This window comes from Tinamus guttatus, unplaced genomic scaffold (assembly GCF_059628265.1).
Source record: "Tinamus guttatus ecotype Peru unplaced genomic scaffold, ASM5962826v1 Tinamus_guttatus_pri_ptg000441l, whole genome shotgun sequence".
In the NCBI taxonomy this organism is placed as follows: Eukaryota; Metazoa; Chordata; class Aves; order Tinamiformes; family Tinamidae; genus Tinamus; species Tinamus guttatus.
In genome coordinates this window covers 788,396-925,537 of record NW_028288975.1, presented here as the reverse complement: position 1 = coordinate 925,537, position 137,142 = coordinate 788,396, and the positions used below count along the sequence as shown (strand labels likewise).

The window sequence follows — 137,142 nt, the reverse complement described above, 5'->3', positions numbered from 1 at the left end:
CCTGCTGCTTGTGCTCACTCTCCTCGGGCCTTTCCCCATTCTCAAGGACCCGCACGTAGGAGCAAAGAGCACAGGAGCGAAGTATTTATCTTCTCCCTACACACGAGGAGCAGCACAACTGCCAGGAGAGCCGGTCCCGCGTTCCTGCACCCCGAGGAGCAGTTTCTGGGGGCATCACAAACAATTATCTGCAACACTCCCCAACACACGTACACATATAGATAAATATTCACGTTAAAAATACAGTTGCTGAAGCAAAGTTTGCAGTGCCCAACACGTGCTCTTACTGCTGTTGAGCCACGCGCTCCTCAGCGGCTCTGCTGGCCGTGGCTGATACGAAGTATTTGGTGTGTTAGATTAAAAGGCCCCGGTCCTGCCGTGCTTACGAGCCGTGACCTCGGGCTCGGGTTGCAGCAGCCACGTGAGGAAACACGAGAGCGGCTGCCGGAGGCCGGGGCTGCCCTTGGAGCAACCCTCCATCCCGCAGCTCCCTGAACCTTGCCGGGCAGGTGGCGCGGAAGGGCCGAGTGTCCCTGTCACCGTGGTCACTCGCCTGTGTTCCCTCCGCAGCTTCGACGTGGAGAATGGCCCGTCGCCGGGGCGCAGCCCGCTGGACCCGCAGGCCGGCTCCTCGTCGGGCCTTGTGCTCCACACCACCTTTCCGGGCCACAGCCAGCGCCGCGAGTCCTTCCTCTACCGCTCCGACAGCGACTACGACCTGTCGCCCAAGACCATGTCCAGGAACTCCTCCCTGCCCAGCGAGCAGTAAGTGCCCATGTGGCTCCTGCTGCATCCCAGACATAGCCCGGAGCTTCCCGCGATCTCCTGGGAAGAGGCCCGGGGCCACTCGCATTCGTGGCCTACATGGGAATAGACCCCTTTGCTCCAACATTTAATACATTTAATAAGAATTTCCGAATCCATATTCTAAGTATTCTATAAATAAATATAAATATGCCATATTCTCAAAGTATCAGAACTAAGGGAGGAACCGAGGCAGATGGCGGAGCTTGAGCGGATCAGCACAGCACCGAGCGCCTCTAGTTCTGTCAGTGGCCACCAGTGAAAAGAGGCCAGCCCCATCCTCCTCACGGCCTCCCTTGAGGTACTTCTAGACACTGCTCAGGTCCCCTCTCAGCCTTCTCTTCTCCAGCTGAACAGGCCCAGCTCCCTCAGCCTCTCCTCATAGGGCAGATGTTCCAGGCCCCTGATCATCCTTGTAGCCCTGCGCTGGACTCTGTCCAGCAGCTCCACATCCCTCTTATACTGTAGAGCCCAGAACTGGACACAATACTCCAGATGCGAATGGGTTTGCCTGGCCTGTGCTAGACGTGGCCTCTGAGACCACTTTAATTTAAAGCTGGGGATCGGCAGCGTTGACGCCCAGGCTGAGGCAATGGGCCCAGTGCCTGCATCTCCGCCGTAGCCCCGGACACAGCCTCTCTGGACCATGACAGAGTGGTTTTCTTGGAGGTTCCATCAGAAACTAGCATCCATGCCACAGTAAACAGAGAAACGCCCCGTGGGTTAAGGCTTTTTTGAGGGCCCCAAAAGCCCCTGTCCCCGAGGCAGAGGAAGCTCCGTTCAGGATGAGCGTTTGCCTGCAGCTCGCAGAGAGCGGGATGGAGCTGTCCCTGCACAGAGGAGGGCGAGGAGGAGGGTGCACAGCTCCTTGCACAGCACCGTGGCCCCGTGTCACCAAGAAGGACCTGGCACTACACATGCCGAAGGGCACTGGCTCGGCAGAGGGGCTCAGTGCAGGTTCCCGAGCCGGGCTGCACGACGGAGCGCGGCCGGGGAACGCTGCACGCGTCCCTGGAATGCTCTGCGTTGCGCAGCAAGGTTCTCGTTTCTCCCTAGGCACGGGGACGACCTGATCGTCACACCTTTCGCACAGGTGAGTTTGCCGCCCGCAGCCTCACGTTAACACGGCGCTTGAGAGCCCTCGCTTCAGTCGCGTGAAATCTCCGTTCTCGTTCGCCCTAGGTCCTGGCAAGCTTGCGGAGCGTGAGGAATAACTTCACGTTGCTCACCAATTTGCACGGGACAGCGAACAAGTAAGAACCCCTCTTTTCCTTGTGTTAATTCCCCAGATATGCACGGAGCGGCGTTCCCGAGTGGGGTCGGGAGCGGAGCCGCGGAGCACCAGGAGGCGCCAGAGCGCTGCAACGGGGCGGGCGGCGCGTGCCACTGGGTCCCCGTGTCCCCCTGTGTCCCCTGTGTGTGTCCCCGTGTCCCCATGTGTGTCAGCGCCCAAGGGCCCAGGCTCTGCTCCCCGGCCCGGCAGAGCCGCCCCCAGGCGGCCAGGCCAGCCCTGCTGCTTCCCGCTCAGTCATCGCGTCTGGCTCCAGGCGCTGGAAAATGTAGTGACTCCGAGGAGGAGGAGCAGATTCCGCTTCTGGGAAGATTAGGTCTGTACGAGAAAGAATATCCTTTTCGTTTAGCCAGGAGAAAGAATATCCCTTCCATTCTGCCACCTGGGCTTCCCCCGACTGGCGTCACCGCGCGGTTTCAGAGCACGCACGTCACTCGCGCTGGGCTAAGCTCTGCGCCTGACCTACATTTTCACTCACGTTTTAAAGGAACAGAGTCGCGGATAAAGAGGAGATGCCCACAGGGATCAGGCAGCAGGGAAGGCTCCAGCGGGGCCCTGGGGACAGCGCGGCAGCCGCTCGACCCGCAGCGGTGCCTCCTCCGCGCTCTGCTTTCCCGAGGAGCCGGAGCGGGGCCGGGAGGCAGCCGGGCTGTGGCCCGGGTGACACAGGCTCCCTTTGAAGCCCTGCCCGGCACTGGCCAAGGGCTAGGTCCGAAGGCCCGAGGAGAAGCGCTCCATGGGATGTGCCGTGGCCTGCGGGTCCGCAGCAGCCCGCACTCACTCCCGGCTGCACCTGCCACTAGCCCAGGGTTTTACCGGGCATCTCATGATAGGGGGAATTTTTCCTAAAATTCCGCTCTGGGGATCATGAGAATTGGAGCTCTGCTTCTCCCCGCCCCGCAGTGTTCCTCCTCCCAAGAAGCAGAGGAGGACGCTCTCCCTCAGGAGCTGCTGGAAAATCTGAGTCTTACAGATGGAGGGAAAAAAGCACAACCGGAACGCAGATTTTTTTGCACTTTGGTGTGAGGATTTTAGGACAGTTTCCTGCCTGGAGAAGGGGCGAGCGTGATTAATGGCAGCTGAACGCGTGCGAGGAGGCGCCCGGCCCCCTGCCCGCGGCTCCTTCCCGGGGTCCCGCGAGGGGCCCCTGCCCTCCAGGGCTTGCAGGGCTCTGAGAGGCTCCGCACAGAGCGGCCAGGGCAGATGTGCGGAGCGGGCAGCAGCCGGAGCCCGCGGCCACTGCCTCCCCAGCCGGAAAAAATGAGAGCTTGAAAAAACACATCATGGTTCAACATGAAAAAAAATAGAGAGTTTTATTTGGCAAATCTCACCTGGAAATATTTGGCCGTTTGGAGAAACACCGGGTCGCTCTGCCAGGGAGTCCTGCTAGCCAGGCCCGAGCCAGGCTCTGGGGCTCCTGGTGTCCCGAGGGCCTTGGCGAGGTTGGGGCTGGGCCAGTGGCCGTCCGGCAGCCGGGGACACGTAACCTGCGGGGTTTCTGTTAACTTGCGATGGGCCATCGAGTACCAAACCATCCTGCAGCGTTTAAGGCTGCGGGTGAGCAGGAAAAGGGCCATTTGTGCTAAACGGCACCTATTCAGAGTGCCCTTTCTGTCTCCCCAGGCGATCTCCGGCCGCCAGCCAGCCGCCCGTGTCGCGCGTGAGCCTGCAAGGTAGGTGTGCGGTGCGGGGCGCGCGGAGCCCACGGGCCCTGCTCGCGCGGCCCTGCCCTCCACCCGGGCCGCCCCGCGCGCCCCGCGCCACGAGGGACTCGCAAAGCTCGGCCTTTTGCCGCTGCCCCGCGCGCTGTCGTTGCGGCTGGGGCGTGCGGAGAGCTCGTGTTAGACTCCTCGGAAATCCCAACTGCAGCCTTCCTAACTCCGGGCACCTGAGCGAGCCGCAGGACGCCCCATCCTCTCCAGCTCACCTACGCTCCCACCGCTCTGGGAAAATGGGGGAATTTCCGCTTCCCATTCAGTGGAGGGTCGGTCTGACCCTCGCAGCCGTGGAGCAGACGAGTGCCGCCCGCGCGGCGTCAGGGCGAGCGCGGCCGCCAGGGCCGCGCCGTGGCTTCCCCGCCAGGTCTGAGCATCCTCACGCAGGAGTTCAGCGTTTCGTTGACCATTTCATGAGTTTTAATGTTCCGAGTATATCCAGATGGATTCGCAGGTCTAAAATGACATCTATTCCCGCCTTACCTGCGGTGAGTGGAGCGAGCGTGCAGGTCTGCGCTGGGCCATGCCGGCCGCGTTTCCGCGTGCGGTGGGGACTAGGTAGGAAGGGGCCACAGAGGCAAACGATGGCCCCTTACTTTCTGAGGAAGTTGCCACTTAAATGCAGCAAGAACCAGGATTTTTAGGGGCTTTTTCAGTGTTTGCAGCGTTCTTTCCCCAGCTGGGCTTCCGATGGGGGCAGTAGGGAAGGCAGGAGAGCTTTCCCTTGGAGAGCACGTCCTGCCGTGCGCCAGCGGCTCCGAGGCCTCGGAGGACGCGGCGTGTTTTTCCTGCAGGTTTTGGAGAAGGAAGCCGTGATGTTTTGATTGGGGCTAAGCTGCCTTACATCCTTCTAGATAAAAGAATGTGTTTTGAAATCCAATGTGTTTATATTCCGCAGATTGGGTAGCCGGTCAGGATCAGCGTTTTCGTCTCGCTCTCCCGTGTCACTAGTTGATTCAGAGATTTACCAGCATCAATTGACATCAGTGCGAGCACCTCGTATCTGTCTCCTTTGATTTGTCATTAGTGCAGTGATTTATATCCTGTTATGGAAAGTACAGAACTCGGGGTTTAAAGCAAACTAGCATGCATTAATAAAATTACCCCGGAGGGAGATAAATTACATTCAGCGTTTGCATTGGAAGTAATACATGCCAGCTGTTTACTCAGAGGAGAATATTACAGGATTTGTCAGTTGTTGCAAAGTGAGAGGAGCCAGATCCGTTCGTGGTGCCGAGGACTTGCACCACAAGGACCCAGCCGAGCGGGATTGCTGCAAATTCTAATTTTGGCTTTCATTTTCCTGAAACCGTGAAAAATCCTGCTTGAGCTTCTCATGAGACTAACGCTCTCGATGCCGAGAGTGATGTCAGTGCAAGTTTCAGAGGTTTCTTAACGTTATGACCAGGCCATAAAAGGAAGAGGAATATGTATTGAACATCCTGTGTTTTGTCCTTGGTATCAGCTTAAGTAAATCTGGCAGATTTTTCCTGTTATTTTGTTAAAACTGCAGATCAGAGGAACAAACAGAATTGCTTTTATGCATTAACTAAGAAAGCGCAATATGGAAATAGGTAGAGAAGCAGAGTGCAGAAACCCTTAATGAGCTCGGGCAGTGCCCAGGTTGGGAGGTCCCTGAGCAGCTGCAGCGCCGGGACCCCATGGGCTCCCCAGCCACGGGCCTGGGGCACCGAAACGGGCCCGAGCACATTGCACACAAGCCAACGCCACGTGGCTTTCCCATATACTCGACCCTTTGTAACAAGAGTGGCCTCGTTGCCGCGGGTCCTTTCGGGACAGGGCGGAGTGGTGCCGGGAGGTCTCCAGGGGCATCTCCCAGCTGCGGGCACACCGTACCCCTTCCTTTTGGCCCGGCCTCGCTGCTAGCAGCACTCGTGCCGGTCCACGCGGGCCGAGGCTCCGGGTGGCACCTCGGGACACGTCGCTGCCGGCGTCTCAAGCGCCTCTCGAGTTGCTCTGGGCGGGCAGCGCCGGTGGGTGTCTCTGCCCACCGGTGCCGCGGCCCCGCTCCCCTGCACCCCTGCCCTTCTCACATGCCTTTACACGAGCTCCAGGCCTGGGCTCCTTCGCTTTTCGTGTAGGCGTGCGACGTGCACGGCCCCGTGCGTGAAGGGCTGCATGGAGCAGAAGCAAAAGACTGGATAACGCTGGCGCTCGTGCTGGCCAGAGCCCCGCTCGGCGGAGCAGGGAAAACTGCATCCCAGCCCACTCGGAGCCGCACGTCAGCCCCAGCCCCAAGGACGGTGCGTGGGGCCGGGCATCCCGTGGTGGCGCGGGGCACGTGCAGGACAGTGGCTTGAGCTGGAAACGGTGCCCCGAGCTCATGCCATGAGTGCAGGCCGCAAGGTCTGGCTAGTTAGCGTGGAGATGGGTCGCATGAGCCAAGCAGGTCGTGGTGCTTCGGGCTTCAAACGAGCGTGTGGAGCCCTGTTCCTCCAGACTGCCAAATAGCAAAGCAATGCTAAAAGGTAGCGATTGTGTGCAGGAAATTTGGAAATTCGATGATAAAGCGCTGGAGAATAACGCAGGTTTGATTTTTGAAGGCTGCAGTGCTATAGCAATGCAGGTAACCCGAGACCAGCAAAGCTGCAGCAGAAAGCAGAAGTCACCTTAATGCCCTGCGCGAGTCAAACCAGGGCTGCCCAACTACCAAGCAGCCCAGTGCGTTCCCCAGCGAGGTCACCTGCAGCGCCGACAGCGAGAGCGGAGCCGCGGCGCCGGGGGACGGGGCCATCGCCGCAGTTCGTTCCCGAGTCCGTTTCGCGTGTTCGTCCTGCCGGCAAACACACCCCCCCGAAAGTTGGACTCATGCTTCTTAGTAAGTATTTCAGTTATGCTATTGACGTCAATGCAGTCATTAAATAGATTGCCGGCCCTCCCATCAGCAAACCTGTGCCAACGACCTAGAGGCAGACACATTTTAAAAGAAGAACATCAGGTTTTCTTTTAGCAATTGAGAGAATAAGGGAAAAGTTTCTTCTGAAGTCACTGTGCTTTGCAATACGGCTATTTTTTTTTTTTGCTTAATTTTCTAAGGCTCCTTTACTGCTCAGATAATTGCTGCGTTTATTTAAGACGCTGTTGTTATGTTACCCTGCACATAAACAACTCTAAATGGGGCTAAAGAGTGCGGTTTTGTGATCAGCTCCGGCTGAAAAACGACACCCATTCTGCGTCTCCTGGCTGGATTTCTTCCCGTATCCAGTGACGGGAGCTGCTCCGGCAAACCTGCCCAGCCTTTGACTGCCGTGAGGATGGATTTCATGACCCCGGCCTAAGCACACGGCCCCGCTGTGTGCGGGGGTGGCGGGCGCTCAGGTGACCTGGTGGCAGCGCGGGCAGCACCGGCACGTGGCCGTCGTCACGCGCCCGCGGTGCCACCAGGGAGGAGCTGCCCCGCGCAGGTGACCGTGGAGGTGCAGCCCGCGATGGGAGCCCACGTGTCACTCAAGGCGGAGGGGACCAGCAGGACGTTCCCGTGACGGAGGGGACCCTCCTGCGCCAGCAAAGGCCCTCGCTGGGGACAAGGAGGGTGAAACTGCTGAGGAAGGCCGTGCTCATCGGTACTGACCTGTCAGATGTGCCCCCAAATGGCGGTTTCTCCTAAAAAGTGTGTAATTGGGACCGTTTTTATGACGAGAACGAAACAACTGTTAATTATTGATGGTTATTAACAAAACGTGCCAGGTTCTCGAGTTAGTTAATTCATTTCCTTGGAAAAATGCTTATGTCTGCAAAGGTTTTGATTTATCAAGCAGCACAGTTAAAAATGCATCGAAATGTGGCCCCATGGAGTAGCCTGTAACATCTAAACCCCCTGGTGCTGGGTGCACGGGCTGTGCCGTGCGGGCGCTCGTCACGGGCAGGATTCGCCATGTAAAACCCGGGCAGCCCCCGGGCAGCAGGTCGGTGCTGAGCGCGGCCAAGGCTGCAGGCTTGTTCTGTGGTTTCCCTGGTTCCTAGGAGCCGTGATCAGTAGCCGTTATTAAGTACTAACTACTTGGGTAGTTAGTTTTAATTAAAAAGCCTCTCTGCCTTTTTTTTTTTTTTGATGTAGATATTCTAATATAAATATTCCCCTGTCATTTCATATCCCTTTCCAAGAGGAAATGAAACATCTGTGCCCATGAAAATTGCCTTCCCCACCTCCGCACTCCTCCGCAGCGGCGTTATCCCGGCGTTCTGCCGAGCGCCCGGAGCCGCCGCCGCCGCACGTCCCCTGCAGCCCCGCGGCGCGAGGGGCTCTGCAAGCCCAGACCGTAGCGCGGGTTGAGAGGGGCTCCTCGGCCAGGGCGGTTTGCTTCCCCTCGCGATGCATTCGTGGTCAGCGCTCGCTCTGGCTGGCGTTTGAGCAGGGATTGGGCTCCTTCCTTCCCTCTCAGCGGTCCTCCCTGGAGAGGAGGGATCCGGGTTCCAGTTCCCCGTCAAAACAGGAGTGTTTTCCACTCCAGCAGGAATACTTTACACAACAGGGTCCACGTCAGATGATTGTGCTGGGCATCCACCTTGACGCAAGCTCTTCGGACAAGGTATTTCCCCACATTCCTCTTGCTAAAATGTCCCGGGCTGTTAGCAGCTTCCTGCCTTTGAACTGCACTGTATGAGACTTGGAAAGGTTTCCCTGTGTCCGGAGTGGGAGCTAACTACCCGGGAAAAGGCCAGGCTCCTCATCGCCCTTTTGAATGCGGAGCAGAGGAGAGGATCCGTGGGTCTCACCGAAGCCAACAGTCATTTTCATGCACTGAGGCTGTGCAGGGTCAGAGCTTCAGATAAGGTAAATCAGGGAGGTGGACGTTCCTGCCCTTTGAGTGCCTAAAATACCCGTTCTAGGAAAACAGATGAAAATTCCAAGCTAAATCAATGTTTTAAGCTCCCATCCTTAATTATAATGCTTTCAAGACATTGCATTTAGCTATGAAAAAATCCATTTAATTGTATTTTATAATTAATACGATGGAAGCGGTTTGCGTGATGGCCGCGAGCAGCACGGCGGTCGTGGCTGCCGCTCGCACGCGCTGCACGGGCCAATGTCCTAGCAGCCCCTCCGAGCTGTCACTGCGGGTCCTGCTGCGGCCACCTTCTGAACATGGTCCCAAAGACCCTAAGGAGGTTAAATTAAGATGGAACGGAGGACAATTTTATATTAGATTGCAACCCTTCTAGAAGCCGATCTGATTTTACAGGTCTAGCCTTTTAGCGGTTGCCGGTTCTGCCATGCTAAGGGTAGCGCTATTCAGATCCCCATTTAGCGTTTCTGGAGAATTTACCTCATAAAAAGAGTTAATTGACCTTGTCTTTATGTTCAAGGGCAGTAGCCAACTGAGACTTTTTGTGGGAGCTTCTCAGATTCCTCCTTACCCTTCCTGCTCCGACATTTGCTTCCCTGGGCTCAGGGGACTTCCCTTCCCGCACGGCGTTTGCGCCTAAGTCGCACTGCCCGCGCTCGCTTCTTGGCCCGGCGGTGGCTGCAGATGGGTCCGTGGGTGAGCAGAGCACCTACGTTTTGCGGCAGGCCCAAATCCAGCCACTGCTGCTTGTGGTTTGCAAAAGCCTTACGAAACCCCGAAACGCAGTCCCGTTAGTCCCTCGCGCCAGCCCTGCTTTCCTCCCCCTTGCGGAGCTGAAACGGTCACTGGGGCCTCTCTGCGGTGGCTCCCGCCTCCCCTGCGGCCTCCTGTGGAGGTACCCGGAGGCTCCGCCGAGGGCTGGGCCGAGGGCGCCTCGCCACGCCGCGGCCCCGGAAGTGGCGCAGCCGCCACACGGCCCCACCTCGTTACGCCCGCGCTGATCGGCGTAGGCGGCGCGGCCTCGCCGGCAGCCTTGGCTGCTCCCGGAGTGCGTCCCGGCGCGGGGAGGCTCGCGGGCCGGCCGGGCGCGGGGAGCGGGCGGCCCTGGGCAGCGGGGGGTTCAAGAGCGCGGCCGGGTGCCTTTCACATGGGGAGAGAGCGGAGCTACTGCACAGGCGAACGGGCGCTGGGCCGTGACCTGGCCTGCGCGCAACTGGGAGCTGCTTGGGCTCTCCCGGATTGGCAGGAAACGGCAGCTGGGATTTAGATCCCAGCACTCAATTCCCCATCGGGAGCAGAGGTTCCTCCCGAGGCCCGTGGAGACTCGCAGCAGTCCGCGTGCTCCGGGTGCTGCCCGGTGTGCGGCAGCGCAACGGCCCTCGCTTCCTGGGGTGCTTGGAAGAGAGGGACTCTGCTACGGGCGTGTTTCCCCCATGCTTGTGAACAGGGCAGGAATACTACAGGGTGACGAGGAACAGAGCCCGCCGCCTGAGACGGGAGCACGTCGAGTCGTGCGCTTGCTCCGCGGGCTCGAGCCGGAGCCGAGCGAGCTTTCCTTCCAGGATTAGCTCCTGCCCCTCTTGCCATTTCGCTCCCTCCCCGTGGCCAGAGTGAGGCATTCCCAGTATGCCGGCAAATCCCCCTCCCAGGCTGCCCGTGATATCACCGCTAAGTGACATTTGACAGAACGCTTCCTGCGCGCGGGGCTGCCATCTGGCACCACCGCAGCCCTGTCACTTACCCGCTGATTTGTGGCGGCGGGCGCCGCTGCCGCGGGCGGTGGGTGCCGCGGCGGGGGACGCGGCAGCGCGGGCCCTGCCCCGTGCTGGAGCGCCCGGCCCTCCCTCCGGGGGAGATGCTATCTCCCATCCCAGGCGGCTTCGGAGCTCCTCCAGCTTTCTGGTTAGCCAGCGTTCGGGATTAAGTGTCTGGGCTTATCTCCAGATCAGAAACGAGTTCCCTGAGAAGTTTCAGCCACCTGAAGGTTTTCGTAGTGTTTACACCTCACCACCATGCCCAAGGCGCAGCGCTAGCTTTGCTTTCGGAGCCCCGCTCTTTCATCTTTGCACCCAAAGATTTAAAGCTGAGGTTTACCCAGCTGATGTGGAGCGTTTGCGTGCGCTTTTGATGCGTGCGCACACACAGCGGGATGGGGGAGTGCTTTCTGAACTGCATCCAAGACCCTTAGCTTTTTGCTGGCTAAACTTTTCCAGTGCGTTTCCAGCACTCCATTTCAGCTTTAGAGAGATAGTAGTAGTATTTATTCTTCGAGAAGGAGGAATCACGACTGAACATGCTCTACAACGTGCTGCGGTGCCTACCAAGGCCTCAGACTCTCTCTCCAAGGCGATGTGAGGAATCCAGCTCTTTGCACAGCTCTGCTTCAGGAGGAGAGGTCTTCTCCCAGGTCCTTCGTTCTTTCTGACAGTTTGATTTTGGGCTCTCTAGTCTTTTCAGCAGTGATCATTCCACTTCTCTGGGGCTGTCGCAGCTCAGAGGTTTCTTGAGTGGTGTGCCGAGCATCTTGAAGGCAATTGGGCACTCCATCAGCTGCTGCTCTCCGTCAGCAGCTTCAGGCCCTGGGCATTTCCCCCTTTCTCCGTCCCTTCAGTTCTGCAGTGGGCAGTGCAGCAGATGCCACCGCAGTGCCACGACAGCCTCCTCCGTTCCAGGGCCTCAGTCTCTGTGCGCTCAGCCTGCCTCTCACCCGACACACTGCAGGGATTTACCAGACTGGCGTCTCGGGCTGGCCCTTGGTCGCCTCTTCCATGTCACCATCCTCTCCTAGAAAAGCAACGCTCTTGGTACCAAACTCTCGGTGCCCTGATGGCCGCTCCAGCTGACCCAGGGCGCCGCCACAGAGAGGTGCTGCGGACGGCAAGTGCTGCTTGTGGCGCCGGTGGTTATTGCCACAGAGGTTGGCCTAATTGTCCGGAGACCTGAGCTACTCCTCCAGCTCCGGACATAATAAGCAGCTAACGCCCAGCCCGAGATTAATTGCTAAGCAATTGCCCGGTTACTGCTAACAGTCAGTGGTCTGTTCTGAGAGCTGCCAATTACTGTGGATCCCTGGATGACCTGGTTCCCATGACCCAGCTCCATCCACCCAGCCGGCCCGGCACTGCTGGGCATCATCGTGACTCCCTGCAGGTTTGTCCGGTTCTGCCTTCGCCGCTCCATCAGCAGCGAGCCCTTGGCTCGGCTGGCAGCGCGCAGCCCGGCGCCGGGCTGCTCTCTGGGCATGAGTTTCCTATCAGCACGCTGCTCAGCGCCTGCCGTGACCCATTCCCTCCTCTTGCCGCCGAGACGTTCCTGTGAACCACAGCTGTCACGATCAAAGCCAGGTCTGAGGCTGGTCCCTGCCCAGTGCCACATCCTGGCTGTTCACAAGCTCTTTGGGTTGTCATTGAGGGCTTCCATCTACTGCTTGATGTCAAGATGCTTTAATTGACATAAGGTTCATTTCACCTCATTTCAGCCACCTAAAAATTAGAGAACATTCTCAACTAGTGGCTGCTCTTAAGGACACCTTGCTGAGAGCCCAGAGCTAATCATCCTGTTATGCAGGAAGATCAGGAATTTCAGCAGAAGGCAACTCGGTGAAGCAAGGAGCTCCCTAGCAAAGTAAAGTGCAGCAGGAGAGCAGGCCAAGAGCAAGAAGAGGCCTGGTAGCAGGAGCAGTGCAGGAGCCATGTCCTGGCCTGCGGGGGTGAATGGGGCTGCCCAGAGCCCAGCTGGAGCTATCGCTAGCTGGGGACACGGAGGGGAGCAAGAGGGATCCTAGCATGGCTCTGCTGGTGGTGCAACGTTCAGAGATAGATACAGGGTGATTGATGTTCATGGGAGGCAGCCTAGGGACACAAAAGCCTGGGGAACTTGATGCCTCTTTTGCCCTGGTTGTCACTACCGGGCCTCTGTGTCACCTGTGGGGCTTGGGAAGGAGAGGGACAGGCAGCCAGGAGAGAGCAGCAGCTGAGGGACAGCATCGAAGGGATGGATTTGCTCCAATCCAGAGGGCTGGGCAGGGTTCAAGGTGAAAACCCTTTGGCTGAGGTGTTTGCAAGGCCTCGTTTGTCAGTCTTGAGACGTGAGGGTGCTGAGGGAGCTCCCTGGTGACCGGGAAAAGGCCCCTCTTTGGAAAAGCAACGTGAGGCCTGGCCTCTGTGGCTGGTCAGACTCACGCGGTGCCTGGGGACGTCACCGAGCATGTTTGTGGGAATCCATTTCCCAGCGTGCGAAGGGCACGGAAGAAATCGGGATCAGTGAATGCGGCCTGAGCAAGGGCAGCTCCCGCGCGAGCAGCCCGGCCTGCTCCTGCAGGGGCACGGGGCAGTGCATGGCCATGGCTCACGGCACCTCAGGAGGCATCGCGGCGTGGCCCGTGACCCGCGGCTCTCTGTGCCCTTGGTGACGGGCGATGGGAAGAGCAAGGGGCGTCTGTGAGTGCCCGGCGCAGCCAGCAGCGGGGCTTTGGGGGTAGCCGGGCGCCCCTGGCAGCTATCGGAGTGAGCCCGGCACCTCGGGGGTGTGATTGAAGCCGTCCTAGGAGACACGCTCAGAATAGACCAGAGTCACCCTCGGGAGGTCCCCGTCACTTTCCACTGACTGTGCAGGCAGCTTAGGTGATTAACTTTTAGATGGCTAAAGATAGCCAGCTGAGCTCCCCGCGCAGTGACATTTCTGCGGGCTAATATTACCGCCCCCCGGCCTTGCTCGGGTTACGGCGCAGCTGGCCCCACGCGGAGCCGTCCTCGGCCTCGCGCCCGCCTCCGCAACGCCGCGCGGCCGCGGAGTGACGAGCAGCCGCGGCGCGCGCTGCCGCGGGCACGCCTGCCCTCGCCTCTCCGGTTACCACATGAGCTGTGGCTCGTTTCTTCTCGGGGACGCAGCAAGTGGTTTGGCCTCCCGCAGCTCCTGTGTCATTCCCTACAGGCAGGACATTTTTCTTGCTGCCTTTCACGCTGCTTCGCGCCATCCCGGGCCTTCGCCGCGTGAGTTGTCTCGCACTGCTCCCCATGCCATCCCGTGCTGGGTTAATCCCCGCCAGGACGCCTCGGCCCTCGCAGAGCCCCGGGTGAGGGCTGTGCTCTCCCCCGCACCTTTCCCAGTGCCCTGGACCAAGTGTCCCAGAAAGGACCTGTCTTTCCTTAGAGCCTCTCGAGCGGCGCCAGAGTGGCGCAAGTGCCCCGATTCCCAGCAGCGCCGCCGAGGAGGTCGTGCCTTCGTCCACTTGCTGCTTGGGAAAAAACAAAACGCAAAAGACCTCCCAAAATCCTGGCCGTGTTTTGCCGGAGGTTTCACCACATGCCCAGCGCTTTCACCAGCAGTTTCAGCGTTATTCCTGGCAGCAGCATCTCACGCGTTTCCTGTCGTTTTTTCGCAATGAGCAGCAGTGAGCTTTCGCTTCGGGTTTTTGTTTTCTCTCTCTCACTGTGCTGCCTCCGAGCGCAGCCTGTTGCTCCGAGAGGCCCGTTGCACTCTGAGCCTCGCTGTCCCCCGTCCCCGCGCCTGGGATGAGCCCGGCACCCCCGGCATCTCCGCGGCCGGGAGCCCCGAGTGCAGCTGCAGGTGTGAGAAACGCGAGCGGGGACAGCTGGCGCTTCCCGCAGAACTGGCGTCCCCCCGGGTGCCGAGCAGGGGCGGAAGGGCAGGATCAGCCATTTGTTCGGGGAGTTGCTCAAGATTCGAGTCTGGCTCCACCTGTCCCACCGGTGCTCGGGCTTTTGCCTTCCTTAGCACATCCGCACTTATCTCTGCAGGAGATATAATTAGTTTCATCGCATGCAATCAGATGTTGGGGGGAAGGAAGAGTGGATCTAAATCTCGTGCCGCTCCCAGGCCTGCTGCGAGCTGCGCGGGTGTGTGTGCGGTGCAGGGCAAGGCCCAGCTTGCTGCCCAGGCTCTGCTGGGGTTTTTTCCCTTTCTAGCTTTTGTGGATGAGAAAAAATTGCACATCTGACCTAGAGTGGAAACACAGACAGGGAATAGTTTGAAACCTGCCAGGCACCCATAGGAGACCCCGGAGCTGCAAGGTGCAGGGCTTCAGACCTTGTCAGGGTGGAGGAGCTGATGCCACGAGGCTTGGGCATTTTCATTCCAGCTTTTCCCCACATCGCTGTGGTTGTGCTCTGCTTTGGTTCCTGTGTTTCCTGTGAATTTTCAAGCCCATCTACGGGGGTATTTTCTCCAATATATTTTTGCTGGATCTGTTAGAACAATGGCTTAATTCAAGGAAGTGGCTCCCTGCTCATGGGCACTGGCGAGTGCGCTAACAGGATGCATTAAACAAATGAATTATTTAGCGCCGGCTGTTTGCTCGGCACCGCCGAGGGTGGCGGGTGAACGGGAGCGCGCGGCGGCCGCGGGCACGGGGGGCAGCTCAGCCACTGTCCCCAAGCCCTGGCCCTCCTGGGCCTTGCACGGCCACCGGGCACGGGACTCACCCGGCAGCTCCCTGCCCTGCGCCGTCGTCCTCGTCACCCCGGAGCGGCGGGGACCTGCTCCGTGCCAGCCCCGGGGTGACCCGTCCTGAAGGCCTCTCCTGCATCCCCTGGGGTTAACGCTCCTCAGCTCCGTAGTGCATGGCTTTTTTTTCAACCATCTCGGTCTGAATGCGTTTTAATTCTTAACATTTTTGTCACGTTTTGTAAATATTTGTAAATAGGGAACATTCCACTGTGCCCAAACCCCCCAGGAACACAGGTCGTGTCCTGTCGATTCCCGCTGCAGTGGGTTATATCCAAGCCTTTCCGCGGCTCCTCCCGGCACGCTCGGAGCAGCGTTTCGAGTATCTGTAAGCAGTTTGGGGCGGTGGATAAACATTTACATGTTTCTCTGCGAGGACAGCTCTGTGTTGGGAGCCCCAGCTGCGAGCTAGCAAGGGTTTTCCTGAGTGTGTCAGTGCTTCGCTCAGGCGTTCCCTGTACGTGGTCTGCTTTTGGGGGCTTTTCTTACAATTCCTACGTTTGCTAAGCAAACGCATTCAGGGAGCATCTCGGAGCCCACCTGTTGGCAAGCTGGATATGCCAAATTTGGGGTCGGATGCAGCACTGCGAGGCGCTCCCAGGCGAAGCAGACAGCTGCTCTGCTTTATTTTAAATGACCAGCTTTGGTCACGAGCCGGAGCCGCTCTCGACGTGAGGTTAATGCACAGCGCTGGCATCTTGCACCGCGCCGCTGGAATCGCTGGGAACCGGCTGCTTTTGGGCCCCCGGCGCCCTCGGGGCCGCGCGGAGCCGCCGGCCGCGGCAAAGGCAGAGCTGCGCTGCGCGTTGTGGGGAAACGTTAAAGAGTTCGTAATTACCAAGGGCTGCAATTTATTGCAGCCAAGGCGCAATTAAAAGTAAATAGTCCAGAAGACGTCTTCCTGGCACAGGAAACAAATTGCTTTGCAGGCAGAATAGCATGTGCTGTAGAACTGGTGAAGACCACTGCAAGCTGAACTTTTTTAACCTTCACAGTAAGAAGTTTCTCTTTGAATGTTTCTACGTAAAAAGCAGGCCTTTTTGGTGGAGCCTTGTAGCTTTTGTTTTTGAGTTTCTGCCTGCCCATGGTTGCGGCTGAAGTTACAACCCCTTAGGCGTTGCTGTTTCCCTTTTGTTTTTTCCAGAGTTGAGGATTAAGTCTTTTTCCAGTATAATCAGTGTGTGATTTGGAGCGAGCCGGTGTCTGCAGATGCTGAGTTCAGCGTTTCCCCCTGCCAGACGGGGCAGTGGCGGCGCAGGGCAGGTAGCGGGACCTGTCTCGCTGTGCTTAGCACATGCAAACATGGGAAACCCGGTTATTTGGCATCTCCTGGATTCTTCGGAGCTTCTCTCCTATGTTTCTACTTGCCTGTTTGCAGTCTGACATTTCGGCCACGCATTTTAGCTTTTCCACTTTCGGGGCAGAAGCAGGAAATCCTGCGTCTCTGTTTGTATAAGGGTGACTAGAGTGACTGAGGAGACTCAGGCGTGAATCAGCAGAGGGAATAACTCACTCGGGAGTTTTGGATCTCGTTGCAAAAAAAAGTGTTTCTTAACTTGGCTTGTGGCCCGGGTAAGTCCAGGGCGAAACTGCGGTGCCGGCGCGGGCGGCCGTGACGCGGTGCCGGTCACGGCAAGGAGCACCCGTCGCCTTGCAGATGTTGAAGAAGAGAAAAGCCTCGAGTCCATGTTTGCCAGGAATGCGCCCTGTGAGAAACTGTTGCCTGGGCAGGTCACTGAGTGGGAAGGAAGCTTCTAAAAAGGGACTTGTAAGTCACTTCTCTACTAAGAGATATTTAATCATCTCATCAAGATCAAAAAGATGGAAAATAATAATCTAATTCCTGCAAAATCCTTGCATAGGTTTGAATTGCGTTTAAGCACAGAGTGAAAAGTATCGGGCATGGTGCTTCTTCCAAAGCCTTGGCACGTGCATCCCTGGAAAGGGCTGCGGCAAAGTGTGGCCTGAGCGCCGGCCACGTTGCGGTGGGCATCCAAAGCCTGGCCCGAAGGCTAGAGCAGACCTGGAACAAGCTCCTTGCATTGGCCATTGGCCTTCATGCGTTCTTCCGTACACCCCAGAAGTGATTTTGCATATGGCACTGGAAAAAATGTCAGAAGTGCCGGCAACGCGTGGAAGCGGTCGTGCTGGTAAGAGCGCGGTTATGCAACGCCCAAATATAAACTGAAACGCGATCCAGTGGGGCCACGTCAGATGGTTTTCCAGCAGATCGCATGCAGGAACGGGACAACTGCCTCAGCAAGGGACCGCGCCGCTCCTGCTCACCCCGGGCGCCCAAGGGGGAGAAGGGAAGGTCCAGCCGTGCCGCTCGCGGGACCAGGCCCTGCTGAGGAGCACCGGGTGCCAGGGCAGCGGCGTGGAGGATGGACCTGGCGTGCTGCTGAACCGCACCGAGCACCCGCGGCTTCTGCTCCCGCTGTCAGTGCCGTATCCGACCGTCCGCAGCCTCCCGCTCGCGCGGAGCGCACGAGCCTGCAGCAGCCGCGGCGCTGGCGGGTGCCGTTCGGGCGGCCCCGCTGTGCCCAAGAGGCAGCGGTGGCCCAGCACAGCGCTGTCGTTGTGCACCGGCCTCGTAGCGCTGCGTCGCGGTCAGTTACTCCAACACGTGCTGAGCTCCCGCTCAGCTTGTCGGACTCGCTGTTTTATTCCTGTTCCTAAAGTAATGATCGTGGCTGTGTTAATCTTACCAGGAAATACAAACATTTTTGATTGGAAGGCACCCGAGCCCTTCCAGCTCAGCCCGTTCGCATGCGGAGCGAGGTGACAGCATGAGTGCAAGGAAAACGGGGGCTCTGCGAGCCTCGCTGCGGGCCTTCCCGGCTCTGCGGGCAGCGGGTCTGGCAGTGCATGGGCACGGGCAGAGGAGCCGGCGCGGGCGCACGTGTGTCCGCCGCGCGGAACGTGTCCGCGCGAGCCCAGCCCGGTGTCACGGCCACCCGTGAGGCCGGCGCCGGCCGAAACGCGAGGCCGCGCGCTGAGGTTTACGGGTTAGGCGCGTGTCACGCCGGCACTGCGCGAAGCGGTTGCGTTCATAGGGAGATTTTTATGATTCACTGTATCCGCTTATGTAAAGCTTTGCTTTTACGGCGAGCCCGCTCAAGAGCGCGTTGCCCTTCTGGGCGGGCGAGGTGGCGAGCTGGCGGGGCTGGGGACCAGCGCGGGCTGGGCCCGCGGGCGAGCGCACCGGGGCCTTGGGGGGCTGGCGAGGCCGGCACGGGGACAAGGTGGGCCGGGAGCGGGGACATGGTGGAGAGCAGGGCCGTGGAGGGGCCGGAGTGGCGGGGACAGGGCACAGGGTGGGCGCAGGAGGAGGAGCGGGGCCCAGCGGGGCTCTCGGGCTGGGGGAGCGGGCGGCGCCGGGCCGGGACCGGGACCGGGACCGGGACCGCCCCGCGGGGCGGGGGCCGGGCCGGGCGCGGCCGCCCCGCCGGGGCCGTCACGGGGCGGTTCGGGGCGGTGCGGGCGGTTCGGGGCGGTGCGGGCGGAGCGGGGCGGTCCGGGCCGCGGCGGGCGCGGGAGTCGCGCGGAGCAGCGCGGAGCGTCGCGGCGGGGATGGGGCAGCGGCGCGGCGGGCAGGGGCCGCAGCGGGGCCGCATGTCCGCGCGCCTCTTGGCAGAGGAGCCCTACCAGAAGCTGGCCATGGAGACGCTGGAGGAGCTCGACTGGTGCCTGGACCAGCTGGAGACCATCCAGACGTACCGCTCCGTCAGCGAGATGGCCTCCAACAAGGTGAGAGCGCGGCGGTGGGACCCCCGCGCCCCCTCCGAGGAGAGAGGAGTTTGGCTTTCCCTCGCCTTTGACTCTCCCCTCGCCTTTGACTCTCCCCTCATGTTTGACTCTCCCCTCATGTTTGACTCTCCCCTCGTGTTTGACTCTCCCCTCTCTTTTGACTCTCCCCTCTCTTTTGACTCTCCCCTCTCTTTTGACTCTCCCCTCTCTTTTGACTCTCCCCTCTCTTTTGACTCTCCCCTCGTGTTTGACTCTCCCCTCGTGTTTGACTCTCCCCTCGTGTTTGACTCTCCCCTCTCTTTTGACTCTCCCCTCTCTTTTGACTCTCCCCTCTCTTTTGACTCTCCCCTCGTGTCTGACTCTCCCCTCCGGCCCACGTCCTTGCCCCGACGCGCTGCCCTGTGCGCGGTGAGGGGCGCCCGGCCCCCTGCTTGCCCTGGTGCGCGGTGGGAGGGGGCCCAGGCGGGCGGCGATGGGCGAGAGGAGCCCCCGGAGCAGCAGGAGCCCCCAGGGCCAAGGAGCTGCCGCGGCCCCCGTCCCCACTGCCCGGCCCTGCGGTGCTGCGCAGCCGCCAGGCTCTGCAAGTTGCTGTGGGCAGAAATGATGCCTCATAAAGTGATTTTGTGGAATAAGTTAAGCAGACGAGTCCCGTGCCGGCCCCACTTCCCTCCCTGTCGGCGATGGCCACGGCGGCCTGGGGCAGAGGAAGCAATAAAAGTTTTATAGACAGAGCTTCCAAGAGGGGAATTCTGCTGTGTCTGAGGGCAGGAGGCTGCAGGAGGAGCAGCACCGTAACACGGGCGGTAACGTCCCTGCTTTGGGGACAGCTCTGTGTCACCGCGTGCCCTGGCTGGACCTGGGGGGCTCAGCGGCCTCCGCAGCGGTGAGGAGCCGTGTTGCTCCCGCACGGAACCCCTGCACCTCGCAGCCCCGGCGCGGTGCCGCCTTCAGCCCCCTCCCTGCAGTGCTGCCAGTTCTGGGTGGCTTCCAGGGACCTATTTCATCCCCGGGAGAGCAGCACGAGCTGCCGCCACGTCCCGCAGTGCTTTCCCGCGCCAAATGCCGCCACGGATGAGCCGGGGCTTGCCGTTCCAAGAGAGCCCCGCGGTGGCCGAGCGGTTCAGCGGGAAGCGCGCGCGCCGGGACGCGCTCCGGAGCACTCGCCCCTTTGTCACATTTTCCACCCTGACGTCCCCGAGGCAGCGGGCGGCCCCGGCGCGCGGCTCCGCCGCGGCGAGCAGCCGAGCGGCCGCCTGTTTTCAAAACAGGATGCTGGGGCTCCGCGCCGCGCGAGAGGAACGGAAGGAGAAACAGGATAGATAGGAAGAAAGCAAATAGGCTCAGCACGGCCCCGCGCGCAAGAGCCGAATAAACAGCGACCTATCTCCTGACCTCTGCTATTGCTGAGCCGCTGGCCCCGCGCCGCTGCGGCCAACCTACGTCACTGGAGGCTGATAGTAGGCATGGCACAGCTGTTGCAAGTGTGACTCGAATTTCCTGTCTCCTTCCTGACAGACGTAGTTTAGAAAATCCAGAGTTGCAACAACAGCAGGCGGAGAGGGCGGCCGGCGCGGCCGGGGGCGCTTCCCAGAACTCCCGCGCCCGCGGGGAAGCGCCGCGTGCCGCACGGCCCGGCCGCGCGCTGGCACCTTTCGGGAAAGGGCCGTTCGCGCACGTGCGTACGGGCGTCCTGCGAGGCGAGCTGCTCGCAGCGAGGCCAGGGGCCTCCCTGCTCCTGCGGGCAGGAGGGGGTGCCCGTGGGCTCCATCCCTGCGCGTGAAGAGGACCCCCCTGCGGGACGCCCCCACCCCGGCCGGTGGCACGAGGAGCCACCCGCAGCCTCCGTGCCCGGACCCGCTCAGCTCCGGGACCGGCGCAGCCCCCGGCTCTGCCAGCCACAACCACCCCCTGAGTAGTAAAGAGGGGCGAGCGTTTTCCCTGCGGGAACACCAGTCTTGGCAGCTCGGAGACTTTATGCGGCTTTAAGATCCTAGGATTGGAGTGGAGAGGAGGTTTTATTTCTCAGCCTCCGTCACGTGCAGCCCGCGGTGCAGACCCCACGTAGCGCGGCTGTGTCCGAGCCATGAGCGCTGCCTTGTCACGGCCTTGTCACCGGCGTGACCTGGGGCTTTGTGCAGCCTGTCTCGCCTGTGCTCCGCTCCGAGCCCAGCGTCCCCTGCAGCACCAGCCTGGTGGCCTCCGTGCCCTCGGGCGCTGCCGTCCGGCCGCGCTGCCCAGCACGGACCCTCCCTGCCCCGTGCGTCGCCGCTCGCACACGCAGCCGTGAGCGGCGTCGCGGCCATCGCAGCGGGCACGGGTGGCGCGTGGCCGCTCCTCGCCACGGGCCATGGCGCCGGATGAGCACGCGGACACTAGTGTAAACGGTGGCGGGGCCGCGTGCCAGCGCGCTGCGTGCCGGCGCCCCACGGCTCCGCGCTCCGGACGGGATGTTTAGCCGGAGCTTCCGCTCCGAAGCAGCCGGCGCGGAGCCGCACACGGCCCGGTGCCCGAGGGGCCCCGCAGCCGGCCGGGCCCCGCCGCCCACCCAGGGCCGGGGCTTCCCGAGCCGGGCGCAGCCGCGATGAATCACGGCATGTGGCCCCGCGCCCAGCGGGATTCCCCGCCACGGAGCGGGACAAACGCTCGGAGCGGAGTCTCTGGCAAGCTCGCCGCGCTCGGAGCCTGCTCCGCGGTGCCCGCGTCGAGGTTGCTGCAGGCGCCCTGCAGTGCTCTAGCCATGGTGCACACCGAGCTGGGAAGTGGCCATGGCTTGTGGACACCCTCGGAGCTCATGAGTGTCCTGGGACACAGTCACCATCGTGAGGAGCCGGGTCTGTTCCGGAGGCGCTGTGCTTGCTCCCGCTCCGAGCAAGCTCCCTGGCCCCGGGGCTCGCCGGGCACCGAGGCGCTGCGGAGCTTCCCGGCGGCCCCGGTGGCGGGCGGGCGGGCGGCCCCGCATGGGCACGCGCTGGCGCGGGGTCGAGTTGTCCCTCAGACGCGACGCCGGCACCTGCCGAGCGCTGCGTTCTCAGACCAGGACGTGGGAGCCCGCAGGGTGGGACCTCGGCAAACGCAGCTCGGGGGCAGCTTCCCCGTGAATCCTAGCGGGAGGCAGGCGGGAACGCGCGGCCGGGAGACTCGGCGGGACACGGGGAGCCCGGGGGCTGCGCTCGGCACCGCGGCGGGGGCTGCTGGCTCATCCTGGAAAAGGCAGGATGTGATTCCCGGGGCAGCCCCATGCCGACCCAGGCTTGCAGACTGGGACGTGCTGCTGAAAGGCTCCTCACTGTAAGGGCAGGAGGGTTTACGGGCAGGAAACGACCGTCCGCAGAGCTGCCTGCCTGTCTGCATGACGGGTTTCTCCTGGGAACGCATTTACATTAATCAGTGCATTCCTGGGGCTCGGTGCTGGGGTCGTGTTCACTCCAGCACAAACAGCCCCTGGATTTTGCACGGGGAGAGCGACTCCGTAGCCTGCGCTCCGGGAGGAAACCCACTGTGCCAAGCAGGAGCTGCCAGAGTTTCCCTCCTGACCGTCTCCGAGAAGTCATTTCAGGGCACGGAGTTGTTTGAATTTTCCAAAGCCTGTTTTCCGACTTGGGTAAAACCCCTGCTGGATTTGCCTAAGCGATGACTGCGGAGCCTGATGCAAATTTAAATTAAATTTAAATTGCCGCTTCGCACATTTAACGAGATGGCCTTGTTAATTGCGCTGCTCCTCCAGGACAGGCTGGACGCGCTTCCCGCTCGCCCGCCTTTCCGGGCGCCGGCCGGGCCGCGGAAGCTCGGGATGCGCCGCGGGCACCGGGCGCGCTCGCCTGGCGCAGCGCGGCCGCGTCTTACGTCCGAGGAGGGTATTTCTGAGGAAGCCTGGACCAAACCTTCCGAGGAAGCTGAAACTCGTCCAGCTGCCGGTTGTGTCATCGCCGCTGCCGCCCTTTCCCCCCGGGGCATAAACAACAAGGCGGAAATTTTAACCCCGATCAATGCGCGTTGCTTCCGCCGAGCGCAGGAGCGTCCGTGTGTCCCGGCGGTGCCCGACGGAGGCGCCGGCGCCGCGCGGGAGCTGCCTGGCGCATCCCGGCCTTCCCAGGGGTGCAGTGCTCCGTGCACTTATGTCTTTTTTCTGGCATTTTACTACAATTTGCATATTCCCGCTTTCCACGTTTCTCTTACGGAACCGGGAGCGTCGCGGTCGCCCTGCTCGCAGCTCGCCCTGCGTTTCACAACGCGCTTTGGGCTGCCCAAATACCTCCCACCAAGGGAGTTTCTGCCGCTCCCAGGTGAAATACTGAAACTTCCCTGGTAAAATATATATATAATATATATATCCTCCCACCCCATCAGATAGACAGCTCTGCTTTCATGTGCAGCCACACGCTGATTTATGGCAACGTGCTATTTATTTATCAACATTTACTTTGTGGATTTTTAAATTATTCTAATAGCATAAGGCCAACAAGTTGGTCATGATGCTCCTCCTTTAAAGTCTTCCTTTGAACCTATATATAAATCAAGTCTCCTTTGATGTGAAATTGGAGATTTCATAACCTTGTGTTTACTTTTTGGTTTAAAAAAGAAGCTGAAGGAAAAACAAGCAGAAACAGAAAACAAATAGTAGTTTGTATCTCATTAAAAATAGTTTTATATTGTTTTAGGAAACAAGAACTAGGAGGAACTGCAGAAACATTTGATTTTTGCAACGACTGATAGCTGGCTGCAGCCGTTCCACTTTTCTGCAGGCACGGAGGTGTATCTGGAAATCAATCTGAAGTTGATTTAACTGGCAATATATTTTTTTCTTTAAGCATCATGTTTAAGGGCACCCTCTCTTGCACACGCTGCTGCACGCGTGAGTAATTTCCCTCCGGCGCCTCGGCGGTTTCCGGAGGGGCTCCGCTGCCCGCGGCCGGCGCAGGTATGAGCAGCATTCCTGCCGCCTCCCCCGCCGCTTGTGACGCTAGGAAGGGCGCCGTGGAAATGAGCGAGACCAGAAATGACCCTCCGGATCCAGAGGGATTTCCCGGAGCGGTTCACTCAGCAGGGCTGGGCCCAGCTGCTTTCGCACACGGGTCGGAGCTCGGATCCTTGTGCGTGGCGGCTTCCTGCAGCCGCGGAGCAGCAGGGGTGTCGGAGCGGCGGGCGATGCCGGCTGCGTGGCCGGCAGCAGGGGCTGCAGATGCTGTGCCGGGCACGGCGGGGATTCCCTCCATCACAGCGCAGCGGGGCCGGCTGCACCTCGGCATCCCGGCAGGCTCGCGGCACCCCGTGCATCCCGCGCTCGCCCTCGGCTCCCGTGAGCGATGACAGCCACTGAGCAGCTTCTTTGACCAGGGGCTCGAGGCCGGGGGAGGCTCGGCTGGTTTAACAGATTGCCCGGGGCCTCTGCAGCAGCTTCTCCACCTGGGCACTGCCCCGCTCCTGAGGAACCCTGCGCTCCGGTGACAGGGACACGACGCCCGGGTGCTGCTGCACGCGGCGCCCCGTGGCCACCCTGCCTGCTGCTGGCACTGCCCCGGTCTGCACCGCCTTTAGGAGAGGTTGCCGATTAAAAGCCTGGAAAAGAGAGTACCATTAAAGCTCCTAGAGGAGATGGTGGGACTGATTGCAACTTAAAGATCAGACGTGCGAGTGCAAAGGTCCTTTATGTGCGGGCCCTGTGCGGGCTGTTTAATATTAGTCGCTGCACCCCTGCACAGGGCTCTGGGGACGTGGGGTGCGGAGGAGGCTGCACCGCAGCTCGCTGCCCTTCCTGGTGCCTGGGGACAGAGCTGGAGGGCTCTGCGGCCCCGGCCACACTCACTGCCAAAGGGAGCTGCCACACTTCCATTAAAAACCAGGAATCTGGAATGTAACCGTATGAGCAACGTTACCAGAAGTGCTCAAGATGTAAGGTGGCGATTGCTGGCGTGCAGGGGCAGTATTTACATTGCTCAGAGCGGAGGCTCTCGTTAGCTTAGCCCTTTTCCCTTGCAATGCACTTGCAAGCTGTCCCCGCGCCGTCGCGCTGAATGCGCCCGGGAAAACCCAGTTTAACCCCCCCCGCGGGAGCCCCGCAGCGCGGAGCATCCCCGGGAAGGGGCCGGGATGTGCCGGAGCCGGAGCCCGCGCCGCCTCCATCTTAACCCCCGGCGGGGCTGGCGGTGAGCGCGGAGCCGGCGCGCGCGGCGCCTCTCCCCCCGCGCGGCGCCGCAGGCTGCTCTCCAAGATGCCCGAAGCCAACGCACTGCTCTGCGTGTCCTGGGGGTACATCAAGGTGGGTGGCTGCACGCGCGGCTCCCCTGCATGCGGGTGGCTCTGCCTTGCGGCAGCGCGTCCGCGCAGGAGACCAGGATGCTGCAGTGGAGACGTGCGCGGAGGAAATGAGGAGCTTCGGTCCTGTAGGAATCCGGGTGGAAAAACGCTTAAATCCTGCGCTGTGCTGCAATGACCCGAGCGCGTCCTCAGGCTTACGGCATGTTTCTCCTCTGTTATGTCCTGCGTTATTTGTTACTTGCGTGCTTCAGAATGGAGCAAACTTGCGTTTTGAAATTGAGAACAAAAGAAGGTTGTAGGATGCAGAATTAAGCCAATCCCAGACTTTGATGGTTGAGCTAAATTACCTGAAACATGATCTTCTCATTTGCTGCAGTGAAAGCTAATATGCATCTTTGAGGGAAATTCATTTTGTAGCATAATGTACTGAGCAGAAATACCTAGTCGTGAGGGTGCTGGGTAGTGTCTGGATTAACCGCGTGTTGCTGACTCTGTTCCAAGACCCTCCTGGGTGCTGCAGCCCCCGCCAACCCGCGCTCTCTCTGCTTCCCCTGCAGTTCAAGCGGATGCTGAACCGGGAGCTGACCCACCTCTCCGAGATGAGCCGCTCCGGGAACCAGGTGTCCGAGTACATCTCCAACACCTTCCTGGGTAAGCGCTGCCTCCCCGCTGCCCTCGCGCCTTCGCCCCGCGCTCCCAGCGGCGCCGGCGAGGAGCGGGACGAGACGCTGGGACGAGGCCTCCCTCGGCCTGTCCGAGCGCACGGGGATGGCCCGTTTCCACGTGCGTGTCGTGGGCGGGCGGAGCGCTCCCCGTGTCGTCAGCTATCGCTCACCCGCACGAGCTGAGTTAAGAATCAGTGTTTTGAGGATGGGTTCTCTGCGCTCACAAAGTACATCTGCTACAAAAATATAAAATGCTGCGTTTTTAGGATTGGTGGCTGTTTTCTTGAGGAAAGCAGCGTTACGCAGAGCCTTCCCGCGTGTCCCGGTGGCAGCAGCAGGGAGTGCTGCACACACGGGATGCCAGCGCTCTGCCAAGGCCCCAGTCCTGCTTCCCTGGGGCATTTCAGTGGGATCGCAGGATCATTAGGCACATCCCAGTGTTAGCAACCTGCATAAACATTAGTGACAGCTTTGTAGGGATCCACTGGGCCTCTTCTCCATCCAGCTTACTCACAGCCTCACGAATATGAGTTAATAGAGACTGGAGCACGCCTGGAGAAAAATGAAGATACCCATATGTGCCCGCTTGTCGCTATGTGGCGAAAGCAGAGAGAGCCATCAGTTGCCTGCATTAAACATTACAAAAAGCCAGTTAAAAGTTGAGGTTATTTAATTGGCATATTTAGCTATATTAGCATTTTTATGTAGCCTTCTGTATTAGCAAGCAGCAGTGCTACGTTGTGCTGCACATTGAACAAAAACGCCGAGGCTGCTGCCGCCTCGTCGCCGCTTCCTCCAAGGGCTTCGGCCGCTTGGGGCTCTTCCCGTCCTCCCCGGAGACGAGGGAGGAGAGCGGTGGCGCAGGGACCGCGGCGGCAGCGGGCGCAGGCCGCGAGCTCTGCCCGCCGGGTACCTGCGTGACCCGCGCTGGTGTTCCTGCTATCCCAGACACTGTCTCAGACTTGGATGTGCCCTGGGAATCGTGTGTTTTTCTGTGCTTTTTTAGGAGCTGGATGTGCTATATAGGGCAAACCTTTGATAAATCGATGGCACCGATCTGTAGTTGGGTTGATGTTTTGAGAGCCTGAGCACAGAGCTGAGCTTGGCCCTGGTAGGTAGGGTGAATCTGCAAATATAGACTGAGTGCTTTTCTAGGGGCAGATGTGTTGCCCAAATGTACATTGGGTTTGCAGAGAAATGGTTAATAAATGCAACGGAGGTGTCTAATGTTGGGCAGACCTGGTGCTGTGGAGGCTCCTCGCTGTGCCGCGCTGCCGCTCCGCATGGAATTTTGTTCAGAGCAGCCCCCAAATTGGAGAAGGTCCCTATGGAAGCAGAGCTGTTGGATCAGCAACAGCGATGGGGGCTTTTGGGAGGTGTCTGATGGGTGCTGATGCCTTTGCCCTCTCCCCTCAGACAAGCAGAACGATGTGGAGATCCCTTCGCCCACGCAGAAGGACAGGGAGAAGAAGAAAAAGCAGCAGCTCATGACGCAGATCAGTGGAGTGAAGAAATTAATGCACAGTTCGAGCTTAAATAACACCAGCATTTCCCGCTTCGGTGTGAAAACGGAGAAGGAAGACCACCTGGCCAAGGTAGGACGGGCCCTTGGGGTCCCGGCGGCGGGAGCTGGGGAGAGGAGTCGGGGTTATCCTGGAGCAGGGAATGGGCTGCCTGGACCGACTGCCTCTTGTAAAGAATCCCCTCAGGGGTGTGACTAATTACATATTGTAGTTAATAGTACCAGGCCCTAATGGCATATTCTTAAATATATACAATTCAAGAAAATGTCACTAAAATGGCCAAAAACGAAGTGAAGGCTAAGGAGAGTAATTAGGAAACACACCTACAGCTAAAGGGCCCTGCTTGCAGGATGTCATTTCAGGAGTGCCTGGTGTCACTTATCCCTTGTGCACTTGGGTAATTACCAACAATTAAGGGCTCCCGCCTGTTTTTTCCCAACTTTTTTGAAAGTGATGAATGCAGAAGCGTCTGGCAAAATATGGACATGTGTTAAAATAGTGCAACTCTTCTGTTCTTGTTGTCTCAAAAGGAGCTGGAAGACCTGAACAAGTGGGGTCTCAACATATTTAACGTCGCGAGGTATTCCCACAACAGGCCCCTCACCTGCATCATGTATGCTATATTCCAGGTGAGTGTTTGTGATCCCACCTGCTTTTCTGCTACACTATACAGTTTCAGATTACTTTCTGTTTTGCTGCTTTCGGCAGTGTCACCTCCTTATTTGACCTATCTGTACTTCGAACATTTCTGTGCAGGAGAGGGACCTGCTGAAAACGTTCAAGATCTCCTCGGACACGTTCGTGACGTACATGATGACTTTGGAAGACCACTACCACTCGGACGTCGCGTACCACAACAGCCTGCACGCAGCCGACGTGGCCCAGTCCACCCACGTGCTGCTCTCCACCCCTGCCCTGGACGTGAGTTGCCCAGCTCGGAGCGTCTTCCCGCGGGATGCTTTGCACGGCTGCTTGAAAATATTGTGGGCACAGAAGAAGAGCCTTAAATTGAGTCGGTCCCTGGTAGCACTCAGATATATGAGAAATGCCGCAGGCTGCCTGCTCTGTGCGCGCTCAGCGCGGTGCTGGAAGTCCCTGTGAAGGAATTTCAGCAGCAGCTTGTCCCTGATCCCTGCCCCATCTGCACATGCTGCTCGCAGACTCTGCTTCTGAGTAACTGCTTGGTCCTCAGAAAACTAATTCAAAAGCACAAACCGTTTGTTTTTGCTAAACCAGCTTCCCAAGCTGTTGAGAGATAACATGCAAGGGCTTTTCTGACAAATGCCTGCTTTTTTTTCTAGGCTGTCTTCACTGATTTGGAAATCCTTGCTGCGATTTTTGCAGCTGCAATTCATGATGTGGATCACCCTGGTGTCTCCAATCAATTTCTAATTAATACAAGTGAGTTCAGCTTCAGATACAACAATAACTTCATCTACAAACCTGGCACACATTTTCCATTACAGTGAGGTCACTAAAAATGACTTTCAGCCTGTATTTCTTTCTCAAAATATTATGCAGTAAACTAGCTACACATTTTGAAATGATTACACATTTTGAAATGAAGAAGCAATTAAAATGAAATTCCTAACAAAACACAGGAAGGCATAGCAGTACAGTTTGCAAAGTCACCTTGAAGCCTGTGGATATTATTCCTTGCCTATGCATAATAAGCCTTCCAGTCCTGGAAGTTTTATCATTAATAATAGACAGATAATGCAGGATGTATTTTCTGTTTCTATTGCTATTGACAACGATACCTCTAAATATTGTGTGTTGCTCTGCAACGGGCTGAGCACATATCTTGATTCCAAAATATGGGTATTGTTCTGTGTTGGAAAGCATCTTTGTAGGCTTCATGCTTTCTGTTGTCAGTGATTTTGAAGCTTGTAACTAAGTAAACTGAGTAGTATTTTGTTCAATAGAACTGAGCAAAGGACTGTTTATATTGTATACATATGTGCTCAGATTAGAAAACCACATGCTCTTGACACGGCCCAAAGAAAAAACCTTGCCCTGGTTCACTGTGTTGGGACAAACGCATCGGTAGCCATCTGAGGCTCCTGCTCAAAGCCACATTTCCCATAGTCCAGTCTCATATTTATGTGTCTTTGCTAGATTCGGAGCTCGCCCTGATGTACAACGATGAGTCTGTCTTGGAGAACCACCATCTGGCCGTGGGCTTCAAACTGCTCCAGGAGGAGCACTGCGACATCTTCCAGAACCTCACCAAGAAGCAGCGGCAGACCCTGCGCAAGATGGTCATCGACATGGTGCGCGTTACGCCCCGTGCTCTCACCCGCATGATCCACTCCTCTTAACCAAAAACCTGGCTCCCTTCTGTGTCCGCCTCTACTTAAGGTCATGTTTTCCCTTCTGCAAAGGTACTGGCAACAGATATGTCCAAGCACATGAGCCTGCTGGCTGACCTGAAGACCATGGTGGAAACGAAGAAGGTGACGAGCTCGGGGGTGCTGCTGCTGGATAACTACACCGACAGGATACAGGTGCTCCATATAATCCAGTTCTTCACTCACAGAAACGGCAGCGTGGTACAGGAGAGAGCTGCTCGCTTAGTAGCGTGAGCCTTATCCTGATCCTTTCCCCATCTGATGGGCAGCTCCTAACAACAAGCTCATAGCAAAACCTCTTGGCGTCTTTATTTAAAACTGATGATGATGATAAAACAGGTCACTCCATGGCTGTCTGCATCCTTCCAGCCACAGTTAATCAGGCAGATGTTATTTGTGTGGAAGGGATATTACTCATTTAATAAAGTAGGAGTGTTTAACCATATGAGAACAGGAAAATAAATTTTGAATGGTGGGAAGCACCTGCATTCAAGCACAAAACCATGTGATGTAATTAGTCCAACGCCGCGCGTGTTAGGTATTGAGTAGTCTGAACAAAATACGGCACAGAATTTACTATTAAAGCAGACTTTAGGGGCTGGTCTCATATCTGGAAAGGGATATTATTTTATAATATTAATATTTTTATAGAAGTAAGCAAGTGCATGCAGCCTGAAATCGCCCTCTTTCGCCATTTAATTTTATGACTTTTCTGATCAACGCAATTGCAGGTTCTCCGAAATATGGTACATTGTGCAGACCTGAGTAATCCCACCAAGTCTCTGGAACTGTACCGGCAGTGGACAGACAGGATCATGGAGGAGTTCTTCCAGCAGGGAGACAAGGAGCGAGAAAGGGGAATGGAAATCAGCCCCATGTGTGACAAGCACACGGCATCCGTGGAAAAATCACAGGTAATTGGCCTTCAGCTGCATTTTTCTGTGCCCTAAGTTTGTGTTTTTAAAACAGAGACAAAATTCATCTGTTTTCCCTGATGCAATTAGGCAAGGAGCCAGCTCAGAGGGCTGGCTCTGATTGACCCTGACATCCAGCTGTGCCCAAAGCTCATCAGCTCTCACTGGGCTATTCAGACTCCTCTGTTTACCCCGTGGCTTCCCCTCCTTTCCAAGTGTGAGTTTGTCCTGCCTTGTTCGTGTCCCCGTTTCCAGGGCGAGTTGCTTTCCTCTCCTTCCTGGGCTCGAGAGGTGACATTCTGCATCCCCCGTGGCACTGAATTAGCAGCTCCCAAAGCTTGCTGGAACATCCAGCCACAGAGCAGAGCGGAGCTCCCTTTCCCTTTCCGTTTCCCTTCCCTTAGGCATTCCCTCCCTTCGCCATTCCTTGGTTTGGGAGCATTGGCTGGCCCGCCCCAGTTCTGTCTCATTCACAGCTGGGACGTTCAAGGCCAGGTTTGCTCTGGCCCATGTGGCCCAAGCCCTGGCATTTCCCCTGGGAAGGCCGTGGTGGAGCCAGGGACCCGTGTTTGCCCAGGCACATCCCAGCCTTTGGGTGATGGTGCCTTGGTCGTCGTTTTTTAATGACCTCAACAAGTCATCAGAGAGGTTTTTCATCTTGAATAAGTAACCAAATTGATGATGATTATTTCCAAATGTCCTCTTGGGCTAAGCCAAGTGGTTTCAAAATTATTCACTCCTGGTGACTTTGCTGGAAAAAAACGAATGTTTTATTTGGTAAGTGAACAAGAAGCGAATCCTTTGGCCAGGCTTAGGTGAATTCCCTAGTTCACCATCCTTCCTCCCAGAAAGCATTTTTTTGGAATAGCATTTTTTTTTGCCATGCCAAAAGAGTGGAAGTTTCCTGAGAGGGTCACGCTGACGCCGCGTGCCGCTGTGCTCCGCAGGTGGGTTTCATCGACTACATCGTGCACCCGCTGTGGGAGACGTGGGCCGACCTGGTGCAGCCCGACGCACAGGACATCCTGGACACGCTGGAGGACAACCGGAACTGGTACCAGAGCATGATCCCGCAGAGCCCCTCGCCGCCGCTTGAGGAGCGCGGCCGCGACTGCCAGGGCCTCATGGAGAAGTTCCAGTTCGAGCTCACGCTGGAGGAGGAGGATTCGGACGGGCCGGAGAAGGAGGCCGAGAGCGGCGGCTTCTTCAGCAGCGCCGCCGGCCTCCGCGTGGCCGGCGCGGGGCAGGAGGAGCCTCCGAGGGAGGCCGGCATCGAGATCGTGACGGAGGACACGTCCCCCGTGGACACATAAGGGGCCGCCCCCGCGCCCGTGGCTTTGCAACGCTCGGCGACGCGCCGGCCGCCTGCGAGAGCCTCCCCGCGTCTCGAGGCTGCAGTCGGGGCCGGGCCGGCGCCGCCAGCCCTCGCTCAGGAACGGGGCGGCCTCGGCTCCGAGCGGCGCCCGCAGAGAGGCTCCGCGCGCGGAGCCGCCCCTCGCACTGGGAGAAACTACTGAGGCCCCTCGTGGGCGTAGGAAAGGTGCCCCCGCAGCCCTGTGTGCCTTCTTTGTCCCCCCGCAAGAGCCATCACCCACACGGAGGTCAGCACGGACAGCGGCCCGGAGCGCGTTCCCGCCTTGGCGGATGCTTTCCCGATTCTTCCTGTCGAAAGAAGCAGTCTTCCTTTTCCTCGCGGGCAGCACCGGCCCGTTGCTGCGGTTAACGGCCTCCGCAGAGCAAGGAGGAGGCCGGGGCGCGCGGGCCCGCGGGCTCCGCGCCTCCCTGCAAGCTGCACGCTCCGATATCTGTGTTTCTCCCGCCTGCCGTTCACCTCCCCTAGGTCTAGGTCCACCGTCCTTCTCCTGCACTGCCTTGAGCTCTGACACCTCCAGTACTGTTTATAACAGTGTATTTATTACGTAATGTACATACTGTAATGTTTTGTAAGTTATTAATTTATATGAATTAACCTCGCCCGTCAGCGGTGATGTTAATTGGGTAGAAGACTCGGAATAAGAGTTGCCTTTTTTTCTCGTACCCTTTTGTATTGCCTAAAATAAACGAACCTGAACGTAGCGGAGGAGACATACGGACCCCGGGCCGGGCGCTCGGAAGCCTCCGTGGAAAAACGGAGGAGAGACCGGCCGGCTCCCAGCGTCGCGTCCCGATGGCCGAGCAACCCAATGTGAATCCTGCGGCAAAAATGTGAACCCATGTATTACCCGTGCTGTGAAACTGCTCCCGACGAGGCTTGTTGGCCGCCGGTGTCACCCGCAGTCTGTACAATGCGTTCCCAGCTTTTGGTCCAACTCGTGACTACCTAGCTGATGGCAGTAGCACAGTCGTGCATGATCGGTGGGTTTGTATGTCTGTCGAACACTGCGTTGTTCCAGGTGGTTATTTTATTGTTTCCAGAAGTTTCACACGACGTATGTTATAGTATTATATATTGTGCTCAGATGCATTCTTAAGAGATTTTTATATGAAGTGAATAAACAAAAGCATGACCCTGCGTGAGGCTCCGGGCTCTGCGTGTGGGGCAGCCTTGGGAGCAGCGGGAGAGCAGAGGGGACGGGGAAGGGAGCAGGGGCAGGGGGGCAGCTGAGCCTCTCCTGTAATTTGGAACGATGGTGCCCAGGGCGCTGGCCCGGAGTGAGGCCCGGAGCGAGCCCGGCGTCCCAGGGACCCGCCGGCTGCCAGCGAAGCCACTTGAAAGCGCAGTGCCCAGTGCCCCTCTGCCGCCCACGCGCACCGCGGCGCTGCCAGTGCAGGGCACACAGTGCTCATTGAGTGTGTGCATTGCGTTTGTGCATCGGGGGTGTGCATTGCGGGTGCGCATTGCGGGTGTGCATCGAGTGTGTGCATCGGGTACGTGCATCGGGTTTGTGCATCGTGTTTGTGCATCGGGTGCATGCATTGGGGTGTGCATCGAGTGTGTGCATCGGATACGTGCAATGGTTGCGTGCATCAGGTGCATACATCGGGTGCGTGCATCGCTGGTGAGCATTGCTCCCTCTCCCCCCATCCCTTCATGCATTTTAGTTTTTTTCCTCTCAACGACCCATTTCTGGCAGGCGGCAGCTCCCTCGGGGCTGCTGCAGCAGCAGCAGCGTCACAGCCCTGTCCCACTTCCCCCCGCAGCCGCCGCGGCTGCGTTGCAAACCCTGGTGCAGGGGTGGCACGGTGACAGCGTGCGCCGTGCTGCCGAGCACCGTGCAGCACCCCAGCGTGTGCGGTGCCGGTGTGTGGGCACGCAGGCTGCCCCGGGCACTGCTTCCCCTCCGCACGCTGGGGGAAAGTCGTGCCCTGCCACGGGCATTTATCTTTCCAAAGCAGCCGTGTCCGGGAGCTGCTCCGGCTTCGGGAGCTGCTCATCCCACAGCTCCCCAAGGGAAACAGGATCTGACACCGCACGTGGCGCTGCCCCGGCCTGCGCTGACCGCACTGCAGGGTCTGAGGGGGGCCGAGGCCGTGCGCGGCGCTGCCCGCGCGGGGTGACAGAAGCTGGAACGAGGCCCGGGACCGGCCCCGGCTCCCACGGGAGCTCGGGTGGCACCGCGGGCACCGCGCAGTGGCCGCGGGTGCCTCCGGCCGCTCCGGTTTGCCCAGCACTCGCCCTGTGCCGGCGGAGCAGCGCGGAGCACAGCTGTACAGCACCCTCTGCCGAGGCCAGGACCCACTGCACGGGCGGCACAGCGGGAGCCCCCATGCACATCTGGATGCACCGGGCACAGCTGGATGCACCGGGCACGGCCGGAGCCGCTGCAGCTCAGACCCCTCAGTGAAATCCTCGCGCTGTTGTGGTGAGCAGCGAGTCCGGCCGGGTGCACAAAGGCCAGGCCCTTGTCTTACCCAGGGGCTATTTCACCCGCACCTGCAGCTGCGCTTTGCCCATGTGCCGGGTGCCACCTGCACCTGATTCTCCTCCAGCTGCCCATTCACCTGACATGGGGGGGGGCTATATTTTCTTGAGCTATTGCACCCTTCTCCCTGCAGGGCATTGGGCACCCACAACCGCTCCCCTAAGCGCAGCGGCCCTGGGCCTTGTTCTTGGAAGTGGCTGATGATTCCCACCCGCTCCTGCTCTGCCGGGGCCGCCCGGGCGCTGCTGGGGACGGAGATTTGCTGCACGCAGCCACATTGGGGCAGCTCGGAGCTGTCTGACGTTGCTAAGCTCGGCATGCCGGGTGGGTGGAGGGAAAATCGCACTGGGAATATTGCAGGCCTTGGCCCAGCACGAGAGCTACCCGGCTGCTCGCACGCAGGCGCTGCCCCGTGCAGCGGGCGCGTACAAGCGCACACGGGGTGCGATGCATGTGTGCACATCATGTGCGTGGTGCATGCACCCTGCGCGGCAGCGCTCAGAGCCCCGGGCACCCAGGGCAGGGGCTGCCGCAGCTGGGGCTCATCCACCCGCCCTGCCCGGCCCGGGATAAAGGGGCTGCCGGGAGAGGGCACAGCTGGGTTTGCTGCTGCCTTGGGCCTGTGCTGCCCTGTCATGTGGGGCTGGTGAGTGGCTGGGGCCGGGGGGGGTTCTGCAGCCCCTGCCCTCCTGTGCCTGGCTCCCTTCTCCTCCTCTTCCTCATCCCCGGGCTCTCCCCGGGGCTCGTGGTCTCCTTGCTGCAGCTCTGCTCTCTACGTGGTACCGGGAGCCAACGCGCTCAGCCTGCCCCGTTGAGCGCTCGCTGGTTTGCCCAGCTGGCCCGTGAGCCGCCCTTGGGGTACCGGGGCTCCCTGCAGTGAGGCCCCCGCGCGCTGGGCCCTTGCCGAGGGCCGCGGGACGCGCCGGCCGCGCTGCCGCCGCTGCGGGTTTCTCAGCGCCGCCGCTGCCCGGACTGAGCCCGGTGGATTTGCGCTTTATTTAGCAAATCCCCATGGGCAGCCCCAAAGCGGCTTGTGGCGGCGCCGCGGGAGGCACCTTGGCGGTGCGGCCGGGCGCGCGGCCTCACGTGTACCGCGAGCATGACGCTCCGCGCGAGCAGCGCACTCTGACTCACTGCTCGCCTTCCTCTCGCTGCTTCTTTTTTTTTTTCCCCTCTCATTCCTTTAATTTATTTATTTTCCAGGCAGTTGCCTCTCTCTGCCACTGTTTGCATGCATCTGGTGCATCCCTTGCCCTCCGCATGTGCAGACGGGTGTTTCTTGCTGCGAAATGTGCAGGAATAGGTGTGAAGCGGCTCGGGCGCGTGTGAACTGCAGCGCTGCATTCCCACGAGCGCAGCCCAGTGCCCTCCTGGTCCCGCTGCGTTCCCGATCCTTCCCGTTGTGCGATGTGGGTCGCCCCGTGCCGGTTCTGCTGAGGCCGCGCGTGTCGTGCACGCTCTGGCCATGGCCTCACTGCCCCGCTCGTGGGTGCAGCAGGAGGGGAGAGGCCAGGGCACCGCGGGGGCCGCTCACCCAAAATGCCCCGGGTGGGATCACGCCTGGTGCATCTGGCTTCAGCGCTCAGATTTGCTGGACGCTGCTCCTAGCCCGAGGCACCTCGGTGGCGATGCCCCGGGCAGGTGGACCAGCCTCCAGGTGAGGTGCCTCCAGAGGGGACATGTGGAGCCCTTGGTGGGACGTTGCTCCACCTGCTGCACTGGGACCTGCTGCCTTCCTGGGAAGCAGCTGCTCTTCTTTCCCTTCCCAAGGCCAATTCCCTGCCCTGGAATTCAAGTGCTGCTGCAGGAGGCAGCCTAGAGCCCCTTTCCCTGCCTCATCCGCTGGGATAACTCGGCCGCACAGGCTCCCTATGCTGGGATGCTGGGGGGCTGTAGGGAGCCTGGAGGCCAGTGCAATGTGTGGGGACTGTGGGGTGCAGGTGCCTGGCTGCAAGTGGGGGGCCCGGGTGCAGCAGGGCCCAGGTGGGAGGCGGGATGCCTGGGTACTGTGGGGTGCAGGAGCCAGGGGAGCAGGGACGCGGGTGCAGGATGTGGGGTGCAGGGTGTGGGTGGGATGTGGGGCAGGGGGGGATGCAGCAGCCTTGGGCAGGATGCAAGGGTGGGATGTGGCAGCACATGTGGGGTCTGGGGTGGCTGCTGGGATGCAGCAGGATGTGGGGACACAGCTCTGGGATGTGGTGAGGGACTGTGGGGGTCTGGGGTGGGCGGCAGGATGGATGGCTGGGAGATGGGATGCAGCGGGTAGAATGTGGGATGTGCGGGGAAGGGTGCTGGGGATGGGAGGCAGGAGCACCTTGGGGTGGGATGCAGGGGGCAGGATACGGGGGGGCCAGATGTGGGGGATGGGATGCAGGATGCAGGAGCACCTAGGGGCAGGATGCAGGATGCAGGAGCACCTAGGGGCAGGATGCAATGGGTAGGGTGCTGGGGGTAGGATGTGGGATGCAAGAGCACCTGAGGGCAGGATGCAGTGGGTAGGATGGCAGGGGTGGGATGTGGGATGCAGGAGCACCTGGGGGTAGGATGCAGGGGGCAGCATGCCAGGGACAGGATGCAGGGGGTAGGATGCTGGGGGCAGGATGGCGGGGGTGGGATGCAGGATGCAGAGCACCTGGAGGCAGGATGCAGTGGGTAGGATGCTAGGGGTGGGGTGCGGGGGTAGGATGCTGGGGGTGGGATGCGGGATGGAGGAGCACCTGGGGGTGGGATGCGGGGGGTGGGATGCGGGGGGTGGGATGCGGGGCCAGGCCCCGGCAGCCCGCGCGCTCCGGCGGCAGCGGCGGCCGCGCTCGGCTATTCCGGCTGTGCCTTTTTTTTTTTTTCCCTTTCCCTTTTCCCCGCCCGTCTCCTCCCTCGCGCATCTCCCGCCGGAGCGCTCCCCTAATCTGACAGCGCCGCTAATTAATCTCGCCGGCCCAGCTGCTGCCATGGGATTATGAGGAGGGGGAAGTGCGTCACCAGGTGCGGGAAGGGGCTCGGCGGGGCCCGGGGGCGGCCGCGTCCCCGGGGGGCTGCGGCGCGTGACGAGCGGCCGCCTCCCGCAGCATCCGCAGCCGCGGCCCGGGGGGCCTCCGCGCCCGGCCTTCATTAGCGGCATCATCATCATCATTATTATTATTATTTTCACGGGCTTGCATTGAGGGCCCGGGAGCTGGATTTGTGTTGCCCGGCGTTTTTATTATTTTTATTTTTTATTTTTTTCCCAGGCTCCGTGGAAAGTGAGGAATGCAATTCTGCCACCATGATGGAAGGTAGGTGGATGTGAGAGCGCGGCCGGCAGGGTCGGGGGGGGCTCGGATCGTGACATCTTCAGGGGCATCCCTTGCTTCTCTTTAATAAAAAAAATACATATATATGTATATATAAAGATATAAAATAATGATGAACGCCCCTCTGCCATCCCCCCACCGCGGATCCGGCGCGGGAGGTGGCATCGGGGCCGCATCGCCGCGTCCATCGGGCGCTTTGCGGCGGCCCCGCGCGCAGTGAGGAGGGCGAGGGGCCGCGGGGAGCATCCGCACAGGCTGGGCCTCCTCCCCGCGGCCTCCTGCGCGTGGGGCGAGTGGAGCGCACGGGGGCTGCTGCAGCCTCGGGGCTGCAGGTGGGGTTCGGTTTGATTTATTTTATTTTTCTTTCAAGCGCCGCGTTCTGGCTGCGCATCCATCACGGGCAGCGGGTGCGTCTGAACCGGGGGCGATTCCAGCCCCGCTCCTGGGCAGGGGGAGGCCGAGCGGGATGAGGGGAGGAGGAGGAGGAGGAGGAGGAGGAGGGACGCGTGGGCCGAGCCCGGGGGCTCCGTTGGGCCGGGGGGGCGCGGGCGCTGCAAGGACGGCGCTGCGCAAGGACGGCGCCGCTCGCTCCGTCCCTCGCTGCCACCGCGACGTGCGGCACCGCGGCGGCCCACAGCTCCCACCTGGCAGGGTTCATCCTTCCTGCCTTTATTTAAAGGGGGGGGGGAAAAAAAGAGATTTTTTTTTTTTTTTGCCATTATCCAATGACTCCTGGAGCTGCCTGGTGTGTTTTTCCGCAGTCGCGTTGATGCTTATGGGAAGGCAGGGAGGAAGCGTGGAGGTGGGAGGACATGGAGGGACATGGAGTAATTAATGTGGCTGGTTAATTTTTAGCGGCTGGAAGGTGGTTGTGGGGTGTTGAGCCTTGGGCAGGAGCTGGCCGAGAGCCCTGTCACCCCCAGATCGGTTATGTGTCTGCATAAATATATATATATATATATATGGCATAAATATATATATATATATATGTAATATATGTGACATGGGTGTTCTGTGATGTTCTCAGCTCGGATTTGGTCCGCGGTGCTTGGCACGATGTTTTGGTGCTTTCCACTCCTGGAGGATGTGACAAAATGTCACAGAAACCACAGAAAATACCCCAAAAAGCAGCTTAGGAGGGCTCAGCCGGGAAGGGCTGTGGAAACTGCCCGCGCACAGCGAGGATGGAGCAGGACTCGGCGCCGCGAGGGGCCGCGTCCCGGGCTGAGCACCCCGGCGTTGCAGCCAAGGGTTGTTTATCTCCTCTCCTTTAATCAGATCAGTTGTTTCACATGTTCTGGAGCTATTTTGTAGGGCTTGATTAAATCGCGAAGCTGCTGCTGTATTGGACATCGGTAGCTCTGCGGGGTCAGAAGGACCAGGCCACGGAGCGGCTCCTGGGAACATCCGGAACATCTGCTCCGGCGGAGGAGGCCGCGTGGCCTCTCCGGACACATTCCCAAGCCCCGGGCCAGCCCTGGGGACGTCTTCCACGGGCAGCTGCCCTCCTGTGCCTCCTCCCCATGCATGGAGGGGTCCGGAGGGTCCTGGGGGTCTGCCCACAGTCCATGGTTGGATCACGTGCAGCTCCAAGCTTGTTGCGCCGCCTCATAGTGTGGTAGCGCGCTGATGTTGGGACCGGAGATAAGAGGAGATCCCCTCCTTGCTGAGGCCCTGTGGGTTCCTCGTGCTCCAGGGGGGTCTCCTCTCGGGAAGAGCAGCACTGAAACGTCACCGTGTGCTCCTGCTGCCATGTGGCTCCGCGAGGAGAAGGTCCCACGGAAGCGCTCTGGGTCTGGCCAAGCCTGGGATACCAGTGGGGAAACGGCTCCTTCAAACACTAACGCGCTCGGGGGAGAGCAGGGTTTGATCCCAGGAACCTGCAGACTGCAGCCGTGGAGGTGTGGGGAGCTGGGCACGGCTCTGTGGAGCTCGTGGCGCCTCCAGCTCCTGCCCGGCGGTGCCGCGTGGGTCGGGAACGCCGCTCCGCGCTGCTGCGGCGCTGGGTGGCCGTTATGGAGACGTGTCCTGGTCCCGCTCTGGTGCGAGCCCGAGGGCCCTGCTGAGACATGGGCAGCCTGGGGAGCATCTGGGGCGGTGACAGAACCGGCCCTAGGGCAGCTTGTTGGCTGTCCCGACTGAGCTCTCTGTCTCGAGGGGCTGGGGGAGCCGGGGGCACGCGGGATCCTCCGGAGGCATCCCGGGATTGGCCCCATCCATGCTCCTCCGTGAGCCGTGACTCGGAACGCCAACCTGGAAACACTTGGGGCTGGTGCTGGGAAACTGCAGGGACAGCCAGTGTCCCTCCTTTCCATCCAAATCCCAGACAGCTTCGTGACACAGGAGTGGAGCTGGGGGAAGGAGCCAGGTGCCCAGGGCTGGAGATCTTGGGGTAGGAAGGGGAGAAAACATGGAAAAATCATCAAGGGTGAGCGATGGGGGTCTCTAAAGCACGTCTGTGCTGTGTGCCCACGGCAGGGGCTGTGGCTGCTCGCAGTGCGCCCCTGAGCTGCCCCTTCTCTCTACTGGCCCAATATATCCATTTTTCGCCCCAGAGCTGGGTTTTACTTGGGGAAGTGCCGAGTTTCCCTCGGAAAGAGGCTTCCCGCGTGGGATGCACCGTGCGCGTGGCCGTGGCAAACGGCCCGACCCCGTTTGCCTCCGGCCGCTGAATAGAGGCGCTCTCTGTCCTCCTCCCCTCGCTCGTGAGTAATTGGAGCGCGGCGAGGGGCTGGCGCTTGCTGTCCCCTCCGCTTCCTTGGGCAGGGAAGCCAAAGCTTGCAGGACGGTCACGGCTGCTGCGTCTTTGCGTCTTCTTGTTCTCGTGCATCCTGCAAATAGCAGCTTTGCAGGGGAGGCTGCTAAAAATCAGGCTTAATAACTGGGCCTGGCTGGTCCAGGAGCGGGCAGTGAGTGCAACCTGTGGCCTGAGCTCCTCCAGGATGTAGGACACGTCCCTGCCGTGTGTCCGGTGGCACTTTGGATGCCATGACATGAGCGCATTCCTGGAGCTGGAGCGGTGGCAGCACCAGGATCGCTGCTCCGCACCTGGCAGCCCTGATCTGCTCCGTGCCCATCGCCAGCCTCAGGGGGCTCCCGAGCCTCGGTGCTCCATGTGCTTTGATCCTGGCTTTCCCCTCTTTCCAGAGGGAAAAATAATCTCCAAATCCTTCACCTCCGCGCTGCAGGGAGTTTAAGACATTGGCTTGAGATTAACACCAGTGAGCATGGGCTGTGCCCAGGCAGCCTTGCGGGGAGCTCGGGCAGAGGCCGAATTGAGGAAGGCCCCGCGGGGCTGGGGAAGGAATGGGAGGTCATGGAGGAGCTGGGAGGCTGCAGCCGCCCCTGCTCTGCTGCCCTTGGCAGCCACTCGCTCGGGTGCCCATAGTGCCCTGTGCAGCACTGCAGGGTAACGTCCCACCTGTGGAAACTGGGGAAGAAATCCTCACGGATGGGCACTGCTAGGTTAATAACAAATGGCATCGGGTGTTCGGACCCATGTTGCCCGATGCAGGGCTCTTGGGTACCTGGCAGTGTCCTCCGTTGTCCCCCCATGATGATACAAAGAAGGTGTTAAATACAAAAAGAAATCCAGCAAAACCTTCCTAAAATGCCCAACCCACCCTTACCATGAGCAGATGTGTGGGCACCTCTGAACATCTGCATTTCCCTTTGCTGTTTTAAATGCCAGAATGTGGCTGTCCCAGGGAGCGAGAGCAGCCACACTCAGGGGTGTTCACTCTGAAGCCTACTGTTGTTTTGGGCAGGAGCCGGGCTAGCTACAGAAGCATGATGGGGAAATGAGGCAGCAGCTGTGCCAGCAGGCAGTGGGCCTTAAATCACTTAACTAGCCTTCGGGCTTCTATTCCCCTCTTTGCAATTTTTGATCATTTAATGTGAATTAAGCGCCTTGCCCAAGTATTTTGCTGTCAGTGAAGGAGCCCTAATAAAGGCAGCTCACCGGCACGCAGCCGGGTCGGACCTGCTCTCTGCTGGAGACACAGGAGCAGCCGCATCATTTATTGATGCTCAGGTTGTTAATATTGATGTCTGAGTAGCTTCTTTTCCCTGGGGACCGGAGCTCTTTCAGGTGCTGCCGCCAGTTCTCCGGCACCGAAGGGATGCACGGAAGCGGCTCGGCGGGAGCCTCTCCTTTGGGTCAGCTCCCGGTTCCACCATCGCTGTGGTTAATCGCGGTGTTAAACGGAGGCATTTGGCTGGTGGGAAGCCAGGAGGAGCAGGAAGTCGGAGCTGCTGGCACAGAGCCCCCGGGCACGAGTCTCCAGGATCACCCAAATTCTGGTTTTGAGGGGAAAAGTGATTTATTCTGGTCATTCCGAGGCCCTTCACAGCTTCCAGCATCTGCATGAGTGTTTCCACTCATGTCTACATGCATACCTATATATAAACACACACACATGCATATATCTATCTTTAAACTCTGCAACATGCGCCTGCAGGATTTCTTTGCCTGCATCCTAGAAGCCCACGGAGGTGATTTTGGGGGCAGATATCTGGTTTTTGGAGGCTTTGGCATCTTTCCTCCAGCTCCAAGCCCCAAGCTGGGCATCGACTAGGACTGGGCAAGTGGCCGAGGTCCCCTCCGCTGCTGGAAGCCAACATTCCCGATCCCGGGAGCGACTGTGCCGGGCTCAGCTGGGCTTACGTGCTGGCTCTGACACTTGAGACTGGTTTTCTTCTCTCTGGATGTGGCTCGGAGAAGCTCAGTTACTTCGTGCCACCTTTACTTTCACTTTGCCGATTGCGCATCCTTTGCCAGCGCGAATGGAGCCCGCTTTGGCTTGGGAATGGTGGCAGGAAAGCAATGGAGCGGGAGCGTGCGCGGGGCTGCACAGGGAGGCAGCGTCTGCATCCAGCTGCTGGGAACGGGGCTGGCTGCTGGAAGCCAGAGGCTGCAAATCCTGCACATAATTATGTGTGATATTAATAAGGAGTTGCATACCGCTAATAAAAGCACTATAGACGTGTGCTACATGCTAGCATAGCATTAGTGCTTCTGAACTTCTGGTGCTGAGGAATGCTGCTATCGGCCTGGGCAGGGCATTTTAGCAGCAGGGCCTAGTCGAAGGCAGTGATTTGCTTTTGTTGGTGTTGCTTTTTATTTTCTGCTCTGCCTTTCTGAAACGCCTTCCTGCCCGCGGCCGCGTCCCTCGAGCAGATGGAGGGCCCGTTGCGTAAGGAGCAGGCGGCTCCGCTGCAGCGCCGCTGCCTTCGTCAGCAAGGACCGCGCGGCGCTTCGCTCGCGCTCGGAGGATAAAATTATCCTGGGGGTTGAGGCCAACGGAGATCTCATCTGGATATTAATAACTCAGATCTTAAATTATAGGGAAGTGGAAAGGCAAGATGGAGCGAAGCGTGGCCGTGTCCACGCGTTCCCTGCGGCGCTGGGGGCCTCGAGCCACCTCCTTCCCTTCAGCCGCGTGGCCGAGGAGCCAGACCAGGCGGCAGGAGAGCGGAGTGAGCTTGGTAGCGAAGGCCCATTAGGACTCGCTGAGCTCCCAAGGCACCGGCTAATGCAGTTCCCTCCAAAAGGAGGAAATAAATTATTGAGGCTTTGGATATCCGAGAGGGCTTCTGCTCGCGGAGGCCGCGCTCGCCCTTGGGAGCAGAGCGGAGCTGGCGGCGGCCCGTGTTGTGGGTCACGTTTCCCGCGAGGTGTTGGGCAGATGCTCTGCTCCAAGGGCACATGGAGAGCGGCTCCTCCATCCGTCCCTTGGGGAGAGACGGGACGAGGAGCTCGCAGTGAGCAGGGCCGGGGTGCACTTGCTCGCTTCCTTGTGCTCTCGCACCTTGTGGCTCTGCCTTGGCTTGCAGGCGCATCCATCGCGTTCAACGTGCAGGAGCCCTTAGTGGAAGCCAAAGAGTTTGGGTGTTTGGGGAGGCAACGGGAGGGATGGGGAGAAGCGCCGGCTGGCAGGAGCTCGCGCTGGAGGAAGTCAGGAACGGCGCTTGGAGCCGCGGCCGCGACAGGGCCAGGAGGAGCATCGGCTCCTCCACACGTGACTGAGCAGGCCTTAAACTCCATCAGTTTCGGGTGCTTTCCATCCATCCTGATACCCTGAACCAGAACTGTGGTTTGAAAAAACGCTAACCGCACAAGCCGTGCGCTCTGAAAGCAAGCAATGCTTGCAGGCAATGGAGCAAGCAGCCTTGCTCATGGCACGCGTCACTGCGGTGCTGCTAACGCTCCTTGTGCCCGCAGGACTGAAAAAACGCACCCGGAAGGCCTTTGGCATACGCAAGAAAGAGAAGGACACTGACTCCACGTAAGCGCCTGCGCCGGGAATTGTGTCACTGGATTGTGGTGTGAGGGACGTGGGGGCAGATGCTACTGCCAAGCTGGTGGCGACGTGACGCTTGTCCCCCACTGGGTTGTCCTGTGATAAATGCCATCAAACTCTCTCCCCTTGTGGGCCTGGGGGCCGCAAAAAGGGTCCGTGGGAGGGGAACGGAGCGGGGGCATGGAAGCAGGGTGGGAGCTGTTGGAAAACCTGGGAAAGGTGATGCAGGAGCAAAGCCCATGTGGGCACTTGGGACCCAGAAGGTAGAGGAGCAAATTCCGACATGGGAGGGTTTGGGACCTAACGCAGCTCCCATTTTCTGCCCTTTGCAGCGGGTCGCCAGACAGGGATGGAATCGTAAGTACTGGGGGGGCTCTGCCCGACCCGCTCCGCTCGTGCTGGTCCTGCCACACACTATCAGAAATCATCTTTTTTGCCTTTTAAAATCCCACTTTACTAAGAAGTTATTTTTAAATCAGTGACATACTCAGGGTTTTCTACCAAATTAACATAACTAAAATAGTGGCAATGCAGAAAACCTGTTTTTATGTATATATTTAATTATAGACATGTATTTAAATGTGCGTGTATCCACTCAACAAACCCCGCGTGAGCACAGGCTGGTGCGATGCTCAAGTAGCTGCTCCCCCATCCTTGTCTTCCCCTGCGATACCCAAGCTGGACTGGATCCTCTGTGCAAGGGCTTAACCCAAAACAGCTGAATAGCCCCTGTGCTTTCCATATGGCTTTTGATTTTCTTGTATTAAGAAAATAGGGGTAGCTGTGTTGTGAAGTTGTGCTGCTTTTATTCACGCCTTTTGGTGTAAGCTCACCGGTAGCAGCAGGACCGTGTCTCCCGCGGCCGCTCTGCTCTAACCAGGGCTCCGCTCAGCAGGCAAGGAGAGAAATAAAGGCAAAATGACCATGTTTTGGCACATGGAACCCAGGGCCCCGTCCTGCCGCTAAGCGCAGCCCCCTTGCCAACCCTGTAGAAATTAGCTGAGTTAAATTAGCCCCCTTGGCCCCCCTTAACACTGTTTCTGTGCAGCCCGGCCCCAGTCCGGGCCCCAGCAAGCCGGAGGGCACCGGAGGCGACGGGGTAAGGAGCCGCGCTCGCCTCCCCGGGGCCATGCGGTAGATAGCGAGCAGTCCCTGGGGGTCAGGCCCAATGTGAGGTTCTGCCCGGCGCTGGTCCGTGTGTTTAGTACAAACAGAGCTTAAAAGGAACAGACATAAAGGCCCCCAACCCACCCCAAATGCCCCAAACAGCTGTGAGCTGTTGCATGTCGCACGAGAGAGTCTGATGTGCACCAGCTCTGCGGGCTGGTTGACCCCGCTGCAACCAGCACCAGCGTCCCCTGTAGCCCAAATGGATATTTTATTTATTTATTTAAAGTTATCCTTTCTCGGTGGGATCATCAGATTGCTCTTCCCGGTGCTCTTCCTGGGATGGCTCTTCCCTGGGTTGGACTGATGTGCGTCCCCAGGCGCGCGGGGGGACAGCGGCTGCCCCTGTGGCCCTGGCTTTGACCCGGGACGTTTTCTCTTCCCGTGTGCCGCAGAAGAAAAGCAACGGCGCCCCGAACGGCTTCTACGCCGAGATCGACTGGGACCGATACGTAAGTGCACGGGAGCTCGCGCGGGCAGCGAGCGCTCTCTTGATTATTGTTATCCCTAATTCCCACCTTCCCTGCCGTGCAGAACTCGCCCGAGCTGGACGAGGAGGGCTACAGCATCCGGCCGGAGGAACCGGGCTATATCCTTTACTGCAAGCCAAAGCTTACAACAAGGTCTCTTAATAACAATAATGTTAGTTATGATTCTTATCCCCCCTCTCCTTTGCCATGGGCCATTATTGTGTGTCTGGGCTCCCAGAGGCGATGCAGTGGTGGCTCCCTGCCCCGGGTCGGGGGACGTGAGGGGCTAGCGTCCCCGTCCCTTCCGAGAGCTTCTTTAACGGCAGCCCACCCACCAAGGGAAAGCACTTCTACTCGTCCAGCGAGTCCGAGGAGGAGGAGGAGGCCCACAAGAAGTTCAACATCAAGATCAAGCCCTTGCAGGCCAAGGACGTCCTCAAGAGCGCAGCCACCGTGGATGAGCTGAAGGCGTCGATCGGCAACATCGCGCTCTCGCCGTCGCCCGTGGTGAGCGCCGGGGATGGCATCGCGCCGGGGAACGAACCTATTTCTGTGTTACCCTTATAGAAAAGAACTGATTTTTGTGCCTTTTTTTTCCGCTTTTTTCTGCATCCTCCTAGAGGAAGAGCCCGGTAAGAGACCAGTTTTTCTCCTGTCCCGTTGTTAGGCACAGATTTACCAGCGCCTGCGCGTCTGCAGCCGCGCGGTCCCAGCTGGCCGGTGCCCAGCAAGGGGAAGGCAATCGCAGTGACGGGCCCCGCCGTGCACGGCACAACGCGCACCGCGCGCTCCCGCCTCGAGCTCACGGCAGCCTGGCACGAGCCGCGTTCTCCCAGTGTCAAGTTTTGCACAGGGGAGATGGAGGGCACTTGGTGATGGAGCCCTAGTCGGGGTGGGGACGGGGGTTGGAGGATGCTCCTCGGCAGGGAGCGCGTGCGGATGCGTGGAGCGGCGGCGCGGGCTGCACCGGGGCTGCCGCGCGCTCTAACCCGCCGTCTCCGCTCTCTCCCCTCTCCCGGCCGCAGCGGCGCAGCCCGGTAAGACCCTTTTCCTCGTGGTTTTGTGAATCCGGTGCAGCGGGGCCGAGCTGGGTTCGGCGGTGCCAGTGGCCCCACTGCTCCCCTTGCGGGGAACGCTGCCTCCGCTCACCCCCCGTCTTCCCTTGCAGGGCACCATCAAAAGGAACCTCTCCAGTAAGTGCAGCGCACCCGGCACCCGCGGCCTGCGCGAGGGCGGTGGGGTTCCCTAGCGAGCATGTGGGGAGGGAAACGGGCTCTGCGTTACAAGCTGTAATGCTATGTTTATTAATACAGTTATAAATAACATTATATGATATTTTTAGTATATATATCATATATGATATTTTTATATATTGCACCTATGCATTGTTTGTATATGCATTTTATACATAGCCTAAATACATATATGTGTGTGCATATGTGTATACGTTGGGGTATGGCGGGGGGGACGTGCTGAGAGGCGCCGGGGCTGCCGCTCACGGCGCTCGTGTCCCGCAGGCGAGGAGATCGCGCGGCCCCGGCGCGCCACCCCGACGCCCACGCCGCCGCCGGCAGCGCCCGACCTCGCCGCGTGAGTCCCCTTGCCAACGCGGCCGCGCGGATTTGTAGCACTTTTACTTATCACTAAATAATTAAGGCAGTTTCTGGCGTACCAGTGCATTTCCTGCACCTTTTCCCCAGTATGGTCTTTATGTTATGAACAGGTACAAGCGCCACGTGCGGCTTTTAAATGTTTAAGTTGGCGGGGCACACTGGTACCACTGCACAGAGTATCAACATCTCCACATTTTAGAATAGAATCACAGAATGCTTAAGGTTGGAAGGGACCTCTCGAGGTCATCTAGTCCAACCCCCTGCACACGCAGGGTCACCTGGAGCACGTGGCACAGGACTGCGTCCAAGTGGGTTTGAAGATCCCCAGAGAAGGAGACTCCACAACCTCTCTGGGCAGCCTGTTCCAGGGCTCTGGCACCCTCACCGTTAAAAAAATTTTCCTTAAGTTCCTGTGGAACTTTTGGTGCTTCAGTTTGTGGCCACTTCCTCTAGTTCTGTCAGTGGCCACCACTGAAGAGAGGCCAGCACCATCCTCCTCACTGCCTCCCTTGAGGTACTTCTAGACACTGATTAGATCCCCTCTCAGCCTTCTCTTCTCCAGGCTGAATTTTGGCCCTTTTCTTGTGTGTGCCCGAATAAAGCAGTAAATGTGCCAAATATTTCCCCAAGCTCTAGGTGCCACTGCCCACACGGCGCTCGTGGGGCAGCGAGCAGCAGGAGCACCGGGCATAGAACTTTTGGGACTTGACAGTGTCACTTATTGTTTTAGTAACGGGCGGAGGTGCTGAGGCGGGTGGGAGGTGCGGGGGCTCCCTGGCCTCGGCCCCTCCGTGCTTCGTGCCCGCGAGGAGCCGGGGTGCGAACGGGCGCTCGCTGTCACCCGCAGCAGGAAGCTCGCGGAGGACCCGGCCGCCCTCGCGCCGCTCTTCGGGCCCCCGCTGGAGTCGGCCTTTGAGGAGCAGAAGCTGGAAGGTAGGGCCCAGCGCGGGCTCGGGATTTGCTTGTGCCTCTTAATACCTGCCTCAGGCGCCATCCCGGGAATCCAGGCTCTTTCATCCTCTCCAAAGGCAGTGATCCTACGTCTGCAATGGCTCTGCCAGCACATGAAATAGGGAGGAATAACAGCACAATAATTAATTATTATTTCAACAATAATAATAATTATTGTTTATATATAATAATTATATAATAATTATATATATTATTATTATTAAATATTATTATTAATTAAATCAAGGGGCAGTGGCCGGGCTGCAAGGAGAGCTGCTGGCTGTGGTAAGGCACACGCGGCTCTTCTCCGCTGCCGGCAGCCTCATCATCATCCTGCCCATCGGTCCATGTGTTTGACCCAATGCTCCTAACTTTTCCCAAGGGAAGGGGGAAGCTGAAGCAGAGCACGAAGGATGCCAGGCCTCCCTGCGCTCTGCCTGTAAAATCTGCCCTGCTCTTCCTTTGATACCTGCTTTCCCTGACCACGCAGTCATGCTGTTTTGTTTGTCAAGCACCAGGAGCGTTAAACTAACGGTGTGTCCTGCTGCACACGAGGCGAGCTTGTAATCACCACCCTTACAGGGGACGCTGCACTTAATGAACACGTGTTTTCTGCAAATGCTGCTCTCCTCTCGTTAGAAGGCGCCTTCACTTCTCTTCTCTTTGCAGCTCCGCTGGATCAGCCCGAGATCTGGGGCTCGGCGCCGCCTGGGAGCTCCGGCACCGAGTCGCCCAAGCTGCCACGACCGTTCCCTACTGGAAGTAAGTGGCGGCGCCGGCTGCCCGCCCCAAGCGAGCACCGTTCCTGGCACGTCCTGGCCGCGCGTCCCTGAGGCCTTGGGTTTGGGGGTGGAGAGGTGCCTCAGAGGCTATGGGTTTTAATTAATATGCAAATTCCCTTTTTAAAAAAGAAGAATATACTTTAACCTTAAAGGCAGCAGGTTGGCACATGGTGAAGTGCCCCCATTCCTTGCCCGCGTCATGCTCACTAGTTGTGCGCTAACCCAGTTTAGCACTAGCTGTGCTAAAGCAGCCCTTAAAGGCGCTGGTGCTGGGGATGCGGCTGGGTGGCCGCTCGCTCTGCAGTGCAGAGCAAGGGGATGGAGGCGAGGGCCGAGCGCGCGGGGCCACGGCGCGCTCCGGCGCGGGGCTCACGCGCTCCCGCTCCGCGTGTCTTGCAGCGCCGCCGCCGCTCCCGCCGAAGAACGTGCCGGCGACGCCGCCGCGGACGGGCTCCCCTGTGCCGGTGGCCATAGGTAACGGCGTGGGGCCGGCGGCGGCGCGCGGGGAGCGCGCGGCCTCCTTGCTCGCCCGTGAAGGCTGCAGCCGCGTGGGTGCCGCGCGGGGGGGCGATGCTGCAGCAGCTCTTGCTCTCAGACTTGCAAAAGCCCTGCACCGCCCCGACCTGCGTTTAAACCCCCGGCACCAAGGCGGCGGGATGCTGCCAGACACAGTGAGAGAGAATAAAGTGCACGCACGCGTACAATCCATGGTGCTGCTCTGTGCGATAGGTGAAGGCGCATTGCTTGCACAGGGTGTCCCCCTGGCCCTGCTCGTCCCAGCAAGCTTGGGTCACCATAGCCCCTGCTTCGTGTGCCATGAGTGATGCCCTGGGCTGCCGTTGCGTGGAAAAGGCCCCAGGAGCGAGCAGCAAAGTGAGCTCGGTCCCTGCAGCTTTGCAGGGCTGCTCCGGTTCCTGCTCCCTTGGCCGCTCCTGAGCCAAGCGTCGTCGGTGCCGCGGGGCGCTTGGATCGCCGCAGCGGGTTGCGAGCAAATACGGGTGCTGTGCAGTTCCCCACGCAGCATGGCACGGCGGTGCAGCGAGCGCGCCGTGCGTGCCCCTCGCTCCCGCGATTCACGCTACGGTACGCATGCGCTGCGCGCTTGCGGGACCGGCAATGCAGGTGTCGTGTTCTTTAGCTGCTGCCCTGCAGAGTTGGGCATGTGAGCAGCCGCTTCCCGGGCTGGCGCCGTGCTGGCGCGCGAGGCACCGTGTCCTGCCTTGCACGTGAATCACAGCGGCAGCACGTGGGAGAACCGCGCTGGAAGGTGCCCGCTCCTGTGGGCACTGTGTTAGGGCCTCGTGCCAGCGTGGGTGCCGGGGCAGCCTCGGCCTAAGCTGAAACTAACCCGCTTTGACCGCAGGCAGCGACGCGGGGGCCGCCGAAGGGCCCGCCGAGCAGGCGCCCTCCATCAATGACCTGGACCGCATTTTCGGCCCCGTGCTGTCGCCCAAGGCCGCGGCCGTGGACACCGAAGACAAGTGGGTCCATTTTTCGGATCAGTCCCCGGAAAGCGCCGCGCCGCCCGCGCGGGAGCCGCCGTCCCCGCTGCGCCTGGAGGAGCAACCCGGCAAGGCGCCCGCCGAGCCCCCCGCTGCCTCCCCCAAGGACGCGGGGCCCAGGGCGACGCCGCCGCCGCCCCCGCCGCCCACCTACCGCGCCGTGGTGTCCTCGCCGGGCCCCGGCGCCAGCAGCGGCGCGGGCAGCCCCAGCGGTACGTCCCCGCCGCCTTGCCCTGCCGCCGCTCCTGCTTGTCCCCACCGATGCTCCTGGAAAACCCCCTTTCCCGCCTCGTCCTTGTCCTCGTCGTGGCTCTGGCCGTGTTGGTCCTGGCAGCTCTCCCGCTGGTGCCACCCTGCTCAGGGTGGCCGGTGGCTGCCCTTGGCACAGAGACAGCCCAGCTCTCTCTCCCGGGATGGATGTTCCCAGCGTAGATGCTGCCAGTGAGGGAAACAGGGTGGCTCTACGTCGGCCTTGGTGGCCCCTGGGGCATCCTCGTCCCTGCACGGCTGTTAGGATGGAGGAGCCGGTGCGAGGTCCCTGCTGGGGCTGGACCACGCGGGGCTGGCAGGATCCTGCACACCCAACCCTGTGACTGACGGCATGGAGAGCTGGGGCTGTGTCCAAGAGCGGCCACCCCTGTCCTTCCGGAGGACGCCGTGTGGAAGGTCCTGCCCCTTCCCTCCGTGCTGTTCCTGCCTGCAGTGGTGCTGTGTGTGTGTGTGGGTGCCAAGCCCTTTTCCCCCGCGGTGCCCGCGCTGCCTCCGTGACGGCGCTCGCCCGCGCTCTGCTTCTGCTGTGGCTGTGCCGTGTCGTGGTGGTGGCTGCGATGGCTCCTCCTTGTCTGTGTCGTGACGTGTCTAGCGAGGCCCGCGCAGGGCTGGAGGTCCCTGCGGGTCCCCGCTCCTCCCTTGCGCTGGTTCCTCCGGGTGAGAAGTTCTTTGTGGGGTGGGCAGCATCCACCTGGTGCCCAGCACGAGCGAGGACGGAGGTGGCACCTGCCGTGCACAAGGCACCGCTGGCCTCCTTGGCCCAGGGACACCCCTATGATGAAGTCGCTTCCCGGTATCGCGTCTGCTGGGAGGCTGGATCGCAAGGGCCACGATCAGCAGCACCCGGATGAGCACCATGTCCTGGGATGAGCCCCACGCGCTGGGATGCCCTGAGGGAAGCAGCCAGGATGATGCTGGGCCCTTGGCCAGGTCCTCGGCAGCATCCGAAGATCCTCATCTCCTCCCCACAGCCTCGCTCCCAACGGGCTGGGCCAAGACGCCTTTTCCAAGAGCTTGGCCAATGCTGCCGCCTCCCACGCAACAGAGAAACACCCAGTGCTGCACAGGCCCATGTGGAGCCTGGGTGCAGCGCAAGCATGTCCGGGAAACCAAGGGCTCTTCAGGGCACACGGAAGGAGAGTGCTCAAATCCCGGGCCAGGCCTTGGCTGTTTCTGGCCCTGCTTCCAGCGGTGCCTGGGGCTGGCCGAGCGCCGCTCTCCTGCAGCAAGCCCGTGTGCTGCCTGCACTCACCGGGGCATCCGCCAAGGCCCCGTCCGCACCATGGCTGCGCGCGGCCCCTCTGCAGAGCCGCGGCCTCCAGCAGCCCTGCAGGCCACCACGACCCTTTGCTCTCTGGCAGGGCAAGGAAGCCTTTCGAAGGCCCTGGGAGCCTGGCTAAGGGCCGTCCTTGCGCCACCCGTGCAAGCTCACCCCGCGCAGTGCTCACTGGGGGCTTCGAGGGCCCGGGACTCGCTTGCGCCCGCGCCGGGAGCCTCTGTGCCGGGAAGTGCCGCGCTGGGGCTCACTCTCGCCTCTCCTCCTTGCAGGTGCCTCGTCGCCCGCGCGCCCCGCCACGCCGCTGGCCTGCGGGACCCCGCCACCGCCGCCGCCACGGCCCCCGTCGCGGCCCAAGCTGCCGCCCGGCAAGCCCGCCGTCACCGACGTGGTAGGTGCCCCGCCGGGGACAGCGGGAGGGAGCTGGGGAGGTCACTGAGGAAAGGAGCTGTATGGAGATGCTCCGTGCTCCGCCGTGCTGCTGGCTCGCGGAGCTGCAGTGGGGCTGTGGCCTCGAGCCACGGGTGCCGCTCGCGCCCATCTCGCTTAACCCGCTGCTGTCCCGTGTCTCTCCGCAGTCGAGGCCGTTCAGCCCCCCCATGCACTCCTCCAGCCCGCCGCCAATCGCGCCGCTCGCCCGGGCCGAGAGCACCTCGTCCATCTCCTCCACCAACTCCCTGAGCGCAGCCACCACTCCCACCGTTGGTAAAAGAGACCCCGGCGCCGCTGCTCCTTGCTCTTCGCCGACCCGAGCGGCCGTAGAAGCGGTTCTGGTTTGCCAGGGGTTCCCGGGGTCCCTCCGTGGCGCCGGGGCGGCGCGGCGGCCCCTCGCAAGCAGCTGGCGAGGGCCAGGGCGCAGCGCGGCAGGCGCTGCTGGTGCGCGAGCGCGCTCGGGGCCGGGGCTGCTCGCACCCAGCGTGAGCTGGTGCTGTCCGGACAGCAATAGCGCGTCTCCTCGCCTCGCGCTCCCCGTCCTGCGCAGGGAAGGAATGGGGAGGGTTGGCAGGTTAATTCCACCTGGTTTGCTGGGGTTTGTGCTGCACCTCGGAACGCTGCTCCGGCACCGCTCGGAGCAGCGCGTGGCTGAAGCTGGTGCCCTTGTGCTGGGGGCAGTGCCCGCGGTGCCTGCGAAGCCAGGCTGGCTCGCGGCCCTGCGCGCGTGCGCATAGAGGCGGCCGGAGCGGTGCCAGCCTCGACGGGAAGCGCGGTCGGAGCGTGGGACCCAGCTGCAGGCTCCCGAGGTGCCTGCCTGTCTCTTCTGAAGCTTTTCCTTAAAGTCTGCCTTTTTTTGTAAAAGGAAAATACCTTCTGGTTCAAAAACGTAGACGTTTGAAAACTTTTTAGCGTGCGGGGCTCAGTGCTGGTGTGCTTCAGTGCCTGTTGCATGCACGGCCGCGCTGCGGCGGCGAGAGGGCCGGGGCTGCGCTCCCGCCAGCCCCCGCGGGGGTCTCATCGAACCCTCCCCGCGCACGTCCATCTTCCCCCACGGGCACAGCGCCCGCTCCATCTCATTCGGCAGCCGGGGCTCCCTTTCCCCTCTCTTTTCGCTCTACATGGTGCTCGGAGCGGCGCTCCGTGGGCTCGGGGCCGCGCGCGCTCCGCGTTGGGACGTGCTGCAGCCCGGGGGCTGCGCGGGCCATCCATGGCGCACTCCGGGCGCTGCCAGGGAGCGACAGGTCTCGGCTAGGGGCGTCCCCCGCAGCGGCGCATCCCCCTGCACCCCCTGCCCTAACACGCAGCCCCTGCCCGCCCCGCCGCTTGGCTGCTGCTTCTCTGCTCCCGCATGCCCCGCGCCGCAGCGCCGGCCCGGGCCGCTGCTCCCGCCGCGGAGAAGGCGCTTTAGCCCGGGTGGATCCTGCCAACCCGCGCGCTGCGTGGCCCCAAACGGCACCAAAGCAAAGCAAAGCATTTCGCAGGCGGGCCAAAGCGCTCTTCCCCCCGCGCCGGCTCACGCGGCTCCGCATCCCGCTCGCTTCGGCGCCCGCCGCCTCCCCGCTCGCGAGGTGGGTGCCCTGCTCCGTGACTCACTCTGTGTCCTTCTCTCTCCCGCTCCTGATCCGCCCCCGTCCCGCTTCACCTCCCGGCCCCGCAGAGAATGAGCAGCCCTCCCTCGTTTGGTTTGACAGAGGAAAGTTTTATTTGACTTTCGAAGGTAAGTAGCGCGCCCGGCGGCTAGCGCCGTGCCCCGGCCCCGCGCCGCGGCTGCTTGGACGCCGTCGCGCCCCGGGCTTCCTCGGCACCACCTCTTCGCTTGCATTTCATAAACCAGAAAAAGAAAGAAAGACCAAAAGAGCAGCTTCTGGCACCAAAAGCTGTGCCCTACGGAGGCGCGGGAGCATCCGTGCGCTGCCGCGGGAGCCCTGGCCTTTGCAGCAGGGTGTTTCAGCCCCCTCTGCGTTTGCAGGTGCCTGGAGGCAGCACCCGGTAGCAGAGCCCGGAGGGGAACGGGCCTGCGCACCTGTGATCCAGGACTTGGTGGGCTCAACAGCAGGCCAAAAACGAGTTAAAAAGGGAAACCAGCCTTGCCCTTGCAGGGCTTTTGGCGCTTGCCGCTTGCCCGAGCAGCCTGGGCGCGCGGCAGCTCCCACGCTGGGTCGCTTGCTCCTTCCCTGGCTCTTGGCGCCGCTCGGGGTATTTCGTGCTGGCCTGAGAGTTTCCCCCAGCAAATCCCCGCAAAAAAATCACTCCAAAGGCAAGACGCGCCATCCCCAGCCAAGCAGTTTGCTTGAAAGCCGAACGTTTGCTCGCGAGCGGGTTTTGGCGTTCCTCCTCCGCGCGCGGCAGGGCCACGTGCTCGCCGCAGCCTGCGTCTCGCAGCGGCACCGAGCTGCGCGGTCGGGCACGCGCTGCTGTTCTGCAGCCCCGGTGCCAGGGAGCAAGGTCGCGTGGGATTTCCCCCGTGTTTCCGCGGGGCCGGAGCGTGCAGGGATGCAGCAGGCGGAGGCAAGGGCTGCTCGTGTTAGGTCACCGCCGCGGGGGACGCCGACGTGGTGCAGGAGCGCTGGGGTCCCATGGGTGCTGACGCCCGGATGCGGTGCCAGGGTGCAGGAGCCCTGGGCTCCTGCGGGTGCCCAGGATGCAGTGCCAGGCCGCGGGAGTGCTGCGTTCCCGCAGGTGCTGGCGCTGGGAGGCAGTGCCAGGACGCGGGAGCGCCCCGCACGCGCTGCCGGGCTACGGGAGTGCCGAGCGCTTCCACCCCTGCCCGTTGCCCGGCCCTGTTACTCCTCCGCGTGCGCTTTGCAATGCCAAGAAGCCGCCGCCGTCAGCCAGAGCCTCGTTTCATGCTGCAAAGCAGGAGCCCGTGCAGAATGCACGGAGGCGAGCGCGGGGCACGCAGGCCGGCGCGGCCGCGGGGCTGCCCGCGCGCCGGGCCGTGACGCCGCTCCCCGCCGCAGGCTCGTCGCGCGGCCCCAGCCCGCTCACCATGGGCGCGCAGGACACGCTGCCCGTCGCTGCCGCCTTCACCGAGACCGTCAACGCCTACTTCAAGGGAGCCGACCCCAGCAAGTAGGTGCTGCCGGGGGCGCCTCCTCCTGCCCTCCGCCGCGGAGCGTGCCAATGCGTGCTGGGCGGCGCGGCGCCCCGCAGCCACGCTCTGGGGTGTTTGGGGGCGTTTGGGGTGCCGGGGTCACCCTGAGCAGCAGCTGCCCGTCGCCGCAGGTGCATCGTGAAGATCACGGGTGAGATGGTGCTGTCCTTCCCGGCGGGCATCACCCGGCACTTTGCCACCAACCCGGCGCCCGCCGTGCTCACCTTCCGCGTGCTCAACTACGACCGGCTGGAGCACGTGCTGCCCAACCCGCAGCTCCTGTGCTGGTGAGTGCCCCCGCGGGGCCGGCAGCGCGGGCGCGACGCGCTCGCCGCGCGCTCAGCGCTCTTCTCCCGCGCAGCGACGCCGCGCCGGCCGCCGCCGGCACCAAGGAGTTCTGGGTGAACATGCCCAACCTCATGGCCCACCTCAAGAAGGTATCGGAGCAGAAGCCCCAGGCCACCTACTACAACGTGGACATGCTCAAGTACCAGGTAGGCACCGTGGGCGCTGGCGGAGGGTCCGGGCCCCGCGCGCGCTCTCCCTTCGGCCCGGCGGAAACTGAGTGTCTTCTCTGTCGTTTTGGAAGGTGTCTGCCCAGGGTATTCAGTCTACTCCATTAAACCTTGCAGTGAGCTGGCGCTGTGACCCCGCAAGCACCGACCTCCGCATTGACTACAAATACAATACAGAGGCAATGACTACGCCCGTAGCTCTCAACAACGTGCAGTTCCTCGTGCCCGTGGACGGAGGGGTCACCAAGCTCCAAGCTGTGCTCCCGCCCGCTGTTTGGTATGAAGCGCGAACCCGCCGTTGGGGCCCGCCGCTCGCTCCCGCTGCGACGCCAGCTCGCTCGCGCGAGCAAGCTGCTGCTAGTGCTGCGATGCTGCCCTGCTCATGCGACTGAGTTGGTGCTTCAATGCCAGCTTGCTCGCACCAGCTAGCTGGTGCCAGTGCTGCCGTGCTGCCTCGCTTGTGCAAGCGAGTGGCTGCTTGTGTTGCAATGCCCTCTTGCTCATGCAAGTGAGCAGCTGGCCTGCTCGTGCAAGCGATGCATTGCTGCAATGCCTTGTTCACGCAGTGCTCTGGTGCTGCTGCAACACCAGCTCACCTGTGCAAGGGAGCTGTGGGCGCCGAATCCACGCACAGGCGCACGTGGGGCTTCCAGCCTCGGCTCTAGTATGCAGTGGGGAGGGCCTTACCATGGCACGCGCTGCCGCGGCCCGCTCGGGCGCGAGGCCGGTCCCCCCCAGCGCTCTTGGTGCGTTTGCAGGAACGCCGAGCAGCAGCGGATCCTCTGGAAGATCCCCGACATCTCCCAGAAGTCGGAGAACGGCGGTAAGGGCGAGCGCGCGTGCGGGCGCGCGTGCGCGCGGGGTGCAGGCGCTGAGGCGGGCGCTGTGTCCCCGCGCAGGCGTGGGCTCGCTGCTGGCGCGCTTCCAGCTGGCGCAGGGCCCCAGCTCGCCGGCCGCGCTGGCGCTGCAGTTCACCAGCGAGGGCAGCACGCTGTCGGGCTGCGACATCGAGCTCCTGGGCCCCGGCTACCGCTTCTCCCTCGTCAAGAAGAGGTTCGCAGCGGGTGAGTGCTCACGCGCAGCCCTACGCGCGCCCGGCGCGCGGCTCATGGGGCTGATGGCGCCGGTGTTCTGCCCTAGGGAAATACCTGGCGGATAACTAACGACGCGACGCGGCACGGCGGCACCACCGAGTTTATCCGGCCCCGGGGAGCGCCGGCCTCTCGCAGCGTCTCTCTCTCGCTCTCTCTCTCTCTCTCCCCCCATCGGGAAAAGCAACCACCGTCTTGACCCGCCCCGCAGTATTTACTTCTAGGTGTAACATTGTTAATGGTTTTAACCTGTAATTATCGTATTTGTAAGCGGTTCTCCTCCCGGTACGGCTGTATCGCGGCAGTTAGGCACTCGAGTCGTAGCGTCCCCCCCGTTCATGCCGTGGCTGTGACTCCCGCTGTGGTACCCACACCCCATCGTAGTCCCGTGCGACGGCACCCGCTTGCAGAGCTACACGCGCTTGGTCTCTCGCTCTCCGCCCCGCGGCGCCTCGCCGCAGCAGGCGCCAGGTTTTCAGGTTTTCGGCCCCGTTTCGAGGTTCCTTGGCTTTGCTTTTTCTGCCTTTTTCCATTTTTTTCTTTCTTTTCTTCTCCCTGCTGCTTGGCAAGCCATGCTAGGCCCCATCCTCCTCGCGGGGCTCACGCTGCACCGGGATGTGGCCGGGAAGGGTGTCCCACCGCGACCCACTCTGCCTGGCCCAGTCCCAGTTCTGATTAACCTCAGGGCGCACCAGCCACGTGGCGCTGGCACCAGGAGCCCAGCGGCCCGGTGCCCCGGCACCGCTCCATGCAAGGATTTGGGAAGCAAACGCTGGCTCTCCCGAGCTGAATGCAGTGGTTTCTGGCGCGGGGAGGCTCAGCGTAGCGCCCGGCACCCATCCTGGGTTTCGGGGAGGCAGCAGCGCGCGATGCACAGGGCGCGCGCACGGACACGGGGCTGGCGCGGCGCACGCAGCGGCCGCGGGGCTTTGCTCAGGTTTCCTCACGCTATAAACTGGGTCCCCTCGCTTGCAGTCCTGGCAAGGTCCCCAGGCAGACGGTGCCTTGCTGGCCCCATGCCCGCGCGCCGAGCCCCGCTCCCGCCATCCCAGCCCTGCCAGCCCCATTTTTATAGTGTAAATAACTACCGGAACGCGGATAGCTTATGCCAGGGCTCGTGTTTGAGGGGGAAAAAGGAACGTTGTGGCTAATCGGCAGGTTGAGCACACATGTGGAGATGCGTGCATGGAGAGGGGACCCTGCGGCACTCACTCTGCAGGCAGTGGCCTCCCGACGTGCTCCCCTGACAGCAAACCGCGCTCTTGAAAAAGTGCATCTCATTGCCAGATTTTTTATTTTATTTTTTATTTATTTCCCCCCCTCACCCTCCGGCCAGCCGGCTCTCCCAGGCTATCGCTCTAGATAAGCTATATCCTCTTCCCCACGCCCCCATCCCCATGTATAAAATGTTTATAAATATTTGTGGATGAAGATACACAAGTCTATTTTTAAGATTTAAGTTGGGTAAGTTAATGGCTGGCCTTTTCTGCCTCAACGTGCAATGAAGTGTATTACCCGTTAGTCTCCGATGGCCCAGGTCGTGCTTCGCCCTGGGGGCCCCTTTGCTGCTCCCCATCCCGTCCGTCCGTCCCTCCCCGGAGAGGAGCCGGCGGCCCCGCGCCTGGGCGCGCGCAGCAGAGCTTGTCCCCGGTCCCCTGAGTGTGTTGTATTGGCTCCTTGAAGATAATCATGAAACAACATATTTTCAATGTTAACTTGCCTTATAGAATAGGAGACGGATCTGTGGATATCATTTTTTTTGTAAATAATGTTTTTTATAAATGTCTCGCCGCCATTCTCCCCCCGCCCTGTCCACCAAATCTGGAATATGCAATTACTGAACACGGCACCGGAGGAGCCCCCTTCCAGCAGGGTTCATGGAGCCCCTCCGTAAGAACCACACTCGATACCCGCCTACGTTGTAATTTAAATGTGTTTTTTTTTTCTCTCTCTCCTTGAAATTAAACAAAAACCTGAAAATACCATTCCCTTTGCGTCCATCTCTCTTCCCTGGATGGCAGGTGCTGTGCCGGAGGGACCAATGGGGATTGGGGGGACACATGGGGACTGAGGGGACACGTGGGGATTGAGGGGACACATGGGGATTGGGGAGCATTCATGGGGCGATCTATGGGAATGGGGGGGATCTATGGGGTTTGAGGGGGACCCACAGGGATGGCGGGGACCCACGGAGCTTGCAGGTTTGGGGCACTTCTCCTACAGGTGCTTTCCCTTCGGGAGGACATGGGGCTGGCATGCAGACACAGTCCCCCAGCGCTGCTTTTATAGGGACACCACAGAGAGCCCCAAACACACCCCTATATTTCCACAAGCCAGCAGGCACCAGTGCAGTGAATTGCCTGTTTTATTAATGCTGGTCCGCGAGGCCGCAGCGAGCGCGCGGCTCGCGGCCCCGCGGCGAGGGCGGCGCCGCCTCAGCACAGGGCGCTGATGTCCTTCTCGCTGCAGCCCACGCTGCAGCAGGCCGTGGTGAGCAGCTTGGCGGCCTCGCGGCGCTCCAGCGCCGCCGCTCTGCCCGCGCCGGCCTGCTCGGGGCCCTCGGCGCCGAAGCCGTTGCTCTCGTGGCCGAACGGCGACGCCTCGTTGCTCTCTGCTGCTCAAGAAGAGGAGGGAGAGGCCGGTTAGAGACTGTCGCGTCCGCATGAGGGGCTTAGTGCCCTGTGCGGCCCTGCTCAGCGAGACCCTCCGCTCCCGACACCTTTAGAATCATAAAATCATTATAGTTGGAAAAGACTTTCAAGATCACCGAGTCCAAGTGTAACCCCGTCCCTATCGTGCCTGTTAAACCATGGGTGCCTAAGCACCTCATCTACACACTTCTTGAACACTGCCAAGGACAGTAACTCCGCCACTTCCCTGGGCAGCCTGGTCCAGTGCTTCACCACTCTTTCCGTGAAGAAATTTTTCCTAATGTCTAACCTGAACCTCCCCTGGTTGCCCTGCCGGGCAGGGGCTGCTCCCCTGTCTCAAGTGGCAACTTGAGGCCATTTCCTCTTGTCCTATCAGTAGTTATTCAAGAGAAGAGGCCGACCCCTGCCTCACTACAACCTCCTTCCTGGTAGTTGTAGAGAGCCATAAGGTCTCCTCGAGCCTTCCCCTCTCCACACTAAATAACTCAGCTCCCTCAGCCTCTCCTCGTAAGGTCTGTGCTCCAGTCCCTTCCCCAGCTTCGCTGCCCTCCTTTGGATATGCTGCAGCACCTCCATGTCCTTCTTGTAGTGAGGGGCCCAAAACTGAACATGGTATTCGAGTGCAAATGATCACTTCCCTGGTCCTGCTGTTCCACACGGTTCTTGATACCAGCCAGGATGCCACTGGCTCCTTGGCCACCTGGGCGCACTGCTGGCTCCTGCTCAGCCACCTGTCAACCAACACCCTGCAGGTCCTTTTCTGCCACACAGCTCTCCAGCCGCTCTGCCCCAAGCCTGTAGTGCTGCATGGGGTGGTGGTAACCCAAGCGCAGGACCTGTCACCTCACCTTGTTGAACCTCATACAACTGACCTCAGCCCAGCGGTCCAGCCTGTCCAGATCCCTCTGTAAAACCCACGTTGTCCCAGGATTTGCGCCATTCAGGCATCCACTCACCCAGCGCATAGACATAGTCGTCGATGTTCCGCCTCCACCGGGAGCCTCCGCACGTGAAGACAATGGCGCGGACAAAGTCCCGGCCACAGAGCTTCACGGGTGCCCCTTCACCACTGGCCTGGTCCGTCACGGCCAGCAGCAAGGCGAGAAGAGCCAGTGCCAGCACCCCGGGCTTCATGGTGACTGTGCGATGCTGCGAGCGGCTGCCGAGGAGGAGGAGGAGGAGGAGGACGGTGCCAGGAGGACGCCGGAGCCCTCGCCTTTATAGGGAAGGTCCGCGTGCTCCGCTGCCTCACGCCCCGCTGCAGCGGTGACTTAATGTTTGCCTAAAATCAGATGATTATTTGCCCTAAGTGCTCCGGGACATGAGTCGGGGGTTTGGGTGGGTTATTAAAGATGCCTTAAGACCCTATAACTGCTTTACAGCGAGGAGGCGTAGAGTGGCAGAGCGCCTTTACGGCACTAATGTGTCTGCTCGGCAGGAGGGCGCGGGCGGTTATTACGTGTACAGCAGGTTATGGGTGAAAAAAAAAACAAAAAGGCAATAAAATGCCCTAACGGGAGACCCGGGCAATGCTAGGTGAGGAATTCCCCGCCGCAGGACGCAGCGGTGAGGAGCGTGGCACCCGCCAGCACCGCAACACCGTTCAGCCTAGTTTACACTGCACGCAGGCAAGCGAGCGCCCACGTTACGGCTTACAGCCCTCACCTCAGCTCGTTTTCTTCACCAGTGGCACCTGTAGGTAAATCGTCATGGCCACTGATGAAAAACACATGGTGTATTCTGTCCCAATTTGTAATAATGATTAACACATGATTCACCTTAATGGATATCGTTTTTCCTGAAATGCACCAGGATTGGATGCGTTTTATGCCCAGGGCAGACTTGTGTTTTCATCGTAAAGGGTGCAGAATGCAGCAGGCCGTGGGTGTTAATGCATTGCCAGGTGAGCTTTAACTTTGGTGATGGGTTTAAATGCCGGACATTTATTGTTAGGCTAATGAGGGAGTTCTGCACCTGTAAAATAGATGTCCCTATGCTAAAGCTGCCTAATGCTCCCCAGGGCACACAGCTACTGTGCTCATCAGTTAGTTGGCGGGCAGAGCATTTCCCTGCCAGGCTTTTGTGTCACTTTGGTGACCTCTGTGTGGTCAGATTAGGCTAAAACTGAGATGGGGTTATTACTTAAGTCACCCGTGGAGATGTTCCATATTCTCAGTGAGCAGCTGGTCTTTGAAAATCCTCGATCTCTGAAAATCCTCGAGCCAGACCTCGACATCGTGGTCTGGCTAGGGGCCCACTGGCTGCTTCTGATTCCTTCACTCTTTCCCTAGAACAAGAAGGAAGAGCTGCCCACACAGACAAACACTGCCTGCTACAGCCAGAAGGAGATGACAGCCCTTCCCAAAGGCTCCTGTTCTGCAGCAGCAGGAATGGCACTAGGAGCCTGATTCCCTGGATCAGACACTTGTTCTCCTGCTTCCTCGTCCTTCCCACCTGCAGCTCTGCTCTCCAGCCACTGGGTAGAGGGAAGGGGATGTGATGCAAAAAGTCAGCTCGGGCTTTCAGGGCTGCCAAATCAATCCTTGTCCCGCCAATTACCTCATGTAAGGAGTTCTGGGACAAGTGCCAGCAGGGAATAGAGAGAATTTAAGCTGCAGTCTGACATGAGTCAAGCCTGACAGGGGCTGGGAGTGCTGGGCCGCACTTCTGCCTGCCCTGCAGCTTCGGGAGCAGCCGCTGCTTCCAGCCTCGGATGTGTCTGAGACAAAACAGAACTAAGGAAAAGGCCATTCCCTTATACGATTTTGCATGGATGAAGACAAGCAAATAAATTACTTCTGATAACAGCATCAGGCTATATTCTACTTCCTGATGGAATAGCTTAAGCAGGGGGGGATTTCTGCCATTTTTGAGTAAGCCAAGGGTAACCCCAAAAGGCTTTAATGAACATTTTTCTACCACCTTCTAGGTATGGTAGGGAAAGCCCTTCGGACAGTAACAGCAGACTGCTCATCTCATGAGGGGGCTTCCACGGGAAAAGTTGGTGCATTTGAAAGGAACTTCTAACCACTATGGCTTCAAAGATTAATTTTAATGTCTACAAAACAATAAATGATTTATTATAATACAAGAAAGCTATTTTTTTCCCTAATACATAACTAAATGCTGGACTTGGGAATTTACAGACACAAGATGATATTTGTCTTTCTTGCTGTTTACCATCCAAGAAGTGGTATCATTCAGCTACTGTTAAGTAGCTAGAGCAGAACCAATTATATCCTGTAAGGCATCAACCTGTAAAAGAGAAAATGAGGCTATATTGCAGAGTAATTGCAGTATAAGAAATGAAGTCATCCAAAAATCCTATTTACAAACTGATAACAGATTTGTTGAAATAATGAGCATCAAGAAAGCAGGGTAAAAGTAGTTTGTAGGGTGTTAGCTGATTGTTGCTTTTTGAGTTCCACTAAAACTGTGGTTACTTCGTGTGTGTGAGAAAACAACACTTTTTGGCAGGCCTGTCTGGATTGCATTTGTAATATCATACTTAGGGCCCACACATGCATGTTATTCATAAAGGAAATTGGCTTTCAAGTCAATACATTTATGGTGGCTGTGCTTAGAAGTGCCTGCCCTGCGTGCTGATGTCCCTTTAGCATTAGCTGTAGCACAGACCTCATTGTGGGAGGTTTTATACCCACCTAAGGTGAGAAAGGCCTTTCTGTTACCAGAAGGGGCACAAGAGGAACGGATGGAGGATGCTGGAAAGCAGGGCTGGAACTCTGTGGCTCAGGGACTAATTATGCCACATGCCCAAAGCCTGTGATATCAAGCACTGGTATTTTTAGTCCTATTCAGGTGACTTAACCAGAAAATTACCCTCTACTCTCATCAACTCCAGAACTTTCTATGGCCAAAGGACTTGGGCTGTTTTGTGGTAATTTGTAGGAAAAAAAAATACAAGATTATAAATCTTATTTTGCAAGTTTAACAACACTTAGCAAATGGGGCTGTGAACCAGGACTTTCTAAACGCAGCACCAATAGCTGTGAATTGCTAATAAGTCTCTAAGGAAAATGCATAGATCGAAATTAGCATTTTCTTCCTCCCCAGACTGTTTAGTGTTTGACATTATCCTGTTCGCAGCCAGGAGGGGGCATGTCTGTCACTCGAGCCATGTCACCAGGTTGCCAGGTAGGCAGTTACCTGCGCTCTGTGCTGAGATGAGGTGCCACCTTCCTGCCCTTACCCCGTGTGTCCCATTCAAGGGCTCTCTGGTGACCTTTGCATTAGGAAGGAGCACTGAACCTTCTGGAATGCCCCTTTCTAGCAGCGGGTTTGAAATGAAGTGAAACCTGGGGGTGACGCTGCCCTCCCGTGTTCCTCCCGCCGTGAGCAGAACCAGCCCAGCTCTCCGGGCATTCCTGGAGCTGCATAATTCCCCCGGGGCACCGCTCATAGCCTAGCTCTGCAGCCAGGTTCCTACGGATCCCCTTCTGGAGGGGGAAGAACCAGAGGAGCAGGGAGCCCCCCAGAAGGAGCCAGCCCTTCCCCGTGGGCCTCGTACCTTGTTGCTGTGGGAAGCACCCAGGTTCTGCAGCTCAAACACACTGACTTGTCCTTTGCTGTCTCCCAGGAGAAGGCAGTCCGTGTTCTTCGCAAAAAGCACAGTTGTGAACTTCACTTTTGGGGCGGCGAACCTAATGACCAAGGGATCCAACCTGCAACCGGTGGAGCCAAGCATTAATGTCATTAATGACAACACGGAGCTAAAATTGTGTTTGCTGGGAACATACGAAATCCTAGCTGCAGTGCAGTGCTGAGGATTAGTGTAGGTTTTATTTTGTGTTCCAGGCTAGCTAGGAAGTGAGTGTTTTGTTTTCTCTCTAACTAAACAAAAATTCCATCCATTATTAACAAAGATATTTTAGTTACCTAAACTCTATGCTATTGCCTACTATCTGGGAGTCAAAGGGGTGTTAATATAATAGGAATATTTTTTCTACTACAAGAGTCAGTGGGCCTCCTGCTTCACAGCCTTCCTCATGCCAGCGCTGACACTAAGCAGCACAGACTAGCAGTACAAGGCCACAGATTAAATAACTGCACCTAAGACACCAGAAACTTGCACCTCCTTTACAACAGTGACAAAATGTAGGGAGTGCCTAAACTCTAATAATCACTCTCATTTTCTGAGTCCATAATAACTCAGTTCTGTTATTTTTCTTTTTCAACTACAGAAGTGGTAGAATCCATGATTACTGCAGCAGAATCTCTCTTTTACCCCTTATCAATTCTATTAGACATCTTGCTCCTTGTCTTATAATCTCAATACTCCAACAACTACCATCTGATGGTAAAAAAGTGTTTCAAAATGCAAGCCTTCTTTCAAGAGCAAAGCAAGCAGATGACACAGAACTGTGACTGCCTTTCAGCAATGCTTATTAAACAAGAGCATTTAACCTCTGTGCTGTTGTATCTACCAGCTCAAATTCTTCTTCCAGAAATTACTTACGTGCTGATGCTAAGATCCCAGATTTCTACTCTGCTTTCGTTCACTGCTACGAATATAAAGACTGACTTTGGAGACCACACAATATCATGAACAACAGCAGTGGTGGAGCTGAGCGTTAGGATGGGCTTCTGCGACTGCTGGTGCCACAAAATAATGCTCCAGTCTGCAGAGCAGCTTAAAAACATGTCGGTGCTGAACGGATTCCAAGCGATTTTGTACACAGGACCCTTGGCGGTGGGGGAAGCGAGAAAGAACGCTGTGTTATTCTAGAGCTACAGCCTCACAGTTCCTTCTTCAATAGCCCTCTATTCCCACAGACTTTTCATGGGAATCCTTGACCATTTCTGACCTTTAGTAGCAAAGCTAGTGTTGTTTTATATACACACATAGAAAACTAGGATGCAGCAAATGTGATAAGAGATCATAAGAATCAAAACATTGAGCTCGTTCCATTCCTTCCCACGTTGTTAGGAGGAGCTGATACCTATAGGGCAGCCACTTGGATGAAGCAAAGATTTGCAAGAAGGCTCTTTTTTAAAGTTCTGCCATTTCACTATTTAACTACAGCCTCTAGGATAAATACAATTGCTTATAGTTCTCTTTAAATAAGACCAGAACTAAACCTTTAAGTAGACTAAACGGTACTGTACTATACTCTTTAAGCAGAGTGCAGTACAAGCTTCAATAAATTCTTTTAAAACGTTTCTTATAGAAGCAATGCAGAAAGTAATTCTGGAAAGCAATGCCATAGGGTGTAATTCTTTATGTGATGGGAATGCTTTCCTAATGTTAGAGAAGAAGTTTGAGTCTCTTTTGCTGCAGGTGTTTGTTTAGCAAATATAAGCAAAGAAACAATAAACTGGTCAATTTACTTAAGTGCATGTTGCTTTGGCTGTTGCTATTTTTGTAACTATGCATCACTCACCTTATGTCCTCTGTACGTTTCTATAAACTGCTCATTGTAGGAACAAGAACATTTGTGAATAAGGCCCTCTTCTGTTCCAGCGAGATAAAAATTAGTATCCTGAAATAAAGGTAAAAGTAATGTAGATGATTGGATTATCCTACATAACATTTATCCAAAAATCTTTAAAGAACTAGGTGAACTTGGGCTATGACAGTTCTCTGAAGAAGCGAGGTGGAGGTGGTGGCACGTTGTGTGTTTGGCTGTCGGCGTGTGTGCTACAAAGATGTCTGTGCAGTGGATCCAGGGGTGCCAAAATGTTCCTGCGTGTTGTTCTCCAGCTGCGCAGAACTGTGGTTTTTGACTCAGAAATCCTTGTACTTTCTGTGAGCTGCTCCATGAACACAGAGCCCAGTGTTAGGGATTTATAGATGCCAGTGATGCCCATGGACAAATGCGTGAATCCTTCAAATGCTCCGTGGACAAAAACTGGATAAAGAGGAGAAGCTGAGACATCAGAGCCTTGGAGGCGGGAGATGCTGAGCACAGACTCTCACAGGTTTGACCATTATACCCAGCGTCATAAGCAAATGAGCCCCGAAGCAAATATAACACAGCTGAAATTATGATATAGTTTTACAAATACAGGGGCTATTTGTCTGGCTTGCTATGTTTTTTGTTTGTTTGTTTGTTTTGGTAATGCTGTTACTTCAGTCTTATCAGAAACAGCCTTCATGTCCTGATAGAGACCCCTGAACAAGAGGTGTTGAAACTGTCTTTGTGGAACAAAAAGCTTTTCCTTTGGCAATACTGCTTGTTCTGGCCACAACGTACATAACACACATTATAGATCCACAGGCAGGAATATTATGCTATGGGATAATATATCAGGTGAAAGGTTCCGTTTATTTCTTAGGCAATATAAACCAACCTGCAGTCACAACAGCTGAGCATGCAGGATTGCACCTTCTCCAGACCATGGTGTTTGCCTTCTCACACCCGGCTTCTCCACGGCACGAGGGCTTCCCATGTGTTCTCCCAGTCACAGCAGCTCTTAGTCTAGTTTGTGTCGCCAGAGCCCAGGCAGCATTAAAATATTTTTTCCCCTTTCAACCCTGTTTTTAAGCTTAGCTTTGCTGAAATGGAACTTGGTATCATACTCTGACATTTGCCTCTCAGTATAAACTGTAAACAGATCCTAACTGTACCTGTCAGAGACATCTGGGGTGTCTCTTTAGTTTGTTACTCACTTTATTTTTGCCTGACAGTCTTAACTGATATCTAACATTAATCTAGAAACTATTTGTTTTGGAACTGAAGACAGTTTAAATACCAGTGCTAAATCCCATGCTGATGCATGTTAAAGTAGCTCCCCTAAGGATCTGACAACTACTGCATAGATTTTGGGGGTAAAACTCTAGCCAGGAGGGGCTTTCTGAGCCTACCTTTGGATGGAAGTCAAAGCACATTCCAGGAGCCTGTCGAGATATCAGAGCTTCACTTTTCTTTTCTTTCTCACCTGTTGTTTTTTTCTTCTCACTTACTGTTCGCTTTATTTTCATCAGATCTGTGCAAATTGAAAGAGTTCTTGTCAAGCAGAAATGGCACATGCCAGCAGAGCACAGCTCCATGCTGCTTCAGATTGCTCAGCAGCTCCTAAACGTTTTGCTTAAGATAACCAGTATATAACTGAGTGTCACCTAAAGCAAAATGAGGCAATTGCAATTCCAGGCATTTTCTCTGTGCAGAAAAGCAGCAGGGAAAGTGCTTACCAGAGCAACCCAGTCCTTTCCGTATAAACCACTTGGTTATTCGGCCATCTGCTGAGATAGAGATTAATATCTCTCCTTTATCATCTCCTGTGGTGCTTCTGTCCTGTTCTACCCACTTCAGCTGCCACACGGGACCTATATGTTTATCTAAAGACTCACTGGGAACAAAAAAAGATGATCGTGATTAAAACATATATTAATGAAGATAAGACAACCTATTTAAATCATGAATAACCTTTTGCTTTGTAATGAAGCTCTATGACAGAAATGTTATTTAGCTTTACTTAAATACAAAATTTTCCTGGAACAAACAGCCAACATTTGTTCTGTTTGGTTGGTTGGTTATTTGTTGGGTTTTTTTGTTTTTTTGTTTGTTTGTTTTTTGCATAAAACCTATTTGATATTTAATTCCAGGGCTCTGTTTAATAATTGGAAATAAATAAATTTTGGGAATGCTCAGAGATATTACGTAGTGTATCACAAGTGCCAATACTCTCTCACCAAATGACAAATAAAAGATCCACAACAGAGAAATTTATATGTGGTAGAGGGCGATGGGGAATCATGGCCTTACCTGCTGTCTAAAAGAGCAGTGTTGTTCCGGCTCTGTACGTTGTAGATGGCAACGATACCGTTGTACATTCCAACTGCTAAAAGATTAGGACTGACCATAGAAAAATCTAGAGTAGTCACACCATGTTCGCAGTGAAAAACACGCTCTGGCCACTGACCAGAAGGAAAAAAAAAAGACATTTTAAGTTAGTTTCTTAATTTACCTCAGTCTTCTGAGCACTGATATAGCAAATTGACAGGCTATGATGAAAAATCTGAGTCCTGATGACCACAGTCTTTGCTTCCAGATAGAAATTAAGGACTGTATTCTAACTGATTCAGTTCATTATTGCTTGCTGCAACTATAAAAAAACAGGAATAACAGAGACCAGGAATAACAGAGAAATATGACACCCCATGGACCCCAGGCCCCAAAATTATAAAATCAAGCTCCTCAAGATTCACCTGTGTTAATACAATAGGACTTCTTATTTTAAAAAAATGCAACATTTTGGAAGATTTCTCTAATTGATTTTGATCTATTTGCAGGTTTCTATATTTCTCTATAATTTTAGGTAAGTGTCTTTCTAATCACAGAAACTTGGCTGAAGATAAAATGTAATCTAAGCTACCTTGGGTAATCTGTATATCGCTATCCTCAGGAAATTGCTCCCCATAACGAAAGACCTGATTCAGCTCTGTTAGAAGACTGAGCACATAAAAGGTTATTGCACAGAGCTCTTGAAAAGGGAAATGTTGAAGTATTAGTTAGAAAATAGCTGTATTTCAGTGCACATGCCAAGTCTTCTTTCTTAGTGCTAGGCACTGAGGACTGCAGTGACACCATGAAATCACAAGAGTCTCGGCTGGTACTGATGGGACTGAGATGTACAACTTTTGCATGAGAGCATCCACAGGGAGCAATTTGATGCTGCATTATTTAAGCTAGTCTAATGCACAACTTTATCTGCATGGAATTTGTGAGGTACTGCAGGCAAAATAAATTTTCCAGAAATGTATAGTTGGGTTTAGCAAATTAATAAGCTTGCTGGTTAGGTCTTGCTTTTGAAACAAGAATAGGGAATTAAAAAAGGCAGAAAAAGTACAGCAGAAATATCAACTAGAGAAAGAAAGCAAACTACTTTCTTGCAGCTTCTGTTACCATTGGGTTCTTCAGTGACCAACAGCAAACCAAGCCGTTCTTCTGCTCTTTAAAATCAAACTCTCCATAACCAACAGCCAAAAGATCCTAAAAGCACAGGTTAGCAGGTTAACCTTATGAAATGGTCTTTATTTTTATTTTTATTTTTATTTTTTTGCTTTGGGGCAATCTGACTGGTTTTATATGTCTCATTCTCTGTTGTCTTTACGTTCCTTCCATGCATTATTTTTGTGGTGACCGCAAGAGAGCTCTGTTGAAGAACTGAGGTTTACATTACTCTGAAAGTTGAGATGTCTGAGTCATCTCACCTCCACTAAAAGTGAATTAAGCAAACTTGGGCCAGCAGCTGGGAAAACTGCTCTGCAGCTATTATGCATCCTGTCCTTGGTGAATGCAGTTTGCTTGGAAGATTACTGTTAGAAAGAAAAGGGTGGTATCCAAATGATCTACTCTATCAATCGTAATGCAGTTTAATAGTAGGTGTTTAAATTTCAATTCGCAATCCCATAACGAAACAAGTTTATTATCTTAACGCTATTGATCAGGTCACCAGAATGGTAAACGGAGATATTCCAGACCAGCTAAAACTGCTGTGATAGAGCCATTGTATGAAAAGACTAGCACAGTTGCCCAACCTGTAGAATAATGTCGCAATATTATGATATGGAGGTACAAAATACAGATAGTGGGATGCACACACAACCTGCCCGACTATAGGGATGAATGTGTCTCTTGGAGATCCCTCCCACCAAAGGATATCAAAACACTGACAATTCTTATATCATTTTATAGACAGCTTAGAAGAAGAGATTTGTTAACTCACTGGGTTTAGTTTGTTCCAAGCCATACTGCTCACACTACGGCCATTAGTTAGATCACATGCGTATGACCACAGTAATTCCAAACTGGGAGGTACAAACTCTTCTGGGCCTTTATTCAGGTTTGACAGGACTGAGGGGGCAATGAAGACATCCTTCTGCTCTTCCTCCTCCTGCTCCTCCTGCTCATGTTCTTCCTTTTCTGGGTCAGCTTCTTCCATGGTTGTTGCTCTGTCACCAGTATTTGATGTAGCAACAGGTTCTAAAATGCACAAACGTGGCAGAGTGAATAATAACCACTTCACCTATCTGTAACAGTCACTCACAATGGCAGGAAATAGAATGCTCCTTTTCTACTTTGCAGTAAATACAACAGTAAGCTGAAGTGAAGATTCAAGAATTAAGACAGTTTAACTTTCAAATTTATGGTTAAAATGTTGATAGGAACATAGGAGATGACTTGCTAAGGTACAGTGTGTCAGTCCTGCTATGAAATATTTAACAAGTAGACTTAATTACCCAGCAACAGGCCATAATGAATCTGTGTCACCTCCTCAACCCAGGAATGTTTCTTTCTAATCTCTTGTATTTAAAAAAAGACTTAGTTTAAACAGGGATTTTTTCAAGTTTGATGAAAACTTTTAAAGATCCCCACGTAGATACCAATGTTGTAAAACCTTTGTTAAGTTACATGATTCTATAACATAAATAGTTCACTATTTAGTAAAATTAATTGTAGAACATATTTTAGACTGTTTACTGTGGGGTTTTTTGTTTTGTTTCCTCACCCCTTTATGAACACTGCTACCAAAATCAGAATGTAAGAACTGCCATACGCCAGCACACAGGTCCATCTAGCCAGTATCACACTCCAGCTGTAGCTAGAGTAGAAGATTGGTAGAATATGACAGACCAATTACCAGCAAAACGGGAACTCTCTGTGCCATGAGAAGGCATGATACAGTCAAGCAGGATAAAATTACTTCTTCACAGGTAGTTTTCATCCCTATATTAACTTGGAACTCCTATAAAAAGCTTAGCCCTTCAGTAGTATGTTCTATCTTCTGCAGTTAAGGTTCTTTCTGTTAAACACGGCTTATCTCTCAGGCTAAAACTTCTGTTTACCATCAGATAGTCTCATCTTAAAAGCTCTGTGCTCCAATGCAAAGGAGAAAAAAAAAGATTGGAGAGATAGCAGAAATTATCTGTATCTTAACTGTCAGGGAACAGGTCTGATTATCATTTTGAATAAGCCTCGTTTTGCAATGAAAAGGAGAAATGAGCCAGCACAGACATCATTTATTCAGTTCTCCCACCAAGCTCTGTAGGGATCTCACTTTAAGCAAGTATAAAACTGCAGAGTTTGTGTTGACATCTGGAAATTCTCCTTTCCTTTGTCTGGTTCTTAAAAGACTTGTTGTCTGTAAAGACATTCAGTGAAGGACGTATCTACATGATTTCCACTAGCACACAAAACCTTGTGCCAAAAATGCCAATGTGGCTAAGGAGAAACCAACCTATAAGGACAGGAAGTTGTCGATAAACTGCAAGTTTGGACTGAAAAACATTCTCCATTAGAATCCTCTCCATGAAAAATAAGTCCTGATGAAATTTTTCTGATTTCAATATAGCTTCTGAATGGTCTTCCTTCTCTTCATGGATCTTGGCAAGAAGAGCACTTTCCACTACAGAAGAACTTGTGCTATCTGACAACAGAAGATATCAGGAAAAAAAGCAGTTTTAATAGGGTAATACTTTGTATGCAGAAGTCAAGGGAGAAACAAAACAACCATCTCTCTCTGCAAAAAGCATAGGAGAACTTCCTATCATCAGCATACTAGCAGTACTAAACTTCTTGCCTTAATTTTGTTTTCTTTTATTGCTCACAATTATAAGTATGATTAAAGTCTTCTAGATTTTTTGCAACTGTTTTTTCTTCTCCTGTCCTAAGTAATTGAGCATGACAAACTTTGTCATGACTATGCACCCCTTTTAAGCTCATTTACAAAGGCATTGTATATAAAGGTCTCGGCACAGATCTGTCCAAGATTTTTTAGCAAACTGCCTCTTTCAAGTGACAGATAAGTGGACAAAACATTTTATTCATGCAGGGCTTTTTTCCATACAAAATAGTGATATGCGCGGTTTAGAAGGATGAAGACACTACAGAAACATAAACCTAGAAAAATGTTACCTCTGTCACAAACTGAAGATGCAGACTGATCATGCTGTCCACTTATAAGAGAGATGTTGCTGCTCACAATTGTGACTCTTCTACCTTCTGCTTTTGATGTAGGTTCTACTTCCAACTCGTTAAAGGAATCATACAAGTCCCAGGAAGTCACCATGATCCCTAGAAATGAATTACACCAGTTGTCTTTTATTTCTATACATTATTACAAAAAAAAATACAGGTGAACAAAGACTTGGGTTTTGTACACTAAATAGATTAGCAGAAGGGCTTAGAAATTAACTGAGGGTTGGACAAGGTGGTAGCACCAGCTGATGATGACGCCGGGTGGCATCGCGGTGCCCGGGGCGTGTGGCCTCCCCTCGGTGTGGCCTTGTCCCTGCAGAAGGGCCAGCCCCCAGCGTGCTCAACTCTTCAAGCATGGACTGGACCGAGCGCTGCTGGAGACTGAGGCACACAAAAAGGGGCAGGTCTGCTCTGAAATCACGTTGTTATCTACAGCAGTTATCTATGAACACTCTTTTGACCTTTACTCTTTTTTGATATACCTTTGTTTTTACCTTCATTTTACATATGCCAAAGAAAAATGAGGAAATAACGTCGGGAACAGCATTCCCCATAGCTTTTCTTTCGGTCACATACACAAAAAAAGTATGTGTGGAGTAATGCAGAGCTCTGAAGACGCTTCCAAAACCTGCATATTCCCCTATATTTTTTTTAGGGCATTGATGCTGAACATTTTATAAAGCTGCATTGTCTCGGGAGGCTACTGAGATTGCTTATTTTCCTAAGACTTCCAATGTCATAACAGAGCTTCCTTTCCTTGCACCTCAGCAAACAGAAATCAAAACCAGTGTCACTGAAAATGCTGAGGGAGGGAAGGGAATAGTGTTCTTACTTATTTCAGGAACAAAGCTGATTACTGGTGATGTTCTGCCTCCCAAGGAGCTCTCCTTGTCAGGCGAGCAGGCCACAGCAGAGGACAACCCCCAGCCAGGGCCATGACTCTTTCATTGCAATGGCTACAGCAATTGTCAAGTATGAGGAGAGGCAGAAAAGGCCATCACAAATCACACCAGCCTGCTGTAATTTGAAGTTCTAGAAAATGAAAGCAGAAGCTGAGGAAATACCTTCTTCTGCTTAGATATGCAAGAAAAGATTTCCTTAGTCTTCTGAGGTCTCACAATCTAGCTGTATTTTAGCCCGTTCCCAAATCAATATTTAATAAGCAAATGAAAGGTAATAATAAACCTAGCTACCACAGGTACACTGCAAGGGAACTATGTAACAAATGAGAGCCTGTTCTTACTAAATATCCCTCTCTGTGTAGTACTTGGAGAGTTTACCTTTATCTTCTGTGACGATTTTGTCACACTGCACTTCCTTGCTCTTTGGGGCTCCATTAAGGGTTTGCATCATCCTTTCCACAAAGCGCTCGTTACCAACTCTATTTTTACAAACGTCAACATAAATCTTATTCCGCTCCCTTGAGAAAAAAGAATGTGCATGTTGGCTTTCTGAAAAGCAGCTGCTTTCAACTTCTCAGTGCATTCAATCACAATTTGAACAGAAGAGGGTACTCTCTATCATCAGTTTACTGCTCTGTTTTAGTATGTGCTTGTTGCCAGGCTCTGTTTTAATCTATGTATCATTTTTGAGCAGCTACTTCTGACCTTGTAAGGCTGTAGAGATGGACCTCAGCAAAATCCCTAATTCAGCCACCCTTGAGTGTTGCTAGAATTAAATGAGTTCAGAATTAAGTCACTCTTGTCACTCAGGAATGATGTAGTGCGTACAAGGGACAAAAATGAAACCAGTACATTTAGTCCAGTCCTCAAATAAGTAGAAATGGTCATTAGGAATTGCAAAACTTTTCCCACAGTTTTGGTTTCACTATTCTAACAGGAGGCTGGGTTATACCCAGCCTTAACTGAGGAGCAGGTTGCTGACCTCAGAAAGGGGCCGCTGTCTCTCCCTATGCAGTTTGCAACACGGGCTGGGTACGCCAGTGAAGTGTGATTCATAGGATGCTCTTCCTCTTCCTTTTCCCCAAAATGACACCACAGCGTGACTCACAGGCGGGGGGCTGGAGTCCAAACACAAACTTTGCACGTACACCAAAAGGAAAAGCTCTTTTATCCACATTGCTTAACTACCCAAACACTGTGCCCTGGCTCCAGGCTCTGGGGCTTACATGGACACAAGGGATCAGTCTGGAGGGACCTTTCGTGCCCTCTGTCCCAGTCGGGTCCTGGGAGAAGGCCCGAAAAGCCACGTGTTCTAGGTTACCTCCCTGCCAAAGCTCCTGGCAGCCCAGGGAGGCGGCTCTAAAGCGGGAACAAACCAGATGCAGCTAAGGTGAGGCTGGACATTTTAAAAGCAGGGTCACCTGTGGTGCCGTGAGGCTTCCTCCAGCTAGAAGGACAGAGGAGAGCTTCAGGGGAAGCCAAGCCTCGTTCTGTTATATCTTTGTTTGAAATCATTGGCTATGAAACCACATCGGAGAATTAACATGGGGCTTTGCAATTACTGTTTTCATTAAAATTAAATCATATTAAATAATTTATGTATACCATACTTCTTTGTCTTTTCTTTTGCCCACTCTCTGGTTGTTCTCTTGTCACTGTCCCTCACTTCTGCTGCCTTAATCTACCAGTCAAAAATGGCAAGATGAACTTCTAAGGAAATCAGCTTGTCTACCAAAAAATAGAATTGAGCCTAACATGGCTTTAAGTGAAGGTGAAATGGCAAACTGTGGCAGTCAGACCTGAACCTGTGTGTGATCAGCCTTTTCAGGATTTTGTGATCAACAGAAACCAGCTGTGCTGAGCATATTGCATGCCTGGACACAGCTGTATGAATATACATACAGAACTTTTCCTGCATCTTCAGCCTCTGTAGACATCACAACAGATGGCATATCGAATATCCAAATAGTTTCAGTTTCCGTAAGGTAAATATCCACTCTCCTATCCAACTCTTCGTTTGTCAGTTGCTCTTTCACCTCCTCTCGCCTCACCTGGACATCTGACAAATTACAAGAGGTTAACAAGTGAGAACTTTTCTGTTGTAACTTTAAAAGAAGAAAAATCAATTCTGCAAGTATTGCAATGATCGGGAGCCAAAATTGGTGAGGCACTGAGTTTGTTTGAAATGCTGAGCATCTCACATGCACTGACTCAGTGTCTCACAACTCACAGTGCTCCCAAGAACGGTTTAAATCTGTAATCACACAAGGTATGTTCTTTACCAGTTATGTCAGCACTTGTGTCTCGCCGAGGGCTGGGCTCTGCTATGTCATCTGCTAGGGAGTCAGTTGACGCATATGATTTAGAAATACTGCTGCTTCCATACGACCTTCAATAACAAAGAAACAAGCAGGAATCAGCCGTGAGAGTCCAGATGTCACTTAGCAAAGCACTACAGAATCAGCAGTGTTGTTATTGGGATAAACCCCATAGTACTTTGCAGTAGCACATGCAGCTATGCTTATGTTGTAGAAGTCATAGAAAGCTTGGAAATAAAACAATAAAATGGTTGGAAGGAGATTTAAAAAGCAAGATTTCCTCTGACAGCATATCCTATGGCATTAAATAGCAGATAGTAAAGAAACTGCTGAGCTCTTAAGATTCATTCAACGTGGGGTGTTGACCTGTGATAACATACACCCTCACCAGAATTAAGATCCTAGGGTGTTTTGCATGTGCTGGGATGTCTTTGAAATGTACAGGAAACTCATTTGAAGGGGGTAGCTTGCTTAAGTATGTTCATGGAAGGAAGAGCTGTGATAATTAAAACGCACAAATTATATACAGTTAGGTTCTTTTAGCAGGTTTTGCGTTCCTCAAAAATGAAGTGAGATTGAGTATAAATATAGGAGAGGCATTTTTAAAAGATTTTTATTAAAAAAACTAAAGTAAAATCTCTTCATTCTATATATGAAGCGAAGAGCACTAAACTTCCAAGATTATGCGTTTATTTTTCAGGAGCTACCTTCTATCTTTTAAGTAGTTATTTGTGTATATCTGCTCTGGTTTAGTATCCCTACCTCTAAAATAAACCCTCAGGACAGTAAGCGTAACAAAAAAAATTGCTCTCAAACAACAACTTCCTTTCTTCAGAAATTACAATTACATTAACTTGGCCAAAGAAAATAGTAAATAATGCTTTTCTTTATATAACCCTCTTCCCCCGGTGCTGATTTTACTAGTCCTTAGTCTCTTTGGCTAAATAAATAGCACATTCTCCCTGAATGTAATCTGAATGTGTACGTACCATCTGATAAAGTGATGTGGTTCATTACATTTTAAACACAAATAGTTATTTACCTTCTTCTGTGCAGTTTAATTGAATTCGTCAGGCAGAAGATGAAATGTCTCAGGTCTAATGACTCTGTTTATTCCCTGTGTACTGAAGGTTTGGGGATGGTAAGCAGTACACTTGTAATTTAGCAGGTTTAATTCAAAATTTTTATATGCTCATTTTTCAGGCATGCAGATGCACACACATAGAGGTAGCTGGTACAAATCAGTTTAAAAGGAAGAACTGTCACTATATTAACAATATTTGCTATGTGAATAAAAACAGTCAAGTTTTTAAAAAGGGCTGCCTATACTTAGTAAATATAACTAAAATATTCAAATAGTTTAAAAATAAATTTGTAACAGTGAAAACAGACCTTTTGTCTTCACAGCATTTTTACACTGCCTATGTATATAAGCAGATATTACCATACGCCAGTTTTTGAAAAAAGACATGCTTGGGAGAAGCAGAAAATGTCCAAGGTGGCTAGGAGTCTATTAAAGAGCTGCAGTTGCCTCTCCTCCCTCTCTTTAACACAGCGTTTTCTCATATATGTGTTCACAGGTCTTTATCATGACTCTGCATGCAGGCTTAACCACTGCAAAACCTGCACTCTGGATGTCCATATTTCTGAATCGTGTTGTACTCATTATTGCCTCTAAACATGGCCCATTCTGGCACACTGTATAGAAACATTCTAGGAAGGAGGATCTGAGTAAAATTGGAAATGTCAGAGCAGCATGTGCAGCAGTCTGCTTTCACTTGTCCATACTGGAATCTCAGCAAGTAGCTCTGACAAAGAATCAGTCTTAGTCTCAAGCACTGACAAAATCCATTTATTCTATTTGTTACCATTCCTCAAATTTTTATTGACAGTTATAGCCTAATAAGTTTCTGTATTCTGGCATAGCAGCATGGTTTAATTATTAGCTCTGCACAGTGAGTCCGGTTCCCAAAGCCTCTGAGGAGCAGAGGTGCAGCCTTTCCAGGTTAGGGACCCTAGGAGGCAGGATTTAGGAGGCAGAGCACATCAGCTTACCTTGAGAACGGACCTGCTAAACTACTATTCACCCCTGATGTCTGTTGCATGGAAATAGAAGACAGAAAACCAGATCCTGTGACTGCCGAGTAATCGCTTGCTGCTAAGATTTTGCCTTGCTTGGATGCGACACTACTGGGATCTGGCTGGAAGAGCGGACGGGGCGTCACATCCTTTCCTTGATCATCAAAAACCTAAAAAAAATTTAAATAATCACAATTATTGTGAACAAAATAATTATCTGAAAGCAAATGACACTGATCACACATGTAACATTTTATCTCATTTGGAACAGACCCTCATTTGGGCAGGATGGGGAAGATATTCAACCTCCCTGGCAGAACAGACTAACGTACCCCACAGACACGGGCAAAGGTGTTTGCATCCCCAGCTCCCCTTGGGAATTCAGCCTTGAGGAGCAGCTGCCACCTTTGTTTGGGACTTCTTTGGATTTCTCTCCTTGGATTTCGGCTGCAGAACATGCTGAGAAATTACATCCACCTTGCTGTCTGAGCTGCTGCTTCTTGGTTAACCCTCTAGTCTTTTCAGGCTTATTCCATACTGACTGCCAGGAGTGGCTTTTGGCTGCCACTATTCGTATCAAAATCACAGTACAGCAAAAGCAGCTAGAGAAACAATTGTGCAACTTCTTTATTACATTGCTGAAAATATCACTTTATTGTAAGAACATATTCAGAATGGTCTCCAAGCAGCACTCAGATTATGTTGTGGGAATCTCTTCTCTTAGTCAGGAAAAGACACACACTTGTTCCAGTCAATACTTCTCATGCAGATAGTTCTTAAATAATCAGTAGTTCTTCAATTAGGAGGAGAACTATTATTCTAAATTACTTACCTTTAAAACAATGCAGGGAAATATTTTAAAAAGAATGTCACACTGCTGGGCTATCCTAGTGCATAACTATGCTCCCTTGTCACTAGTGGAAGGACTTGAGCAGAACGGTACACGAAAGCGCTACAAAACTGCACGGGCACTGCTAAATAAAACAGACAATTCCCTGGTCTTGAGGCCAAACATCCTGGCTCCATTCACAGTCCTTGACCTTGGATTTTGTCTGGGCTTCATGTGATGCCCTGATGGCCCTAAATTAGAGCTATTACTTTGCTTGATTGCACTTTTTTTTTTCCAGTTCAAAGTGCCTGAACTAATGTGAGGGCTGTGCTGCAGCTCACAGCACAAACTGAATGCAGTGCTACCTGTCCCAGGCTGTGATGTGAGGGCATCAAGAAGTTTTTAGGGGTGCAAACCCTGCTGGATGGTACCGGATGATCGCAGGGGCAATGGAAAACTAACCACTATGTCCTTGAAGACGTCACCTATGGGAATGTGCGGTGTGTGTTATCCCCCCAGCTGCTACTATCCCAGAGAATACTCACTGACAAGGACCAAGCAGCTGCAGAGAGCATACTAACGCTCAGCAAGACAGTGCATAAAGTCACTCCCTGATTTGTTTAGCAGTAAAAAAGCAACCAGAGCATCCAGCTGCAGTCCCTGTCCCCTTGCAGGACTCACTTCCTTGAGTCAGACGCATCTTAGTGCAATTGAGGGGCTGCAGAAGAGGACCTGGGATACCCCACACCGGGTTCAGGGAGCAGCTAGCCAAGGAAGAGCACCATCCTCACTCCTGGAGTGGCATCCTAAGGCACTGGAGCCTGCTCGCTGCTGCTGAGACCTCTTCCCTCCAGCCTCACATGCCTTCAGCCTCTTGTTGGCCAGCACTAAACACCTCTCTCGGCAGAGCTGCCCTTGCCTTTATCTAACTCGGAAAGGAATTAAGTTGTGGTCAGTGTTTAAAACCCCGGGTTTGTTAACTTATGTAGAACGTACACTTGACTTGTACATTGGACTTCTGGCGGCCTCTCAAGTCAGGTCTGCGGAGCATCCACCCCTTCAACCCAACAAATAGGAAAAACAGCAACTAAAGAAAGTTTAAAAAACAACAGCAAATCCAAAGCAAACCTTGTTAGCCTTGGAGAAGTAATGCGGAGGTTATTATGCCTGTGTTGTTTTTATTCTTGCAGATTGTTCTGACAGCTGGATCACCCTCACCTGCGAACAGACCCGGCTCTGGCATCACCTTCTTTCTCCACAGAGTTCAGACGTGCCCTCCCCCTCCCCAGCCTCCCCCTGCTTCTTTCCTCACGACGTTTAAACCGTTTAAAATCGGCCCCGCTCGGGACGCGGGCGCTCACCTGCGGCGCGTGCTTGGGGCCCGCCAGGGACACCCTGTCCGCAGCCCTGCCCTCGCTCGGGAAGTGGCTCCTGCGGCTCGTGGCCCTGTACGAGTAGGTGCTGCTGGCCACGCTGCCGTGCCGCTGGCTGCACGAGCTCACGATGGAGCCTTTCTTGGCGCCGGCGCCCGTCGTGGGAGCTCTGTTTCTGTAGGAAAAACACAACGAGCACCATGAGGTCGTGGACAGCGTAAAGGTGTGGCAAGAGGGGACAAACACGGGGTTATTTCATAGCAGAATCTGCCTGCGGCTTCCCCTTTCCCAGAGGGAGAGCACGGGGGATAAGGATGGGGGAAGCAGGTAAAATGAAACGCTCAAAGACAAAATAGGTGAAATAAATGGCATTTTGGGGCGAAGCTATGGGAGCCCACGGGGAGCCAGGGGTGGGAGGGATGGGGCGAGGCCGCGCTGGCCCCGCGGGCCCGGGGGCTCCTTCCCTCGGGAGGCCCCGGGCGGGAGCGGCCGCTGACCCTGCGCGGGGGCCGCCGCGGCGCGGAGGGAGCCCCGCAGCGCCCGACATGGCGGCACCGCCGGCACCACCTCAGGCGTCGCGCGGTCGCCGCGGCAACCAAGACGCCGTGCGCCCATTGGCCGCCCAGCAACGAGGCCGCCGATAGGTGCAGCCCCCCTCCCGGCGCCGGTGAGACACCCCCCCGCCGGTGCCGTCGCGCCGGTGCCCGCGGGGCTCGGCCCGGCCCGGCCCGCAGGCCCCGCCCGCCCAGGTGCCGCCAGCGAGGGCGCGGGGGCTGCTCGTTGGGTTATTATTTATCGTTTCCATCATTCATTTGTTATTTCTGGCTGTTTTCTCCTCGTTCCTTTAAGGGGTTTCTCGCCGGGGAAGCTTGTGGTGGGGGAGCGCGGCGGCGGCGGGCTGGGTCGCGGCTTAGGTTTTGAGGGAAAAACGGGCGGGTTCGGTACGGGGCCTGTGTCGCCGTGCCCCCCTCCTCACACGCCGGAGCCGCCCGCGGCCGCAGCTCGCCCCGCACGTGAGTACGGCCCGGCGCCGCCGCCCCGCGTATACGGAAAAATGCTCCTTTATTTCTAACCATTTACTAATTTCTATCGCCAAGGCGCCGCGGGGAGGGAGGCCGCGCCGAGTGCCCCATTCCCGCCTAAGAGGGGTGGGCAGGATCTGAGGAATCGCTGAATTGGGTGGATTTTCAGCCGATTTATTAATTTTTTTTTGGGGGGGGGGTGAATACATTCGGTTTATTCACCGAAGGGCGGGGGCGCCGTGACAGCCCGGGGGCGTGGCCTGAGGAGCGGGGGGCGTGGCCTCGCGGGTGATTGACAGGCGGCGGGCGCGGCGCGGGCTTCCCGCGCGCTGCAGGCGGGCGGGGCGGGGCGGGGCGGGGCGGGGGGGTGAGGAGCGCGCGCCCCCCCCTCCCCGCCCGCTCGGCCGTTGCGCGATGACGTCGCGCGCGGCGTGCCCCCCCCCCCCGCCCCTCCCGCCGCCCGCGCCCGGTGCCGCGTCCTCCGCCGCGGCGGCGATGTGACCCCCCCCCGCGCCCCGTAGCACCCCCCCCCCGCCGCCGCCGCCGCCCGCGCCGCGAACATGGCGGAGGTGAGAGCCGGGGCCCGCAGCGCCCGCCAACTTGTTGCGCGGGGGCCGCGGCCGGGCGGGGCGTCCCGCGAGTTGTAGCTGTGGCGCCGCGGAGGCCGCGGCCCCGCCGGGAGAGGGCGCGGGGAGAGCGGGGCGGGGGGGCGCTCCGCGGTGCGGGCGGGGGGCGCGGGGCCGAGCCCTGCCCGCCGTGTGTGTGTGTGGAGGGGGGGGGTGTTGGGGACCCCCCCGCCCATGGGGGTGTTGGGGACCCCGCCGATGGGGCGGCCCCTCCATCCCCCCCGCCGTGTGTCCGTGTGGGACGGGGGGCGCCGTCCCGGCCCCGCGGAGCCGCCCCTCGCGCGCCGCGAGGCGGGCACCGCTGCCGGAACGCAAAATACGCCCTTTTCCCCCGGAATGTCCGCTCCGGGGGGCGTTCGCTGATAATTAGCTCCTTCGTTAAGGCCAAGGTGGGGGGGCTCGTGCGGGCGGTGCGCGGTCCTGCCGTGCCGGGGCTGGCTCCAAAGCAGCCGAGGGACTTTCGGGGGCAGTTTGGGGAACATTTGGAATTTCTTATCGAGCCCTTTCCTAGAGCAGGGTCTGCGTGTGGTCACCGAGGTGCTGGTTCGTGGGCCCCTCCCCGGGTAGGATGGGGTGGGCGGCCGCGCCGCTCCCTGCGCGACGCGTTAGGGCACATAAACAGATATTTCACCAAGTTTCCCTTCAAACGCTCGTGAAATCCCGGCGTTCGGCTGATTTGCTGCGTGAGCAGTGTTGACAGATGAATTGGGAATGCTTATTCAAGAGGGATGCTATTAAAAATAATTAAGAAATGTATATATCTTCTGTGGGACAGGCATTTTTTCTTGCCTAGCGTGGGGAGGTTGGGAGTGGTGGGAAGGAGCTGTAGGTGTCCGTGTTACAGGATTTTAGGGATGAAGTTTTTCCTCGTCCTTTGAAATTACTGGATTTGTGTGAATTTTTACATGAATTCCTCTTATCTTTCCCTTGTAAAACTTCAGGGTAGCCTTCTTCCTGTTACTGGTACCAAATGTACTAATCTAATCTTAAGAGGAACTGTCTTTTTTTTAAATTATTTTTGCAGTATCCCGAGGGGCAGAGGGAATCACAGGGCTCACCCCCCGCTCATTTCTTGTCTGAAAACAAAACCCGAAAGCCCCAAACAGGGGCGCAGCGCGTGCGGGGCAGGCTGCGCGCAGGGCCGTGGCGATGGCCGCGGGCCGCTCCGGTTCGCCATGTTGCCGGCGCCGCGGCCGGGCCGCCGCTCGCTTCCTCCTGGGCGCGCGGAGCCGGCGCTGGAGCGGGCGCCGCTCTCGCTGCGCCGGGGCGGGCGCCGCTTACGGCTTCTCCGTCAGGTACTTCGCTGGGGAAGGGGCTCCCCCGCACGAGCTGCCGCTCTTTGTCCTCCCGTGGCTCCGCTGCGGCAGGCGGGAGCGGCGCGAGGGGCTCCACGGGCCCGGACACGGGTGGCGGCGGCGGCGCGGGCCGGGCTGGCGCTCTTGGCATCCCTCGAGCCGCGCGGGCGGCTGTTTGCGGGGCCGCGCGCCGAGCCGCGAGAGCTGCCGGGCTTTCCAAACACTTGTGTCGCTTCCGAGATTGAAGCGAGGAGCCGTGTCCCGAGATGCCTCTTGGCACCAGGGGAGAGGATGGGACGTCTCCTTGAGCCGGCGGTGCCCTGGTAGGAAGCGTTTGCGTGGCGGGACCGTGCCCCGTGGCGGGGCGCGCTCGACGCTCTCCGGGAAATAACGGCGGTCAGCGCTCGGCGTCGGGTCTGGGCACGTCACAGTGTGGTGCCCAACCTGGGTCTGCAAACACGGGTGGGACACAGAGCATCTGCTCTGCCTCCTGCCCCTTCCCCTGGAAAAACCGCGTGCTGGTCCCTAAGGAGGTGTTTGCAGGAGCCCATCCATAACAGGGAGAAACCCCAAGTTATTACCTTCCGGAGAGGCTGCGGGGCTTTCACACTAGGGCCGTGAAGCTTGAAATATAAGGAACATAAATACAAAACTTTTCAAATTTGACAGGAAGGCTCTTCAAACAGGAACTCCGATCCTGTTAAGTAAAATGAATCCAGAAAGTGAAACTAATTTACCAAAAAAAAAAAGTTGTTTCACTTTAGTAGGAACTCAACCAGTTTGAATAAATCGTAGACAGAAGAAAAAAAAGAAAAGCTTTTAAATTTACATTAAATATTTTTAGATTTGGGATTAATAAACTGGGTTAGGATTTCAATTTACTCTGCAGCATGCTTACATTATCAGTCTGAGTCCTAATGTTCCAACACATTAAAATATATTTCCCTAGCTGTAATCAGAAAGAAAACATCTCTAACTCAAGCTTTGTGAGTGTTACAAAATCACGCTTTAAGCTGCTTATTCAGTCTTTCTGCTGTAGCAAATGCTGATACATACATTTTTTCCAAATACAAATATTTTAATGTCTACTGAGAAGAAAAGATTTTGACTTAGAAGCTTGACTAGTAATTGAAAGAGAATGGGTTTTTGTTTATAATTCATCTCTTAGAATGTACAAATAAAATGTAAGTGGGGATGAAATCTACTGATTCCAAAAACCTGAAGAGTTGAGTTCATATTTTTGTGTTGAAAGGATATGCAGTGAAGTACTTGTTGTAATTTCTAGAAGTGCTGAAATTCTGTGATTACTTAATTTTATTCCATGATGCTCCAACCATGTTGCAACTGGTGCTTTCTGGGGTACTAAATGGCAAAACTAATGGGAAAAAAAAATAGTGGTTTTCTTTTAATTAACTCCCTAAAGAGAAGGCAAATACCATGGCTGGCGCCTGGGGAAGCGGGCGGTCGTGTTTGGCCACAAGTGGGTGGAACAGTGATGATATAAGAGCCCTGGCTGAGGCTGGCACAGCCTGGTTCAGATGTCCAGGTGACTTAAACGATGGGCAAAGAGGGGGACGGGTGGCCTGGCAGCTCCCAGTTGCCCAAAGTGAAGTTCTGCTCCTTGGGCTTCCCCTGCAGCTCGTGGAGCATGCTGAGCTGCCCGAGAGCGAGGAGCTTCTTGCGGGATAACTAGTTGTCGGCTGATGGAGGGGCCTGGCAGGCCCTGGAGCTGGTGCGAGGGTGACCTGGGGCAGCAGAACCAGTGGCAGGGACCAGCGGAGGAGGCTGGGATTGTCCTCCTTCCAGGAATACCCACTCACATTGACCTGGCTTCTCAGGCACCTTCCTCATCTCGTGGGCCTCCGGCCTTTGGAAGTTGCTGAAAAACACGGTCCTGTTTGTACCTGCCCTTGGCCGTGCGGGTGACCCGTCTTCTTGCCAGCTCCCAGTGCTCTCTTCCCTCCCGGAGCGGTGATTCAGCTGGCCGGCCCAGCGGGATGAGAACTCCGCTTCTCCTCTCGCAGAGTGAGTTTCGGTGGGGTCAGCAGTTGGAATCACCTCTCTGGAGGGTCACAGGGCTGCTGGAAGGAGCAGGTCGTGTGTGTGTCGGTAAGAGGAGCAGGCTTACCTGGTAACCTACCTTGGCTCCAGTGCACTTTAGTGGTGTGGGAGTTTCCAAAAACATAGCTGCCTTTGGCCAGAAAACAATTTGTTACATTGACAGGGCTTTAATAAATCATCTTCAAATTCAAAATACCTGATGAAATCTTCTTTTATCCCGAATTTTATATTGCTTTCATTGAGGAGCTTTAAAATCATGCAGATATAACTGAACTCTAGTTTCTAAGTGCAGCTTAAAATATGAAGATATTTTGGGACACAATGTTTAAGAAACACGTGATCTACTGTTTCCTTATAAAAGCAACAAAGATTAAGAATGTGGAAGAAGGTTATTATGCACATTATCTTGAAGCAGTAGCACAGCTTAAGTGTTTAACGGCCTCCCTTTCGGAACAGGAATCAGATTGACACGATCACTAATGTGGTTGCAAATTGAGATGTTTTAATACTCAGTGAGACCAGAGCTTTTGAATAAAGTCTGGTTACAAAATAAGGTCAAAATAGATTAAATGGAGATTTCCTGGTGACTGATCTAAGTCATGAATAAAATTGGTGATTCAAAACAGTCCATCCTGTTGAGCATTTTTTCCCCATTTGATATTAACGTGAGTTGTCATTTTTCTTAGGCCAGGTTTGTAGAACACATCACAGTATCTGTAAATAGGTACTAACATAGACGTGCGATTTCAGTTTCCTGAGTTCCTTGATAAGGATATTAACTCCAAAGTAGTGGGTTCTGTTCACCGATTGCATTCCCTTAGTTTTTCTAACAAGTTGTGGAAGATGATAACATACCATTCAGAGTTTGGGCTTTCTAATACTGGGAAAGACTATTTTCCTATAATATGTGCATTACATAGGCTTTTCATGTGTGTGATAGGATATAGATATTTCTACTTTTACGATTTGAGGCTTACAATTATTTCTTATACAGCAGAGGAATTTTAGGGAAACCATGGAATTGTTAAAAATTTCCTTCTCTCTCATTCTGAGCTTTTTTCCTTGCCAGAATTCCCAGTATGTATTAATACTTCCCTGTTAGTCCATGCATGTCACAAAGGGGACGTTTTTCTTGCAGCCTTTAGCATGTGGCAGCATTTGGTGTCACCTGAAATCCTGCAGGAGTTTATGGTCATTCCATAGACTCTTTTCTACTTCTGCTTATTAAGAAGTACCAGGATATGACGACAAGTTGGGACCGATGCTGTCCATTGTCATGAAAATGGGTAACAAATGGTTAGAAAATGTCTCGTTGGAAGCGTGTGCTGCAAACTAGCCAGAATATGCAGCTCTGTCCTACTGCTGTGCTCAAGCTTTACCTCACCCAGAAACACAAATTCCCTTGGTGAAGGCCCCGTGGGTGCAATACCGTGTCCCCCACGGGTGCCGCCACAGGGGTGGGGAGCTGTTTTGCAAAGCAAATGCAGCTGAAAGGTTAATATCCCCTGCAAAGTCCTTTCTGTCGTCCGGCTCCCCTGCCCAGGCTCTCCCCGTGAAGGGGTTTGTGTGGCCCAATGCTAGGAGTGAGGACTTGGTTGGCTGCAGGAAAATGGACCTGCCGAGGCCTGGCCAGTTCAGCACCGCTGAAACTGCTCCATTGGCTTCTCCAGAAAAACTCCGGCTGAATATCCTTTGTTCTCTTCTTTGAAGTGGTAATAAACAGAACCAAACCCTACCCAATTCCTTCCTCAGGAGGAGGAGGAAAAAAGCGAGCAAATAAGTAGTCTTTCAAGATTGCCCGGAAAACCTTAACCGTCGGGATCGTGCGGGAGGAAGGGACCTCCGGAGATCTCGAGTCCGACTTCCCGCGCATGGCACGGGCAGCTGGGAGATCAAACCTCAAACTGGGCTGCTCGGGGGTCTGTGGTCCTGAAAACCTCCAGGGACAGGGACTGCACCACCTTTATGGACAACCTGTAGCGGTGTTGGATTATCTTCATAGGGGAAAAACATGTTTTTATTCATTCTAATTAGAAGCTTGACTCGGGCTAATCAAGACAAGAAGGGAAAATGGCCAAGTTGAGGGACCTTTGCGAAGGTGGCAGTTTCAAGCCTTTGTTGTACATGTTTGAGGTCTGCGAGCTGAGACATTGTGCTTGGTATTTCTGTTCTGGAAAGACCAGAATTTCCTCATTTAGTAACCAAATTGGAAGGGAGGGCAAGGAGAGGAGGAAAAAAGCCTATTTTCCGTGTACTTTAAGACTTTCACTTCATGTGCAGAAGGAATTGACTGCCATCATAGTTTTGGTTATAGAAGTGTTCACATGTAACCATGAAACGAGAGGGCAGCCTTACTTTTTCATTCTCTTACTGTGTTTTTCCCAAGGCATAAAAGCAAGATGTGTTATTTTGTGCATACGAAGAAGGGAGAGAGAGGTTGGATGGGAGACAGTGAGCTCTTCCATTGAATACCTGCTTAAGAAAAGGGAAACGTCTCATCTTGAGCAAATGACGTTCTTCACCATTTCAACTAACTGTTTTCTCCAGGCTGTCATTCAGCTCAGCTCACTGGAGAGCTCATTAAATGGCTGCCACGTTTATTCTACTCTTAAGATATCAACAGTGTGGGCATGGGCCTTACATATTCATTTCTAGGCTGGTGAGCTCCTCCTCTAAAATAATTTGAGCTGTAGGATGCAACAAGCTAGTATTTAAACCACACTTATTCAAAACTTCATTTTTCTGTGCAGTCTTTGAATGTTATTCATGTAACTACATCATCATTTGGGGAATAAATCTGTAAGTTACGAACAGGATATATGTTGCTACTTGCAAATCAGTAATTTACTTAGACTTTTAATTAGTCTGCTTAGTGAAATGTAACTTCAGTGATACTAAAGTCAGATAGAGGTCTACTGGTGAAGTAATTACAGATATTCTCCACCAGCTACTTGTTGTTCTTTCTTTGTGCTGGTAAAAGGGGCCATGTCTCACATAGGTAATACCATAAATTTTTAAGGTTTAGTTTACAAGTTAATATACTGGTTTCCTGTATGCCAGATGTTGTTAAAACAAGCCCCTGCAACTGTGAAGTTAATTTGGGTATTTTCCTGCAGCATCGTTCAACAGGCCTGAGCACCCGCTTGATGAATTTGTCAGGCTTCTTGCTATCAATATAGGCAGAATTAAATTGTATTAGGTATAAGCTAGCAGAGTAAATTTGAACAGAATATCCATGTGTATATATATGTGTGCTGTTGTATTGCAGAAGCTGCATGCAGATTTGCTCTTTCAGAATGTTTTATTATTAATGAAGTGCATTAAGCAGCAAGAAAGGTGTTAAATCGTAGTTTTGCAGGTAGGAGTGAAACCGTGTTGTGTCCTGCTGGTTTTGCTCAAGCCCTTCTGTGGAGGCTGTAGCAGAAACGTGGAGAGGACTCTCGGCGTTTTGCTTTCACTTCTGGAGTATCCTATTCCAGTCCCAGCGGCTCTAAAGCTTTGGAGTAAGGAATGAAAATCTGCCAGCGTGCAAAAAAGAGCGTCGCTTTGAAGCGTGTATGTGCTTCAGCTTCTGAAGGAGCGGGTTCAAAAATTAGTTACACAAAACTGATAATGTCTCCAGAAGGCTGTTTGCATCAAGTAAATTATCACCATGCCAGTTTACTGTTTAATTTGCCTCATAAATTGTGTTAGTATAGACATCCTGAAGTCCAGGCAATTCCTGTTGTCAGAAGAGCACTGTAGATCTGGTAGATGTGTTTCTGTGACTGATCTGATACATGCCTGTTAGCTTTCTCTGAAAGAGACCTGGCCTAGTTCAGTTCTGTTTATATCTCTATCAATACGCTGGAAAACGCATTTGATGTGCTCTTCTGGATCAGTTGTTGCTGTAAGTGCCACTAACCTTCTGGAAGCACCTACACGTCCTTCCCGAACCTCCTAAAAATACACACGGAACACAAATGGTGAGAGATTCCTGCAGCGCCACCCGAGCTCGCTGCTTCACTGCTCCGTCTCCCTTCCTTTTCGCCGCACCATGAAGTGCGTGTGCTTCGTGTGTCAGATTTAGCCTTTTCTTCAGGCTGCTTATTTGGAGCATAACAAACACGCTCCGCGATGTAGCAGTGCAGCAGGGCTCCCTTGGCCGTTTCCATTTTTCCTAGTTGCTTTTGAGTTAATGAATGTCTTTGGTTCACCTGAGCCCACAACAAAGCTTTTGGGCAGGCCATTGCTCACTTGTTTTCTCCTGAATTTCACAGCTTGTTACCTTATTTGATGGCTCTATGCATAGAAGTTTGAGTGTATCAACCTGTGCCCTGTATGTGTTCTTGGATACAGGTATCTCTTTATAAGTAGTGGCTCTTTGTTCCCATAAATGCCTTTGAGGCAAAAAAAGAAAAAAAAAAAAAAAAGTTTTGCACTTCTCTGTAATTGCTGCAGCAGCAAACTGAAAGCCCCTGAAGAACAGGGGTATCCTTTTCACTGGAATTGCTGCTGTGTTGTTGTGCTGTAGCTCAGGACTTGAGATTTAATGATACCGACCTGGCCATGTGATCCTTAACCACTGCCAGGAAATCTTTCTGAGCAAATGCCCTAAAAGCCATCTGCTCTGCCCTGGCCGGAATCGCGATTCCTTGGAGGCGAGGAAGTAAGTCTGAATAATCAAGAACTGTAGCAATTGTCTTGCGGCAACTTCTTAGTTGTAGCGAGAGGTTTCACCTTACGTTTGATGCTAACAGATGGTCACAGAAAGAGTCCTGATTCCAGCCAGCCGCCTTCCTCCTCCGCGTGTCCAGCTTCAGTCTCGTGCTCTAGGTGCTTTGCAGCACATCTAGCGTGCGAAGGCCTGAGACGAGGCAGTCTGACGTACTGATGGGATGGAAAATTGGTGCTCATTTGCTGTGAGATGGCTTTGCTGAAGCAGCTCTGCTGTGCCTCCCCGTTGGACCTGCCCCAAGTGGCAGGAGCATGTGAAGTGCTGGGAAGAGGTCAGACTACTACTTTTGGCCGCAGCTGGCCATCAGTTTAGATGCAATATGAAACTGTCGAGCCAGAAATAGATGGCAGAAAATGATGACAGAAAATGATTGATTACAAAGTGATTGCCGTATGAAATGCGAAGATGATAATCTACAAATTGGGACAGATTAAGTAGGCCAGATGGGGAAGTTATAAGAAAGGAGCAGAGACTTTACTACTGTTCTCCTAAAGCTGCCCATGAAGTTACGAAGAGTGAGGTGGAACCTTTCCAGGGATGTGTCTGTTCTGAGCAGTAGTCTGAAGCAACGAGTCCCCAGCCTGTCCTGGCACAGGGTCTTCCCCCTCCGCAGGGGCTGGCCTGCGCTTTTCCCTTTGCGGAATTCCGGGAGGTTCCTCTCTGCCCGTTTCTCCAGCCTGCATTGAAAGCCTTGCTACGGTCAAGATAAACCTCGGCAGATCTCCTCTTACTCTCCAAGCCGCTTGTCTCTTCCTAGAAAGCTGCAGGGTAGATCCGTGCTGACTGCTCCCAGTCACCTCCTCCTCCTTCATGTCTTTGGGAATGGAATCCAGGATTCGTTGCTGCTTTGCCTTCCCTGGGATCGAGGTGGGGCTGTCTGGTTGGTCACTCTCCAGATGCTCCTGGTTGCCCTTCTGGAACATCGGAGAGACGGTCACTTTCTTGGGATCCTCCGTGCCCTGTTAATGACGACAGAGAGAGGCCTTGCAGTGACACGGGCCAGCTCCCGCAGCACTCGGTATTGCGACCTCGGGATTTGTTATTGATGTTCATCCCTCAGCTGCCGGAAAGGAATGCCAGACACTTTGTATGTAATCAGCGTCGTGGAGAAAAAATGCTGAAAGTTGTTTTTCCTTTTCCGTTCTGTGAAGTGCTGAGGAAGGGCACCAGAACATAAAGGCAGGTCGAAACAGCAGGCTCCAATGCTCGCGTACGTATACACACACATATAGAACATACAGAATCACGCAGGGCCTGCACGAGCCGCAGGGATGCGGCGTGGCTGCCGAGCCCGGGAATCGCGTGCGCTCCGCGGCGCCCGTGAGGGAGCCAGCCTGGGAGAGCCGAGCGCTGGCGCGCTTCCCGGCCGCGCTTCCCAGCTGCGCTTCCCAGCCGAACTTCCCGGCCGCGCTTCCCAGCCAAACTTCCCAACCGCGCTCCGGGTGACCCGGGACTGCCCTTCCCTGCCTCATTCGCCGGGCAAGCTCCGCGCATCTGGAAATAACACGGGAGCAGAAACCGTCTCCCAGCCAAGAGGCTCTTTGATGGGCTTTTTCCGTATCAAGAAGTGGTTATTTGGCCTTCGCGGTGGTGCTGGCGCTGGAGTGGGGATAGTTTGTCCTCAGCGGGTCAGCTTACCTGAGAGCCTCCCGATACTCGTGCTCTTCATGGCAGGAAAAGCAGTTTTAAGATGGCATTTGCAGAGTTTGTTTTTTATTAAATAACACGTTTTATCTCTTGGAATATTTTAAGGGCTTTATGAGTCACTAAATCCAGCTTTGTTCTACGAGGGCAGAATAATTTCTGGAATAATCTTTCACTGTAAATCAGAGGGATGTTTTTCACCTTCTTCTCTTTATCTGCTTTCCGCTTTCCATCTTCAGGCACCTTGGTGCTGAAGTCCCTTGCTTTTTTTGCCTATATTGCTCCATTTGAAATAGTCATTTCATTTGCAGTCATGGTGTGTGAGTTACTAAGGGAGACCTGCCATTTAATTTGAAACTTTGTAAGATTGCTTCTTAGTGATGTTTCTCTCCCTCTTTATTTTTTATTGTGCTGAGCATGTAATATTGTCTATTTTATACCCAGCATTGCCAGGCAGAAACAAACAATCTGAATTTATTAGCTTTCCCACCTGTACTTTTTGCAATGAATATGCTAAAACTCTGTTATTTTACACTAATAATTGTGTATTATGTATTATCCAGATTAGCAATTTTGTCAGACAACCCAAACTACCATGGGATGCTGCAGGCTTGATTTTGATACTCCAGTTGAGCTGAATATACGCTAGTAATGTTGTACGCTGGAATTTAAGTTAGTCTTTGTAAAGAATGAGTTTTACGCTGTAGTCATTAGCGAAGCTTCCTATGACACTGGGGAATTTAATTTTGCAAAAATGTTTTTGGATCTTACCCAGCCGCCGCGTTTCGGTCTCCCAAACGGTGCCTTTCGGGGCGAGTTACTTAAAAAGATGTTTATTGCAAGTCGGCAGTGGTATTGCACATAAACTAAAAATAACTGGATATCAGTAGGTATGAGAAAAACAGACTGCAGCGCCTCTACCTGAGAACAGTTTATATAATATTTTGTGGGGTTTTTTTAGGATGTGTGACTTTAGGAGAACAAAACTTCTTGCCTATCATATCTCTATCCACCCTTCAGGGAAACACTGCAAATGAGTTTTTATTCCCCTTATGTACTGGTTTCTGTTTGACCTGCGCATATATTCTGAATTTTCATTTATTCCCTTTAGACTCTCTTAAAGCATTGGTATGTAAATGATTTTTTTTAAAGTGATTCCTAAGTAGAAGTATTTCTTTTTTCTCAGAAAAAAATGCTGCTGTAAAGAAATTGCAATTACATGGGGTTTTAGTTGCTTCTATAAGGGTGGTGGTGGTTGTTTCTCTTGTTCTTTTTTTAGTTGATTTTAGGTCTCTCCATAGGTATCTTGGGTGGAAGTGGCTTGTCCAAGTGACTGCTTAGCCTTAAGGGATGAAATCAAGGAGAAGGAAAGTGCTTTAGAAAATCTTAGGATAATAGTGCAAGTTCTTATTTGAGTTTAAATTCATTTCTTTTTTTAATATAATATCCCATTTTAAATTGCAAATATAATTTGCTGATACTGAATTTCGGTAAGAGTACAGTCTAGATTCCTATTATGTCTATGCGTAATACTGAATAACATGGTGAATGTGTGAGTTGAAGTTTTCCAAGTCATTTCTTGGCCAAATGCAGCGGGCGCTCATGAGGACAGCTCAGGATATTATGCAATGTGATATATCCTTGATGGAAACCAGCATCTCGGTTCCCAAAACGTCGCCCAGAGAGGGGCACCACAGTTCTCTGAAGTGGAAGGTCAGTCTTTCTAACTCTGGAAAACACTCCTTTAGATATTCTCCTTAAAGTAGTTGAACCATTTGCTTGGATTTTCCGAACAAATGACGTTTGCACGCTCTGCACACGAATATCAGTCCAGGAGGTTAAAGATGGACAGAATTATAAGCCAGGAGAAGCAGAATTTAATAAAGGAGGTTGTTCAATCCAATGATAACTATAAGGTCACCAAGCACGGTAGGCAGAGCATCTCTGTTACATAACGGGTGTTGCAGAAAGGTGGATTTTTTTTTCTGTACCACAAAAAGTACATTTGTTTCCTAATCTGTATGTGTTTTTCGGTGCTTATTTGTGTTATAATAATACGTGGGGAGAAAGTCTGGCTTGCAGAATAATTTCTGCCTTTTCTCATGTCTGGGTTGGCGATTGAGATGAAATTGCCTTTTCCCTCTGTTGCTCGAGGAATTGCGTTGTGACCCGTGATCAGCTCTTACATTTTGCATCTTAATTGACATACAGAGAGGGCATGTAGGTATTGAAGAGCACACGGGTTCCAATAGGGAGGGTAATTTAAACTGTGCTTGCTGTGTCATGCAGTCGGGTGTGCATCTGGGCTTTGGAAAAGGGAATTCAGTACATGGAATTAGATCAGAGCTGGATCTGTTAAGAGCTGCCCTACGAGTGCTCTTAGTTTGCAGTTGTGTGTTGGCAAAAGGCAGGAGTGGAAATGAGCGGAGAGGAGGCAACAGCAGCAGTTAATGCCACATACAGCTCATGGGGGGACTGTAATGTTATTATAGGAATGAAAGATTTGCTTTATTTTATACTTTCATGAACTCAATTACCACATCTCAGAGTGGGCAGTTCTTGCAATTATTCTTCCTGAAATAGAGCAAGAGGATAGACATGTAAAGGAGAAATGGAAGAAATTGATACTATTTATCTTATGTTGTTTTGGCGTTGCAGCGGCGCTGTGTTAGTAAATATATTATTTGCAGTTGCTTGCTTGTTTGTAATCGTTTTGTGTCAGATGAATTATTGAATTCAGTTTGTATGGATCCAATATAGAAAAAAGAAATAATTTCCTGTGTTTTCTTTTTTTAGCCTTCTGTTGAGTCTTCAAGCCCAGGTAAATATTTTTACTATTTCCTAAACTTATGAGGGAAAAGGGCACCCTTGAAAAATTCTTCTTGCTGATCTCTTCCAGACAGTCACCCCAGATAGTAATTTGCTGAGTAAATTAGTGGCAGTATTGGTTTAAGCTCCTCTAGCCTGTGCCAGCAGCAGTTTTTGTGGGGTCAGGTACTGCTCTCACTTACATAGTTATACAACTGCTTTTATACACAACAACGGCAAAAACAAAAGCAGCAAGAAAAACGGTGCTTTATTCCTCACTGGATTACTAAAAATGAGGGGTTTCATGACTTGTTTTAAAAGCTGCTTATTTTCTGATGTACCAGTATCTCGGTGTTACTGGATATCTAATAATTAGCATAAGTGTAAATCATGATTTTTAAAAAAGAAAGAAAGAAAAAAAACATCTTTACTGCTACTCTACATGGTGTTATTTATTTCACAAGTTTTGTCATCATACTGGTTGGACAACTTCCCAATAGTTGCTATAGCTGGACTGCCATTGTCTCTTGGATTCTTTTTTTTTTTTTTTCCTTAGATAAACATTTTTTGTAGTTTTAAGTGTTTAGATAATAAAATATAGTTAACCCTTCCTCCCTCCTGCACCCTTAGCATGAATATAGTCTTCAAGCTTTGGAAAATAAAAACTAAATTGTCCAAGGAGACACGTGGACAAATATTATCAGAGCTAGAATTAGAAATCAGGTACTGCTAAATTATATCCAAGTGCTGCATCTGCCAAACCGCTCATCCATTCATTTATTTTTTTGTTGTCACAAAATATAACCAGACTTTTCTACAAAGAGCTGTGAAAAATGCATGGGGAAAATAACTAAGGAGTCCACATCATATATAAAATGCGCGTAACTCTGAAGCTTACTTGAAGTTTAGATTTTGAAAAGTTATAAGGCAGCCTCTTTGTAGTTGTAAACAAGAATGCTTGGAAAGGAGCAAAGAAACAACTGCCCAAGCTTATATTTTTATGAGTATTTCTGCTCTCAGTAGGACGGACTTCTGATTATGTAGGAGTTAAGTCTTCAACAACAGAGCGTTGTGCAAGTATTTAACTAGGGGCCTGATGTCCACATTTGTAGTACCTTGCGAATTGACTGGATAACTTCTAGTTCTTTTTTCCGTGATCTCTTATCAGCTAAAAACCAGCTTTCCTCTCCTCTGAATAATATGATTGGCTTTCCCCAAGATAAGTGAATTAGGGATTTTGAAGATACTTCAATCTCTCAGGATAATTTGAGTATAAAAATGTCACCAAAATAAAAAACTAAACTATCTGAGGCCATGATCTAACTAAAAAAAAATCTTTAAAATGTTTTCTATCAGGAGGTTCAGCAACATCTGATGACCATGAATTTGATCCATCAGCTGATATGCTGGTGCATGACTTTGATGATGAACGGACATTAGAAGAGGAGGAAATGATGGAAGGAGAAACAAACTTCAGTTCTGAAATAGAGGATCTTAACAGGGTAGGTAGCATTAAGTAGTCATAAAACATAACCACAACCCACAGTCTTGCACAAAAACATGTGCAGGCTTTTTCTCCTCAATCTGGGACAAAACCAAAAAAATGCCCCCAAAACAGTGGTAGGTAAATAATATAGAGGGGGGAAGGGGCCAAGCTAAATTTGCAATTCTTAAAGGGTGGGACAAAAAAACTGGTATCTAAATATTTAATAATGTGTAATTCCGTGCTTGTGTAGTTTCTCTATATATACTGGTACAGGACTTGCATTTTAGAGCTAATATAAATTAATGTTTGCTCTGACTAAACTTGCATGTTCCAGTGTTACTGTTCTTAACAAATACCTGCGCTCAATTAGAGCATATAGGTTTCACTTCAGTAGCAATCCCATTATTTTACACTTACATTTTTTTATACAGACATTCATATAATAATTCAGTGAAGCAGGTAGTATCTTCATTTTTAAGACAGAGGAAACGGAAACAGATTAATTGGTTTGCTCAAAGCCATGTAGTTGAGTTGTCAGGAGCGCTGGATCAGAACTCCCAAATATTGGTAATAGTGTTAAATAGATCTTAAAATGTGTATATTCTGAAATAACCACATAAGATTTACTTGGGGTTTGAGTTTCTGCTGTCACTTATGTCTGCTTTAAATTACTCCTCTGTCAGGAATAATATTCCTAAGCTACAAAGTATGGCCAAAGTATCTATGGTTTAGATACTGCCTGTGACCTCTTTGGCTGAAAAAGCTTCCAGACCAGATCATTAATAATCCTATTTGGTGTAAGCGATTATACCCATATGACATTAAATTAATTTAGTGCATTTAATCTACACTTCAGATGTAAATTATTTCTTGCAGTTAGTTTCAGGCTTGATATTAAAATGTAAATGTAAAGATAAATAAATTGTTAATCTAAAAATGCTTCATCTCGCTTAAATGGGAAATGGGATTCCACATCTATCTCATATAGTCCTTAAGTTGAAAGTACATGTTTTTTTCCTCATATTTTGTAAAGAGTCAACATCCGATTATGTAATTTTATCACCACATTACAATGCTTTGTTTATAATCGTATTTCAACATCAGTTTATTCCCTCATATCCTAGCTGTAGGGGCTGCAATTCTATAATTTTTCCACATTTCAGGTATTTTTGTAGTAAGGAGAGTGAGCAATGTTAACTTCAATTCAAATTGCTCCATGTGCTATCCATCTCCAGAGGTTTTTTTTGCAAATTGACATTGAATCTTACTGTCAAGTTATAGGGATATTGCAGGGAGAGCTTTTCCTGAGCCTCAGGTGCTTCCACGCCAACAGGGCCTTGCTAGAGCCCTGGAGTTGCTTCTGTGTCTGGGATAGCAGGCCATGCATCAAAGCTTATTTTTTCTCTGTTTTTTTTTAATTTTTTTTCAATCATACCCATACTTAGATGTGGATGGTAGACACCCTAAGCCTCAAAACTGTTGTCAAGACAAGTGCTATCCTGCCTTTGCCTTCCCTAGTCATTTAGAGATATTCCTTCGAATTTCTTCCTAGGCTGGGAATGTGCTGGATTTGCTAGTTGGGCTCCTTCAGAGCCCAAGGGACGGTCAGGCGAGCAAAGGAGTGCTTGAACCTGAGTTATATAACAACTTCAGAGTGGTGTAGCCATAACGCCTGCCTCTGAGGGTAGGGAGCTTCTGCACTCATTGGCTGCAAACCTGGTGAATCTGCAGTACGTTAGAATTTGGGGCTGAGCAGTGCCCTGCGTTTGCAAGTGGGTGTATGTGTATACATTTTATTTTTTTTTGTAAATGACAGCAGTTTGTCTCTCTCTTGAGACCTGAAGTCACCCTCTGTGCCGCTGTTGTAGGTGGAAAAAATATAGTTCTCTGAGAGCGTAGTTGAAAGGAATCAGAATTACTGGAGTTGGTTCCTTGAAAGGTAAGAATATTTTGGGGACAGAAGAGCTATCTGGAATGTGATGGAGCAGCCTGTGCCTGCTCATATCCAGGTGTATTCAGTAATAGAATATTCTCATGTATGAATATCCATATTGGATCTGACCTAATCCTGGCTAATCCAGTATTCTTTCTACAACAGTCCAGGAGATAAAGTGATCAGGAGGGTGATGATTTTTTGTTTGTTTTTCCTCCCCACAGCAAGGCACATCTCCTGTGTCCTGAGCATACTCTGATGCTGCAGTTTTTCCCACATGCAGGAAACTGGCTGCATAATTCCCAACAGAGGGAAACTGTATTCACTCTCCTTGGAAATTAGTGGCTAGGCCCTACCAATTTGCAGAAAGTTATAGTTTTCTCCTACTCTTAGCCAAGCTGGCTAAAAAAAAAGGCATCAGCTGGAGGGAGTGATAGGGGGAATTTGTTGACTGTGGGCCCTGGCTCTTCACCTTTGTGCTGTCCTGTCCGGTCAGGGCTGCTGACTGGTTTGCCCTGCCGTTTTGGATAGGAAGCAGTGAGCAGTGGCAGGGTGCTGTACACAGTGCCTCCCTCCATAAATACTAAACTCGGAATTTTTGTAAGCCTTAAATGCTTGTATTTAAATATTTGCAAGCCTTTAACCACCTTTTCCATTTGTCATTCCTCATAATCTCTTGGTTTCTCCTTTTGGGTCCTTCTTTTCACGGAGGACTCTTGGGTTGCACTAGGGACATGCACCAACATCCTATCCCCTTGAACTATTGGGAGCAAAAGCCAGCAGCAGTTATTTGAGGAAGGCTGTAGAGCAGGGCAGTGTTTCCCCAGATACTCTCGCAGCCTCCAGCAGGCTGCAGTTGAGATGCACCTGGGACAGATGATGTCTCTTCGTCTGTGATGCTTCTCCCTCCACCACAACAAATCTGTCCAGTTGATTTTTAACCTTGCAACCTTAATGTCTGCAAGGCATATGGCAATGTTGCAAAATTTAAGTTCATTTAGTTTGACGATTTTTTTTAATCCTATTTTTGTTCATTTTAATGGTTGCCCCCATTTTGTTCCTTCTCTGCTTATGATGTAGTTCACTGTTTTATTGCCCCTCTACACTTACCTTTTCTGCAGATGGAGGAACCTTTTCTAGTTTTAGGATTTTTATTAAAACAATGCAGAAATCACCATTTGATACTTAAAGCATTTTTGTCTTGGAGAGTTGCTGGCACTTGGAGCTTTTTGAATTATAATGGGGTATGTCAAGTTAAGAGACTCTACCTCAGAAAACCTCATAAAATGTTCTAAATACAATACAATTTTTCTGTGGAACAGATGGCAATATGCCTGTTACATTATTCTCACATACTTACAAATTGTAGTAGTATTTTTCTAATTCTCAGTCTGTATGTTCAAATGGAATAGCAGTGGGGAATGCTGAATTACTTTTCAAAATGTACTGGAGAACATTTGTTTGGGAATTGTGATTATGTTTTTTTTCTGACAGCTGCACTATAAGGTTTGAATTAAGATCACAATCCTGTCTGTTGTCAGTGTAAAAAATAAATTCCCTGCCTCTAAGCGTTTGTTCCGTAAAGCGGTATGGTAGGACCAAGAAGTCAAGAAGGAAGGTGAGAAGATTGAGGTGCATGTGGTCTGCATCTACTGTGTATGGAGCTCCAAAGACTGGACCAGCTCTGTTCTTTGAAATAAAATAGCATAAACAGCAACTGAACCCTGATAACCCCGTGGTGTGTTCATTTTCATGAACCACAACTAACAACACTGGTCTTTTGTAATTGATATTATTAGTGTGTTTCAGGAAAATTGCATTTTCTTGGAGAAATATCCAGTGCTGGACAGTTTGTAAAAGAGTTAATTGGAGGTAGTGTAGGGTCAGCAGGCAACTACGAAATCTGATTATCAGCCAGGACTTAAACTGCTACTAAGTAGGGTTGCAAACAGGCATACACCTCGGGATGGCAGACACAGGAGGAGATCCGAGGGGAGGGGTAGTTCTAAAACCTCTCCAAAAGTTTCTGCTCCAAAAATCTCTTTAGGGAAGCCACACGCTGCCCTGGCAGGCTGAATACTGAGCTATTAGATGTGATTAAGTGATTTGCAGACCTGGCAATTAATAGTTTGTATTAATAATGTGCATGCAATTGATAACTGTTCTGGAGCCAGTAAACCTGAGAACTTCCTATATCATTTAAGATAGTTTGTCCAGAGTGGATCAACCTTCTAAATATATTCACGTGTGCACGTATTTTTGTGGGTTTGCTTCCAACTCTGTTTTTGTATGCAGCTAGCTTAAAAGCTTCTTTTTTTTTTCTTTTTAAATGAGGAAATGAGTATATATCTGTAAACACTGCCATCTTTACCTGAATATTTTTCCTATATACCTAATATTTTTGTTTGTTTGAAGCAGAGGGATAGAGAAGTGCATTTGATTTGTGTCATTTTTTACTGGGGGCCGGGGTTGTAGGACAGCACCCAACCAACCCTACATGTCAACTCCCTCGTGACTCCCCTAAAAAAAATTTAGCTCCATGTTCAAGGCAGATAGTGCAAGTTCTGGTCCTTGTTCTGCTGACTTTCTGGAAACACTGCACAAAGCACTGCCTTGCACTAGGGCAAGGTGCTGCCATGCTTCATGGTGCCTACAACACCTATCAGCATCCTGTCTGTCTGGATGAAGCTGTTGCTGCAGTCTCACACCGTGTGTGCTGCTTCTTCCATAAATATGTGCAAAATACTGTATTTTTTCAGGTAGTTTTAATGGAAGGAAAAAAAATAACAAACCCTCTCAGCTACCATTCCAGCCAGGAGAGCGTTCACCCCATGTCTGTGCTGCAAGTGGATGGTGCCTGGTCCACGTGTCCTATTTGGCTGCCACGGGAGTTAATTAACCTCGTTTCTACCACTCTTTTTCCCAAGATCGCCTTGGGTGCCAGCTGGATGGTTTCTCTTGGTGGCCTCCAGTCTCCAAAGCGTGTAACTAACTTAAATACTCTCCCCTCCAAGCTTTTAATTCCAATTAGGCATTCATTTTAGAGAGGACGTTTTTAGTAGACCTGATGGTGTATTTTTTTTGCTGGTTCATGTTTAAAGTGCACACTTCCAATCTGTGGAGCAGGTATGAAATATTGTCTTAAAATCTCAACATTTGTTTGGCTGTTTCTCAGGAAAGTGATATGCCAATCCAGGAGCTACTTAGCCTTTATGGCTACGATGGAACCATTCCACTGCAAGAAGATGATGACGACGATGAAGATGACGAAGAGGAAGAGGAGGAGGGAGAAGATGATGATGATGTTGATAACGATGACAACAGTGGCTGTAGTGGAGAAAACAAAGTGAGTGTTTGCACTGATTTGGAGCTTACTTTCATTCAGCCATTCTGTACTAGGCAGCTGTTTAAGGTGCCGCATCACAGCAGGAATAATTCACAGTATAGCTGATTTTAGATACTTTGTGTACTGTATTCTAATGTTTACTCTTAATTATCCATCAGTATTTCTTTTAATTTCATCTGCATCGTTCTACACTGTCACTGAAACAAATTACAGTGCATGTATGCCTACAGTATTGTGAAAAAGGGGATCATAATAGTGTTTTGGAAATACTGTTTGACTTTGAAACTTAAGTGCCTAAGAGTACATTTATAAATATACCTGAATACTTGTTTTGAGGTGAAAAAGCTCATCTACTGAAACTGAAGTGAGGAATCGAATTCAAAGAAGTCTCTAGAGTGCTGGAGGCTGCTGCTAGTTTTCTTACTGTAGATTGTATTTTTAGAAGTAGTGGTAATTGTCCTGATTGTAAAAGTTACATAGTTAATGAGAGAAAAAAAAAGTAGTTAATGAAATCTAATAATGCAAATATTTTTTGCAAAATGTATGGCCATGAACTTGGCAGCTTCTGTCCTGTGCGCTCTTAAATAAATCCAATTTTAGAAGAATCTCTACTGCTTGGCTTTTTTATACATATTCATAATAATGGTGACCTGTGAGGGGCACAGCTGTAACTTCTCCATTATTGGTGGCACTCAGGGTTGCTTCCTGAATTGCAGTGTAATATTGAAACCTTTGTACTCCCTTTGTACTGGCACCCCCAAAAAAGCCTAAGCATTAATAAAAGTGCTATTACCTAGCCTGGATTTTAAAAGTATACATTTTGTCCTTTCATTTCTTACCCATTTTTGAATGCAGGAAGGAGACACAATGAGATAACTGATTTGGAAAATTAAGTTGTTATGATTTATGAGCCCCTTTGATAAATGTTGTAAACGGTTGCTATCTGTTCAGGTTGAATAGTTCAAAAAGAAGAAAGTTACGTAGCTGCTTCACATTAGGAAAGTTTCAAGAGGCTGTGGGGGGAACTAACGGAACATGAAGAATGCAAAATTAGACACAGATTAATTTAGTAGTGCAAATTTAGTGGTACTCCTGAAGTCTCATTTCCTTCTTGTGTCCCTGCTTCTTAATTACTGCCTGTCACAGCTTCCATCTTCTATGTGTTCTGGCCCATCTCAGCACTTCTGCAGATCTGTTACTAGCTTTTTTTTTTTTTTTTCCTCTTAAGATGCTGCTGATTTTTTCTCCTAGATGGATAAAATCTCAGCCTGTCTCACCGCAGAGACATTTGCAGCATCAGCTTTGCCCCTGCGCAGGGGACGCAGAGCGTTGCTCTGCTCCCATCAGCAACAAAACATCTCCCTCGTCCCAGCCTGTTCCGCAGGAGCGGCACGAGAGGGATTGGGGAGGCCACGCGGCACGCCAGGAGGAGAGCTCCACAAACCCTTGCGTGAGCTTCGCAGGGATCCCTGGAGTCATGTTATAAATCATTCGTGCCTTCTCTGCAAGTGCCACCCTCTGTACATGCTTAGCTAGTGATACTGCACTCGCCTGTCTTCTATTTTTAATCTGCTTTAAGCTGCGCATGTGATAATACCCTGGCGTGCTGTTAAAGGTACATATAAACATTTGTACTGGTGCCTCCGTATTACACATGCAAGTACGAATGCTCACAACATACTCATAAAATGCATAAATGCACTGGCAGCGTGCATAATAGAAAACATTAATGTGATTTTTAATGATTATCACTTTAATTTTCCTCAATTCTGATAATACCTATTTTTGTTTTTTTTCTAACACAAAAACGTCTCTGACAAACTTTTCATCTTTTAATGATTCAATGAAATACACAATCGAGCATGTTGATATGCTAATTCTGTGGGATTGAACCACACTATTGACTTGTATTTTTTATGAAAAATGACTCAAGAAATGTAGCCCACTGAATTCCTATCATCTTCATTGAAAATTTATAAGGGAAGGTTTAAAGGAAGGTAAAATTTCAGGACAGTAGTTGCCAAAAAAAAAAAAAAAGCAATTACTTTACCCAGCATAGCTTGCCTTCTCCCCCAGTATCTTTGTTTTTATAAGAGCAAATTTTAGAAGGTTGAGGAAGAGAACCTCCTTTCTCTGATGAAGAAAAGTACTTGGCTTCAAATAAATACAGCATTCCATTCCAGTTTTTGAATGAAAACTTTAAGGATATGTTTGATGTAAAAGCAAAAATGTGGTATTTAGTTCTGGTCCATGTTTTTGACATATTTTACAGTCTGTCGAATCTGATATGCTTAAAATCCAGGTCAAAAAAAAAAAAAGGCATTTCAACATTTACTATGGTTTAGTCTGGACAGCAACAACCTCCACAGTCACTTGAAGTTAGGCACAGACTATCTGGTTTTGATAGGTTGGCATTTGGGAGGAAAATATTGCCAAAATGGTATTTGTTTTACAGAAGGTAAAACTGATTTGCTTTTGTGTATTTAAGGAGGAGGCCATAAAGGATTCATCTGGTCAGGAAGATGAGACACAGTCATCTAATGAGGACCCAGCACCATCTGTTGCTTCTCAAGATCCACGGGAGATAATTCGCCCTCGTCGATGTAAATATTTTGATACAAGTATGTACAGTTTCATACTAAATACAGCCACCTCAGTGTAATTGACTTCTGCTTATTAACAGCTCTAATTACCATCATATTCTGTTTCTCAAACACACATCTAGATGCTGGCAGGCATTTGTTTGCTCTTTCCTACCACTACTCTTCATTAGCATTACCCTGCAAATAAAGGGCAACAAAAATTCCTATTTTTAGCGGAATGCTAATCTGCTCACCAGATGAGGGACCCTGTGCAAGGGCACTAGGTATTACCTACCTTATTACAACAAAGGATTAAGTGTGATTGATATTTTAAATTTCTACAGGTTTGGAAAAGCACAGTCTCAGGCAAGTCCTCTCGTTACATTACTCCTAGTGTCACAACTGTTTGGTTTATGAATTTGCGTGATGATTTTAATAAATACTCCGTGGTGGAATCTGTAAGTCTTACATAGCTACACGCTGAAAATGCAGCACCTCCTTAGGGTCTTGGGAGCCTGGCTGCTGAGCGTGGTGCTGCCTTGGATTCCCAGCAGGAGCAGGTGAAAATCCCTGCTGGCAGGGAATGCTCCACTGCAGCCGGTCACTGCAGTGGCAGCACAGCACATGCATCCTCACTGGAAGAGGTTGACAATCCTGGTGAATGAGAAAATAAACAACATTTCCTGGAAATAAAGTAAAAAAAAAAAAAAAGGCAGTGAAATCTGAAGAAGGCAAAAAGACTGTTAAGCCTGAACTAATGAAGGTGGAAATAGCCAAGAAGAAAATCTACTTGAAAAAATCCACGTTTGCTGCTACTGCCAGTATTGTGAACGGATTTTTTCCCTATTGTTTTGTTTAGGATGTGGTTTTTCAGGCATCTGAAACCATTGATCTAGTTGTGTAGCTGTCCCCTTAGACTTCTGCGGCAGTCCTACTCTACAGGATATGAACCTCTCAGTATCGTGCTATCACCTGAGCCATTTGCACAGCAGATACCTTCCTTGGGTAGAGCTGATGGTTGCTAATGTTTGAATTCCTACAGTCCTCTGTTTTAGCAAGTGAAATTCAAGGCAAAAGTTAATTACATTATCTTCTACTGGATACTTATTAGCCCTAACATTGTAGAGATACATTTTTCCAATGTGTTGTTTATATTAACGCAGAAATTCCAAGGAACCTTAGCTGTGCAGGGATTTGAACCAAGAAATTTGCAAACAAATTAACTCCATTTTTTAGACTTCAGTGTAATGCAAGTGTATTACATTGCTTTGGTGGGTTTTGCAGTGTTCAGCTGTGTACAGAATGTAATTTAATGTGCAGATCTTTTTAGGTTTTGACATGCTATACATAAACTTATTGCTTTCAGTACCTTGTGAAGCTACTCCATATTGTAAAAATACTAAAGCTTTATCCTAAATAATTTGCATTGAATACTGCTGTGCATCCCAGCAGTGCATCTAAGCCTCCTAAATCCCCATAAGACTGAGAAACTCATATGTGGGGATTTCTTTCATGTTGTGCTCTGGTGTGCCTTTTGCTGAAGGAAGAGAGAGCAACAGTAACTGAATAGGAGCTCACTGAAAATAATGGTGAAATTGCAAATGAGTTTGATTTCTGTCTGAACGCACACATAAAAATGCTTTGAGAAAACAATAGATTCGAGTGTGGACCATGTCAGCTACTTCAAAGCTGGGTGAAGGAAAGGCAGTTTTATTAGGAGGTATTAAAGTTGTTCAAGTATTCATTTGTGCCTTCCTTTTTCCTACCCTGTTCCTACCCTGTGCGGGCTCCCCCATAGCTCGTTCCGGGTAAACGTTTCCTCGTTTTCTTGCAGACAGTGAAATAGAAGAGGAATCCGAGGAAGATGAAGATTATATTCCATCAGAAGACTGGAAAAAGGTAAATATTAAGGGCTGCTAAAAATATCCCATGAATGGTGAGTTAATCTGTCACATAGCAACTTTCAGCTCTGTGGATTACCCAATTCCTCTCCTCTTTTCTCCCACAAAAATAAGAGCTTTGACAGGGGTGAGTGTTCAAAAACCTCCCCAATAGAAAACATTCCCATGTAGTTTCTGTTTACTCTTTCTTTAGCTTTCAAACAATGAAAATTTTAAAGAATTTTAAAAAATATGGTCAGAGTCTCATTCTGTAACAAAAAAATAAAAATAAAGGCACAGTTGTGATTGCTTTACCTTTTGCTTCTATTATTTCAAAACAGGAAATCATGGTGGGCTCTATGTTTCAAGCTGAAATTCCAGCTGGCGTGTGCAAATACAAAGAGAATGAAAAAGGTGAGACTTAACACTACTGTCATTATCAAAATGGTTGATTTCACTTGCCAATGGAGAAAAAAAAAAGATTTATTTGACTGATATCATGTTATGACAAAATAAAACAGCCTCTTCAAGTGAAAGATAGAACCATGATCTCTAACTCTTGTTAGGCTGTACTTTGCTGTCACAGCTCCAGACTTGGGAAGGGAAAGCAGGATTATGTTCCTGGACTGCTGAGCCCCTATGGACCTGTTGCATTCTAATTTGCTAATTTACACAGGGTTTTCATGTAGACTCTGTTATCCTCTTCACCTGCTATATTGAGTTTTGATGAAAGAAAATAATAAAGAAATTATATTGCTGGAATGGAATTAGCATATTGAAAGGAGAGAAATGGCCACAACAGCTTTGATTTTCACATTTACTAACCCTTCAGTCAATATTAAATAACATATTATTCTGTTTTCAGGGTATTTCCCAGGAACTTTTTATTTTCCCTTGCAACCAGAGCCTGTAGCTGTCTGCTGTCAGTATTACCAAGGCAGGAAAGGCAGGCCTGGTTCCTACCCAAGTGCGTGCATGAGAGAAGCAATTTTCCCTGCTGATTCAACCCCTTACTCAGAATTTGTTTACACTGCAATCAGTTTGAGACAGCAGCGTTTGTGGTTTTATATAAACTAGCTTAAAACTAGCTGGCACAAAACTGTTCCTTCCTGGAATTTGAGTCAACACTGAAATAGTGGCAGTTGTCTTGCATTAAGCTCCAGGTTGTGGCCATGCTGTAGCTTGTGCTAGCTGGAAACTCTCTGGAAGGAGCTGATGCTGCCTTGGCTTAGAGCAGGCCATGCTGAACCTGGCACGTTCAGCCAGCTGGAGTAAACTCAGAGAGGATGAAGAGAAGGTAGTTTAAAACTATGTGAGAAGTCCAGAGTTTCCATTAAAAACAAACCTGGAGTTCCCAGAAAAATTATTTAGCTAACTTGTTCACTTAAATGGCATTTAAACTTTGTATTACATAGTTTGAAAGTGCTTGTTGGGTACAGAATGTGAAGTTTTAGACCTTAGGTTCCTTTGCTCTACCTGCCAGCATTCCTTTCTTCCTTGTGGATTCTAGAGACACATTCTAACATTATTCCCAGGACTGAAGGGATTTATGGCTCACTTGCACTACCTCAAGTAGCCCTGATGTTCCATCTACGCGTTAATTTTATTTTTGTATTTACGCAGAAAAGATCACAGAGAAAGTTGTTTGTTTTTTCAGAAAATTTCTCCATGCTAGAACTGTATCTTTGGTTTTTTGTTGTTGTTGTTGTTTGTTTGTTTGTTTGTTTGACTGAGTAGAGCTCAGGATTTAGAAAATGGAGATAGAAATCAGGTACCTGTTAATTATATTTTAAAACAAAATCTCACAGTGCAATTGTAATTATATCTGTGATTAATAGTTTGGCTGTAAAACCAACCAGTAAGACTATCCATTCTGGGAAAAAAAATACAAAAAGAGCAAATTAGAAAATACCTGCTTTTTTTAGCTGTTAATAAGTAATTTATATGCTGTACTGCTACTGTCTAAATATAGAGCTTGAACTATGCATTCAGTAAGTTCAGAGATTCAGTAAATTGTACTTTAGTGATCGGTCAACTGCTCTTACTGGTATTTGCTTTGCCGTAAATGGCTTCTGGCCTCCAACAATAAAAAGATATAGCTGTTTTATGCATTGCAGTAACCTACATAAGAGTTTTTTGTGGTCTTGTCCTTTGTAGAGCTGAGAGCCTACGTCACAGGCAAAGTGTGTTGAGGAGAAAGTCACGTTTTCACTAGTCATCCTAGGGCCTCGTCTATCTTTGTAGCCCAATAGGTTTTTACATACTCTGCCACTTCCTTGCCATTTTGCTGTGTTTTGGATGAAATTTTTGACTTTGCCTTAAAATCAGTTATCATCTCATCTCCAGTTCTGATTCTAGTTTTATTTTTAATAACTTGAATAATTTCACTGTATTTTATCATACTGCTCTTTTAAATTTGAAGAGCCACAGGCTAGTCGGGGAACATAGGGGGTAATTCAGAGCATAGACCATTTGTCCATGTTCTTCCCATTAATTTCAGTTTACTAAAGCTTTTCTGATCTGAAATCTTATTGAAAAGTTCTGAGAATAAAAAATAGCGATTTGGTAGTATTAAATTCTTATTAAATGTTTTCTACCTGACTGATCCGAGTGGTCTCCGAAGAAAACAACAGCATCTAGAGCTCTGATGATACCAGCCATGTCACGGCGGTGCAAGGCAGAGATATTTTAGCTTTCCTTTTTACTTTGTTTCTTGCCTGTGGCTAATCCAGTGTATGAAAACGATGACCAGCTGCTGTGGAATCCTGACTTCTTGCCAGAAGATAAAGTGATTGAGTTCCTAAATGAGGCCTCGAGGCGTACGGGTGATGAGAAAGGCCTAGATGCAATTCCTGAAGGATCGCATATTAAAGACAACGAGCAGGTATATAAGAATAACCAGGATTTGTAGTACAGTTTTACAGGATGTATTGTATCTTTGTTCTCTTTTACTCCCAGGCCTTAAAATTGGGCTTGAAACTGTTTTATTCTTACGACAATAGATGGTGGTTATTTTTTTCTGTCAACAAACACAAAATATGGGGAATCTCACTGTTAACTTAGGCTTAATGTTGCTTTATGCAGTAATGCATTATTTTATGCATAAATAACTGTGTATACATGAGTTCTGCTCTATTACATTGTTTTTAAATTTTATGAATGCCTACTTTTTTTTTCCTTTGTACAACCCCCTCATGCATTTTACAAATGTAAAGTGGATGAGAATATTAGATATTTGGAAATGGAAACAGAGGGAGTAAAAACATCTTTGCTCCGTTTTAAATTGTAAATGTCCATTTTATTTATTCAGATTATTTTAAATCTTTTTTGAACAGTGTTCAGTGATACATTAATGATGCTTCTGTGATATAACATAAAATGAGTGGTGTTGATAATGTTAAATGTATGTCTTTTACCTTTTCAGGCATTGTATGAATTGGTTAAGTGCAATTTCGATACTGAAGAATCATTACGAAGATTGAGATTTAACGTGAAAGCAGCCAGAGGTGAGGATGTGCTAAGTGTTAAATTTATACTGTCCATCTCAGTTTGTTTGTCATGTGGGTGATGGGCTTTGCAATCAGGCAGCTCAAAATACTTTATTAGAGCAGGATTGCATGGAAGCGTTACGTGCCCGTTTCAATGCAACCTTTAGTGCATCTCTAACATTTTCTGAGAAGCAGTATAAACAGGTACATGGCCAAATACACCACTGTAAATTGCCTTTCTTTGAACAGAGCTTGGTGTTTGTATTTGTGGCTTAATAACACGTTAAAGTGACTTCTTATCAGCTAAATTGTACATTTCTTGAGTATATGGTGCATTGTTCTTCCAGATCTCTCCACTCATTAAATTTAATGAAGGGAACATGTATAAAATGAAACAATTCACAATCCTAATTAAAGGAAATTGAGCGTCTACACATTTATTAAAAAAAAAAAAGCGTAACACTAAAAACCCTCTGCTTTTGAAGCAGTTTTTGGAGTTTCTAGTATTTCTTGGGTTTATGTTGACCTTTCTTTTGTCCTCAACAGAACAGGACAGACTAAGAAAAGGCACGTGTTATTTTCCTTGCACACTGATCTGTTGGCACTGCTTTTAAATATGTGGCTTGTCCAAGTTTACTGTGCAAATTGCAGACAGGGGTGATCAAATCAACAAGATTAGTTCATTCTCCCACTATTTTAATCCTTATTTATTTGTGACCTTAAGAATGGATGAGGCCAAGTTTGTCAAGTTCTTAGAACTGTTGCTAAGAGCTTCTAGGAGTCTGTTTTGGCTTCAGTGCAGCCAAGATTTCTCACACGATGCCAAACCGGAATGCTTAGGCCAGCTCCCACCTACTCACTAGATGGGAGAATTTCCTTTTTTTTTTTTTTACTGTTAAGCAAAACTTCTGGAGATGGGTCTCATTTAGTCAGCAGGTGGCGTAAGGAGCTTAAATATCATGTCTGCAAGCTTTTCTCTTAATCATATTCTTTATTGCATTTCCTTGCTTTAGAAGAATTATCTGTTTGGACAGAAGAGGAATGTAGGAACTTTGAGCAAGGGCTGAAAGTCTACGGCAAGGATTTTCATGTGATTCAGGCAAATAAGGTAAGCACTGGATTTCCTAAATTTCCTCCTCTCTTTTTTGATTAAGGAATGTCATTGTAAATGAAATCGTTTGTATGATTTCATGCACAGATCACTATACTTGCTCCTTTGAATTTATGCTAAATATAGATGTAAGTCCATTTGTCAAAGTCCAGGGTGCTCTGCAGGTGTAACTGTGCAGCCTCGGTTCAGAAAACCTTGCTGTGCACAGACATCTGGGAAGATCTGCATCCCTACTCGGAGATCACTGTAACAAACTTAAACATTTCTCCTGAGACATTTGTTTACAACACCTCAGGATATCTTCAATATTCTTGAAAGTGCAGTTAAACTTTGCAGTTTAATTTGGGGGCCTTTGAAACTCCGTCTCTAGTTTCCAGTATTCCCTTTGTCATGTAAAGCAGCCTTGATTTTAAATTTCACAGTTTTTGATGCTGTGATGCATTTTTTAAGTGCAGCTTTTTGCCAGAAATGCACTTCAATTCACCAGCAGTCTGCATGTGTGACACGTGTTTCCTAGGTACGAACGAGATCGGTTGGCGAGTGCGTTGCATTTTATTATATGTGGAAGAAATCGGAGCGATATGACTTCTTTGCACAGCAGACCCGATTTGGAAAGAAGAAATACAATCTCCATCCTGGTGTAACGTAAGATGTGCTTTGTTTTCACGTGCTCATACATGTTCAATCTAAACCTTTATTTCATGTTGCTCTTACACAAAGCTGAACGACAACCTAGTGATTCTATAGACCCAGTTTGCAGCAGGACAGCAGCCAAGGTCGAGGAAAGCATGCCACTGCATAAAATATAATTTCTAAAGCACTTTTGAGTTGAATTAGGCTAACAATTTGCATTGAACAGCTATTTAATTTAGCTTGTTTTCTGTTTAAATGTTTCACAAACATGTTTCTGCAAATGCCTGGATTGTTTTTAACTACTTAATGTGTTTATGTGAAGGTCACGAGTTTCAGGTGGGCTTTTTTTTAATATATATGCCATAGTATATACATAAGTGTTGTGTTTGGCAAGTGCTCCTGACAATAGAGTACCTGTTTTTGTGCTTACTTTGCTCCTCTACTTACATTGCCCATTCTTCTGCCCTCCGTTCAAATGCTCTGGTCCTACAGCTGGCTCTCCCCTTTTATCATTCTTTTTCCTTATTATTTCTTTTTCTTTTTTTGGTACTGTTTTAGAACATTACATTTTTTAGAACTACGTGTTGACCACCCAAGTAAAATTGCAGGATGACATTAAGGGCTGCCATCTGGCTTTTCTGATACAGAAGCTGTAGCTGGTTACAGAGAGGCATCTAGAACTTATGGATTTTCTTAACAGTTGTCAGGGACTATCCCCCTCCCCCGCCACTTACCTCATCTGTTTTATTTTACCCTGTTTTACCCAAATGAATAGAGGTTTGTGGCTAGTGACTTAAAATATTCTCTGATTTTTTGGAGTTGTTTGCATAAGTTATGTCTGAAGAAATGGCCTTAATGATTGTACTTGTCTATTCTTGAAAGCTATTACAAACAGCCCTGGGAATTTAGAGTGCATCATCAGACCCAGAATAATTGTGTGTGTGTGAGGATATGCTGTTTCTGGTGTTAATCCAAAATAATACTGTACGTAGAAAGGCTTTACCAACCAGTGTTGTTTAAATCTTTCATAAGGGATTTCGTGTAAATGACCTAAAATGCAGGACCGCAGTAGAATTCAGATACAGAAATGTCTCATGTTGAGCTGTGAAGTTTTTCGCTCAACTTTGCTCCTTTCAGGGCTGTATGTGCACGAGCCCGATTTCCTTGGATAGCATGGAGCGCTGCCTCGGGGAATTGGGCACACCAGTCTGCAAACGCCCTCCACAAGGAACACAGCAGCCAGCTGACATTCTGCTGTGCACAGCCCTTGGGGACTCCACATCAGCACAGGCTGAATAGATTTAAGCAGCCAGCAATGGTCAATGCATATAACATAAGATACTAAAATTGTTAACGTTGCAAAATAAGTGTGTGTGTTTCACAGAGACACTAAAATGTGATCAGGACATACATGGCTACTTCAGTAAATATTTTGTACAAACTAAACCAAACCTTTAAGAGCAAAGGCAGTGCTGAACGTGGCGTTTCTGTTGCTCAGAGATTATATGGACCGTCTCCTGGATGAAAGTGAGAGCGCTGCGTCCAGCCGAGCGCCGTCCCCCCCTCCCACCACGTCCAACAGCAGCACCAGCCAGTCGGAGAGGGAGGACAGCACCACCAGCAGCAGCAACCAGAACGGTGAGCGGTGCCCGGGCTCCCAGCGCGCTGCCCAGCCCTTGCAGCAGCCCTGCAGATCACAAGCTAAGAGAGAAGCCCGGCCTTGCCCCTCTACAAACAATCCTGTGTTGGTTTGAAATACTTCCCAGCGGGATAGCAACTTTAAGCTTAAAAATGTTTGAAAAAAAGAACATGTTTGCACTTAGCTAATGGCCGTGTATAGAATATAAATCTCCGCTAGGATCTTGCGTGTAAAAGGTAATTAATCTGTTTTGTAGTGCCAGCTTTGTGAGCAGTTCCGTGCAGGCTGTTTACAAGAACTGTCTGGAGTTTTGCTAGGTGAGAGCTGTGTTTCCGAGCAGGGCACCTCTCTGGCACTCATCTCAGTGAGCTGTTCTGGCCACACTTGGGACATTGAAGGGGTTTCAGGAAGGAGAGGAGAAAAGCCAGGGCCTGATCAGCCCATAGGGCAGAATATCTCAACAGCAGGAGACAGCCGCTCCGAAGATGCTGAAGCAAAAGCACTGGTTTCTGTGACATTTTCAGGGCTGCTGTTGTTTATTAGGTCTTCCTAGTATCGTGGTATGTACATTTATATGAGGATAAATCACTCCTTCATCACACAGCGAGGAGACTGAAACCATAATTGAATTTTGAGTTCAACAAGACTAGTTAAACCTCTGTTTCACTGCTGTACGGCCGATTGCTTATTATGGTTCTGCTGTTGCTTAAGGTTTTGTTCTTACTGTGTGTTTCTGTAATGCAGGGGTGTCCACTAATGGACCGGGTGAGGTAGCGAATAAAGATGAAGCAAAATCTGAAGGACTGCATGTAAATGGACCTTCCAGTGGTAAGAAAACACCCCTCACGGATCAGGATACAAATGGGTATGAAACAGAAAACCTTTCTGCTGACCCTAAAATTGCTCATTCAACTTCAAGAAACGAAAATGATTTTGAAGAAAAAAATGAAAGACCTCTAAAAAGAAGAAGAATTAACAGCAATGGAAAAGAGAGTCCTGGGTCTTCAGAGTTCTTCCAAGAAGCGAACTCGCATGGAAAGCTTGAAGAACTAGAAACTTTGGATGACTGAATAATAGGAGCTGATTTTATTCCTTGGAGTAAATTCTGGGTGTCTAAAATTTTCAGGGTTGATGGGTTACCTTACAAAATTCAGTTCCATGAAACAATCTGTTGAGATTTTTCTAATATCTTTTAGTTGGCTCTTAAGATTTGATTATTTTCCTACTGTTTTTCAGCACCAAAAAACAAATATTCTGTTTCTCAGAGCTCTTAACTGTAGTTGTGAGAACCTTAAGGCTCTTCAACATATTTGAGAAACAAATCAACCTAATACATTAAAGAAACTTTGGTTTATATATACAATATTTACATATTGTACAGATGAACAAAGCATCCTCTCTGAATCAGTGAGCTGGTTCAAATTGCAATTTATTCTGTATTTATGAAATACAGAATTCCAAAATGTACATCCGAGTAGGCATAAAGGCTTTTATTCATTTTAATTGGAAAAGTGATATCCCGTTGCTAAGGAACCCTTATGAATCCTGAAAGTTACGAGCACAACTATTTTTATATATAGAAGTTTTAAAACGTAAATAAATAAACCAAGTCAGGTTTGTATATGTAAAATTGTTGACATCAATGATGTCTTTCCATATTCTTATCTGGGCTAAAGAAATACATTCTGTATTTTTCCAGATTTCTTTGTAGCCTTTGAAAGATTTTTACAGTACTTATGTCTTGATTGAACTGTCCTTTCTTAAAACAAAAGCTTGTATAATTTTCTTAACTTGTACAGTTGGTAAACTTTTATGAGAGAATTGATATCCTGAGTCTAATGTCAGCTTCATTTTATTTTGCTAAAGTCTTTTCTAAAAAAAAAAAAAAAAGAAACCCAAACCAAACCGATCCAATTTTAAAAAATGTTTATTATTCACCACCATGCTGGTTTTTCCTCAGAAGAGTAAACCATTAACATGAAAAATGGTTAGAAGTCATAATATTGTGAAAATTTGAGTTCATATTTCTGTTTTATGGCAAATAGTGATGCTTAGGATTTGTTAAGCATGATGCTTTGCATTGCACAAGTTTTCTTGCTTTTGTTATGCATTTTCTCATTTTATTTCGGAGCTCGGATAAATTTCATGTCAGCCAAATGTTTAAATTTCCTAAATCTGCTCACCAAGATCAGATATTAGATTATTCATTGGTTTATTATCAGGCCATCCAGTGCATTTCACTGAGCACAGGAAGGGGATGGCGATCCTGGCTGTGCCGCTCGGGAAGGGATGTGCAGCTGCTCACCTGGATCCTGCATTTCTGGAAACTAACGGACCCTGCCTGGATGGGAATTTCAGCAGGAGCAGAAACAGCGCATGGAAATACTTGGTACCACATGCAATACCCCTATAGACACACACAGATACTATATACATCTACTTATGTGCACGTGTGCGCATGCACATTCAGTATATGTGCGTGCACGTAAGAGGTGGGAGTAGTTATGGGTAACCATTTTAAGATAAAGTCCTAGAAATTAAATTATTTGTGAATGGGGGAATGTGGGTTTGTGCTCATGTGCCTCCCCACTACCCAAATTCAAAAGCTCTTGGAGCAGGGGCTGCATCCATGAAGCACAAAGATTTTAATCCCAATGTGTTTTAACTTGTTTGTTCTATAAGCCACAGCTACTTATGCTTCTATATTAAAACAGGGAAAAAATGCTCTATCTGTATAACTTATAAACTTACCTTCTCCCACTGTGGCTTTTAAGTGTGCAGTTAATTTTTAATTGGTTATTTTTACTCAAACGATCTTAAACTTTATAGGAGCCTTCAGGATTCTAATTTAAATTGTATAGCTATATGGTTTGAAACTAATTGTCACCTTGACAGAAAACAATTTTTTTTTTCCTTTGGCTTTTCTGACTCCCCATACTCGGACTCTGCAGGCACTAGTGAGCCAAATTCTGCAGCTCCGGTCCCGCTCCGTCGGTGCGAGGTTATCGGAGCGCTTGGAGTTCCCAGAAACGGCCTGGATGCGGGTCCAGGTGACGTGGGCAGGGGACAGGGGACAAGCAGGACGTGGTGGCCGTGGCCCGCGCTGCTCTTGTTGAGCGATTGCTCTAGGAAGAGGTCACCAGGACACATTAAATCTGGTTTTTAATACCCAAAGGATCCCAGTCGTGTAGCAGAGGGGCTGCAGCGCACTGGGAGGAGGAGGTGCAGCCCTTCCAGCAGCCCCTGCAGCCCCCTTCTCGCTTTTATTTTACGCATTTTTTGTTTGCAAGTTGGAGATACTTCAGAAAAAAATATAGGAACATTTGTAAGTGAACTGTCTCAGGCTTGTGTGTAAAATACAGCACTGTATATTTTTGGGAATGTTGCTTTGTTTTAATCTTACCTTATTTTTTGGTGATACCTAGAAGAGACCTGACATTCCATAATCAGCCAATATGTAATGCTCAGCTAGACTTTTAAGAATATTTAATTATAATTTACCTTTTGTTTATGCAGGTTGTTTTATACAATACTTGGTTCATGTTCTTCAAAATACAGCCACTCTAACTTGATAAGTCATTGCACTACTAGAACTATTTAAAAATCTAGAACTATATTAACTTAGATTTTGTTTTAAAAAGCATGGGGTGCAGCTCGGAGGCCAGGAGTGCTGAACTGGCTCCCCAGCTGCACTGCAAAGCCAGCAGCTTGCATGGAACGAGGACATTTTTCAAGTAGCATCGAGATGTGTCCAGCTGGAGCGGGTGTCCTGTTTTCATGGAGTGCTTCAAGAGTGCAGCCGGAATTGAAAACAGTTCAACAGGAAAAGCAGCGTTGGGCTTTATAAAGGATTTAAAGCGATATTAAAAAAAGACAGAATAGTTTTTATACATTTTTTCCACGCATAGTAATTTTGCACTGTTAGTAATTCCCTTCTCTTACCCCTTGTTCCCTGTCTGCAATTCTGAAAATGCTTATTAAAATATTTTTTTAAACATACTGTCTGCATAAAAAAATGCCTGAGTTGTTTCTTTATTACAAGGGGTGCAGTATTTCTGCTTATACAGGATGTGAAGGAAGGTCTCTCCTGGTTCTTCGCTAGTAACTGTTACTGCTTTGATGAACTTACTTAAGAAAAAAAAAATACCTTTCTTGCTTTCATGATCAAACTCAGTCTAACAGTTCTTTGAACTGCTTCCCTCAGTGCTGTGAGGCAAATGCAAAGTTTTGCAAGGAGGTTTTGGGGGATTTTTCTTCTTTCCCTCGTATACATTTAAAGAACCCACCAAGGATTGAGGCTTGAGGAGGAGGAGGGATGGGGACCAATTTTCCTGCTCCCCCTGTGCCGGGTCGTTGCAGCTGGGGCTGCCCGAGGCTGTTCCCCCCACAACACAACGCAGCCCACGCAGCCAAACGGGCACCAGTTTATTCGAAGCCAGTACAAAAATACATAGGCACAGAACATCCTTTCTGCCATCGTTAGTGACTCCCAGGGAAGGCCTGCCATACATTCAAATAAAAAGGTCACCCTTTTAATCACTAAAATGAGAATTCTGTAAATAGATTTTTATATAGAAAAAAATTAAGTAGATTAATAGCATAGAAAATACTGCTCTACGAACTGCGGGTGCTCTCCCAGGGCGGCCGCGACCGCCCATAGCACTGAAGGGGGCACGTTTACAAACAGAATAAGCTTTAAAAAATATTTCTGCCGTTTGGACAATAAATCTAACCAGTAGATTTCCAATAAAAACCCGAAGCTCTCGCCACAACCGCAGCCCCTCTACAACTGCCTCGGCAGAGCGACGCGAGGAAAATCCCGCGCAGAGCCGGGGTTACCGCGGCCTGGCCCAACGGGAAGGGAAGGGACACCGGGAAAAGGTGTCCCGGGCAGCCGGGGTGCCCTGTCCTGCTGCAGGCAGGGAAAGCAGCGGCAGCCCCGGCGGGGGGACCCGCGCGGGACGCAGAGCGCTCCGAAAACGGAGCTTGTCTAAAGGCCCCGCTCGCTGCTCCGCGAATACCTCCCGGAAGCAAACTGGAACGTCCGGGGATGCCTTTTTCCTAGTGACTAAAAGAAAAAATAAATGCAACTACATAGTTTTACCAAAAAAAATTAAAAAGCGTTTGCCAAAATTATTAATATTTTTTTTTTCCAAGCCAAAAGGCGAGCCAAGGGAGAGCCCTAGACCCGAGTGCTGCTGCACGGGGCCTCCTCGCGACCAGCGCCGGGCTGTGCCCGGAGGCAGCGCGGGACACCCGGGGCGCTGCTCCCGCGCGGGCCCTCGGCCCCGTCTCCCACCACAGGACGCGGCTGCTCCTCCGCCGCCCCGACGGCACCTCCGCCAGTCCCTACAGCCCAATTTCAGCGTAATCAACCCCCAGGATTAGCCTCGTGATCCGACTCGATTCGATGCGTTCTGAAATGCAGCTTCCCAATCATTTCTCAAGGCAGCAATCTAGACTGTGAAAATTAAGGGCACCGCCATGAGTCCTCTGTGGACACCCCGATTTCTTTTGCTTTCCCCCAGAATCTGCACCCTGGTCACACAGAGCTTTTCCCTTTAATGTCCATCTTGCTGACGGCTTCGGAGGGCTTGTTCATCTGCTCTTCTGTGAAAGTGATATAGGAATACACGAGGCTTCCAGCAATACTGCAAAACACAGGGAAACAATGAACGGACGCCCACAAATGTCATATTTATCAAATAATCACCAGCTGTTAGTGAAAAAAAAAACAGCATTTACACATGCCGATACGCTCACAAGCTGAACTCCATCATTTAATTACAGCCAACCTACCCCAAAGAGCTGCAGGAGAGACAGGTCTGAGCAAGGTCCTGCCCTGCAGGCTCCCAAACCCCCTCTATAGACCCGGCAGCCCCTATATATTAATGGCCAGTCGCAAAACATTGGTTTCCAAAGAAACATCCAAAACATGGGACCGGCTCAGGGTCGGCTGCAAGCCTCCATGGGCTACAAAGTTTTTCTTCTATGTTTTCCTCCTAAGACTATGTATTCAGTCCAATTCGCACCCAAATGCTTCACATTCCGCATGCCCGTTAGGCTACTGGATGTGCTCCATCACTAACGTAATCCTGCTGAAGAGCACGGGCAGAAAAAGGAAACATTTCCAAACTGAAATACCTGCCGATACAGAAAGGAGCCACTGCTAAAAAGTGTGTGGAAATAATGATAATAATGAAGTTACCAATAATAGCAACTTTTAGCTGCAAGCAGAGGTAAAAGCAGCACTCGCTTCCCCACAGGCTTTTGGGACATGCAGGGCAGTGCTGTCCCCAGCACTGAAAGCTCAGAAAAATCTAATTTATTTTTTCTAAAAGGAGTGTTTAACCACCCAAATTGTCTCGGTCTCACAGCACCTTTCACCTGTGAATTATAAAGAATAACTGCAAACACTTGGAATTCTTACCTGATATTCAGACCAATGAAGTTTGTCCATGTAAAAATATAGTCTCCTCCAAAAAACATCCCAATATAGGTTATTAAAATATTCTGAAAAGGAACAAGAGTTTAGGTACAAGAGCATTTTTAGGTACAGGTTCACCCATTTTCTGCACTAACTCCCCCAAAGAGGGGCCAGAGCCTCCTCGAAAAGCAGGAAAATAGTCCCAGGCCCGGCAGCTCTGTCTATGTGATGAGCTTGCTTGGCCTCTGCACGCGCAGGAGCGATGCTGCCGTGCACGTCCCCCACCTGCTCTCGCTCCAAGGGCCAAAGCAGCTGTTTAATAAGAGGCACCAGGAATTACCGCAGCACTCGCCCCGCAGCGACCGCCCCTTACCTTAATGCAGCCAACTATTGTAGTTGTCAGCGCGGAGTTATACTGAGTGCACAGGACTGTGGAGTACATCAAGATAAACCTGCGGGAGGAAGGCAAGCCCATCAGGCCGCAATTCAGCTTTTAATCTCTCACTCTTCTAGAGCAGTTTTTGCATCACCACAAGATTGGCACTGAGGCAGGGATGAAAGTAAATCCCACCTGAAGCAGCTTTCAGAAATGTTCTCCCTATCGGGACCAAAGACCCTCTTGTCCTGGAGGAGCAGAGGGCACTGAGATGCTGCTGCTCCCCAGGTCCCTGCCCAGCTCTGGTGACACCAACGGCCGTCACTGCTGCAGGCACCCCCTGCATGAGCTGCACTCCAGGCTGGGCCTTAGCCCCAAGGGAGACATTTCTTTGCAGCAATAAATTTCTCTGCACCTTGCTGGCACCAAAACCCACCTCATTCGTGCTCTTAGTCAAGCTTTTTGAACAAGCAGGGGGCAAACGGGGATGCCGCCTTGGTGCAGAGGCTCCCTGCCACGGGGAGAGGCAGGGAAAACACCCGGGGGGAACGCGAGGAGCCCTTACCCCATGATGCAGGAGAGCGTGAACTGCAGCACGAAGAACATGTCTGCCCAGCCCGGGTACTCCAGTGCCTGCAACGACAGCGGCAGAGCTGCAGCGGCGCCTCCGGGAGACCCGAACCCCCCGAAACAGCGTGGGATACAGCCCACGGGGCCCACACGAGCGAGCGGGGGCAGGACGGACATCTCCTGGAGAGCCACGGTCCAGCGCTCCCCTCCTGGAACCCCTCCCCAAGAGGCTCAGGAAGGCTGCGGTGAGACGAGAGGCTGGAATTTTGGTGGAATTTTGGGAACCACACGCAACCCTGAGCATCTCTTGGAAGCTGCTCCCCGAGCGCCTGGGTGGATGTTTATTCCCACCAGGCAGATCTGGGATGGATCTGGATGATGTTTGTGTCTGCCGTTAAGCCCGAAGACCTGAAATCAGTCTCCCCGCTGTGTCTTGGTGCAGAGCACCGTGCAGCCCTGGCGGGGCCGCGACGCCAACCCTGCTGCAGCTCACAGGGACCAGCGCACCACAGGAGGGCATTACAGGCTCACATCAAAGGTTGAGATCCTGGGGGGTTACAGGTTAAGATTTGTGGAAGAGACACCCAGAAGAGGACAGCTGTTGATGTAACACTCTGCAGCTCCTCATCCAGGAGTTTCCCGTTAGGAAAGGCTCAAGAAAGGAGGTGATTTGGGTTCCAGCACCACAATGCGGCGGGGCTGGGGGTTGGGCTCGCTGCAGCACCGTCTCCAGTGCCCCGAGCTCCTGAAGAAAAGGCTGCACCACCAGAAACGAAGCCCGAATTTCACCCTCAGGGGTGGCTGGTTTCCGAATTTTGAGTGTGCAGGGAGCCAGGGGGGTGTGTTTTTTGGTCATTTTTTTGTTTTTGTTTAAAGCTGGCGGTTGTTTCTTCAAGGAAGTTCACACTTAGCCCAGCTGAACTTGCCGCTCCTGCCCGCGTGTGTTCGGGGCTGACCTACCCAACCCCAGGCCGGAGACGCACAGGGGGAAAGGAGGGCAGGCCGGGGCCAGGCCCGCGTCCCCCTGCTCCCTCCATGGCCCGCTGTGGCGTAGGGCTGGCTCCGAGGCCCGTGCCGGGGCACCGCGGCGCTGCCGCGCGCAGGAACCTGCCCTTTCACAACCCGGCCCCGCGCTCGCGGGAAGGCGAGATTAGATCTGAGGTCAAGTTTCTCCGAATTGGAGCATTTCCGACGAACTCTAACACCCCATTTTCAGAAGTGCAACACTCACTCAGAGCGCCGCGGCACCCACCGGAGAACGGCAGAAGCTTCTCGGCTTCCACCAAGGCCACACGCAGCCGCCGGCGCCTCCAAAGGGGCCTTGTGGGAGGGCGCTCCCAAACAGGGCATGAAACGGGCCTGGAAGGGGCCCCTGCTCCCTTCATCACCTCAATTATCGTCACTCTGCTGCGCTCGTCAGCGCCGGCATCTCTGCCGCTTGTAAAACGAGGCACCGCGCAGCCCCGGCACCCGCGACGCTGCTTAATGAACTACAAGACTTAACAAATCCCCGGGCTCCGGCAGCGGGGAGCCCTTCCAAAGCAACGTGCCCGGCTCCGCAAGCGCCGCAGCGGCGGCACCGGCACGAGAGGCCTCGCAGCTCCCTCCAGGCCCGCGGCCGCCCCCTCCCCGGGGACGCCATTTGGGCTGTCCTGCCTCATTCCGTCAATCCAGGGGAGCGTTTCCAACACACCGCGCGGTTAGATGCTGCGCAAGAGACAGTTTAGCTACACACATTTCAAAAGGCTGTTTTTCGTAACGCTGCGAATGTTGGATTTCCTGGTAGTAAGTCCAACAGACACATCTTTGTTTGCTTCCAACTGCCAAGAGCTTGTTCAGAGTGGGGGGAGAAAAAGAGAAGTTTATTCAGAAAAAAAATGGTAAGAGGAGATTGCTCTGCAGGCCGAACAGAGGCTCCACAGTGCAGCACAGAGCAACATTCTGCTCCGTGCCCGCCAGCTCCTGGTTATAAATGAACACATTATCCCAAATATATTCCAGCTGAACCGCCCTCCACCAAGAGCAGGAGGGCCTAGGCTATCTTCCTAGCCCACACTTGCCTCTTGTCACGTAATCACAGCTCATTATCTTAGCAAGGGCTGACCAGGATGCGTCATCTTGACGCGAAGCCCCTCAGGAGGAAGGAGCTGCCGCGGCGGGCGCCGAGCAGGAACGCGCCGGGATGGAGCGCGAGCCGGGCGGGAACGCGCGGCGTTCCCTGCCTCTTCCCAAGAGGAGCCGGTCCCGGCAGGTAGGAAACATGAACGCTCTTGTTGGGCAGGAGTCGAGCACAACAGCGAGTCCTCCCGCAGGCACGGAGCGCTCCGGGCTACGGGGAGATCGGATGCGCTGGAGACAGCGCGGGCTGAACAGGAATCCTCGGAGCAACTCGGGCCTTTCTTCTGGTCTGCCCTTCACGCTGAAGGGACTTGTTTGCTCCAGAAGTACTAACTTGTGTTTTAAATGATACTTGGTATAAATTATTCCCCTCACACTTCTCCATTCCTCAAGCATTACGAAAATGCTTTAATGAAGCAATTCTGTGGATTTAAAGCAAGCAGAACTTGCTTTAATTTTTTATTCTAATTCCACTTACACAGTTCTCCCCTGTTTACACAAAGCCTGTCCTCAGATCATCTTTTGTCCTACACTGATCCAGCAGATATTATATAAATATTATGTTACGGAATATAAATGTTATAAATATATTTATAAATTGAAGATAATGAAGTATTTCAGTTTCACCTTATTCCCTCCCCCACAATAAAATGGCAAATATTCAAAACACAAGTTACAGAGGGTATGTGTGGCTGTATGCTACAGAAACATCTTGCTGTCTGTTTTAAGCAACACAGGATCATACATTCAGCCCCAAAGGTATTGTGCCACTGAAGAGTTTGCTTTTTGGGATCAGATTCCTACCTTCTGCGCATCTCCAGTGAAATAGGCAATGATCAAGGTGGGAAGTATCATAAACAGTGCATTGTAGTACAGCAGACCGTATCTTCCCAGCTCCTAGAAAGGAAAAACATCTCTGTTATTTACGCTGGCTCCAAACAGAACGCAGACCCTTATGCATAGGGCTACTGAAGACCAGGTCTTATGAGCTAAACACACAGGGGGTTTGCAGAGACTCAGGAGAGCTTTGGGGTTTTTACAATGCGCGAGACCATTTCCACGCTGCTTTAAAACACTAGACGAAGTTCTGCTCTAGAGGCCTTTTGGAAACTGCATTGCTAACAAGTCCCTCCTTACCTTCTCCTAGAAGCAAAGACACACAGTAAAACTTCACAGGACCACGATGACATTTTGGTCAGAAACTCAGAAACAAGAAATAAAGAGTATCTGCCGATACTGGGGCTTCTAGCAAATACTTCCTATCAAACAGATCACCGGACACAGAAGTGATCCAAATAACCTGGGTGTAGGAATTGCAACCAGCCCAGAGCCAGGCAGGATTCCCGGCATCGCAGCAGGCGGCTCGGGAGCTTCCCGTGTCCGTAGCCAACATCCCCACAGCCTTGGGAAAGGCACCCGGATGCCAAAACGCGGCTTTCCCAGGAGGCAGACAGGAAAACGACCCCTACGGCAGCGCGTGGATTTCCCCACATAGTTTGTCTGTGAGATAAGCGAGGAGTTCAGCGCGGGTCAGCAAGCCTGGAGCGTTACCGCTAACCAGGACACGGCCCCTTGGCTGCCAGCAAGGGCAACTGCTCCCCGGGGCTTGCCAGGCCCGCGGCCAGCGCTGTGGCAATAAGGACACCCAAACAGCAACGTCGCCAAATGTTCTGGGCAAGAGATGGAGAGGGACGGGGGCGACAGCAGGTCGGGACCGCAGCAAGTGCAGCAGTGCCATTTCCCAGCGCTGGGTATACTTAGAATGACACCCCAGTGCTAGGCAATGCACCCAGAATAGGAGACACAGCAGCACGTTTAATTTGGAATACGACTTCTTCTCCATTTCCTACTGCAGCGGTGCCCTGAGCACATGAATTAAAAATAGATTACAAAGGTCACAGCCTCAGTATTCACCATGACACCAAATGATAACTTCTAGTGTAAAAAAAGCACCCGTGAGAGCACACTTTTAGTTAAGGTGGGAAAGAATGATGCATTTGGCCTCGGAACGGAGGCGCCTGGGGACGCAGCGCACCGTGAGGACGGCAGCTCAGCCCAACAAGGCCGAGCGCGGCCGCGCCATGAGCGCAGCCAACGTGGAGGAGCGCCCTCCCGACACGCCATAAACGAAAGCAAAGGTCAGCCTACCTTGGAGTCCAGCTTCTGCTTTACATAGGCACCGTTTGCAGCTGTTAAGGCGTCGTTAACGAGGATAAAAATATATCCTTCCAAATCAAATGCCAAGTCAGAACTAGGAAAGGAAAAAAAATAAGTCTCTTAACAGCACAGAACGTAGCATGCAAAAGATTTCTTCCACCTTTCCTCAGTAAGTTGCCAGAAAGAGTTAATCCTGCAAGGACTGGGATCCGAGTCTGGAAAACATTCTTTCCTATTATAGCATATGTCTGAAGCAAAAAAAGTCACCTCTTACTCACACTCTTCTTGGGACTTAGCGTGTGATACTCTTTTCACCTTAACCCACTTAAAAAAAGTTTTGCTCTAGCAACTTCCCCCCAGGGCTCCCGGGGTGTTTCTGAGCGAGCTCCAGCTCCCTTCTCAACAGCACCTTCACCAGGACACGTGCCACGATGTCACCTGCAAAGGCCTCGAGCACCGCGTTTTGCCGAGGTCGCGGCAGCCCTGCGGGCCGGCCAGCACACGAGGCACCAAACAGGGCGCAGGTCACAGCTGAAGGAGCGAAAACCCGAGGACTCACCTCGCAGCTACGAACGCGCCAATGATCATTGCGAATACTGTCATCTGAATGCTCCAGGAAAACTTCTTCCTGCGGGCAGGAAAGCAAGAACACTGCTGTCATTCACAGACACGGCCGGGGCTTCGCCAGAGCGCCCAGGCGGGCAGGAACGCAGTCAGTCGCCTCATTCACTGGCTGGGCAGCAGGCAAAACTCAACACAAACAGCAAGGAAAAAACGAGTCTTTACACAACTACTCCTGTGGCTTTTTTTTTTTTTTAAAAGGAAAGTTTGCACTGACAAGTCTCAAGTCTCAGGGATAACCTCTGCTCATTACTACACGGCTGCACGTGCAGCCGTTTGCTGCTGGGATGAGGCAGGAAATCCCGAGCACCGCGGCAGCGGCTTGGGGACAGATGGAGCCAGACGCCCCAGGAAGCGCTGCAGGTCCTGGGGTTGCATAAGGCAACAGAATAAACTGTCTTAGGACCTGTCCTGCTGTGAACATTAGCAAGCAACATGCGCAGAAAAAAAGCACAGGGCAGATCAAGGTAAGTCATCATAGTAACTAACACATTACTGCTTATCCATTTCCTTATCCACTCGTATTTCTAAAACTCAGCACAGAGCCAAAAACGCCTGACCACACGAGTCTTTGACGCAGGAAAACTTAGTAAAATACAGCATGTCGTTTCATCATCTCAAGACTTTGATAACTGCAGACACTATCTGTCATTGATAACCTTGGAGAAACAGTTGGAAAGACTCACTTGAGCAAAAATCCTTCAGCAAACATTGTAAACGGGATGGAGAACCTTCGCAGGACTGTAAACATTGGCAGGCTAAAAAATAGAGAACGAGAAGAAGATTTAGCAAGCTGAGAGGGCTTCCCTGCCGATGCCAGGGCCGGTCACCCCTAGCCCTCGGTCGGGAGGGACCGCCACCCCCACGGGCTCCCTGCTCCCCGGGCAGCCGTTGGGGACCACGCGCACGGCCGCCTCTCGCTGCGTCTGCCTTGCGGTACCGCGGCGGGCACGAGCACGGGGCGAGGACCGCAGCCAGGGCTCCCCGAACAGCCGTTTTACGCCTCCCTTCCCATCCTGAACACCCCGTACGCAAAAGCTCCCGCGTTTCAGGACTCTTTGCTCCCAGGATGGGGATTTGGAAGCGCACGGGGCTCGTCGGGGCAGCCACGGGCAGGGGACGCCCATCACAGCATCACGACCCTTCCCGTAGGTACAGGCAGTCCGTACTTCAGTTTCTTTGTGCTGAACAGTCCCGTGATCTGGTTCCCGAAGTACAGCAGAGGTAGAGGAAACATCTGGAAAGTTGCAAGAGGGACAACACTCAACAGGCAGCCGCAGAGCTCCCCGCAGGGCAACAGTCCCGCGCGGGGTTCATAGACGGAGATTCCCACCCCGCGGTGGAAACCCGCGTCCCCGGGGACACGCGGGGGTCCTTACCCGCCGCGGGATGTGCCGGTCGCAGTCGGGGAACTTGACGACGCGCAGCGCCTTGCCCGCCCGCAGCACCGCCACCGTGGCCAGCATCTGCGGGGACAGCGCCGCGTCACGGGGCAAGGGGGGACACTGGGGGGAACGGGGTGGGATTCGGGGAACGGGGTGGGATTCGGGGGGATGGAGCGGGATTTGGGGGAACGGGGTGGGTGCCACTCACCTGCCCCAGCCCCACGCACAGCGAGGACGGGAACCTGCGGGCACAGAGCAGAGGTTGGTGACGGTCACACATCACCCCATCCCAGGAGCCCCCCCAGGGACGCAGGGTTGAGCCCCCTGCCCGGGGGGGCCCATTGCACATATGGGGGTGCAAGGGGAGCACGGCTGGGGGGGGCATGCAAGGGGGTGCCAGGGCCCAATTTGGGGAGCTGGACTACTAGGAAGGGTCGTGCTAAAGGGTCCCCAAAATGGGAGGGGGAGAACCCATGCTGGGAGAGGGGAGATTCCAGGGATGGGGATCAGGGATAAGCGGGGACGTGTGGGGGGAGCCCGGGGTGGGGGTGCTCGTGCTGGGGGCGCGGGGGGCTCGGGGAGCCCAAGCAGAAGGACCCTGGGAAGGGGGGGTCAAGCCCGTGCTGGGGCCAGGGGGCTCCCCGCGAGCGGCGGCCGGCGCGGGCCCGCGCGTACCCGTAGGCGGTGAGGACGCTCTTGTTGAGCACGACGATGAGGAAGGAGCTGAGGCCGTAGAAGGCGGCGGCCAGGAGGCGCAGCAGGAGGCTGAGGCCCGGCGACGCCATGCCCGGCTCCGCATCGCCGCGCGCGGGGGCTCCCGCGGGGGCTGCCCCCTCCGCCCGCGCCGCGCGGCGGCTGCGCGCCCGTGAGCGCGACATGGCTGCGGGGGCGGGGCCTAACGGGGCGGGGCGGGGCCAGCGCGGGGGCGGGGACTGGGGCATGGGGCGGGGCCAGATCTGGGGGCGGTGCCTGGGTGGGCGGGGCGGGGCCAGCGCGGGGGCGGGGCTTGAAGCACGGGGGCGGGCCAGGCAGGCAGGGGGCGGGGTCGCGCGTCGTGGGCGGGGCCTGGCAGACCGGGGCGGGGCCAGGCAGGCAGGGGGCGGGGTCGCGTGCCGGGGGCGGGGCCTGGAGGCCGGGGGTGGGGTCAGGGCCCGTTATACAGCGCGCGGCCCGGGGGTGCGGAGGGTCCCTGTGCAGGGGCGCTATGTGCGGGGCGCTGTGGGCAGGGGGCCGTTGCACGGGGCGGGTATTGCACGGGGCGCCCTGCAGGGGGGATCGCACAGGGGGCACTGTGGGGGGGCCTTATACGGGACACTGTAGAGGGGGTGTCGCACAAGGGCTGTTGCACGGGGTGGGGGTGTTTTAGAGGGGGCTTTCCCCGAGGAGTAACGTGCAGGAGAGGCGTTGCAGGGGGTGTTGTGGAGGGGGCATTGCGGGGGGGTGCTATATTGAGGTGCTGTAGGGAGGACATTGCAGCGGGTGTTATACTGGGGTATTGCAGGGCTGTGTTTCCTGGGGGGCATTGCAGGGGGTGCAGCACAGGGGCTGTTGCAGGGGGTGTTATATTAGGGTATTGCAGGGCTGCATTTCCTGGGGGCATTGCAGGGGGTGCAGCACAGGGGCTGTTGCAGCAGGTGTTATACTGGGGTATTGCAGGGGCTGCATTTCCTGGGGAGGCCACTGCAGGGGCTGCAGCACAGGGGCCGTTACAGCGGGTGCTGGGGCATTCCCTGCAGGGCCGTGGTGCAGCCCCCATCCTTGGGGATGCTCCAAACCCACCCGGCCGCCACCCCGGAGGGACGACCTGCCGGAGCGGGGGCTCAGGCCCCGCAGAGCGGGGGCGGCCACGTGCGGGAGGGACCGCGTGGGCCAGCGGGAGCCGGGGCGGCACGAGGCAGCCGCAGCTGATCTAGGTCAGATAGGAGCAGAGCGCGGCCCGGCGCCCGCGGGAGGCAGGAGCTCCTCGTGGCGCCCTCCTTTATATATTATATATAGATATATATATATATGCACACTCATATATCTATATTTATATATAATATATACATATTTGGCACAAAGCATCATCTCATGGCCTCCAGCGCGCCGATGTGCCGCGCAGATAACGGCGCCGCGGGCCCGGATGACTAAGGGCGCTGCAGGAACCAGATAAGGGAGGCGGCGCGCGGCGGAGCGCCGGGCTTTCCCATGGAGTGAGTCAGGGCGGGAGCGCTGGCGGCCCGCGCGGCCCCATCGCAGGCGGCCGCGTGCGCCCGGCGCCCGGGGCCCCGGCGCACCAAGGTAATGGACGCTGCCCCTTCCCTCCCTCCCCGCTGCTCCCTTCGCCCTGCGCTTTCTTGGCCGCTTGCTCTGCGCTTTTGGAGCGGGGTGGTCTGCGGAGAAGGTCGCGGGGTCCTCCGTGCCCGCTCCATGCCGCAGAGCTCCCGCCTGGACGCTTTTCATCCTGCTGCCCTAAATGCAGAGCTCCCCTTGCGCTCCTTCCCTGGAGGATCCGTAGGCAGCGGTTTAAGCCCCGAGGTGGCCGCCGTGGGGCTGGTGAGATGTCCCCTCGCCGTCCGGAGCGGGCAGGGAGCGGGGAGGCGGAAAGCGCAGAGGAGGCGAATGCAGGAGGTTGCAGCGGCTGCGCCATCGCCGTGGCCCTTGGCCGGGCTCCGGTCCAGCAGGTCCATGGGTCCAGCTCTGCCATCCCCGCGCACTCGCCCCGGGTGCACTCAGCCCCAGCATCCCGGGGCAAGCGCAGGGGTGGTGCGGATGGGGCTGGTGCCTGTGCCCCCGCTGCCCTTCCGTGCCCAGGGGGGTTGAGGCTCCTCAGGAGGCCCCAGCCTCGCATCCCGATGGACCCGCTGGAAGCAGAGGAGCCGCAGCTGAGGTGCCCGTGCTCGGGAACGCCGCTCGCCGCATGTGCGAAAGCTGCGGTGGCTGCGGGTGCCGCCGGCAGCTGCTCGACTCTGGAAAATTCGCACCCACAAGGCGCAAAAGCCAATGTGGGTGCCCGGCGCCGGGCTGCGGCGCCGCGGGCGCGCGCTCTGCCGCGTGCAGCACAGATGGCCCTGTGGTTTTTCCCACAGGGACCATGGGCCATGGGTGGCCCCGACGCGGCGCTGCTGCTCCACGTCCTGCTCGCCTTCCTGCCCCGGGGTAAGCAGATCCCGCACCGCGGCACCGCGCTCCCCGTGCCCTTTCCATGGGTGCCGAGATGCTGGGCTCCGGTCTGATGGCAGAGGGTGCCCATGGGGATGGGGATGGGGATGGGGATGCAGGGGCAGCTCCAGGGGCTGCAGGTTTTTTACCTGTGAGCTTCAGTGCTTGCTGACACCCCACGTTTTCCACGTGCGGGGTGAGTCACCGCACACAGGTCACCGTGGTGCCGGCATTTCCCCCCATGTCACCACGCTAACCCCCCCCATGTCGATGCAGGCCTCGCCGCCATCAAGTGCTCCGGGCACGTGTGGGTCGAGCCGGCGCCCGTGGTGCCCGTGGGCTCCAACGTCTCCATCAACTGCCTGTCGACGGTGCGCTGCGCGCATGCCACCCACTCCATCCTGCTCAACTACACGCGGGCCGCGGGCAAGCCGCACGCCCTCAACAGCAGCACCGTCCAGCTGCGCCTGCCGGCCCTGCGCGTGCCCAGCTGGGTGGTCACCTGCGTGACCCACTGCCCCAACAGCCCGCGGCCGCGGCTCGTGTGCGGCACGCAAGTCTTCACCGGCTGTAAGCGCGTGCGGGACGCGCTGCGGCGCGCTGGGATGGTGCTTTGCAAGGGGGGTTGAGCCGTGCACGAGGCAGAGCTTTGCAGGGGGGTTTCTGCAGCGATGCAGAGCCAGGGTGCGCTGCAAGCAATGCTCATCCCCGTGCCGGCTTTGCAAGCGCGTCGGCCGCGGCGCCCCTGCTCTCTTTGCAGACCCGCCGGAGAGCCCGGCCAACCTGAGCTGCGTCGTGCACGAGCTCTCGGAGCGGCTGGAGTGCACGTGGGACGCGGGCAGGGACACCCAGCTGCCCACCCGCTACGCGCTGCACCTGCGGAGGTGAGCGGGGCCATGGTGGAGCCTGGTCGGAGCCGGGCGAAGCGCGCGGTCGGCGCTGCTGCAGAGCGAGGTGGCGACGGGCTGCTCTACTTTGGGTGCCGGGAAAGCAGCCCCGTGTCCTACTTGCGCTTCCTGCGGCGCCGGCTCGGGGCTGCTGCTCCGAGCGAGCTCAGGGCCGGCGCACGCGGGACCTCAGCACCGCACAGCCATGCTCCTGGCCAGATTGCACAGAAAACCTTGGGAATGCGTCTGGCTCGGGAGCAAGGCAAACACGCAAAGCCCAGCAGTGTGCCTGTTCCAGCATCCGAGAAGTGCGGTTGGCCAAGTGACATTTCAGTCTGAATTTTGCAACCGGCAATAAGTGAGGAAGTTCCCTTTCCGCAGCAAAAATGCAGACGCTGTGTGCTGGCACATATAAAAAGAATCACTTTCTAGGTCGCTCCGTGGGCGAAAGGCCGCGCTTGCGGCGCCACGCGGCGGCTCACGGGTGCTCTGCTTGCAGCGCGCGGACGCAGGAGGAGGCAGTGTTCATGGCGGGGCTGGCGCTCGCCGTGCCGCTGAGCGCGCTGCGCGGCGGCAACCTCCACACCGCCTGGCTCGAGGCCAGCAACGCGCTGGGCACGGCGCGCTCGGCCCCGTGGCACCTCGACCTGCAGCACGTAGGTACGCGCTCCGTGCTGTCTTGCAGCGCACTGCGTGCGCGCGCTCCTGCCCGGCGTTGTTTGCGGGCCGCGGTTCTGGGCGGCGCGCGGGGCTCACGGCTGGCGCCCTTGCCCGCAGTCATCCCCGCGCCGCCCGTCGTGGCTGGCGTGGAGAGCACGGAGGCGCCGCGCACGCTCATCCGCTGGGAGCAGCGCACGCGGCAGCAGGACGTGCGCTGCGAGGAGCGCTACGGGCCGCCGGGCGCCGCCGCGTGGCAGGTGAGGCGGCCGCGGGCCCCGCGCGCGGCGGGGACGGCCTCTCCGCACGCCGCCCCCGCGCCCCACTTGCCTTGCAGGTGCGTGCGTGGGCCGGCGGCGCGGGGCTCCGCGCGCGCTACGCGCTGGACAGCGGCACGCGCTACGCCTTCCAGGCCAGGTGCCGCCTGCGCCGCCCCGGCAGCCCCTGGAGCGCCTGGAGCAGCCCCTTCCTCTACAGCACCCCCGAGGCGGGTAAGGGGGCAGGGAGAAGCGCCCGGCTTGGCGTGGGAGCCGCTCGTGGCCCTGCAGCGGCCGCCGCGTCCCGGCGAGGGCGTTCGCCTCCCGCTGTCCTCCCCAAACAGCCCCGGCGGCAGCACCCGACGTGTGGCGGCGCCTGGGCCCCCTCTACCCCAACGGCAGCCGCGAGGTGACGGTCCTCATCGAGGTGAGGCCGGGGAGACCCTGCTGATCCCGGGGCACAGATGGGGTGGCACCGATCTGGCATCCCATGCGATGTTTTTGCACCCCCCCGGCATGGGAAGTCCGGGGACAGATGCACAGTCCCTGTCCCCATGGGGATGCTCGTGTCCGTGTCCGCAGCCGCTGCCGCCGCGCGTGGCCCGTGGGACCATCCTGGGCTACGCGGTGTGGACGCAGAGCTGGGGCACCGCGCGGCCCCTCTGCAACACCTCAGCCCCCGCCTGCCGCCTCCTGCTGCCGCCGGGCGTCCACGCGCTCGCCGTGACCGCCTACAACTCCCGCGGCGCCTCCAGCCCCGCCAGCCTCCACGTGGCCGCCAGCCTCGACCGCGACGCAGGTGCGAGTTTGCAGCCTCCCCGCTGGTGCCTCGGCGGAGATCAGGATTTCTCAGAATAGGGGGCGGGAAAAAATAACGCATTAACTCCTGCATGCCTTGGTTAGAACCAAGAACTTTGCTCCCACAAAGGCGTACCCTCGGGCAGCACCTCGTGTCAGGCGCTTGCCCCTGGAGCGTGGGATCAAGCTGTGTTTTGCTCGCAGGGCCGCCGGGCCCCGGCGCGGTGCACGTGCGGCGCGAGGGCCCGCGGCGCGTGGCCGTGACGTGGCAGCGCCCGCCGCACGGTGCCGCCTCCCTGCTGTGGTTCATCCTCGAGTGCCTCTCAGCGGCTCCGCACAGCCCCGAGCAGAGATTCTTCTGGAAGAAGGTCCCAAAGGAGGACACACGCGCCTACCTCCAGGGTAGGACCTTCCTTGCGCCCGGCACGAGGGGTAGGGCCTCATTTTCCAGGCCCATGGAGAGCTGGAGAGCTCTCCCACCCCACCACAGCTTCCCCTGGGCTTCCCTTTCCCTGCTCCTGTGCCCGGGAGCACTTGTAGCGCAAAGGGCAGTCTGCCAATCCGTGCTAGGAGCAAATGCTGCTGCTTTCCAGAGGAGGCAGCCGCGGGAAGCCGGATCACGGTGTCGGTGTACGCGGTCTACCCAGACGGCGTCAGCAAGCCGGGCTCCGGCCAAGGTGAGTACGGGCCGTGCAGAAACTGCTTCGTTCTGGATGCGCCCATGGTTTGGTAGTTTGGGGGAGTTATTTAGTTTTTTGGGGGGAAAAAAAGGTAAAAACTCACCATTTTCTCCTGCCTGCCATGGGTCACAGAGGAAAGCAGGGCTCTGGAGGGAAACCTGTTGAGCGCAGGACATGTCAGCACCGGTTTTATCAGAACATCTGCATGAAAGCCTTCCCCGCTTGATATGTTTTGTGGCTCCTGCATGCACATCTCTGATGAACATAGATGCACTCTACAAGATACGTCAACAGAGCTATCAATCTCCCCTTCTGTGATGAAAAGAAGATCAGGTTGCTTCATCTTTGTCACATCTGGCAATAATACAGGAAAACCAGACATAGTTTTTGCAGAGCACAGGAAAAGCGTATCTTTTCCTTTCTTATCTAGAGCAGGAACTAGGCAGGGTTCGCTTCTGGATGTTATTTTAGATAGCATGTTGCATTGGCCAGTTTGAAAAGGAAAATAAGGACCATGTATCACCTCCAGCATCTACCGCGGTCGCCGGGATGGTACGTCCTGCGCTGCAGGGCACTGGACGTATTGAGGTTATTCAGCCGCTTATTTTCTCTAGTGGTGTCCCCCAGGGGTCCGTCCTTGGTCCAGTCCTGTTCAATTTATTCCTCAATGACCTGGATGAAGGCACAGAGTGCTCCCTCAGCAAGTTTGCTGATGATACCAAACTGGGAGGAGTAGCTGATACCCCAGAGGGCTGTGCTGCCATCCAGAGGGACCTGGACAGACTGGACAACTGGGCGGTGAAAAACCTCATGCAATTCAACAAGGCCAAGTGCAAGGTCCTGCACCTGGGGAGGAATAATCCCTGTACACCAGTACAGGCTGGGGACTGACCTTCTGGAGAGCAGCTCTGCAGAGAAAGACCTGGGTGTCATGGTGGATGACAAGTTGACCATGAGGCAGCAGTGTGTCCTCGTGGCCAGGAAGGCCAATGGAATCCTGGGGTGCATTAAGAAGAGCGTCTCCAGCAGGTCGAGGGAGGCAATCCTGCCCCTCTACTCAGCCCTAGTGAGGCCGCATCTGGAGTATTGTGTCCAGTTCTGTGTCCCACAGGACAAGAGGGATGTGGAGCTGCTGGAGAGAGTCCAGCGCAGGGCTACAAGGATGATCAGGGGCCTGGAACATCTGCCCTATGAGGAGAGGCTGAGGGAGCTGGGCCTGTTCAGCTGGAGAAGAGAAGGCTGAGAGGGGACCTGAGCAGTGTCTAGAAGTACCTCAAGGGAGGCAGTGAGGAGGATGGTGCTGGCCTCTTTTCACTGGTGGCCACCAACAGAACTAGAAGTAATGGCCACAATCTCTTCTCTGGAGATCTTCAAACCCACTTGGATGCAGTCCTGTGCCACGTGCTCTAGGTGACCCTGCGTGTGCAAGGGATTGCACTAGATGACCTCTAGAGGTCCCTTCCGACCTTGAGCATTCTGTGATTCTATGATTCTATGAAAGGATGACTTGAGAACAGCGGGAGGGAGCAACGAAGGCTCTGCTGCTTCCTTGCAAAGCTGGTGCCAAGTGGCACAACAACCGTGCTCGCTTTCACTCGCTTCCTAGGTGAGTTCCCACGTTTAGCCAAGCTCGGTGCTTTGCAAGCTGCTCTTACACTCCTGAAAGCCCCGTGAATCCAGAAGTTTTTCACTTGTTTTCATCTGAAGCCGCCTAAACCCACAGATTATTATGTCTGTCGCAGAGATTGCTGCGATCTGAAATCGGGCAGCCTGAGTTGCAGAGGACGTCGTGCTGCACAGCCTTGGCTGGCTCAGCAGCTTTAATCTCTGTGTTTGTAGACTGACTGCTGTTATAAATGTTCTCTGCTTGCAAATATGCAGTCACCTGCTGCCAGAGCAAGCAATACCATGGGACCTCGCTATCCTCTTGCATCCCGTGGGGCAAAAGTGATGCTTTTATCCCGCTTCCGACCACCAAGAGAACAGCTCCATCCCCAGGGAGGGATCCAGCGGGCGAGACAGGCAGACACACAGGCCGACTGTCTGCCACAGCCGCTTTTGGTTGGCGGCGGTGCGTGTCCCACGGATGTGGCGGCTGAGCCACACGATGGCACCATTCTGCGAGCTCCGCGCTCCTGGTCCCCAGCCCGCGGGCACTGGCGCTACGCGAGCACCGAAGGGTTACGGGAAGCCACGGCATTTCCTCAGTCCAACTGAAGGGTGCAGGGGCACTTTCGGGCACGGCCTTGTGGTGTTTCATGAAGTATTTCAGTCCTTATGCTGCGAAAGCTGCCCTTTAAACTCCTTCCTTCCCAAATATTAGCAATTTGCCAGCGTGCTGCTGCCATAAGCTCTGTTTGCAAGGATGACTCTACTAAAGTCTTTGCTATCTCCGGGTTCCATGCAAAACCTGATCCTGCTGAAAGACCATCCCTGACCATCCCATCTTTTCCATAAGAGCGAGGTCATTGCTCCCTGTAACCAACAGCGTGCTGCTTATTCTAGCAAAAACAGGCTTCTAGCCATGGTGGCCACTTGAGCTACATGTACTCCCTCTTAGCTCAGCCAGTCAGATAAAATGACATTGCTAGAAAATTCCATTCTGGGGGGCTTGGACACTTTGGGAGATAACCCATAGGTGCTCTTGAAAAATGACCCATGTCAAGAAAAAAAATTCTTGTTCTGGGTACTTTAGGGAGGGAAAAAATGTGGAAGATTTTTCATCATTTATGTCATGGTTTCATCAATATTTGGTTCAATGATATCACTGAGAATAGGAGGTGATGTGGCATCTAGCTAGTATCTGGAGTTATTAATTACTTCAGAGGGTTTTATGTTTTTTTTCATTATATCGTTATTTCTAAGTAATTTTGACAAAATAAAGCAATAGCTTCTGTTCTCTGAATTAAGTTACAGGCATTTTTTCCCCTCTCTCTGCTCAAGTCCTCCCAGAGGAGCCGTTCCTGAACAGAAGCTACAGCCCGATTTCTTACGGTAAGAAGCCAGTATTTCACACTGGGTAAGCGAGGGTTGCACCTGCAGCATCAGGTGGTGTAATTACTGGGAATAATCCTTTGGAGAGATCGAAGCCAGAAAGGTGACGTTTCACTGGGACATGAGCCAAGGGGCAAGAAAGGCTGCAGTGCTCTCGTGGTTGATGGAACCCGCATAATTTATATCTTCAAGTTTTGATCTCTTAAGAGACATATTTGCAACAAGTAGGAGATAAGAAACGAAGGTGAATGTAAGATAGTGTTTTATCCTCACAGAGGTAGCTGTGTTGGCTACGTTTTCTTGACCTTGCAGTCTGAGCCGGAGACTCTTTTAGATGTTCCCATATAGGACTTGGCGCCTGCCGCCACCACGAGGCCTTGGAGCACGAGCGACACATGGGGCAGCAGTTTTGCTTTTGCTTTTGTTACTGCTTCGTTCTGTTAGTGAGTGGCCAAGCTGAGCGCTCACGGCTCCTTCTGCAAAGATCTCGACCGTGCAGACCGCGACGGGCCCGTGCGCTGGGGGGCTCAGGGCTGCGCTACCCCCGCAGGGCCGAGCAGGGCTGGCTCCGCTCTCTGCGCCCTTCAACTTGAGATAACCCTTGTTTGCTCCTCAGGGAACTTGATGTACAAGTGCATGTGTGCAACAGCACCCGCTGATGTGCAAGGAGGCTCCTGGAGCTCCGCATGAACGTTCATGAGCGTAAAATTGCTTGCATTTGCAACTACGGATCTGGCCTATTAAAAATGCTGTCCTTAAAATGAAAGATCGTAAATAACCTTTCCCTTTTTATCTTTTTTCAGATTATGACATTGGAGTTTTTCTGGGACTGGGTGTCAGTGTGTTCGTATTATCAGTTGTTTTTGTGATTCTGATGTTTAAAAAGTCAGCAAGAAAAAGGTATTGCTTTCTTCATATTTTTCTTTCCTATTTCCAAAAAAACAACTTTCTTTAGAATCTCCTAAAATTATGTAGAGAAACCTGTGCTTTTCCATACAACCTGCTCATATTGATGGCAACCTAACCCAGTAATCACATTGCTGGATCATATGGTATCTTCTGTACGATCTGAAGATGAAAATGTGACCATCATTCCCCTGCAAAGGCCAGACTTAAGGACATGTGATAAATTCTTTTATGGATATTGGGGTGTAAAAAGGAAGGAGAGGTCAAACTTAACCATCTTAGACAATTTTCATATTAGACTTTAAGCTCCCCTGGGACTTACCTGCCTGCTGCACTGCCACTGGAGGCCTTGGGCCTTGCAGGGTAAGGGTTTATGCAAGATGAATGACTCTTCCTTTTATTTTTACTTTCCATTTAACTGGAATATTGATTCAATCATTGCTGTGGCTGATGTGAGTCCATAGGGAATGACTACCTCCATGACATGGGGTTGTCTGTTCCGGATAAAAGAAGAAATAGGGTGGAGAAGCCTCGGAGCTAGAGGCTGTTGAGGCACCTCACCCTCAGTGAAGGATGTCTCTCGCTTCCGGACGCGAATCATTTTTCTGCTGGTGATGTAATTGTGAAACATGAGCATTTTAG

At 52.8% G+C, this 137,142-nt stretch overlaps 8 protein-coding genes across 11 annotated transcripts in view; 5 read left to right on the top strand and 3 right to left on the bottom strand.

Annotated features, from left to right (window-relative positions):
* Positions 1 to 509: 509 nt before the first annotated feature.
* LOC148593169 (3',5'-cyclic-AMP phosphodiesterase 4B-like) lies at positions 510 to 4,717 on the top strand (the record flags this gene model as incomplete). Its single annotated transcript, XM_088531969.1, has 6 exons — positions 510 to 765; positions 1,861 to 1,897; positions 1,987 to 2,057; positions 3,719 to 3,768; positions 4,074 to 4,177; positions 4,709 to 4,717. Coding segments are annotated over 6 exons (527 nt in total), but the record flags the coding sequence as incomplete, so codon positions are not given.
* A 13,881-nt stretch (positions 4,718 to 18,598) lies between these two features.
* Positions 18,599 to 31,896, top strand: LOC104572610 (3',5'-cyclic-AMP phosphodiesterase 4B). The gene is made up of 10 exons (XM_088531961.1): positions 18,599 to 18,833; positions 25,646 to 25,739; positions 27,170 to 27,348; positions 27,807 to 27,905; positions 28,033 to 28,197; positions 28,578 to 28,677; positions 29,395 to 29,549; positions 29,661 to 29,783; positions 30,359 to 30,541; positions 31,489 to 31,896. The coding sequence occupies exons 1-10, from the start codon at positions 18,657 to 18,659 to the stop codon at positions 31,852 to 31,854; spliced, it is 1,641 nt and encodes a 546-aa protein (XP_088388087.1). The 5' UTR covers positions 18,599 to 18,656; the 3' UTR covers positions 31,855 to 31,896.
* Positions 31,897 to 37,215: 5,319 nt separating this feature from the next.
* SGIP1 (SH3GL interacting endocytic adaptor 1) lies at positions 37,216 to 57,261 on the top strand. Its single transcript, XM_088531963.1, has 25 exons — positions 37,216 to 37,386; positions 37,632 to 37,676; positions 43,918 to 43,981; positions 44,329 to 44,353; positions 45,559 to 45,615; positions 45,698 to 45,752; positions 45,965 to 46,140; positions 46,254 to 46,265; positions 46,659 to 46,670; positions 46,802 to 46,826; positions 47,151 to 47,223; positions 48,094 to 48,179; positions 48,867 to 48,959; positions 49,379 to 49,453; positions 50,343 to 50,693; positions 52,300 to 52,418; positions 52,606 to 52,732; positions 54,120 to 54,179; positions 55,423 to 55,534; positions 55,688 to 55,843; positions 55,918 to 56,050; positions 56,146 to 56,348; positions 56,830 to 56,894; positions 56,971 to 57,135; positions 57,212 to 57,261. The coding sequence occupies exons 2-25, from the start codon at positions 37,667 to 37,669 to the stop codon at positions 57,232 to 57,234; spliced, it is 2,277 nt and encodes a 758-aa protein (XP_088388089.1). The 5' UTR covers positions 37,216 to 37,386; positions 37,632 to 37,666; the 3' UTR covers positions 57,235 to 57,261.
* A 2,336-nt stretch (positions 57,262 to 59,597) lies between these two features.
* INSL5 (insulin like 5) lies at positions 59,598 to 60,947 on the bottom strand. The gene is made up of 2 exons (XM_010225536.2): positions 60,770 to 60,947; positions 59,598 to 59,776 (listed from the first exon to the last, which is right to left on the bottom strand). The coding sequence occupies exons 1-2, from the start codon at positions 60,945 to 60,947 to the stop codon at positions 59,598 to 59,600; spliced, it is 357 nt and encodes a 118-aa protein (XP_010223838.2).
* A 1,971-nt stretch (positions 60,948 to 62,918) lies between these two features.
* DNAI4 (dynein axonemal intermediate chain 4) lies at positions 62,919 to 80,802 on the bottom strand. Its single transcript, XM_088531968.1, has 17 exons — positions 80,753 to 80,802; positions 80,244 to 80,430; positions 78,030 to 78,223; positions 75,939 to 76,045; positions 75,559 to 75,715; positions 74,035 to 74,174; positions 72,692 to 72,850; positions 72,015 to 72,203; positions 70,503 to 70,759; positions 69,680 to 69,766; positions 68,540 to 68,691; positions 67,966 to 68,123; positions 67,639 to 67,760; positions 66,215 to 66,313; positions 65,290 to 65,516; positions 64,342 to 64,495; positions 62,919 to 63,068 (listed from the first exon to the last, which is right to left on the bottom strand). Exons 1-17 carry the CDS (start codon positions 80,800 to 80,802, stop codon positions 63,024 to 63,026), a joined length of 2,484 nt encoding a protein of 827 aa, XP_088388094.1. The 3' UTR covers positions 62,919 to 63,023.
* Positions 80,803 to 80,971: 169 nt separating this feature from the next.
* Positions 80,972 to 114,594, top strand: MIER1 (MIER1 transcriptional regulator). Of its 4 annotated transcripts, none has more exons than XM_088531959.1 (13): positions 80,972 to 81,004; positions 94,417 to 94,441; positions 95,785 to 95,930; positions 101,023 to 101,193; positions 103,682 to 103,814; positions 105,610 to 105,674; positions 105,997 to 106,069; positions 108,388 to 108,539; positions 109,080 to 109,161; positions 110,157 to 110,251; positions 110,772 to 110,899; positions 112,386 to 112,525; positions 113,271 to 114,594. In XM_088531959.1, exons 3-13 carry the CDS (start codon positions 95,832 to 95,834, stop codon positions 113,594 to 113,596), a joined length of 1,464 nt encoding a protein of 487 aa, XP_088388085.1. In that variant the 5' UTR covers positions 80,972 to 81,004; positions 94,417 to 94,441; positions 95,785 to 95,831; the 3' UTR covers positions 113,597 to 114,594. The 4 variants fall into 4 exon arrangements, with proteins under 4 accessions (XP_088388085.1, XP_088388084.1, XP_088388083.1 ...); XM_088531958.1 differs by lacking the exon at positions 80,972 to 81,004 and adding an exon at positions 81,188 to 81,268; XM_088531957.1 differs by lacking the exon at positions 80,972 to 81,004 and adding an exon at positions 81,822 to 81,846.
* Positions 114,595 to 117,880: 3,286 nt separating this feature from the next.
* On the bottom strand, positions 117,881 to 127,026 carry SLC35D1 (solute carrier family 35 member D1). Its single transcript, XM_088531956.1, has 12 exons — positions 126,856 to 127,026; positions 126,389 to 126,422; positions 126,175 to 126,261; positions 125,965 to 126,032; positions 125,482 to 125,553; positions 124,734 to 124,802; positions 124,166 to 124,268; positions 122,822 to 122,914; positions 119,895 to 119,962; positions 119,327 to 119,405; positions 118,957 to 119,039; positions 117,881 to 118,177 (listed from the first exon to the last, which is right to left on the bottom strand). Exons 1-12 carry the CDS (start codon positions 126,963 to 126,965, stop codon positions 118,069 to 118,071), a joined length of 975 nt encoding a protein of 324 aa, XP_088388082.1. The 5' UTR covers positions 126,966 to 127,026; the 3' UTR covers positions 117,881 to 118,068.
* A 2,234-nt stretch (positions 127,027 to 129,260) lies between these two features.
* Positions 129,261 to 137,142, top strand: part of IL23R (interleukin 23 receptor) — a 10,288-nt gene continuing 2,406 nt past the window's right edge. Inside the window, exons 1-12 of the mRNA XM_088531967.1 lie at positions 129,261 to 129,318; positions 129,598 to 129,891; positions 130,082 to 130,205; positions 130,708 to 130,868; positions 130,986 to 131,125; positions 131,203 to 131,356; positions 131,467 to 131,549; positions 131,705 to 131,921; positions 132,125 to 132,322; positions 132,514 to 132,597; positions 135,544 to 135,594; positions 136,398 to 136,494. Coding sequence (XP_088388093.1) covers positions 129,261 to 129,318; positions 129,598 to 129,891; positions 130,082 to 130,205; positions 130,708 to 130,868; positions 130,986 to 131,125; positions 131,203 to 131,356; positions 131,467 to 131,549; positions 131,705 to 131,921; positions 132,125 to 132,322; positions 132,514 to 132,597; positions 135,544 to 135,594; positions 136,398 to 136,494 — 1,661 coding nt within the window. The remainder of the gene's footprint in view (positions 129,319 to 129,597; positions 129,892 to 130,081; positions 130,206 to 130,707; positions 130,869 to 130,985; positions 131,126 to 131,202; positions 131,357 to 131,466; positions 131,550 to 131,704; positions 131,922 to 132,124; positions 132,323 to 132,513; positions 132,598 to 135,543; positions 135,595 to 136,397; positions 136,495 to 137,142) is intronic.

Excerpts from the sequence above, each read along its gene's own strand:
- LOC104572610 (XM_088531961.1), top strand. The coding sequence starts at position 18,657 with ATGGGGCAGCGGCGCGGCGGGCAGGGGCCGCAGCGGGGCCGCATGTCC. Across the intron at positions 28,198-28,577 it reads TCTCCACCCCTGCCCTGGAC|GCTGTCTTCACTGATTTGGA; the intron begins GTGAGTTGCCCA and ends TTTTTTTTCTAG. Across the intron at positions 29,784-30,358 it reads ACTACACCGACAGGATACAG|GTTCTCCGAAATATGGTACA; the intron begins GTGCTCCATATA and ends ACGCAATTGCAG.
- SGIP1 (XM_088531963.1), top strand. Across the intron at positions 48,180-48,866 it reads TGAGGAGCAGAAGCTGGAAG|CTCCGCTGGATCAGCCCGAG; the intron begins GTAGGGCCCAGC and ends TTCTCTTTGCAG. Across the intron at positions 50,694-52,299 it reads CGGCGCGGGCAGCCCCAGCG|GTGCCTCGTCGCCCGCGCGC; the intron begins GTACGTCCCCGC and ends TCCTCCTTGCAG.
- INSL5 (XM_010225536.2), bottom strand. The coding sequence starts at position 60,947 with ATGAAGCCCGGGGTGCTGGCACTGGCTCTTCTCGCCTTGCTGCTGGCC. Across the intron at positions 59,777-60,769 it reads CGACTATGTCTATGCGCTGG|CAGAGAGCAACGAGGCGTCG; the intron begins GTGAGTGGATGC and ends CTTCTTGAGCAG.
- DNAI4 (XM_088531968.1), bottom strand. The coding sequence starts at position 80,802 with ATGTCGGGCGCTGCGGGGCTCCCTCCGCGCCGCGGCGGCCCCCGCGCA. Across the intron at positions 78,224-80,243 it reads GCCCCAAGCACGCGCCGCAG|GTTTTTGATGATCAAGGAAA; the intron begins GTGAGCGCCCGC and ends AATTTTTTTTAG. Across the intron at positions 64,496-65,289 it reads TGGGATCTTAGCATCAGCAC|GTTGGATCCCTTGGTCATTA; the intron begins GTAAGTAATTTC and ends CACCGGTTGCAG.
- MIER1 (XM_088531957.1), top strand. Across the intron at positions 110,900-112,385 it reads AATCTCCATCCTGGTGTAAC|AGATTATATGGACCGTCTCC; the intron begins GTAAGATGTGCT and ends TCTGTTGCTCAG. Across the intron at positions 112,526-113,270 it reads CAGCAGCAGCAACCAGAACG|GGGTGTCCACTAATGGACCG; the intron begins GTGAGCGGTGCC and ends TCTGTAATGCAG.
- SLC35D1 (XM_088531956.1), bottom strand. The coding sequence starts at position 126,965 with ATGGCGTCGCCGGGCCTCAGCCTCCTGCTGCGCCTCCTGGCCGCCGCC. Across the intron at positions 122,915-124,165 it reads AGCAGAAGCTGGACTCCAAG|GAGCTGGGAAGATACGGTCT; the intron begins GTAGGCTGACCT and ends TTTCCTTTCTAG. Across the intron at positions 119,406-119,894 it reads ACGCTCTCCTGCATCATGGG|GTTTATCTTGATGTACTCCA; the intron begins GTAAGGGCTCCT and ends TTCCTCCCGCAG.